The sequence below is a fragment of the Lycorma delicatula genome, chromosome 10 (assembly GCF_047948215.1).
Source record: "Lycorma delicatula isolate Av1 chromosome 10, ASM4794821v1, whole genome shotgun sequence".
NCBI classification, from domain to species: Eukaryota; Metazoa; Arthropoda; class Insecta; order Hemiptera; family Fulgoridae; genus Lycorma; species Lycorma delicatula.
The window spans coordinates 78,417,832-78,562,010 of record NC_134464.1 but is presented as its reverse complement, the minus strand read 5'-3'; the positions used below and the strand labels follow the sequence as shown (position 1 = coordinate 78,562,010).

At 30.7% G+C, this 144,179-nt stretch overlaps 2 protein-coding genes and 1 pseudogene across 2 annotated transcripts; 1 reads left to right on the top strand and 2 right to left on the bottom strand.

Moving 5' to 3' along the window:
- Positions 1 to 26,817: 26,817 nt before the first annotated feature.
- LOC142330890 (alpha-(1,6)-fucosyltransferase-like) lies at positions 26,818 to 126,744 on the bottom strand. The gene is made up of 5 exons (XM_075376357.1): positions 126,731 to 126,744; positions 125,505 to 125,694; positions 123,086 to 123,272; positions 119,340 to 119,577; positions 26,818 to 28,297 (listed from the first exon to the last, which is right to left on the bottom strand). The coding sequence occupies exons 1-5, from the start codon at positions 126,742 to 126,744 to the stop codon at positions 28,093 to 28,095; spliced, it is 834 nt and encodes a 277-aa protein (XP_075232472.1). The 3' UTR covers positions 26,818 to 28,092.
- On the bottom strand, positions 28,385 to 56,881 carry LOC142331826 (uncharacterized). Its single transcript, XM_075377968.1, has 3 exons — positions 56,696 to 56,881; positions 36,620 to 36,949; positions 28,385 to 33,957 (listed from the first exon to the last, which is right to left on the bottom strand). Exons 2-3 carry the CDS (start codon positions 36,722 to 36,724, stop codon positions 33,718 to 33,720), a joined length of 345 nt encoding a protein of 114 aa, XP_075234083.1. The 5' UTR covers positions 36,725 to 36,949; positions 56,696 to 56,881; the 3' UTR covers positions 28,385 to 33,717.
- A 32-nt stretch (positions 126,745 to 126,776) lies between the features above and the next one.
- Positions 126,777 to 143,976, top strand: LOC142330889 (iron-sulfur clusters transporter ABCB7, mitochondrial-like; annotated as a pseudogene).
- The last annotated feature ends 203 nt before the right edge of the window (positions 143,977 to 144,179 follow it).

Here is a 144,179-nt window from a genome sequence, read left to right as displayed (position 1 = left end):
AGAAATTTCAGAAAACATGTTCAGTGAACATCATGTACCATTTCGGAAAGTGATCCTCCGTGCAGTGAGGAACATTCAAGAAATAGGAAATACCAACAAAAAAAGACTCTTGGACGGCCTCGAAAGTCTCGACTCCATGACACTAATCAATGTGTTGCAAACGCCATGCAGCAAAGTCCAAACAAGTCAACCCATCGATTGTCTCAGGAGCAGTGGCGGCTCGTAGCTATAATTAGTGGAAGTACTTCTCCAAAAATTTTTTTCTGGGCCTTTTCAAGGCCAAGGTTAAATTTTTCTATAAAATAAAAGAACTGAAAAAATTAATAAAATATAATATCTGGAAGCAGGATAATAATCTAATTGTACACTTTATCACATTCAAGGATATGGTACACGGTTTTTAAGCAAAACACAGGCTGAGTAAAAAAAAAACTACCTTCCACCACAACGCCAGGATCGGCACTGCGGGAGCGACAGTGGTTTCTCTTCCTCGCCTGCAGCTTCCTATGTGCGAATGCGCACAACAACCAAACACCACGACACTAGAACTGTGGAGCGCACAGTTCAATACAAATATTTTTGTATCTTTTTCATAAACTGGAGAATAGCTACTGACATTAAGCTTAAGGGTTATAAATTGTACAAGTATAAAGAAAGAATTAAAGAAAAAGGACTCATTATTTTAATGTTATTGATAATATCAAGTGGCAATAGGGGATGCTACAGTTCTACAATGTCTATACGCGAGCCGCCACTGCAGGAAGTAAATGTTCACCATAGCAGCGTCCACAGGATTATAAAATAAGACCTGCACATGTATCCGTATTAGATACAGCTAGCACAGCAGCTGCTTCCGTCAGATAAGCTTAGTAAAAAAAAATGTGTGATACGTTTTTGGATAACTGCAACGAGAACAATACCTTTCTTGAGTATCTAATCTCGTCAGATGAGGCCAATTTCTACTTATCTGGTTATGTTAATAAGCAAAACTGTAGGTTTTGGGGTCGAGAAAACCTTGGCAATGTTCACGAAAAACATAGTGTCAAAGTTACCGTTTGGTCTGCCGTGACTCGTGGATATCTCATCGGTCCGTACTTTTTCGAGGATAACATGGTTCTGCTATTACCGTTAATAGTGAAAACTATAATCACATGCTCAATATGTTTTTCATTCCTGGGTTAGAACATCGTGGTCTGTCAGAAATGTGGATGCAACAGGACAGCGCTACCTTTCACACAGCACAATATTGTATGGCAACTCTACGCCAACACTTCCCAGGGTGCCTCATTTTACGATTTGGTGACATCAATTCGCCAGCTAGATAACTAGATCTATCATCGGCAGACTACTTCCTTTGGGATTACCTGAAGGAGAGAGTCTACGCTAACAAACCACGAACAATTTATGCAGTAAAGGAAGAAATCAGAAGGGAAATTCCAGCCATTCCAGTTGACACGATCCACCGCACCATTCTGCAACTTAAAGACAGAGCCCAGGTATATTCTCGTTGTAATGGTGGTAACCTGAAGGAGGTGATTTTCAAAATTTTATGTAGTATGCAAAACTCCTGTACGTCACATATGTAATCACCACAGTTTGCACTAAAACTTATTATTGCAACTTCAGATATTTGTATTTAAAATGTCTCCCATCATTACGGGACACTCTGTATTTAGTTTTTGTGGGGATTGGAATGAAAGTATCATATTAGGGCTAATATCATTTGCATTTTGGTGGGTTTGAGGGTGTTGATATTTATTCATCTCAATTTCCATCCAAGGAAGAAGAACATCTGCCTCGTAGCGTGTCTGGTCGCTGCATCACAACCTCTGTTCCTAGCCATGAATGGCTTAATCAGAGGGCATCTTCTAGCCCTCAAACTGATCACATTCCACAGTCCAGTCAGCAGTCCGGTCTCGTGAGATGCCACCGATGTAGATACCTAGAAATATATTCACATCGGTAAATTCGGCCCTAGTCAAGTTTGTCTTCAAAGAAGACATCAGACACCTAAATCTACTGCGTTGCCCTCAGGTCCTCAGGCTGCTAAACTAACAGCCTACCCGCGGAAGATCAAAGACCCTGCGCCTAATTCTATACTATTCACCACCTAAACCGTATGTAACCACATTACAAACGTTTCAAGTAATTTTCATAGCACGACAGTATATCAAATTCAGCCAATTTCATTGCCACGTCGGCATATCATAATTAGTGATTGGAGTACTACCAGCGTGAATAAATGTCCCAGAGGACCTCAGGTTTGGTCTGTTTGGAAGCTGAGTGTATCTAGTCTTTCACATCAGCTACAACTTTGAGGACTGCTTGAATTTACAGCTAGGTTGATCGCAACCAACATTTACTTATTTTCCTTTTCATAAATGCGCACTCCAATTCAACAAATCGCCATGTTAAAGTTAAATCTTAACCGGGAGAGTGAAAATACGTTCCCAAGCTTGACCCCCATTGAAAGTTGAAACTACTCTAACCGTGGCACGGTGCCAAGCACGCCTACCTCTGATTGATATTTTACAAAGTGTTTCAGGATTTTCCTGTTAAATTTTACAGATGTATTTTATAATTTTAAAATAATGAAAATAAAATTTTATAAATTAATAGCCTTAAAATTATAAATTAATTATTAATTATAAATGAATTACCCTTTGTTTTGGAATTACAGTTATCGAAAACTTAGCACTAATTTCTGTTCCGGCGGTTAAATGAGGTTATAGTAAATATTCTTACAACACAAATTAACTGTAAAAATTGATAGTTGATTTTTTTTTATATGAAAAATTAAAAAAATTGAGTCACACATTTACTCTAAAATTAAAAGAAAATTGTAATAAAACCCTGAAAATTGGATTCGAGAAAAACAATATATATTTTAAGTTACGAGAACTAATTCTGAGAAAACTAAGTCAGTTGAAAACAAATATTTAAATTTTTATTTAAAACAAAATATGGTATAAAACCTTTAATTTCAAACTAAATTGCAGAATATTGTAAAATAAAATTATATATATATATAAAACATTACAACGTTGTAGATAAATAAATTGTTTAATACTCATCGGTTATTTTTTATACACTTTCTATTCGATCTGTAAAACTTTGTGGTTTCTCACTGCATTGAAACGAGTTGTTTTTATTAGTTCAGCAAAACGCTGCAAAATTCCTATTGCATACTTTTTATTGTAATTATGAAATACTTCTTGATATTCAAAATGTACACCTAGTGTGCTTTCATACAAAATTGTAAAAAAAAATGTACAAAAGTGTAAATTTATTTTGTTGAAAATTAAAACCAAAAAAAATTAATATCAACAATAAATTGTACTACGATAAACAAGCAGAATATTTTATTCACTTCTCTAGGTTTAAAGAATTATTGAAATATAGAATAGAAAAAAAAAACACTCAGTTTTTGATGAGCTTTTAATGGTTACAACTTATGAAATAATTTTTTTTTAATTTAAGTTTTAAAATTCCCGGTTTCGAATCTGTTCAGGCAAGGCATTTTCACACGCTACAAAAATTGTCATTCATGTAATCCTCTGAAGGAACACCTAACGATGCTCCCGGAAGTTAAAAAAAAAAAAAAAAATTTATTTAAATGTGTAAAAGTTTCTAATTATTCTTCTTCTTATTTTTTTTAACGAAACCTTTACCCTATGTACTGCTGTTAAGACCTGAGACTGGTCTTATATTTATTTACTTTTAAAAATTTGAATTATTTCTAGTAGATTTTTACCTATATTAAAACGATATTAACTTTTACTTTAAATGAAAATCAAAATTCTTGCATTTATATTTGATGTAAGTTCAAATTCTCAACAAATAGTTTTACAAGGATTTTCTTATTTTTTTAGCAATGTAAAGAAATAAATAAATTATACAGCAAAAAAAATGTTTCTTTCTTCTCCAAATTTTTAAATAATAAATTAAATATTTTTTAAATAAATTTTCTCAGAGCTGTAGTTCGACCATTTTTTTTTTTTTTTTTAATTTTCAGATCATAAAACGTTAAAACCACTAATTTTTCCTAATAAATTTGTATCCCAAGAATTTCAATATAGCGTCATTTTACCGCCGGAGTAGAAATCGGAATGAAATTCCTTACTACATAGCAATTATATATAAGTATTTATATGGATTTTATTCATTATTTTAACCAGACGTATATAGTATATAGGTTAGCAAGAATTATTTGGATGATGTGTTAGATAGAAAAAAAGGCAATGGGAAAAACATTTCATTCATAATTTCCTTAGTAAGCTTAATGTGTGCTGCTTTCACACTGTAAACTTACTAGGCAATGGTTGTACTATTATAAGAATGATTTGCTAATAAACAAAAAACCGATTTTAGAAAACAAATTTTAAAAAAATGTTCTATCTAAAACTGGCTGAAAACAAATTTAAAGAATTATATTTATATCTAAAACAAAACAATATTTATAACACAACCTCCAAGAAAATCCAAACTGGAATGAAAGAATAAATAAACTCATCAAAGCCACAATAAAAACACAAAACATCTATAACAAAAAATGCATGTCCATAAACACAAAAATAAGACATTATAACTCAGTTATCCGACCAGAAATACTTTACGGATGCGAAACCATATTTGGACCGTACCAGACAAGGTTTACCGACAAACTGGAAAAGATTGAAAGACAGATTCTACGACGATGCATCGGGAAAAACATTAAAAAAGACGGGTTTTGGAGAATTATTCCAAACGAAGAGATTTACAGAACGATCATCCCGATAACTAATAAATTTAGAAAGAAGAGAATTTCCTTTCTAGGACATATTTTCAGAATGGAAGAGACCAGACTTATCAGACGGATAATCGAACTTTTCTGGAACAAGAAAAGCAGACCGAACTGGTTATACGAAGTACAGAAAGACATGGAGGAATTAGACATAACCCGTGAAAACCTAAAAACTAAAACCGGAAACTATGAGAAATTAAAAAATAAAGAAAGAAGATTCCTATCAAAATCCAAGAAAACAATAAGCCGGGTGTACTCTGAACAAGAAAGGGCAAGAAGATCTGAAACCCTTAGAAATTACTGGCAAGAAAGAAAAGCTGAAAAACAACAAATCAGCAAGAAAAGAAAGAACTTGCCAAAAATGAACTAAAGTGATCCATTATGGTCTTAAAAGTAAAAAAAAAAACAAAACAGATCAAAACCGATAAAAAAACGTTGTAATTTTAAACAACCAAAAGACTTTTCAGAAATTGAAAAAATTTTTAATATTTATGTACCACAAAAACGGAATATATATCAAACCGGAACGAAAAACAATCCAAGTGTTTTAAAAAAAAAATTATTTTTTCGAAAATCAAAAATATTATAATATGATGGTTTGGTATACTCAAGAAATTAATTAGGTGCATATTTATTAAATTACTGAAACACTTACCAAGTTATAATTAACCTTTATTTTATATTATAAAATGTTAACTTACATCCATTACGCAATCAGGATTATTAAAATGGAATTTTCTAGAAAAAGAATAACACATTGATGTGTAAAAAGAACCTTCAAAAACTGTATTACAATTATATTTGCATTTATAATTGCATATTTTTGTTTTTTTTATTATTTTATTACGGAAATAAATTTTTTAATAATTGTTATTTTACTGTATTACAATAACCGTGTAGATTGCATATTAAAGTAGTATCACTAAGCTACCTAAATCGGTTATTGTTACTATCGGTTATAATGACGTAAAATCGTCGGTTCCTTGGAGGTCACTATAAACGGTATTTATTGTATTATTAAATTACTATATATATAATAATTTGTTTTAGTTTATATTTATTTATAAAATTTTAATAACCAAAGAGTTAGTTTTTTATCTCAATCACTATTGAGTGGAAGAATTTTACTTCATACTACATCACCAGGGTCGATTCTATTTCTTTAAAATGGAGTTAGCATTCCAATATCGGCCTAGAACTAGACTAACCCGGAGGGTTAAAAAACAGGAGCGTTCGTTCCTGCACGATAAATATTTCATTGCTTATGTTATGTCAGTATTAAATTCATAATAGTGTACGAAAATAATTATTACAAAACAAAAAAATTAACGTTATTTATTTTTATCAGTTGAAATTTGATAAGAATGAAGTGGCTTATGAATAGTTTTCTTTTCGTTTTTTTTCAATTGCTGCAATACTGAAACTTCGAGTTGTACAATTATTTTTTTTTCGTGAAAAACTAATTCCTTTTTTACTTTCGCCTTTATTTTGTTCTATAACTGAATATTTAAAAATTTAAAATATATATATATATTACAGTTTTAAATGATCTTTCATAGACCGTTTAAGTATTTTTCTTTCACTATTTTAATACGTTCCTCTGAATTTAACTAATGCATACAACTTGAAACCGGTTGTAAAATTTCTTATTTTAGTCATTACCTTTGAATACGTTTTAGTTGTATATTTTGCCGTTACCTACCTTGATTCCTGCTCAGCTATACACGTTTTTAAAATGCATACTTTTTGTAAAATAAAAAAAAATCCCTTTCGTCACGCCGGAAGGCGGAGGTAAATTTCATCGGTGATAAGTCGGCGATAAAAAATATTTCGACCTTAAAGTTAAAAAAAAGTTCAAATTTACTCAATACGACAGTGGTTGCATGTGAAAAAAGTTTCACATGTTTAGCATACGACAAGCCTCATCTAACAATTCCAGCAACATTTTAGTCATCCCTTGCCGTAAGGGTTGCGTGTATAATACATAAAACAGCTAAAAATGTTCAATATTTTGAATATTTTCGTTGTGTAAGTTTGTACGATAAATTCATGAAAGTTATTTAGGTATAGTTAACAAAAACATTTAACAAATTATTTAACGTAAACCAGTATTCATTTTCACGGCGGGCTGTAGGCCCGCTTTTATCCTAGTATATTATAAGATAACATGATAAGACAACAAGAGTATTCATAAGATAAGACAACTGAATACTGTTATGAGTTTATACATCCTTAGCATTCAGTTAAACATTCATAGTTTTATATATATAGATTTTTTAATGTTAAGTTTTATATTAATTTATTTTGTTGTGCGCTATTCATCATAAAAATAGGTTAAATTTATTTTTATTAGTGTCGATTATTTTTGTATTTCAATCTGGTAATTTAAAATATGTATTGTGTTTCACCCATTCATCTATTTCTTCGCTTAGATTACTTTTTATTAGTTGGACGTTAAAAATGATCGGTGACTTTGTTAGAAAATATGCTGAAATAATACAAAAATTGTCGTTTACAAACAGCTACATTTGAAAAGAGCGTGGAATAAGTAATTGTTACCGCTGAACGAGTATTTTGTACGTGTACTTTTAAATTCAAAATCATTTATGTATTTATTTGTGTGTAGTATTATTTTCTTGACGTATATTTGCCTAAAAGTAGGTACTTTAAATTCTTCAAAAAAAGCGTGTAACTGGATATAATCTTGGTCTAACAAAAGCTGCTCTAATTAAATATTTCTTGAGATATTTTATTAAGATGGGTATATTATGTTGTTCCTTGTAACTTGTAAATAAATATAAAAAATATGATAATTTATATCATACTTCCACCCCACCACATTTAATTTCACCACACTATTATCGTTATGGTTCTACCATTTCTGTTTTACTTTTCTTTTACTTATATTATGTTAGGTTAATACCTTTCTTCTTATGTTATAGTAGGGTCAACTTTTTTAAATCTTCTTTTTGTATTCTCCTCCTTTGGTTTTTAATTTCTTTAAGGTTTTTTCAAACGCTGCCTTACTTTTATTTATGAAACTCTTTAAGGTTGATTCTTAGCTTTTTTTTAAGTTTCTTTTTTAAGTTGCTTATATAAGTCCAGTTTATTGCTTCCCTTAGTTTTAAAACCTTCTTTGAACGGTTAAGAAGTGTTGTTAATTAACTGATTAAAGCTTTTTTCGATTAGTTTTGTTTCTTGTTTCCTGTAAACTAGACTTTGATATTTAAATTGTATACGTAGGTCTTTTCCTTCTACGTGGATTTTGTTTTGTTTTCTTTATTTAATTATAAAAGCTCTTTTCTTCTTTTTATGTAATCTGCAAACTTGTAGGCTTTGTTAGGCTGAACTCGTAAAGTTTTTAGTTCTTAAGCGAAGTTTAATTGATGTACTGCTATCGGATATTCAAATAGAAGTGAATTTTTAAAATAATATAACGATACTATGTTAGAGTAAAAATTGTTAAAAAAAATTTGTAATTTTGTTAAATTTTTTATTTAACTCTTATATAATAGATTTCACCGATTCTAAGCAGGAGATACAAAATATTTTCATCTTAAAATTAATAAAAACTTCAAATTTACACAATACGACAATGGTTGCATGTGAAAAACGTTTTACATGTTTAGCATTCGACAAACCTATCTTCTTACAATTCCAGAAAAACTTTGGTCATCCCTTGCCGTAAAGATTGGTCATATAAAGATATTTCAGACAAAGGTTTTAGGTAATGTTTAGAGGACTAACTACCACTTTAAACCGATTCGATACTGTGCCTATTAAGGGAGGTATGACTTTTTTTGTCTTCGAAACCCAATTTTTTCCACCCCCTTGGCCGATGGTTGGTGGTGATCCAAAAATCTTTACTGATATAAGTTTTAGGCCCTTATCCAAAGAATAGTAGAAACTTTAATCGAATTTGTTATTTTACTTTAATAAGAAAGTTATAGCGATTTTTTTTTTTAGCGACATTTCCATTCCCATGCTTCGATTTTGGCCGTTACCGAACTCGACCGAGATTTTGGGTCGAGTTTTTTTTTTTAGGGAACAATTTGAAAAGTGATTGGCGCAAAATTACGGCAGTTATCGTGGCCACAAGACAGTGAAATATGTATATAAACTTTTGAGCTGACGGTGGTTTTGGGGTGTGGGGGATGTGAAACGCGTAGATATGTCGAAATTTACTGGAAGTCGAATCATGGTACCCATTATAATAGGTAGCTTTCTTATGAAATCTACCTAAAAGAAGGTAATATTATGCAATATATGAGCACATGAATATTCCCTATTGACTTGAAGCAGTGTTTATAATTCATTGTTTCAAAATAGAAAGGGACACAACTACATGTTGCGTTATACTATACGCCCAGTCTCTTTTTACAACAGAAATGTAAAGATAATAAAGTGCAAGAGATACCGGTTAGAGTAGCCTTCTCTGAGATTAATGATGTTAATTATTCAGCTATTCCCTGTGTTGAAACATAGTGGAAAGTCCATTGTTAGCCAATATTAGTTGATTTTTTCTGTGGACTTGGCTTGCTGATATGTTTGATTCAAAGAACGATGCAATAGGAAACTTTTCAGTTCTCACATGTTTAGTAAATCTGGCATGGAATGCTTGTTATACATGGTGGTGGGGCTCTGCCATTTTCAGAAGAAACTTGTGATTTATGTCAGGTCATCTACAACTTTTATGGAACCTGATCATTCACAAGAATGCACAGTCATATTTATAGTACAATATTACATCAAATATTATAACACACACACACACACACACACACACACACACACACACACGCACACACACACACACACGCACGAACACACACACACACACACACACACACACACACACACACACACACACACACACACACACACACACACACACACACACACACACACACACACCTTTGACAACGAAAAATTCATAACTTATTTTTCTGCCATGGAAGCAGAAATATAATAATGAATTAAAAGAATTAATCTTTTTTTACTTAATGAATATCTTTAATTCACATCACCCATCTTGGGGGTGAAGAAATAATGAATATTTTTAGTATTTTAACCTTCAAGGGAGCTAGGGCTTCAGTCTGTAGCTTAAAACCTTTTATCCTATTATAAGAATGTATCCTGAAAATTTGAAAGCAATCGATTGGTTGGTTCTTCAAGATTTTTCGAGATGAAATATATCTAAAACCCTTTTCAGTTATGCAAAAATCATAGGTAAAAATTTGGTTGGGTTTGACCAAAAAGTTTTTTTGTTTATTCCGAACAAACAAAAAAACCTTCGTTTTTACTATATATATATATATATATATATATAGGAACATGTCGCGAGTGATTCATAATCAATATCAGCAAAAACTGTTGAAGATAAATTGATAAAAATGTATATACGTGTTCTTCTTATGATATAAATACATACCAAGAAAGGATTTTTTGAAATTCTGAGTTTAAAGAATTAAAATGGAGTAACAATGAAATTTACTATTTTTTTTTTTTTCGGTAATAAGTGAAGATATCAACTTGATTTTTATATTACATATTTATATTAACGTTAAATATTTATTTATGAAAATACCGACAATTTACCTACCAAACATACAATATATTTTCCAAAAACCACACATAAAAATTTAAACTAATTTTCTAATACCGCTGACATTCGCATATCTTTAGTCAAACTGATATATTAAAATTTCATGTATTGTGAACACGATAGTCCGAAACGTTATTCAAAATAACAAAGCAAGCTTTCGAATAAAATAATTAATTTAGTTATGTAGTATTTGTTACCAACCCATCACCAAATAACACTAAAATATCAATTCTCATAGTCCGGTCTGATAAACGTAACGAAACTGACGATCACTCAGTCGTACTCCGTTTATGGCTAAAATCCTAAGTTTTCTGGGTGTGCTTAACAGCTCTCGTAATTATTGAGTGAAAGATAAATACTTCGGATATAGTTTCATTGATGTATCATTGTGAAAAATCTGAAAAATTTACTTTCTTTAATTGACCTCGTTTATATCGACAAACTTTTACTTCACGTGAACAATAAACATTTAACACTTCAATACGGTGTTTGATTATTTCGACTCGTAACACAATATATGAAACGAATATAAATTTGTAAATTTAATTCCGAGAAAAAACATATCCCACTCCCAAGAGTGCTAAAGATAACGATGTTGCATTTAAAACTACATGAAAACTAACGTTAATTTATCGTTAACCTACAGTTTCTTATTTTCAACTGTCAAAATGTTCTAGACGTACATTGGTTCACTTAATTAACTGAAATCGTACAATATATGTACGAGGTATGACTATTAAATAATGAGAATAATGCTGCTACAGAAGAACTACGCATGCAAAAAAATGTTTGTCTAACAGCTGTGCAGCGTGAAGCCTTCTCTTCTGATTGTTGTTACTCTTGTTTCTGTAGACATATTAGTCTGTCCGTGACCTTCGGTTAGATAACAAGTGTTTTGTTGTTTTTTTTTGCCGAAAAAATGAGAAGTGTTTTATTAGACCAAAGAAGTTTCTTGAAATTTCAAATGAAACTCTGAAAAACCGCTACTGAAAATTATCTTCAATTTAAAAAAGTATATATGGCAATGAATGTTTATCACGTGCGCGGGTTTTTAAGGATTTAAACGTTTTCAAAATAACCGAGAAAACTTTGATGATGATGATCAGAATTCAAAAAAATGATTGTTTTTTTTCGATATTCATGGGATTGTGTTCCTAAACTACTAATCAACATTACTAGCTTGAGGTCCTTGCTCAACTGTGCAAAAAAAAAAAAAACATCCCGAATTGTGGAAGATCAAGTCATAGCTTATTTATCAGGACATCGCACCGACCCACACTCCATTGTCTGTCAAGATGTTTCTACACAAGTATAACATCCCAGTGTTAGACCATCCGCCTAATTCACCTGAACTGGCACCATGTGACTTTTATCTGTTTCCCAAGGTCAAATATGCAATAAAAAGAACAAGATTCATACCGTTGAAGCTGTGAAAGAAAAATCGACAGCCGTCATGAAAGATCTCACGCAAGAAAACTTCCAGCACTCTTCCGAACAACGGAAAATTCGCATAGAGCGCTGTAGGGTTAAAGGAAAGATGGATATGGAAGGGGATAGTAAATAAATATGTATACATTTAAAAAGAATATTTTACAGTATTAGTTTCATTGTTTAATAGCCACACCTCTTATAGAGTCGATTATATACCCATATATAAATAATAAATCAGAAATGAATTTGGATTTGATACAAATATTTTTGATATGTTTATCGGATAAACTAATGGTTACGACATTTCTCTCTCTTTGATCTGGTCACAATTAATAGATTTCTTGTGTATGTATAGTGTTTACAGCATTCAGGGGCGGTCTGTATTTTATCGGGCTAAATTTGTTTTATCCTAATTGATACGATTTATTCATACCATGTGATTGGTTAAAATAAAAGGATTATGATTGGTTAGAATTTACTGCCTATTCATTGGTCAGTTCCTTTTTACAGCTGTTATTGGTACGTCGTATTGTTTGTTTACTAGTTTAACGTATTCTTATTTTTTATTTGTTAGGAAAACGTGGTAATCTAATCGGTTAGTTGCTGAAAAAATCCAATCTTTAGAAGCGGTAAAACGTAAGTGTTATCTGAGATATGCGAGGAGGAATGTTATTATCACTGGTTTTTTTTTATGGGCTTGGATTTGGGAGGTGTGGAATCGAGGTTTTAAGTTGTTTTCATTCTTTTATATTAGCTCGTTGATTAATAAATTACAAACTTTGGTGTTATTGTTAATATCACCCGTTGTAACCATTATATTACCATGTATATTTATTTATATATGAATAAAATTTAACCAAATTTAACGTACGCTCGCTTCGCTCGCCAACTTTGACTAATTAAAACTGTAATGTTTTAGTATTAAGATAATAATTTCAGTAATTTTACAATTATTTGTTATATAAATAATCAAAACATCAGTTGAGAATTAGTCGAATTCAAGTTAGTTGAAACAAGTGAGCGAGGCAAGCGTTGGTTAAATTTGGTTAGATTATATTTATTGTATATATCTATAATTATAAGCAATTATTATGTTCTAAATATGGTAACAATATTTCTGATCCCGAAACTTTGAAAATACTTCAGTACGTTTTGTTCTGAAGAATGTAAATTCCAAATTTTAATCATTTTTTGCAATAAATAGGAGGGGAAAAATAGCAGGTTATAGTGTTCGAGCATTCCCGAAAACATTTTTTCATTATTGGCTGTATATCATGGTATTTAGCCACCGTTTTAAATCTTGAAAGCAGATAAGAAAATAGTCCAAGGGCTAATACCTAAGTACCCATTATTTGACCAATGTTAGATGAATGTTGTATATGGGCAAAAGTTAAAACAATTTCATAAAATTTCACTTTTATTGAAAAGACGTGAATGCCGGTATCTTAAATCTTTTACATACTCTTACATTAGCCTCTGCAGCATGAGGTTTTAAACAAAAATTTTTTAAAAATTGTACGTATTTTTAAGATTAACCGTTAAATTATACTTGCGCTTAAAACTTAAAATGACACGTAAAACGTTTCATGATAGTAAATTTTACCAGGATTCAATATTTACTGTGGAATTTCATTAATTTAAAAACGTTTCATAACAATATTTCACAAATTTATCAAATTATATTATTTTCAAAGTATACCGTTGCTTTTTTTTATAACGATCATTTTGAATATCACAACCAATAACATATGAAAGTGATTTGTTGTTTTTCAATAGAAATTTGTGAGATTGTGTTTTCGATTTTATACAAATGACCATGTGTTTTAATTATTAAACAATTTTATTTGTTCTTATTAATATATAAATAAATCAAACATTTGTAAGCTTGTATGTAAGTACATACACGGTTGGCTTGACTATTCTCGCGATGTGACTAATTCATTCATGAAAATTTCCATTAACAATTTCTGATGCGTTTCCCTGTTAAATCATTCAGATTTCCGTTCTAAGTATGATGCAGTAACATTTATACAGAAATTGAATGTTATATTACAGCACGATATTGTCGGATTATAAAAAAAAGGTAATTACAAACGGAAGTAAGAAAATAAATTAATCTGAAAATCTACGAAACCGACATTTAAGTTTTTTCCGTGAAAAAAATATTAATGTTAAACTTCTATTTATGAAATGTCGTCAATTTACCTACCTAACATACTCGTACGTTATATTTTTCATCTAACTACACGAAAAAAATATAAATATTTTAATATCGACTGCATTCACATATCTTTAGTCAAATTCATATAATTAAATTTCATATACTGGAAAAACGAAAGTCCGTAAGTTTTTTCAAAATGTTTTAAGGTAAACGTTTAAATAAAATATTTCGTTTCGGTCTTATATTAATATTGTTACCGATCAATCACCAAATAACGCTATACATCTCAATCCTTGTCCTATTTTATAAACTTCCCGAGACTAGCGATTATTTAGTTGGGCTGCGTTTACTGCATAAATGCTAAGTTTTATGGGTGTGTTTCAGAGCTCTCCCGATTATTGAGTAAAAGCTAAAACTCAGTGTTTAGTTTTTTAAGTATTCATTAATCACACTGTGTGATTATTTAAAGTAAGACGATTATGATTGATAAATGCGGTAATTTTTTTTGTTAATTATTTAAGTAATCTAATCTTTAGGGGCGGTGAAATGTAACTATAATCTGACATATACGAGCATGAATGTGAATTGTCATGTATCTCGATTGACATTTACATACGTTTAGTCAAATTCATATGTTAAAATTTCTTATACTGGGAAAACGAAATCCCTCAACTTTTTAAAAAATGTTATAAAGCAAGCTTTCGAATAAGCTAATTGGTTTCTTTATTTTTATTAGTGTAGAAATGAACATTGAAGCTCAAATCATGGTCATTCAACGCCGCTGAGTTAGGTATGGCATGTGCAATATCCTCCCCCCCACCCTGTGCGAGAGAAATAAAAAATAATTACTTATCGAAGATCATCTCTCTATTCTCTCTCACACAGAGAGGTCGTTCTCTCTTTCATTCTCGCACAGGGTGGTTCTCACATGCCAGACTTCGCATAGAGTCGTTGTATGACCTTAAATTTGCGCTTTGTTTTGCGCAGCAGGAGGAAAAATTCTCTCTAGATGTGTGAGGTTCCCGTCAGATACGGACACACTATGAAACAACACGCCCCAGTACCCGCCTCGATACCATTAACCCGGGACGTGTTGTTTACCACACGGGTAACCTGAAAACTGGGTCAGGACTCTCACATATGTCATCGATGGAGGAGATCCGACGACCCCTGTCACCTCCGCATACAAGGTGTACTTTCCCTTTCTTATGCTCTTCGATTATTACCGTTGCAGTTTGGTTCACGTAAATGTTAGAAATTTTTCTTATATCTCTATACTTGACCGCTAAGAGTTTTAAAATGCTGAACATTTTATTCCAGTCTGCGTTATCAAATGCCTTTTCTATGTTTGCCATGTATGTTGGTTTGTTTTTCTTTAATCTTTTTTCTACTATTAATCTTAGCTCTAAAATTGCTTCCCTTGTTCCTATACTTTTCCTGAAACCAAATTGGTCTTTTAACACTTCTATTCTCTCAATTCTTCTGCACAATTCTAGTTAAGATGTTTAATGTATGAGTAGTTAAGCTACTTTAAGGATATTTTGACAAACAAATAGAAATGATTGCACGTATTTTATTGATCGAACGTTTCGTTAAAAAATTAAAAAAATAATACTAGATTATTACAACTGTAAAAATATTGCCTATCTTCTATAAAGAATTGTAAATGTAATAACAATAACGCCTTTATTATTTTTAATTGAGTTATTTTTACGCTATTTTACTAATTCAGTTAATAGATTGTCTAATTATAAATAAAAATAATAACGATCTAATAACATTTGTGACGCCCCCGTAATTTAGATTCGTGCCGTCTTATTTTATATTAGTAACAGGTATGCATTGAGTATCTTATTATGTAACATAGTTTTGCATTAATTTTAAAACGGTTATTAATAACATCATTACTTCGAGATGTGTGTGTTTATACAGCCTAAATTGAGATATACGCTAAGTAGGAACGTATGGAATGCGTTGCTGAACGAGTGCCCACAAAACAGAACAAACATAACAAACAAAAACTTCTTCCCACCCATCTCATCCTAATACATGCTATCTTACTTGAGTGTAGTTTATAAGTGAAATAACATGCATCTAACACTATTTTACTGTTAGTGGTTAAGAAGAAGCGATTTACATGGTGTATTTTTCTCTTTTAATGATATAAAAAATGCATTCGTTTCGACGCATAATTTTTTTCTTTTTAATTTTTCAGTAATGGGTTTGTTAAAGTGTCATGTAACTGAAACCTCTATTTAAAAATTTATGCGATATCAGATTGCATTCACTATTTCTGTTTATGTTAAGGAATACCTATTAACATTATTATTATTTTCGTTACAATTATTGTAAGAATTATTGAATTGTTCTATTACATTTATGTTACCGTCTTTAAACCATTGTTATGTTAGCTAGATCTATTAGGCAGCGCTCAGAAGCTATAAGAATGATACATTAAAATACGAATTGATTTTGTTTTAAGTAAATTTGACCTTTTATTACACCTCCATTTTAAAGGCAAAAGATTGTATTTTTCTTGTGAAAATATCTTTTATCCGTTCATACAAAATGTAATAAATTAGTCTTGGATAGAATATTTGTTAAGTACCTTTACGCTGTTAATCCAAACACTTATATCCAAACCGCCATTTGTTGTTGTTTTATCTCCCGTTGAGTTATATTATGTTATACACAGAGTATTTCTAAATTAGTTATATAAAAGTAGCCTTTAATAATGAAAAAAATAAATAACTTGAAGATTTGTTTTGTAAATGATTGAAAAGAGAATATATTGAAGTTTCATTCCCGCCTAACATTGTTAGTTCCCAACATTCTGGCTAGGTGCACATACAAATGAGTAATTCAATCGGTCATCATGTATAAAGGCGCAGAGCATGCTCAGTATTGTTTATGGTTTTATGAATCCAAATCGGCTATTACCTTTTAGATATAATCATGAGTAATACTGCTAGAAATCATATCAAAGACAATCTGTTATTGCACGGAACAATCATTTAATTGAAACAGATTGTGTATCACATAGGACGCCTGGTCAGAGTAGAACTTTATTTTCTGAAACGGCAATCGAACGAGTGCGGCAGACATTCATTCGTTGTCCAGGTAAAAAAACGGGATGCGCCAGCTTAGAATTGAATATCCCTAGGGTTTTAGTATGGAGAGTATTTCGTGATAGGCTGTCATTTAAACCCTACAAATTACAATTGATACAAGGTTTGAGTGAAGATGACAAAGAAACACGAACTGAATGTAGAGTAAACATGTTAAACAAAATTAAGATTGAGGATAATTATCTGAATAAAATTATGTTTAGTGACGAAGCAACACTCCATACCAGCGGTAAAGTGAATAATGTTCGGATATCGGGTGAGCGGAATCCTAGTCACACAATCGAATATGTACGGCACTCGCCTAAGTAAATGTTTTTTTGCTATAAGCTGTCACAAAATTTATTGTCCTTTCTTTTTTGCCGAGTCTACTGTAACTGTCATATTATACCTGGACATGCTTGAACATTATCTAATACTACAATTACAACAGATATCGGCAGAAAATTCATTTTCCAGCAAGATGGCACACCACCACATTATCATCGTGCAGTTGTCGCGTATCTCACATAGCAAAGTGGATACATGGATTGGTCGTGGTGGAACAATTTCCTCGTCATCAAGACCGCCTGATTTAATCTTAGGAAATTTATCTGTATCGGGTTACGCTAAATACAGTGTTTATGCCTCTGCTTCCAGGAAATATCGACGAGCTTATATACATATGTATGTTATGTAATATTTTTCATCCGCTCTAAGGACGTAAATCCCAACTAAATTTTGACGAAGGTTGGTGGGGTGATGTACACCTATTGGAATTAGAGCCCTATAGATTTTTAAGCGAATTGGTTGATAGAAACCTGAGTTAGATAAAAAAGCGGGGTTTATTGGGTTCATTTTCAGCTTTTTCTTTTTTTAGTTCTATTGGACGGAATTTTTAACTAATTTTCATGAAACTTGGTAGAAAGATGCAATCATAGTAGAACTAGAACCATATTTATTTTCAAGCGAATCGGTTGACAGGAACCAAAGTTAAAGACGAAATACTTGATTTATCGATTCGTTTTCAAGGTTAAATAAAACCGAAAATCTGTCTTTTGACCACTTACAGCGAAACTTTTTTTTTATATTCTCGAGTGAAATATTTACTGTACATGTATATTATATGGTGTCCATATCAGATTTTTTTTTTTTAAATTGAAAAGATTATTTATTTATAATTTTGTTAAATTAAAAATACTAAAAATGGGTCTTCTAATTCTTCTTCATCTTTATTTTTAAAAATAATAACAATAACAATAATTAACAAAAACTAGTAATTGAAATGAAATTTCATACTAGTAACTAATATAGGACCATTTATTAGTAGTTTTTACCATTTATAATGATTATGTTTTTTAAACTTTTTACTATATTTATAAAGATAAAACCTATTAGTTCACTAAATATACCGCGCTGGCCGGTGAATCTAAAATTGGGTTTTTCTGTTTCTCCCCCATAATGGTTTTTTACGTTACGTTTTAGTAATTGCTAATGTTTAAACCCAAGGAATTACAAATGTAATCTTACTAAATTTAACCTACTCTCGCTAGTCAAGGTCAGCGAGCGAAGCGTGCATAGGTTAATTTTGATTAGATTATATTTATAATTATAAGCAATAATGCTTATATTGGTCCTCTCTCAGGTACATTTGGAAAACCCATGTTTAAACAAAATCGACACACTGTTTACAGGCAACGACACCAATGTTTAGTAATATTGTACTAAGTAACCAGACATGTTTTAAACATGACCAATTAATTCCAACATGAACAATTACTAATAATATGTAACGTAAAAAAATCAATTGTGGAAAAAACAGAAAAGGCCCCTAATATTTACCGGCTTAAACCCTTGATTTTAATCGATAATTTGTCCATCGTCTCTTTATGAGGGTCTCATTTTTACTCGTATTGTGGTATTATAAATGATAATTATTTTTGATCGCTGGAACTTATTTTACGTTTAAGTATGTTTTTATATATATTATTTTTGCCTGTTTTTATTTCCCCCATTAAATGTAATTCAAATTATTAACAATAATAGTAAATTAATAAAAATGTTCAGCTTGCATTACGGTGCTCAAGTTTACTACCGAGTTAATTGTCAGCAAAAATCGATTGTTTGTCAACGGACTTTTACAAATAAGGTGTCCTTTTGTTCAAAATAAAATTCTTAACAAATTCTTTAATAAGTAAAAATTTGATCAAACGAATAATTTACAAAGATATTGAAGATTAAAAAAATTAAGATTACAGTCAAACTGAAATTTTTGAAGGTGTAGTTTTCAAAATTTTTTATTTTGTAAAAATATACACTAGTCTTACATTTAAAAAAATTAAATAAGTTACCGGTTCCTGAAAAATAATTTATTTGTTGAAAATCACAAAATGGCGTCCAGAAGGAAAACAAAAAAAAATAGGACATGTCGATTTGAAACTTTTTGCTCATTTTGGTGTCCTGAAGTTCGGCGCAAATTCCCGTAACACTCCGTATACACTAGCTTAACTTTTCACAAAGCGCAACTGACGGCTATAACCGCAATTACGCATTTATTTCTACAATACAGAATCTATTTAGTGAAATTGTCACTAGATGTCATGCGAGTTCTACTTTAGCTCTTACAATCAGTTTTCGACTATTTTAATCGATTGTTGGGCTATTGATTCCCAATAACTATCGTTTTCAGAATAACCTCAATGTTCTAGTGAAAGGTTATATGTATTGTTTACGTATGGTGTTTTAGTATTGTGTTAAAAACTACATAATTTTTAATCATCTATTTACAAGAATAATTTTTAAAAGTTTTTTGTATATACTTTTTATAAATTCTATTTATATTATTCGTAGTGTTCCTGAATATCAGACTGTATTCAGTAGTAAATAAACTATGAATAAGCCTAGTTGTTCAGGTTATTCTAATTTGGTAAATGATGGTGAAGCTATTTTGTCTATGTTGAATGATGAAATGATGGTGATATAAGTTTATTACGAGGCTGTGCTATGAAATGTAACTTGTCAAAGAGAAAATGAAATAGAATCTTCGGTAAGTGAAACATTAAGTAAAAATCAATGTATCCATTGACAACTGTACTGAAGTCAGTGAACTTGATAATGGTTCAGTACTTACTCCAGTTATTATTAATGATATTCCAGGTCTTGTTTTACCAATAAATTTCAATTATGAAACTAAATTCAATTCACTATTTTCAGTATTTTTTGATGATAAAGCCAGAGATATTTTTACATGGATTTGAATACTAGATCGTGGATACCGGTGTTCTTTGGTGGTTGGGTTTTCAATTAACCACACATCTCGGGTACGGTCGAACTGAGAATGTACAAGACTACACTTCATTTACACTCATACATATCATCCTCATTCATCCTCTGAAGAATTATCTAAACGGTAGTTACCGGAGGCTAAACAGGAAAAAGAAAGAAGTATTTTTTGATGATAATCTGCTCAACCATATTTGAAAAGAAACCAGTTTATATGCTAAGAAAATGAAATCACTAGCTACATCTCTTGCCTCCAGGATTTTTTTTTTTTTACAGCAGTTTTAACCTCATATAAAAATCATATAAAAGTATAAAAATATGTCTATTTTAAAAATTTACTATGAAAATAATTCGACTATGGCTAAAACTAGGTAAAAAACAGGCTAGCGTAGGAAAAATTAAAATAAAACCGTTCTTCTAAATAAATATATTTTTATTTTAATTTGAACTTTAATTGCACATATTTCTCCAAACCATTGAAATCTATAATGAATATGGATTAAAATAGCAGTAGAAGTTAATGATCTAAATTCTCATAAGAATGAAAATACCTATTTAATGAGATCAAACAACTCTTTCTTTGGATCTACTCTACTCTTTTTTGTTTAGCCTCCGTACCACCGTAAGGTATTACTTCAGAGGATGAATGAGGATGATATGTATGAATGTGAATGAAGTATAGTCATGTACAGTTTCAGGTCGACCACTCCTGAGAAGTGTGGTTAATTGAAACCTAACCATCAAAGAACACTGATATCCACGATCTAGTATTCATACCCGAATAAAAGCAATTACCTTTATTAGGATTTGAACCTGAGAACTTCGAATTTGAAATCAGTTGATTTATGACAATTAGTTTACCACAGATAAAGCCAATCCCGTGGATTATATTACGTTATCTATTTATTTTATTATTACTTTTGCCTATTTCAATTATTACATATATATATATAAACTTTTTTTTCTTTACCAGTTGTGTATTTTGTGATGCTGCTCTAATCAAGGATTTATCACATTTCCCTTGATTCAACTAGGCAATTTATTTTTTATCCATGAAATAATGATACTTCATTCTTGACGTCTTAAGTGATTACAATTCTTGAAATGATCTATGTAATAAATTATTTAATTCTTTTTTAAAGCTTTATCTTTCTAAATAAAATATGATTTTTAAAATGTAAAAATAATTCAAAATATTTGGAATAGAGATTGAAACATTCTAAGTATAAAGGAAAACCCTATCCAGAAAATTTTTCCGATATTAATTTTATCTCTGCTTTAAATGTTAGTATTTATCAAGTGGAAATATAACGAACGATATGGATTATCCATTCAAACCCACCGGGTTGGTTTGGTTGTGAACGTGTCTTCGCAAATCAGGTGATTTAGAAGTCGAGAGTTCCAACATTCAAGTCGTGGTAAAGGCAATTACTTTTATTTAGATTTGAATACTAGATCGTGGATACCGGTGTTCTTTGGTGGTTGGGTTTCAATTAACCATACATCTCAGGAATGGTGGACCTGAAGCTGTACGAAACTATACTTCATTTACATCCATACATATCATCCTCATTCATCCTCTGAAGTAATACCTGATGGTAATTCCCGGAGGTTAACCAGGAAAAAAAGGAGTATCAATTCAGAATTATTGGGAAATTACATATCATCTAAGTTAACTTTATTAATCTATGGTTTTATAACATTTTTATTGGATCCCTGAAATTTTTAATGTTCAAATCGATATAAAATTCTCTATTTATTTATTTTTTATTTTTTTTAAGGAGAATCTTTAAAATTATACAATAATTTAATTTTAATAATACAAAGAGCTATTGATATAATATTTAGAAAAATATATCATAAAATTAGGATTCTTACGAAATGAAAAATAATTATAATCATTAACACAGCTTATATAGGATAATTTTTCGGTCAAAAAGGCTTAACCTGTGAGGTTCCAAGAATCCCGGCCCAAATTAGTTTTAAAACTACTTAGAAATGAAATTAAGGTAGGCAGTTATTAGACACCCGGGGAATGAGGTGTATACTGACGTACGTGAGGAGCGAAGGGGGAGGAAATTTTTTTAAATATACATCTTGTTACTTTCTACGGGATACAATTGGCAACCGTTTTTTGTTAATGTGTGTTCGTGTGAGTAGAGGTTTTTTGGCGAATCTATTCTTGTGACGAGTTTTATTTTTATTATAAGAAAGAATGAGAGTGATAAAGAGGGTGTATATTACGTCAGAATTAATACCGTATACCATACGGTACAATAATGCCTTTGCAGAAGGAGAATAAAGATGTATTATTATTGGGTTGTCGAACGAGGGTTCAATGATTTCTTAAACGACATACGCCTACATTACATTATATTATTATCAAACAGGCCGACCTGTTGTGTCATTTGCACACTCTTAAAATGATTTTTTTTTTTGACTGCGATCGCTAAAGGAGTGGCCGAACTAAGTGTAACGACCATACCTTGTATTCTGTACCATCTGGTACCGAATTGTTTTGTTACTTCTACTGCCGTTCAAAATGATTCACTGCTCATCGCAAAAATACGATTCGTCGACCTACAGAACGGACACAAAAAGATTATAAAATAACGTACCGTACGAAATGAAAGTTTAAAAAAAAACATCTTTGTGTTTATTTTTCTTTAAATATATAAGGTTCTCATTCTTTTTTCCACCCACTCGCTCTACATTTTAGTCTCTCAACACCACAAAACCAAACTCAAAAATTTGAGGTAACGCCAAAATATTTGTTTACTTGTTTGTTCGTACGACACCTTTTGTTTTTCGCACCTGGCTTTTATCCAGGGTCAAATCTAAACGGTTTTCTTCGTCAGTAAATAAACGAAAAAAAATTAACCCGGATTAGATGGAAAAGGGGTGGAAGATAAAGATAAAATATAACACAGAGGACAAACAGTATTAATATATTTCTTCTACGTAATTTGTTATAATATACTGTAAATGTCAGGGTTGACTAATAAAAACAACCTACCATCCAATTTTCTTTTAACTGTAGTGATTTATAATTGGATGTTTTTTCGACTTAGCTACTTTGGACACGTTAATTCTCCTAATTTAATTTTTTATTTTCTCTTTGTTCCATATCTCCTTTATTTCCCAGTGTTTTTCTTTTCTTTCTTCTTTCGGGTAAACTTCTTCAGCTGTTTTCGTTTTTCCTGGAAATCTTCGAAATTTACGATTTCTTTCTCAATGATGAACTCTGAATTATTGTAGGACATTCCCGTCACGCGGCTAAGCCGCGTGACGGGAATGTTCTACAACTGTGGGTCCTACAACTGTGGGTCCTACAAATATGGGTCGTTTCTGATGCACGGCTTACACACACATACCAACACAACTTAATTTAAAATATTTATCATTTTAAATAAGTATAATATTTTTTCGTTTATTTAATAATTCAATAAGTCTAACTAAAGCGCGCGCGCGCATGCCGTCTTTAATTGGCGCGGCTGTGGCGATACTCACAACTTACATAGAATAAATTTCGCTTGTACGGTCGGAAGATGGGTATATCTGCGAGGATTAATGCGCATCAGATACCTAGTCGGGTGGAACAAGTTCGAGGCCCAGTCAGACCGAGTTACTTTTTTTTAAACTTTAAATATTATTCATTTATTTAATTCTATCACTCATCTATGACGTCACAATATTGCGGTCGACTACAACAGCATTTTTTGGGTTGGGGTGCGATTTTTGAAAACTTTTTTTTTTTGTTTGAAAATGTTATTTTTTATTGTTAACAAATGTGCCCCTGAAAAATAAAACCTTAATTAGACGAAATCTCGAGATACTAAGGGTGACCTTGCTCTACAGTCACATCCCCTTGAGCTTTTAAGTTGAAAATTTAATGGCATCAATGCCCCATTTATAGAATTATTCTGACCACGTTTCGTCAAAATCGGTCCAATAGTTCTGGAGATATAAGGCGATTTAGATTACAGCGAACACACACAAGTACATCGAAATATTAACATCCGGAAAATTTCCATCCAGTTTTTTGGATTCCTTAGGTGTCAAAACGTGAACATCTGGTGAAAACTGCATATGCCGAAATTGAGCCGATTACAGTACTTTACCTTCTAGAACTACAGCTTTGCTATAACGCTATCTAGACGGGAAAGTAAAAATTTACAAAATTTTAGGATTAGATATTGTAAACTGTAACACTTAAACAATATTCCATTTAAAAAATCTACCGAATATTACAATGAAGATTAAAATAAACATACAAACAGGCATTTATAATTACGTGTTGCTTCTATTCAGTTGTAATAAAATTTTGTTTAGAATATTATTTTAAGAGGTTTTATCATATTTTTTAGCAGCTAGATATAATAATTTAACAAAAAAATGTTAAAAAACAAAAATTAAGTGATCTTCATTTTCAGCTGCCCTTTTCTTAATAGGGCACGTAACTTTAATTACTTAAAATATACATTTTTCTGTTTTGTTGAAGCGACTTTTTCTTTATATAACGCGAAAATTTTTCTTGATGAAAAAATTTTAATTGATAATTCTTAATGCTTGGGTATTTGAAGTATGCGAAAAGTTTTTGAAATTTTTTACTTTTAATTATCGTTGTGTTAAGTTGAAGTAATTAAACTAATGAAAAAAAGAAGCATTAATTTTTCTATTGGTTTTTATGTTATTTATTTTTGTTGAGGTGGTACTTAAGAGAATTTATTCCTTAAGGGATTAAATTCAGCCCTTATTATACTCATATTATTAATGTGTAGAATGAATGCCCTTGATAAACAATGTCCTTTTATTGTACGTTTTTGTCTATACAGTCAAATATTTTATATTATTATGTGGCATAAGGATAATATTTGTTATTATGTAATATTTAATATTTGTGCTAATTAATATCTAATTACGCTTAACCACTTACAATTCGCAATTTAAAAAATTATCTTAAAACTTAATTTACGTCCAATATCAATATATTAATGACGATCGCTTACTTGAAGCGCATTGATTCTTGGTTTGTACTGGTGTTTGGCGAATTTCAAAAGAATTTTATTTATATGTATAATCATCCATCTGTTTGTGTGTGTATGTAGTAAATTGTTAATGGTAATGTTATGTGGTGATTAGTTGGTCTGAAATAGTAGGGTGGGGCCATGTGCCATCCATAGATTTACCTTTCTCCTTTAAGTGTGTAAATTTAGATCTTTCATACTAATGTAGTTCTTATTCGTTTAGTGCACTCACTCTCTCTACCACACATATACCCTGATCGTTTTGTTACTCTTTTTTTTCCTTCATCATCATACTATCTTACTCTACATTCTTTCGGTCTGTTCCACATTTAGCTTACCTTGCTTCTTCCTGGACGGACGCGAGTTAAGTATACATGCCTGAATTCTTTCACTCCCTCTACTTCTTGTCATCGTCCTTTTAGTGTAATACCTACCCTCACACCTCTTACCGTGCATACACACAAACATATCATATTAAGATATCAATATATTGTATGAAGTGAAGGTTGTCCCCTCCTCCGGAAAACCCTCTTTAAACACTTTTGTAAGATAGATAATCTTCTTTTTATCGTTCACATGTAATTATCATATTATATTACACGTTTTTTTTATCTTTATGTTTTATCTTCTTTTGTTTACTTTTTTCAATCCGATTTTAAGTTCTATTAATGATTTTTTTTTTTTACGATATCGTACATTGTACTACTACACCTTGACAAATATGCTCCTCTCACCCTCAGTATTGTATAGTATACTACCCATGATAAAAATATGATATTCTCGTTTTTTTTTATACTTACAACTGTCTAATTTTGATTAAATAAATTTATGTAGTTTACTGTTATTTTAAATATTACAAAAACAAAATTTTCAAAAATTAAAAAATTACATTATTATTTCCTTATATTAATATTTCATTTAACTTATGATTAAATATCATCTAAATAAAGAAAATAATTCAAAGACTTAGAATTTTCGATTATTTTTGATCTGACTACTACTTATTAAAATTATCGAATTTTGAAATAAAAATGTATTAACTGTTTAAAAATATTTTAATAAATATATCATATTTTATTCTCTGCATTACGTTTAGTTGGATGATTAATACCAGATAAACTCAAGGCGTGTTCATGGAAATTTATTATTTGCAACGTTTTATGAAATGCCATTACTAAAACCCAAAACCTTCAGAATCAAAGGCACTACCATTTCGCCATGGCGGTTGGTTAGCAAATAACGCATACGGTGCAAAAGTAAATTTAAATTTAAATTAGTACCGTAATATTATTATTTTTTAAATTTGTTTTGAACGATTATTTCACAACAAATATTTTAGTTTATTGTAAACATCTTTAAAATAAAAATTTTAAAGAAGAATGTTATAATTAAGATAATAAATTTTCTTTTATTTGCTTTTCTAATATTTCCGGAATGAATATGATTTATTTTTTACAAATATTTTTTTTTTCGAATAGCCCATTTAGAGGGCACGGTTAATCAACTTTTTAGCCCATGCTTCTTTCATTTTTCTAGAGTGGTGTTCTTTGTCTTCTTCAGTCCATTTTCTCCCTGTTCTACAAGTGAGTTTTGTTTCTCCTGAAAATCTAATTCCAGTATTGTCTTTCTGAATGTTGCTTTGTCTTTTAAAATGTCTGAGTCTATTGAATTGTTTACTAGGTCATTGTCTCTTTCTTTAAGCTAGGTTATCTAGATCTTGTGAGTGTTTAGTTGGGTGAAGATTCTTCTCTCTATTCTCTCTACTTCCTGTGCTTTATGTAGTTTAAGCGTTTCTACCGCATATAGTATTTCTGGTCTAACTACCGTTTGTTAGTGTCTACAATACAATAAATACAAATATTTATTTTTATTTAATTTTTTTCTTTACTAAGTTGAGATAATCTGTATAATGCATAGTTTCCATTTTTAGATAATAGAGTAAATTTATTTATTTTACTATATCATAATCGTATTTACTACCATCATGCGTTTAAAGCATCTGTAGTCTAATTGAAAACAGTCAGAATTGTTTTTCTTGAGATTAATGATGTTTATTAAACATTCCTAGGTAAGTATGGCATAGAATCCTTGTTATTTTAACTTTTCCGGCTATAGCAGCTACAACTCTAACTGAAAAGTACGTATCTAGAACGGTAAAAAAAAAGTTAATTTTTAAGTGTTTTGCGTTAAGGAAACGTTTTTAAAAAAAATAGATTTAAATAAATTGTAAATTATCTCCGAAAAACAAAATTTATTCCAATGCTACCTTTTTTTTTTTTTTGTTATTGAGCAGGGGGAATATCATTTACGTACGCCCCAGAAGGGACAGTGTCGGACTCGTAGCAGGTTTCGTTAGATGTTATTAAAAGAGTGTATGTATTCCTGCGCCCAACCGACTAAACCTAACCACCTCTCCAACTCCCCCACCCCCCTGGGCTTGACCCGCAATAAAGCATTACTCAGTCCTGGGAGGTGCCTTTGAGATCAGGGGATTAGGAGTCTCCGTGCTTCATCACCATCCTCCACCCACGCAAGCGCGGACTAGTCTGAAAAATCTATTTTTGTCAGACAAACGTTTGTGCGTACGTACGTACGTATGTTGTCCTGTATTTGATCTTACAACTCTGTACTTCTTTGACTAATTTGCTTCAAACTTAGTAGACGTGTACTAACCTCAGGGAGAAAGAATGTATTAATTTTTATGCAAAAATTGAAAAAATGGGGGACTTAAGTCTTACATCGACAAAGACTTTAGGATCATCAGATGCAAGATATACCCTCTTAACAGGTACATCTTGGGTCATTGCTAACTGTTCATAATATTGCTCAACTTTTCTCATATATTCTTCAACAGAATGAAATGCAGCTTCTGTCCCAATTTTATCCGTACGTCGTACATGGATTCTGTAAAGAATAATTATTAATAATTTAGACATGCAGGCAAAAGTTTTACAGTGAGAAAATAAATATCAGTGTAGCCAGAAGAGTTTGAATTTTTTCTTTTAATGTTGTACCAACTTAAAAAAAATTCCATGTTCACAATTATGTTACAGTTTATCATTTTATAACTACTATTTGCAATCTTAAGTATACCAAAATTGATTTTTTAATTACTATTTTGTATTTGTTACAAATTAGATCTACTAAAAAAATCCTGTTCCAAAGTAATTTAAAATTTAATTTTTGTACGACCTTATGAATTATGAAAAATATTTTAACAATAATCTATTTCCTTAAATTTTTATTATGATTTAAATAATTACAATATGTCTATTTAGTTTGCATGCTATATATACCAAGTATGTAAATATGAAACTAGAATTTGCCCATAGATGGCCCTAGCTGTCAATGTAGTTACCGTCAAACTGCATCATTGTGGTGTCATTTTCTTTCTTTGACAGATGACAAAGATTTTCAACTCACAACAATACAAGTTTCATACAACTGTATAGTTTTAATTAGCGTTGAACATGTCGAGTTTTGTATCTACAAACTACGATTTACGAACAGCATTGATTTTCTGTTGCCATTTAAAGAAAACTGCTGCAGAATTGCATCGAATGCTTGTTGAAGCTTACGGTGAGCATGCTCTTGGTAAATCACAGTGATTTGAGTGGTTTAAAAAAAATTCAAATGTGGTGATTTTGATGTGAGAAATGAAGAATGTGGAAGACCACCAAAAACGTTTGAAGACAGCAAATTGCAAGCATTGTTGGATGAGGAAGAGCTCAGATGCAACAACTTGCAGATTAAATGTAACACGAGAAGCCCTCTCCATATGTTTGAAAGCCATGGGGAAGATCCAGAAGATGGGAAAATGGGTTTCACATGAACTGAATGAAAGACAGCAAGAAATCCAAAAAAAACACTTGTGAAGTGCAGCTCGCCAGGTACAAAAGGGTCATTTCTCCATCAAATTGTGACAGGTGATGAAAAGTGTATATATATTTTGAGAATCCTAAGCGTAAAAGATCATAAGTAACTTCAGGCAAACCATCGACATCAATTTCAAGGCTATGGAAAGAAGACAATGCTCTGTGTTTGGTAAGATCAGAAGAGTGTGATCTATTATGAGCTGCTAAAAACTGGTGAAACCGTTAATACTGAACCCTACCGACAACAAATGAATGATTTGAATCAAGCATTGCATGTAAAATGATCAGAATATCAAAAAAGGCAACACAAAGTGATCTTGCTTCATGATAATACACCATCACACACAGCAAAACCAGTCAAGGAAATGATTGAGGCGTTGAGTTGGGAAATACTCTTGCATGCGGCTCACTCAGCAGACTTGGCTCCGTCCGACTACTATTTATTTGCATCGATGGGGCACGCACTTGCTGAGCAATGCTTCACTTCTTATGAAAATGTACAAAAATGGCTCAATGACTTGGTTTGCCTCAAAAGAGCAACAGCTTTTTTGGTATGGTATTTATAAATTGTCAGAGAGATGGGAAAAATGTATAGTTAGCGATGTACAATATTTTGAATAAAATATTTTTTTATAATTTTCATACAATGAACATGTATTTTCTACACAAAAATTCAAGTTTCATATTTACACACGATGCAAAAGCACTCTCACATCATCAGTTGCATTAAATCACTTTTACAAATTATTCAGATCAAATTACATATTAAAATTAAAAATTACTTTTTTTTAAATTTATATTAAAACTAAAAATTCCATTAATAGAAATATGACTTAAATTATTAAAATTAAATCAAAAAAAAAATAAATAATTAGTTTCAATGATACATTGCTGTACAGAGTTGAAATATTATAAATTAACAATGTCTGAAGAAGTGCTGCTATCTACAGCAGCTTTTATAATTGTATCATCCTCATACCTGTTTGAAGGTTGATCAAATTAAATTTACTTTTATATTTATATATTAAAAATATTTCTAAAATATCTAAACCCCTGTTATGTATATTAGTATTGTATTTTTTAATTTCTAAATTTGTTTGAATATCAGATATTGAATGTGTATTATTAATAAGTTTATGGGTTTCTCTAATGTTTCTGATCGTCTTATTAATAGTAAATGTTCGATACCTGATATTCAAACAAATTTAGAAATACTGGAAATTAAAAAATACAATACTAATATACATAACATATATATATATATATATATATATATATATATATAAACACATATTATTTCAAGTTTATTTCAATAGCACATTATATGGTCCTATAGTAGAATACATGGTAAAGAAACTATAACCAAACAAAATTCATAAAAGAATTTATAAAATCATCTGTAGTACACATAACTGTAAAAGGTTTTACATCAGTGTAACTACAGTTAATTATAAAGCAAGAACCTGTAGAATATCTGAGAGCATATACATTCAAATTATGCTAAGCACATTTGAGAAAATATCATATAGTTGAACCTATTCAAGAAAACATTATAAACATAATTAAGCATGTATAATTAAAATAAAAAAAAATTTGTGTACCAAGGACAGAAAAATGTTTTAATCAAAAGTAAATGGAGACTTAACAATGAATCTTTCAGATATAGATGAAATGCTTCAGAACATTTTATAGGTCAATCCTTAATTTAACATCCTTAACACTACCATCCTTTAGATTGACTTCATATTTAAATTTTTTAATGTGTAGCCCTAAAAAAAATTAAGGTGTAAAACTTTTGAATTGCCAACTCAAATATCCAGTAGAGTGGCACTCACTATGTGACACTCTTCTAAGATCTCATTAAGATAAGAACAATGGTGTAAAGAAACCACTGCCAATTCAAAATGGTGATGGGCAAAGTTCACTTCATCCAATTTTCAAAATTCCTTTAATGTGAGAATTAGTACAGCAATATGTTTTAATTAAATTTCAGATAAATAGGTGTAAATAACTTCAAAAAAGTGATTTTGTTTAAAAATCTTGCATCTGTTCAATTTAATAAATGTTCTACATGTCTTTTTGTATTTTAGACAGTATGTAAACTAGATATAAAAGTAATATGATTTTTATACTAGTTAAAACCATAAGCTTATACACAATGCAATGATATACTGCATTGATTAATTTTTAACAGGAAATATTTATAGTTAGAAAAAACTAAAAACAGGAAGGTCTAAATCCAATGCCAGTGACAATAAAAAGTATTTTAGAATTTAGAGAAAACCCTTGTATTCAGCACTATTAACAGTGCCAAAAAATGACATAAGAAAAAGAAAAAATAACAAATCTACTCTTCAAAGTTCATTTAGTATTCAACCAAAGATATATAGTAATGAACAGATATTGTTGGTGGATGTTTGATACAACCTATTTTTTATTTATGGAAATTATTTATTATGCAGTAGAGTATGAAGTTCTACTCCAAGAGTATAAGGTATGAAGTAATATTTTTGTATTACATCACATCAATTTTTCTGAATATTTCTTCAAAACAGTGAACTGTTTAATAGACAGGGCAGAAAAAGTCAGTAAACTAAACAATACACAAATACAAGTACTGATTCTATTATTTTTATCCAATCACAAAAAATATTCTAAATAAACGACTAATGTAATTTTTTTAGATGATTTTAAAGTTGAACTTTTCTATTTTGATAAGCTGTTTCTTGTTTACACAAAATTAATATATAATATAATTTAATTATATCTTTCTAGATTGCTGTTTCAATTTTTCTTCTTTTTTTTCGAGATCTAGTTCAAAGTTGCATAAGTTTAGTCAGCTGGCTTGCACTTTCTCTCTTCTCTATTTTTCTTGATAGTTATGTTTTTTTAAGTTAACACAGAAAATATTTATTTTGTAGGGAATTTCTTTATTGTGCTTATAAAAGCCCTTTTATGTAAAGTTTTGCGCATTTGTCTAAATTCTTTCTAGTATTTTTGCTGTCCAGTGCACAGTCTACTTTCCTAATCTATCCTCTCCAGTCTGCATAAAAGATAGCTTTTTACACATGTATATTTTTATAACTAATTCACTACATATGCTGAAGCTTATGCGAAGAAATATGGTGAGGAATAGAAATTTTGTAATGTATGAAAAATGCTAAATCTGATTCAAACTTGGGAACTTTTCAGATAAAAAGGATGAGACGCTCCACTCCACTAAGGAAGTCATTGGAAAACTACTTTGTTTTTTCTCAAAAGGGGATTTTTTTTCAGTAAATAATTAATAATAGATATATTTAACTATTAAATAATCAATTATTTTTGTTTGAATATAATTTATTTCTGTATTTCATGTATTTTTATTAATCTGATAATTCCTTTACAAGGTAGGTACTGTATTATTTATTAATTACATTAAGCCTGCATCTTATATATATTATATATATACATATATATATAAATCATTCATTTATTTCAGATAATCATACGACATAGAATTTATATAACATTATCAAATATTTAATAATTTACAGTCTCATTGACTGTGATGATAGATTATTATGGTTACAATTTTAGTCTCCAACTGAATTTTCCTGACTTAAAATTTTAGATTCTTCTTAGTTCCATGAATAAAAAATAATTTTTTGGGCTTTAACATTTGCAATGCTATGTAATGTAATATTTAAAACTCATTTTTTATCTTCTTAAAGCAATAATGAAACTATCTAAAAGGAATTCTCCCCAAAAATAAAATTAGTTTAGTAAAACTCAAACAATAATGATAAGAAAGATTTATATTTGTTAAGGTTGACTCTTCTTTTATTAAGGTTTTATTATATTTAGTTAATTTAGAATTAGCTTAAATTTGGTATCATGACATTTTTATTCGTTATTACTGCTTTATTTAATTGAAAATAATTCAATAGAGTTTTAAAAATTATTTAAATTATTATTTATTTCATTTTTATTACTTCTGAAATTTATTTTTTAAAACTTACAATTTAAATAGATGCTTTATTAATTTTAGGATGTAGATACAGGCAAACACAACAGTGCTTTCATCTTCAATATAGGCGTTAGCCTATTTTAGATATTTGATACATTTCTCTGTAAAAGAAAAAAGTCTTCTAATTAAATTTTTTGTACCTACAATGAAGAAATTTTTAACAGTTTCTCTAACTGAATAAATATTCTATTTTGAATTGGAATATTTTAAAAATTGGATGAATCTGAACTTTGTTTCTTACACTGTTTTGGATTAAAACAACATATTAAGTTTTCTTTGATCAATTTAACATAAAATATTATCAATGTATGCCTCAATATACAAAAAAAAAAACAATATGCATTTTTCTTCTTATAAATCTAAAACCTCTCTAAAAACCACAAATGAAAATTTAAATTATGACGATTAAGATTTGACATAAAACACCTTTTTTTATTTTTTTAATTAATAAAAAATTCACGCATTTTCAAACAAAAATAAAATTTCTGAATCAGATGAAAACAGTCACAAACCTGTCTCAGTCGATCGATCTCTAAAATATGATCTGCAGCTTGCCTCTGAAGTTTATCACGATCAGCTAATGCTCTTTCTAATGCGTCTCTACAACTACGTAACCCAACTTTAACTGTAGCTAATGTATCAGACATAGTAGTAGATCTTGTTCGTAGCAATGGTGTTTCCTAAATGAAATAAATTAGAATGATACAACGAGTAACTTCCATCATTTTACTTCAGTTAATAAAATAAAAAAAGAACACAAATTTGAAAAAAAAAACATGCTAAACAGATAATTATACACTTTTACCGTAAAAGCACTTCATAGACTGATAGTTTTAATTCGCAAAGAAAAATGTAAATTCAAGTGCATACATTACATTTTTTTTTAATTTCATACAATACAAATTGCAATCGCATTCAAATTTACAATACAAAGTAACTTATTGAGCACTACATATTATGATCGCAATCAAATACTGGTTTTACGCCTATATGAATAATATTCCTGCTAAGTCAAGAATATGAGGGAAACTTTTTTTTTATACTAATTTCATCGACTTAATTTTTAAAAAAATAAAAATAAAAATTGTATTTATTATTTTTTTAGTATTTATACTTAGGGTGGTCATTTGTTGATAATTGATAATCTGCTGTCACTGCCAGTGTTTAACGACACAAAATGATCCGATGTACAAACAAAGGCCATTCTTAGATCAATTGCTTTCACAGTTTCATAAGGGGAAAGGCAACTCCTTTCCCCTTATGAAAATTTGACAGTAGATGAAGGAACGTGTGGTTTTCAAGGAAGGATTTGGTTCCAGGTTTATAATAAAAATAAACCAGACAAGTATGGGATAAAACTGTAGATTGTGTGTGACTCTTCAACCGGATATGATCTTCAGCTTGAAGTTTATACTGGCAAAAGAGAAGATAATTCAGTTACATCACTATTCCAGAGACCATTGTCTCAGTATCTTGACAAGGAGCATTCCTGGACAGATTTTACACTTCACCAGCTTTATTTGGATTTTTAGCTTCTATGTCTAAAGTGGAAAGATACAAGCGATGTTTTAGTGTTGTTATCGGCTCACAAAATGACTCGAACAGATGTTCAAGTTCATTCAAAAGAAGGTACGATAACAAAATCCAAACCCGATGTCATCATTGACTGTAACAAAAATAAATCCAGCGATAGAAATGACCAAATCATTGCCGATTATCCTTTCAAGAGGAAACAAATGAAATTGTGGAAAAAACTGTTCTTTCATTTTTTTTAAGCTGGCTGCTTCAAATTCATTTCTCCTTTAGCGTGAATCCCGACCTCCAAGCTTGAGAAAAAAATTTAGAAAAGTTTATCGAGTAGATAAGCTTGGAGTAGAATCGGGCAATAAAGGTGGACCTCTTGTTCAAAAAACAATTCCTATGTCTGTTGCTTCAAATACTTACTGGACGTCACTTTCCAGACAGGATTTCTCCCACAGATAAAAATGCTCAGCCAACACAGATTTGTAAAGTGTGTTCGGAAAAGAGTGAAACATCTACAGGGAAAGCAGGAAGACAAGAAATTGGTTGGTGGTGTTCCGACTGTGGTACAGCACTGTGTCTTTCAGACTGTTTCAAACTATGCCATACCAACCCCAAGTATATATAACAATTTCACATTTGCTTTTTGCACATATTTACTGTTATAATTAAGTGAATACTATAGGTTTTTTAATTTGTAATAAATTAGAGACAAGTTTATTTTAGTTTTCAATCTTGTAAAATTAGTGAAAAGGCAAGCAGTAAAGTGAACTTATGACAGTCACAATTTTATTTTTTCGCTTTTTTATTTTTATTTTTCACACAAACGGTGAGTGGTATAATTTTTTAAATTTATACACTAAAATAAACTTCATGATTTGCTCTTTAAAATGGTATATAATGTACTTATATTCAATCCGTATTTATTTTAAAATAAATTTTAAAAATCTACCTGAAAACCCCCAGGCCACCAGGTCTGAACATGGATACGATTGCTGGGCTTCAATGTGTTAAATAAGAAAACTTCATTTCAGTTTCTAACTGATGATTACAAGATAATGAACAATATTAGTTCTGGGTACTTACGTATTAACGCCACCGCAGCTACAGCTTTATTTAAAAACAAAGTAGTCAATTGGATTTCGATGGAAAATGAGCCGAAACAGATTCAAAACAGAATATAAATGGTTATTTATATTTATTTATTTTATAAATATAATTTAACCAAACTTAACCTACGCTCGGTTCGTTCGCTAACCTTGACTAATTAACACCGTAATTTTTTGAGTATTTATTTAATTTATTGTTTAAATAATCAAATCGCAATAATTACTGAATTTATTAAATAAATACTCAAAAAATTATGGTGTTAATTAGTCAAGGTTAGCGAACGAAGCGAGCGTAGGTTAAGTTTGGTTAAATTATATTTATAAAATAAATATTTATTAATTTATGTTAAAACTCTATATCGGCCCATTTTCCACCGAAATCCAATTGATTACTTTGTTTTTAAATAAAGCTGTAGCTGCGGTGGTGTTAATACGTAAGTACCTAGTTTTATCTAAAATTTTCAATCATTTTCAATTTGTGCATACCATGAAAAATAATAACTACATATCCATCAATTTCTGACAGAAGCATGTTAAGAATAATATCAACCTTAGTAACCTACATCTGGTTAAGTATCTAACAAACAATAAGCATGACTAAACATTTAGCTACATGATGTTGTATTAGAAAAAGATATAATTTGCCTTGAAAAGTATATTTATCAAAGGAAAATGAAAACAAATTATAATAAGTAATTAAAAATGCATATACCTGAACACGTTCTGAAGCTTTATGGATCAACATATCTTGACCCGTAAGATCAGGAGGAACTTCTGTACCTAGTGCAGAGGACAACCTTCGAACAAAATCAGACATTGCTTTACGAGCAGCCTCTTTACTTTGTTCTTCAGCATTGTATTCCAATTCCAATCGAGATATTTTTCTTTCTAAATCACACTACGTTCTTCCTGATACCGGCTTTCTCGCTGTAAAGTTGAAAGTGCCATCTCTGATCTGCCGTGTGCGCTGCTCAATGACCTCTCTCGTTCCTCCAGTTCCTGTCTCCATACATTATGCACACCTCACTTCACGTTACAAATTCTACACACATGAGTATTAAATAGACATTCAGCAAATATAAATTATGATAAATAATTAAAATTGACTTTCTTAATGGGAGTGTAACTTATAATAAATTTAAATAAATTAAATTAACTTTTATTAAATAAATTTAATATGAAAAATGAAATTTTTTTACTTCATTACTTCAACAATACCAAAAATAACAGCAGGAAAATGAGAAGGATACTGTAAAAAATATATCAATAATGTTATTGAAGACATACTTTAGGGAGCATCAAGTTATATAATTTAAGAGTTTGTAGAGTTAATGTAAAAAAAAATAAAGTCAAATGCTGTAATACTACCAGAGTTAAATAAGACAAAACTCACATAAACATATCACAGAGCATTAACAAAAATAGTTAATATTTTTATAGTATTTAAATTATAGATTGAACACATCTCAGTATAATTTATATGAATATTTTACTTACACAGATGGATTTAAAGTTGAATAACATAAATTAAGTTGCAAAAGGTCATTCCAAAGCGACCTTCATCACTTTCTGTGACCTATGTTACCTGAATAAAAATTAGGACTGAAAAATTTTCATTCTGGAGAGAACTCCCAAATCAAATGTCACCTCTTGTCAGTACAGTACATACAATTCACAAGGTTAAGCATATAATGGGAACGGTTCCAATTCTTTCAACAGAATAATTCACTCTGATCACAGTTTTTACTGGCTCCTTACAATATATTACTATTATAACATATATTGGAATGTACTGTTGGCACTGTATTATTAGTTTTTTTTTGTCTTCAGTCATTTGACTGGTTTGATGCAGCTCTCCAAGATTCCCTATCTAGTGCTAGTCGTTTGATTTCAGTATACCCTGTACATCCTACATCCCTAACAATTTGTTTTACATATTCCAAACGTGGCCTGCCTACACAATTTTTTCCTTCTACCTGTCCTTCCAATATTAAAGCGACTATTCCAGGATGCCTTAGTATGTGGCCTATAAGTCTGTCTCTTCTTTTAACTATATTTTTCCAAACGCTTCTTTCTTCATCTATTTGCCACAATATCTCTTCATTTGTCACTTTATCCACCCATCTGATTTTTAACATTCTCCTATAGCACCGCATTTCAAAAGCTTCTAATCTTTTCTTCTCAGGTACTCCGATCGTCCAAGTTTCACTTCCATATAAAGCGACACTCTAAACATATACTTTAAAAATCTTTTCCTGACATTTAAATTAATTTTTGATGTAAACAAATTATATTTCTTACTGAAGGCTCGTTTCGCTTGTGCTATTCGGCATTTTATATCGCTCCTGCTTCGTCCATCTTTAGTAATTCTACTTCCTAAATAACAAAATTCTTCTACCTCCATAATCTTTTCTCCTCCTATTTTCACATTCAGTAGTCCATCTTTGTTATTTCTACTACACTTCATTACGTTTGTTTTGTACTTGTTTATTTTCATGCGATAGTTCTTGCGTAGGACTTCATCTATGCCATTCATTGTTTCTTCTAAATCCTTTTTACTCTCGACTAGAATTACTATATCATCAGCAAATCGTAGCATCTTTATCATTTCACCTTGTACTGTTACTCCGAATCTAAATTGTTCTTTAACATCATTAACTGTTAGTTCCATGTAAAGATTAAAAAGTAACGGAGATAGGGAACATCCTTGTCGGACTCCCTTTCTTATTACGGCTTCTTTCTTATGTTCTTCAATTACTACTGTTGCTGTTTGGTTCCTGTACATGTTAGCAATTGTTCTTCTATCTCTGTATTTGAACCCTAATTTTTTTACTTTTCTGGTGACCCCTTCCTTAGTAGTCCCCACCCGGAGATCCGAACGGGGGACTATTTTACCTTCGGAATATTTTACCAAGGAAGGCGCCTCCATTATTGCTTTTGAAAATGCAGAGAGCCACATTTTCTTGGAAAAAAAAATAGCTGTATTTTTCCATTGCTTTCAGATGCACAGTACTCAGAGGACTGAGTGATGTTGATATGGCCGTTTAAGTCATTGTGACTCACGCCCCTAACTACTACTGAAAGAGCTCTTGCCCTCTTTCAGGAATCATTCCTTAGTCTGGCTCTCAACAGATATCTCTCCGATATGGTTGCACCTTCGGTCCAGCTACTCTGTATCCCTGAGCACTCAAGCCCCCTCACAAACGGCAAGGTCTCATGATTCATAGAGGAGGCTTGTAAGGTTAGTGTAAATATATTTATCTTATAGTCCTATCTTGAACGGTTAAAAGAGTTATTTACTTACTCACATAAATCAGGATGATATTTTAGGTGTTGATTTTAGTATCTGTGGGAATCGGAGAATCATAGAGAATTTGAAGTAAGCAGAGGAAGTGAGGAGTTTGTTAATGTGTGGAGAAGAGTGAGATCAAACAAGAGATAAATATAACAATTTTTAAAACACGATTGCCAAGAAAAAACATTGCTCTTTAATATAGGATAATTAAAGACAATGTGGGTGACAATTTTGTATGTAATATAATTTATGTAAATATAAATATATATACATATTATTATACCCTATGACACTTTTCATAATGTAAGGATTCCAACACTAGGAAGCATGGAGCTTCATAAACCTTGGTTTATTGTATGAAGCTCCAGATAATTAATTTTAAACAAGCAGATTAAAATTATTGTACTTACTACTTTTTTAAATTTTAGATATGACTAATTAATTAATTTTGGGAAGGTGTAAACAAAACAAATATTGCATTACATGTTGTAAATGGTATGTTGATTTGCATTAAGTACTACAACATCATTTTTGGTTAATGTGGGTAAGTATAATGATTGATTGATTTGTTATTTTCTAATGGGAAAGAAAACTCTGATGAGAGAATTTACCTATAATGTGAAAAGCAATATTAAGAGATTGACTGTCAAAGAATTTTGAGGTTCAGTGTGATGCTGAAAATTTTTTTGCCTTTTTTTCAGAGTGTGTTTATTACAGTGTGACATGATTAGGGGCAAAGACATTTTTAATATGTATAATTCAAGGAAAATAATAAAAAAATCTTTTTTCTATTTAAAAATAATATTTTTTATTTTGTTACTTAACTCGATTTCTTATGTTTAGAATCCGATTTCACATTCATCACTACAGTATTCATTTTCCTCCTGACATTATAATAATTCATTATTAAAGTTTTACGTTTATAAAATAAAGTATTTTCAACATTCTGTAAAAACAAAAAAAACTGCCACAATTTTAACAAAAAATATATGAAAATTACTTAAGACACTTTTTTTACAATAGCTATCTGTAAAAATAACTAATAATAGTAGACTGGTAGTTTAACTAGTTATGCATCAAAAATCTTAACTAGAATTCTATACAGAAGAATTGAGAGGAGAGTGGAAGAAGTGTTAGGAGAAGACCAATTTGGTTTCAGGAAAAGTATAGGGACAAGGGAAGTAATTTTAGGCCTCAGATTAATAGTAGAAGGAAGATTAAAGAAAAAGAAACCAACATACTTGGCGTTTATAGACCTAGAAAAGCCATTCGATGTTCAGCATTTAAAAAAAAATTAGGGTTCAAATACAGAGATAAAAGAACAATTGCTAACATGTACAGGAACCAAACAGCAACAGTAATAATTGAAGAACATAAGAAAGGAGTCCGACAAGGATGTTCCCTATCTACGTTACTTTTTAATCTTTACATGGAACTAACAGTTAATGATGTTAAAGTACAATTTAGATTCGGAGTAACAGTACAAGGTGAAAAGATAAAGATGCTACGATTTGCTGATGATATAGTAATTCTAGTTACTATATCAGAAAATAAATGATGTAAAATTAAGACACTGTGAATCCCTTTATGCAGTAGATTTTTGAATATGAAGATTCTTTAATAATATTTCTTTAAATTGTAGAATTATATATACCCGCAGTCGGAGGACCAATAAAAATGTATATCGAAAAGTGGAGATGTTTGTTTTAATAAAATTATTCTTGAGTTTTTGTGATTATAATTATTTTATTGTAATTGTAAATATCATTTATATGTATAACATTAATAACTTATAAATCTTTATGTAAGTTTATCGTATTAATAAATTCAGTGAGTGAAATAAGACTATACGAGTCCTTAGAGGCTAGTAATAGTCTCTTAGAAGACTGGAATAGGACTGAATGAAGTGAGGAGATTACTTATATACTGTGTTCGGAACCGCTGAATCGTCAGAAGCCGAGTGTATCTGAAAGGAGCTGTGTAACCTGTAAAGAGCCGAGTGATGCTGACAGGAGCTGAGTGCATCCAAAAGGAGCTGTGTGAACTGTATGGACCCGCTGAATCATCAGGAGCCGGATGCGACCGAAAGAAGCCAAAGATCTTTAAATTTTAAAAGTCTTCATGAATGAAACCTAAGACTATGAGTTAATTTTCAACATTACTATGAGTTAATTTTTCTTCTTAATTTTTAAACTTCTGTTTTTTAATTAGAACAAAAGAATATTCCATAATAATTTTACTTTAAGATGAAAGAGAATAATGAAAACACAAGATATATTGTAATTCCGATGAGTGATGTTAGAAATCGGTTTGACCAGGAATTGTGATTTACCGTTTACATAAATTTATACAGAATGTTTATACGATGATGAGCCGGCTATACGTTTTTGGATTCTACTTTAAAAACTAAACAAAAAATATCCATAGGAAAAATGGTAATTTCTTCTTTGTTCTTCCCCATCTGTAATTTTGTTACTTTAATAAAAAAATTTATATCTCAAGTTCAGATCTAAGAATCACATCGTTATTTGGTAAAAGTCTTGGTAATAAAAGTTTTAAAATTAGCAAAAAATCAGGACTTAAATACCTTAACAAATTACAAAATGTTACAAAATCAAAAAATGTTAATTTTTTGATCCGTTGCATAAATATAAGGTTCTCCATAAATATAAGTTTTATCAAAATGTATGTTATTAAGCCTTTTATTTTTTTTAAATCGGTTAAAAAATAGCCGAGTTATGGCAGATAATTGAAGTTGTAATTTTGTGTCTGTTTTCATGTCCTCCACTTTATGTTCAATTCGATTAAATATTAATTGTTTTTATTTATTGTTAATATTGTATTGTAAATTAGTATCAAATTAAATAATAATTTTACGATAGACCTATTATCTTTTCACGAGCACAGTAGAAGTATATCGTACGCGTTATAATACAGGGAATATTTATTTAGACGCGCTACAAATGTACGTTTACCCGGAAATCGACCGAATCGAACAACAAAGTAACGTTGCTGTAATGTTTCAACAAGATGGTGCGCTCTCGCACTTTAGCCTAGGCGTTCGACGGGGCCTTTCGATGAAAGATTTCCTAATCGTTGAGTCGGTCGAGCCGGTCTTATGCTTTGGCCTGCGAGAAACCCGTATTTGACACTCCTAGACTTTTTTCTACGGGGATACGTTAAAAACAATCGTCTTTTTTGGGGTGGGGTTGCGATTTTGCAATTATTGTTATTTTTTAATCGTTAACAAATGCGCCTAAGAAAAATATGGCGAAATTCCCCATAAAGTGACGAAATCGCCTGTGATTAGACAGAATCTGGAGATATTGAGGGCAACCTTGTTCTACAGACTCATCCCGCTGACCTTTTATGCAGAAAATGTAATGACACCAATGCTCCATATATAAAAGTAATCTGACCACGTTTGGTCAAAATCGGTTCAGTAGTTCTTGAGATATAAAGTGATTTAGAAGCCAACCCCACACACACACACACATAATCTTAACATACGAAAAATTTCCAGGGTGTCAAAACGTCAAGATCCGGTGAAAACCACATATGCCCAAATTGGACCGATACAATACTTTCCCTTCTATACCTATAGCGCTATCTAGACGGGAAAGTAAAAATGGAGATATATATGATTTATTGGATATCTTTCTTTGAAGAAATAATATCGCTGATTTTCCTGATGGTATGGTAGCAAGATTGCCTTTTAACCAGAGATTTCGAGTTTTAATTATAGATACTAAATTTTTTAACAGTGTTCGTCAGTCAGATCTTGCGATAACGGCCTCAGAAGCGGTGTTAACGATTCCTGTTGGCGCGTTAAAATATCGACTTTTTGAAATATAAATTTTCTTTTGTTATTTATCAATTAGCTTTTATCTCGATTAATTTTTAATTATATTCTTGCATTTTATATGAGAATAAAGTTAACGCGTCAAATTAAAACAGATATCACGCAAGGCTAACCCTAGCGTTTTTGCCGCTGTAGGCAAACCCCAAAATTCCCGCCACCGCCAAGCTTCAAAAAAAGTTTAAAATTAAAAAAAAAAAAAAACAGAATTATAAAAGAACTATGTTAACCAGAAAAATGACATATAATTGAATTAAGACAATAATACTAATACAGATTTACGGAAAATTGTTTTATTGAAAAAAAAATTACATTTTTAACGAGTTAACGACAACTAAAACAAGTACCTACTATTTTCAGAGACGATTTAAATATACTTTTAAAAAAATAAACAAAACTAGTAATAAATAGTAAATAATATTATTTTCTACATTGAAGTAATCGAAATATATTATTGCGGGTAGTTATTTCTTTTGCGATCTAATTCAGGCGGCTTTGTCGCTACTAAATTTTGCCGCCGTAGGCATCGCCTACCTTGCCTACCGCCAAGTGCCGGCCCTGAAACGTGAAAAAATATTAATTTTACCGTTTATCGAAGAACAGAATGAATTTTTCCAAACGTAGTTTACAGAAGTATACTTAGAAAAAACAACTTTTTTTCAGAACTTTGAAAGTTTGCTTAGTGATATTACAGATATTACTATAGAATATAACTCTCACTGTTTGAAAACCTACTTAAATATATGCCGTCACAAATTTGAGTATACAATTAAATTGTAGTCTGTTCTACATTTCACTGTATCAAGCAAGTTGGACATGTTCGACAAACAAAAACAACACAAAACAGAATAAACCTTTGTAAACCATCTCGTGGAAACTGAATTCTTACATAAAGTTACCGACACGCCGTGCAAATCCTAACTTTTTTAAATACGGATAAAGTTTGCGTGATCCACTTCTCAGTAAGAAATATATAAATATAAATATAATTGTCAAAAATAGTAAAATTTCTGTTATACATAATGTAAAATGTTTGGACCGTCTAATTAGATAATAAATTTTCATTAGAATAGCCTGATTTCATTTACAGTGGGTCAAATCACACTGTGTTGCTTTGAAATATTTTATTAAACGCTAATCTTTCATCATCGTTATCTAAACGATAACGATGATAGGGCATACATAAACGTAATTTATCATTACGTTTATGTATACCCTATCTAAAATATAATACTGTTTTGTGATTACTTGAAAAAGTAAAAAAATATATATACTAAAATAGACTATCAGAACTTCGTTTTGTACCGGTAAATGCGATTCGTGTAAATTATTTCGTAAATTAAAAATTCTGATGTTTCCGTGCATTTATATTTATGAATGTATAACATTTGCAAAGAAGTAAATGTTATTTATTATTTTAATAAAAATTAAAAAGCGAAAATTTTAATTATCTGGTAACAAATTAACAAGCGATTTTCCCTTTGCAAGCGTGCATTTACGAGTGAATTCTTGTATTACTGATGAACCTATGTTGTACACATGTAGTTCTATCAAGACGGAACATTAGATTTGATTAAATTAAATAAAAAGCTTTATCAACCCCTCGTGTACCGTCGGTATATTAATTTAATCTAGTTTTGAAGGTACAGTTTTATTTAATTTATTGTAAATACATCGATTGCGATATATTATTACAATCCATTTTAAAAAATCCAGATTGCGATTAAAACAAAATGTTTATAAATAAATGTAATAAAATATTTTTTTATACTAATAAATAAAAAAACAAAATAGTTCAATAGCCGATGACAAATATAATTTATAAAATTCTATCGGTCATAGCTGATAGAGGACTATTTTACAAAGACAAATTTTAGAGATAATTATTTTTTCGTTTAATTTTTTGATGACGCGCCAAAAGAAAATAATTGTCAGTCGGTTACTAATGCGATGGTGGAGTGAGACAGTGAGGGGAATCACCCCCCTCACTGACCCGCTGCGCCTCTGTCGCGCTGTCCCTCTGTTAAACACGAACAGAACGGCCAGCTGTCTTCCTTCGCGTCTGATTGGCTACCGTCGGACAGTACTGATCACGCCATGGTACAATTCAAATACAACCGCTAACGTAACGGTCATCACTTCTAAACGAGTAACAAAGTTATTAGCATCACTATTTCTTATATAGACGTTCGATATAATTAAATTAAATCAAGATTAGTCCATTATTTTATATTGATTACATTTTATTTAAAATAATATTAATAATTTCCTTTAATTTTAATAAATACATTTAAAATATATCGATAAAGTATATTCGTTTTGTAAAGTAAAAAAAAATTTAACAATAAATTATAACAGATCAAATTTCTCCTGTTTTATTTACAATACGACCTCGTAATATCCTACACGTGTAGTTTAACGAGCGAGGAATAATTCCTCAGACATAAAACTTCAAGAAATTAAAAAAAAAAATCATACACCTTTTTGACTGATTACCATACTTTTCCTTCTTTCAGTATACCTTTAGTTCTATGCCAGGAAAATAAAATGAAAAATATTTTCGATCGGTTTATATATATATTCTGTGTATTTTTTCATTAAAAAAATTATAATAAAAAGTCATTTAATAAAAATTTCCAAAAAAACGTGTAAGATGACATGTAACATGCAAGATGAGAGATAATTTATCTTAAAAAATAAAAAAAAACCGTAAAAAGTGATCGATTTTGTTAATAAATAAATAAAAAATTCAAAATGCATAAGAAAATAGTTTCTTAATACACGTTTTAATTTTAGTTCATTTTTACTTCCTTGTACGAAGTAAGAAAGTATTGTGATCGCGAAAAATTTCGATATTCAGATTTCAACTGAAATATACATTTTTACCATCCGTGAATCCAATTTGACTACTTTCGGCGTGACGTCTGTACGCATGTATGTATGTACTTAAGTATTTGGCATAAGTCAAAAAAGATTAGCCGTAGGACGTTAAAATTTTGTGTTTAGGACTGTTATAACATCTCGTTGTGCACCTCCCCTTTTGATTGCAATCCACTGTACCAAAAGTGTCCAAAAAAGACCAAAATCTAGTTTCTAACTGCAGTAATAAGCCCACATTGAAAGGATTTCAACGTTATATCGTAAATGGTATTTATTTTCATTTGTTCCAGTTATAGCCAAATAAAATTTTAATTAATGAAATATTTGAAAGGGGAAAGCATATCCGTTCAAATCCCCTTTTTCATCTACATTTAAAATTTTTTTTTTAATTTTAATATATTGATTTATTAATAATTATTAACCTTTCATTATAAAAAAATACGATGAATAATAATTCAATAACAAACAAAAAAAAAAAAGAAAAAATATCTACAATTATTAATGAGATAAAATTTTACGTATTTACATTTAAAAAAAGTGTAAGTATAATTTAATAGGCGTACAAAAAATCATGTGTTGTCAACATCAGATTCTATGTAGTTAAAAATTAATAATATTTTTACATTAATCATAAATTAATTTTTTTTTTTTTTTAATCATTTAATGGTATTAAATTGTAAATTTATTACAATTTTTATACTCGTTCATTAAAACAAGATTAATTTTATATTGTGGTTTATGTTCAGCCCAAATAAAAAAATTGGTTATTAATGTTTAAAGAGCATTATTATTTTAAATTTCCTTTTAATTTCATGGAACAAGGATTATTTTTTCCCGTCACGATCTTCAGTAGTTTTTAATGGGCGTTCATTATGAATGACTTACATCATGTTTATATATATATATAACAAGTATTATTGAAATCTGATACCGACTGACTGAAATGTGCTGCGGCTCCATCGTGGTGAAACCACATATTTCCTCTTAATTGGAGAGTTTAAAAAAAAAAATGATAATTTTCTCCATCTAAACGATTTGTTAGAATGAAAGAAAATTAAATCCAAAGTATATGCACATTATAATATTTTACACGTGATTAAAAATCTGTTAAGAGAATTTGTAAACAAATTATTTTGAATACTGTGTACTTACAAGTATATAATTTGTGTAAACTTCTTTTTTAAATTACTGTATAAAAACTCATATTGGATAGCACACAGATCTGATTAACTCACCACAAATCAGTTGTTTACTAGCTGATTCTCAAAGTCAAAGGTTATGAGATTCAAAGCCTAGTAAAAGTTAGCTACCTTTATATGAAATTGAGTACTAGACAGTAAATGCCAGAATACTTGACGGTTGAAATTCAATTAACCACAGGTCTCGGGAATTGTCAGCCTAAGTCACCTCATTTACATGTCATACGTATCATTGGGTCATGGAGGGTTGCTTATTATTTACTCGTTGAACATATTGTAATGTACACTTTAGGAGAAAAGAGCAAATTATACATTAGAATATATTTAAGAATTACATTATAATAGGAAATGTACGTTACATAGACTATATTTATACTTAAGGTGTAAGTTAAGAAAATATTAAAAGCTTATACAAGTTTTTTTTTAAAATGAGCAGTTACACTAAAATATTTTACAAATATAACTAACATAAAATGTGGATGATAGTATAGAAAAAGTTATTTTATGTACTAATATTTAGTTGTAAGAAACATTTCATCTAGTATTACTAATTGTAATCAACGTGTGGATAAATAAAGGTTATTTATATATAAAACACACACACAGACACACACACACACACACAGACACACAAATATATAAACTAGGTAATTTGCTGCATTGAACTTTTATCAAAACCCGATTAATTTTGTACTTACCTTACATACAAGTTTAGTTTTAATTACAAATTAATAGTAATACCACTGTTAAACATATTCCTGAATAATATTTCACATTATAATAAATATAATAAAACCAATTTATGATGTTTCAAACGAACGCAAGATTTAATAAAAATGTACTGTTTTAACGCACCAACAAGCGTCTAGAAAGGTTGTCCTTCAATCTGACGTTCGTTAATTTCCGCGTACATTCGTTCAAGCCCGAAGCTGGCTACATACGACATCTGTTGTTACATCAGGATTCATAAACTGCGTCGGAGATATTTTTACAGACTACCTTTTTATAAAGTAACATATTATAAAACGGATTTTTTTTTAATTTATGCATTACTATTACAGTTAAATTTATCTTTTTTTTTTAATTACTTATTTTTTTATTTCATGAATTAATTTACTACGACGTTTTATAGAGAAGCTTATGTATGGGAATATGGAAATGGAATTTAGTAGCGTATAAAAAATGCCATGCCTGACGGGATTTCGAACTCGGGACCTCCGGATAAAAAACCTAGACGCTACCACTCCACCACGAAAATCGACGGGTAAATATATATATTTTTAAATTATATAAATAATTAAAATATTATTATTATTATTATAAGTATTATTATTACTTAGTTTAATTTTAGGTATTTGTTTGAAACATAGAACCCCATTATTTGAGTAATTTCATCTGTGTCTGGGGTAATGTTTATAAAAAATAATTAAAGCCTCGAGCCAACAGTTTAACCTAATCCACTTGTAACGCATCCAATGTAAATCTTTTTATTACTTATTACTGATTAAATAATTAGTATTATTTACTTTTTTAATATTAATACAATTTTTGAAACGATAATTTGCAGTGGTTTTATTCTTTGTTTGTATTATTCAAATAAAATAAGAGTAAATTAAACAATCTTTTTAACTAAAAATCCTTTCGTGTAAAGATTAAACTAACTTAAAGAGGAACGTACTTCAGTATGATGTAAATGCACTTCAAGGTACCTTAAATAAAATTTCACGTAAACCCACATACAAACACACAAAAGATTTTATTAACCCTCCCCTTTGAGATTAATGAGTGCGATGTAACACTCGAAAACCGTCTTTATTCCGTTGGTTCACAAACGATAACTTAACTACCTATCATTGTATTTACTAAATTAGTGTCTACTCAAATATTCCTTTATTTACAGATGTTTGTTACGTAAGTAAACTAGAAAATCCAAAAATAATACGATTTTAAATTATAATTTTCAATTAATATTAAATAATCAGATGTTTCACGAACATCAATTACATATACACACGTATGTAATACCTGTTAAATTAAATTTACACATTTTTAAAAGTATGTAAAAATTTTATTTCGCTAATTATTTTTTCATTTTTTTTTTATTATCATTGAATTATTATGTATCGTAATTTTTTTTTAGAATCACGGGTTAATAATTATTAAATCAGTATATTTAAATTAAAATAAATAGTTGAAAAAAAAAATAAAAGGAGATGAAGTCTGATTCAAACCGATGAGTCTTCCCTTTAAAGATCAAAATATTTTATATTTTTACATCACGCCGAAACTAGTCAAAATGGATTCAGGGATGGTCAAAATGTATATTTCCATTTAAATCTGGAAACCGAAACGTATCGCAATCACAATTAAAATAAGTAAAAATAATTTAATATTAGACAACGTATAATTTTAAAAAAAAATTGAAGGTGAATGAAACTAAATTGATGGTCTGTAAACTAAATTTTAGATGGAATAATTTTTCATTATATTTTTTTTTGTTTAAAAGTAGGGTAGTTGGAAGATGTTATCGGTGAAGATCGTTGCCGTACTGAGATGAAGCAGAGAAAAGTGAATATAGAGAAAAAATTGATGAAATCCGACAACACTGTTGTCGGGAAGTCATGGTATATTACGCAATGCTTCCAGGGAAGTGTTCCTATCCTAATCCATTCGTAACCATCCAATTTACATATTTTTATCGAGATATTTATTATAACTGATTAAGGTGAGTTTATTTATATTTTTAATATAATTACAATTTTTGAAACGATAATTTGTATCCTTTGTTTGTATTATTCAAATAAAATATGACTAAATTAAACGATCTTTTTAACAGAAATTCTTTCGTAAAAAGGTTAGAATTATTGAAAAGACACGTACTGTAAATGAACAGCTAAGTTAAATAAAATTTCAGACACCGAAGATTTTATTAAGTGCGATATTACACCCACATAAACACGATAAAAAACTACATGTCATTGTAATTACTAAATTAGTGTCTACTCAAATATTCCATTTTTTAAATATTTATTAGATTAAAAATGTTAGAAATCAGTTTACACTCGTTTATTTTTACAAAATAAATTATCGACTCCTAAATAGCTTACCGTTTATTACACGAAGATTAATTTTTACTTGAAAATATTCGGAACGAGCGTTAAAATATTTTAAATTCTATTCGTAACATTTAAAAAATATTACCGATAATCTTTTAATTGAATTTTCCTTTTAAAGTGTATTATAAGGCATAAAAAAATCGGTTTAGTAGGTCGACTGGATCAAACAACCTGCTAACATGTCGAAGGTTCTGGTTTGATTCCAGGCACGAATTTAGCGATTCTTATCAGCCGTGATTCATCTAGTTAATTATGTGTTTAAGCAGGAATAAAAATCTGAGGTTAAAAAAAAACCTTGAGATTATCCAGGATAAACTAATTGTGTCTTCAAATAACTTACATAATGGTGTAAATTAAATGTAAATCCAACAATTAATATGTAGACTGAAATTTTTCGTTACGATTTTTTAATTGAATCTAAGAGAAAAAAAAAAATCACATTAGTAGTCGGGTTCTATAACAATCGTCTGATGTACTGAAGGTCCTGTGTTCGATTATGAACTTGGTTCGGTATTTTTATGCGATTACCATTTCATTTCATTCATTACATACAATAATAAACGACGCGAAATAAAAAAATTACAAAAAACTATGTTTCTTTGGCTGATCAAAGGAGCACTGAAATTTAAAAAAATGTAATTAACAATTTAACGATGTACTTGTATTTTCGAAATAAAATTCTATACGCGTAATTTTTTATTACTAAAAACGACGTAGCGCTTTTCTTTTTAGTTCATCCGCTTTTCTAGAACTACCCTGGCAAAAGAGCTTGAAAACCTTTTGAAGATTCTTGGAACGCCGTCTAGCTGCCTACCCGTGTGATTGGAATGCGATAAGCAAGTGTTGCATTTCTGGCTTAAGAAAAATCCTCAATAATCGGTTATTTTTATTAATCCTTAAGCTTAATGTCAGTAGCCATCCCCCAGTTTATGAAAAAGATACGAAAATCTTTGTACGGAATTGTGCGCTTCACAGTTCCAGCGGCGTTGTGTTTAGCTGTTGTGCGCATGCGCACATAGGAAACTGCCAGGAAGAGAAAGCACTGTCGCTCCCGCAGAGCCCACCCTGGCGTGCCGGCGGAAGATAGTTTTTTTTACGCCACGTGTTTACGGAAACTTCCTTTTTCGTTCGCTTCTCTAATTCGATCATCTGCGGAAGGAATACGAAAGTGTTTATTTGTCTTTTCAGTAGCGATCAGAAGACTGCTGAAAGCAAGGACTCTTTGATCGCCAAATCAGAAGGGCTAAAGAGAAGGTAATTAGTAAAAACTAATAACGTATTTGTTTCTGCGTACATAGAAATTGAAATTAACCGCCGTTGGAGTATAGTGTTTTTAAGCGGACATTTTATCGCCTAATATTACTAAAAAATATTATCTGTTGACATTTTATTATTTATTCGATTAAACCGAATAGGCCTTTTAAGCGTAATGTGCTTAGAAACGGTGTGCCGTATTCTTGAATGTAATTAAGTGTAGAATTAGATTATTATCCTGCTTTCTGCTATCGATTCATTCTTGTTTTCGGTTCTTTTATTTTACAGAAAACCGCGGCCTTGAAAAGGCTAAGAAAATCAACCTCGTTAAATTTAGCTACGAACCGCTACCGTTCATGTCTGTTTCTAACCAAACGACATGATTTCAGCGATGAAGAATTCCAGAAACCGGGTATCTCTCGATAGGATGGACCGATTTGGATGAAATCGGCACGATGATTTTTTGTACGTGACTGCGATTAATTTGTCACGATAGGTGTAGGAGGCAAGGAGATGTGGACCTTAAGGTCCTGTATCTCAAAATTTTATTCAAAGGGCAGAAATGTTTCCTAGCGAACATATTTTCCGGTATTATTCAATCCCCTATAAAGGGATAAAAATATCCTTTTTTCGGTTTCTCGCGCGGTTGGCGAATGGACCTGTTGGTCTGCCTAAATTATATTTGAACTTTATTTCGACGAAATAGACTTTTCCGTAATCGGTCTAGAAATGTTAATCGCTGAAATTACTTAATTTTTCATATTTACTTATAATTCTAACGTTACATATTTGTTAAACTGTTTACGCCGTATCAAAACAGTACATACTGAGAATATTATTAAGCGACGTCAGGAACTGGGTGGAGCGAAAGCGCGGGAACACAGGCTACGAATTTACCCGGCTCCTGTCTGGACATAGATGTTTTCGGGAGTTGTCGCTCCTCGATCACCCCCTGGGGACGCCTTCCGGTCATACGGATTCGGATAGTAGAGTGCCTGTGTGATCATGCAGGGACTGTACATATCATATGGCTTAGATCCGGGCCCTGCACGATAGGGGGGCAGGTTTTTTTTTAGCGGGGGAGAACCCCGCACTGCCGTCAGTGCTGGCCTGACGGCGGCTGGCAGAGATTCCCCCCCCCCCCTACGGAAAGAAAAAAAAATGAATATTATTAAAAATACTGATATCAACATTTTATTTTTATTAAATTTCAACTCGACCCGTATTCTATTTTCCCATTTTTGACAGCTGTTTTTAAACGCTGTACAGAGAAGTGAATACAGTATAAAAAATTAATGAAACTTATAGTAAAATCCAATATAAGTTACGTAAATTAGCGAGCGATTTAATAAATAAACCTCGAAAATGAGAAAACTATTTCAAAAGAACAAAATATTTTTTTTAAATTTGGTAAATATAAAAAGCATACAAATGCTGCATAATGAATATGTACAACTTTATCCCGGTTTCAAAATCGCCACAATAAACACTTAAATTACTTATATACGCTATTACTATCTCGTATCAGACATATATATATAGGTTATCCACGTTAAAAATGTACATTTATTTCTACTGTGGAATTTTTAATCCCCATAATAATACTAGAAAGGCAACACGACATTTTTAAGAAATTATACGCATAATAACTTTTAAGATACGAGTAATAAATAATTTCTTATTTTTTACCGTATTTTACGATAATTTATTCGGTTAACGTAGTTTCTCAAAATTTTTGGAACTCTGCTTCAGATCGTGCTTAAAACACAATTAACGTTTCGTTAATTATTCCGTTATATTTAATAAACGGATGTAGAAAGTTTAAACATTTTAAAAGATTTATTACGTTTTTTAACGGGATTTAAAAAACATTCGGTAGAATAAATCCATAATACATCCGTAGATCGATTAACTCATTCCAATCAGGAAAAGGAAAGGTGGATATCGTTTTGATAATAACCGTAAATTAAAAGAAGATTTCCATCTTTGAGTTAGTGGTGTGTTTATTTCTGTAAACTACAGGTACGTAAAACTGATAGGCGACGGTCGTAAACGTATCAAACAAATATCACACCTTTATAAAACAATGCAAGCAAAACCGACAACAAAATCCGTTCAGCACGCAACACCCGGTCAGTTTACCGAAAACGATTTGGATGGATTTCAATTAAACAACAGATTTTTCTTTGAAATTACGAACGGTAACGTATTCCTTATAAAATTATGATCATTTCCGTCTTCATTTTCTCAATTTATCCACCATCGTGTCATATTAGTAACGTTTTCATCGGTTTATTATCGTCTGCGAGTAAAGAGTAATTTTATTTGCAATTATTTCTAAATTCGGAAAAAAAAATTAGGTTTAAATTACGGACAAAATTAATAGGATAGCTGCCGTAATTACAATGAAGTTAAAGTTAAAATAGAAAGTAATTGTAATGTTTACAAGCTGTAATTTTAACGATAAATATTGTTCGAGCTGGTTGTAAGTAATAGTTCAGATGAAAAATTAGATATTATTTGTAAATCACCCGTCAAGATTGCGATTATTATTTTAAGATAGGTAAATCAGATTCATATTTTAAGTTTTTTTGTTATTTTTGCGTAATAAAATAAATTTTATATCCATTGAAATGTTATTTTTTTGAAAAATGCTTAGTACATTTTTGGAAGGCGTAATTTGTTTTTATCTATTTCAAGAAAAATTGCCCGTAATAACGAATAAATTTGAGCGGTGCAAAAAAGTAGATTTCTTTGCTTGCGAATTCCGAGTTTTTATAAAATGTTTATAGCGCCTTAGAAATTAAAGAAATCTGCATATCAAACGGAAATATTTATAAAACAATCGAACTTTATGTTTCAACCTGGCTCGGTTCTTTTAATCTTGGAGGTGGCAGTACATCGTATCTCGTTAAATTTATTATTTTTATTTATGTTTTTTTAGCAAATTAACCAGAGGCAGGGGCAATTTTTTTTTGTTTTTTACCTTCCTTCACCCCTTTTGAAAAATCGAAGTCTGTTGTTATTTATTCGCGTGAAAATTACACACATCAGAGAACCAATAGATTTACCGCTGAAAGAAAAATCTGAAAAATTATAAATACGGATTCTATTATTTATTATAAAAAAATGTTACGCGCTTTTTAAGTGTGTTAACATTTTCCGTTGAAAATACATTTTTTTAAAAATAATAATAAACGTTCTTCTGGTAGCGAGTGATCTTTTTATTTAAATATTCTACATTACATTACACAATTAACGATTACTAAAATTACAAGCGATAACAAAATTCTAATAGATATTTCACTAGTAATAATTTTTTTTTTCTTTTTAACAGGTGACAAATTAATTTTATCTAAAGCTAATGTTTTTAAACTTATATAAAATTCTGTGCGTCGAGACTAATCAAAACTTAGTTCATTATATAATTTTGGATGCCCGCGATTTTTTCGCATACTGTGGGTTATTTATTTATATAATTTTACCGTTATTAGGATCGATAAGATATATTCCTTAAAGTGTTTTAGTTATTTTTTACTTATAATTTACAACTTTTATTTTTACGTAAAAGGAAGTATTGTAATCGGGAATAATTTCGGTTTTCAGATTTCAACGGAAATATCCATTTTCACTTGTTTTTGCGTGACGTCTGTACATATGTATGTGCGTACGTAATTACCTCGCGTAGCTCAAAAACGATTGGCCGTAGAATGTTGGAATTTTGGATTTAAAACAGTTGTAACACATCTAGTTGTGCACCTCCCCTTTTGATTACAATCGGATGAACCAAAAGCGTCCAAAAAAAAGCCAAAATTTAAAAAAATTAGATTTTGAACTTTTTCTTAACTGAAGTAATAAGCTCTGATCGAGAGGTTTTCTGCGATATATCGTAAGCGGTACTTGTTTTCATCGGTTCCAGAGTTATAGCCCCCAATAAAATTTTAATTAATGAAAGAAAGCGACCCCACGCACTCGTGGGTAAGACTACCTTTGCGGGCCCAGTTAAGAGTTAAATTAAAAACTTGATTATATATTTAATAATCTTTACATCACACGAATTTATTTTATTTGTTTTACCGATTAACATTAGCATTTAAATTACGGGTTCGTTTATTGACTTCATGTAGTTTTTAATTCTTAAGTAATTAACCGTTTAAAACAATATCTTTTTCACGTGTAAAGAAGGATATATTTTAGGTAAAAGGGCCGTATTAAAACCACATGTTTTCGCGTCCCTCAGTTTTCTGTTTTTTATTAAATATTTATTAATTAAATATTTACTCGATTAGTATTAGGGCATAGAGTATATTTTGGTGAACATTTTCAAGTGATTTGATCAATTTTACAAGTGATTTGATCACGATTCTGTGATTTATTGTAGAATTTTACGGTTTTTAATTTTAATATTAACTTTGCTGGTAGACATTTTTTTTGGATGCTTCTTCGCCTTTGAGTGTGCGTGTGAGTGAGTGAGTGTGTGTGTGTGTGTGTGTGTGCTGCCAGGCCAGCTGCGCTTCCCTTCTCTGTTGCTATTGGTGCAGAGGGGACACGTGATGCGCCATGCTGCTCTGCGCATCTCAGTTATTGCTATGTAGTGAGTGCACAAGATAAAGATAGATTTCATAAAAATAAAAAACTTTAACGTATTATCTTTTAGAATTACTAATATTCCAGGAAAACGCTTGCATATGCTAAATACTAACTCCTCCTTCCCCCAAAAATACCCGGGAGCTGCTGATTACAATACAATACATAAATATGAGCCTTATAAAAATTTAATTCACTAACGTCTAAAAATCCGGATTCCTGCAACTCTTTCTTGCGTAAAGTAGTGGGTTATTTCTATATAAAATTTTACTATTATTGGGGTCGATGAGATACGTTCCTATTCCTTAAAGTCTTTTCGTTATCGTTTCCTAATGTTCTGAGAGGATCTGGTCGGGTAGCGGTTACGAAAGATAAAAGAAAAAAATAATAAGTCGCATAAACGCTATTTAAAGTTTGTTAAATTTATAATTATATACCAGAATCGCAAGAAGAGTTTACGCGTCAACTATAATAAAGAAAAACAATACGGTAAATAACATTTACGCTACAAGAACAGAAGACTAAACTGAAAATATTACACTCTGCATCGAACACACATTATATTTGCAAATACAAAAATAATAAAATCTAATTTTACCTATTTTTATTACATTCCGACAACACAGAAACAGCCGCGAACAGTAAGTCAGAATTAAATAAAATATTTAGATAACTTAAATCTTGTAAAGAGCTTACCGCAATGATTTATCGATAACAAAACATTTACACTGCACAACCGAATGTTACGTACTCGCCTCACGAACAGAAATGCTCGATAGATTGGTAACATCGTCTTCCCCACCCATTATTATTATTAACAATAATCTTGCGTGTGTAATTCGTTGGTAAGTTCACATTTGTTGACAAATTCTAGCCGGTATTGCGAAATCGACAAAACTGCTGGCGACGTGTGTCCTTGACCACAAAATCTAATAATTTTTATTTTTTCCTTTTGCGGTACACTTGACAAAAAATACTGCATCTCTGTTATATGCGTTTAATTAAATTTTCATTAACATCTAAAGAAACATATTTACAATTCTTATTTTTATCGCTAGATTAAATAATAAAATCTTCACAATTTATTTCTCGATCGATATTATTTCAAATGAGCATAAATATTTCCATTACTTTTTGTTAGCACTAGACTAGATAGGGAATCTTGGAGAGCTGCATCAAACCAGTCAAATGACTGAAGACAAAAAAAAACTTGTTTTTCCTTATTCTAATTTTTGTTGATACTATTCCAGTCGCATAAAATATCAGTTACATATTATTCATACAGTCGATTATCCTACTCTCTTAGCCCTACTTTTTCTAAATAAGATACATCCCATATATCGTTTATTTTTTGAATTTTTAGAACTCAAAATCGTATTTTGAAATTTTAAAAACTAACTGAGATTACTAATTTTCCCTACTCCATACCCTGATGTTAGAATATTCCTGATCTGTGCTTTTCCCCTTATCGACCTAGTATCTATTAACTCTCTCTCCTGATCGAGCGATTTTTCATCCGCGTGTTTGTTACCGATGTACTGAAGCTTCATTTCTTCAAAATTTTCTGTTAGTTTTCGTTGCGGTACATCATTATGGCCGACAATGATATTTTTCTGTCGATTATCGTTTCACCTTGGACGATCTTAACTTTGCCGTTCTTCATTTTTCTATTAATTTTATTTCACAATTTCTATATACAGTACATCGCCCGTAAATTTTTAAGTATAATATAACGAATTATATGAAATCAAAGAGCGATTAAACGATCGCCAACAAGAAACAAATAAATGAAATGACGATCAGCTCCGACTTGGCAAGAATATTGTGCGACAATATCAGAAGAGTAATGAACTAAAAGATACACATTTTTTGGACCTTATTAAAGATCCGGCATGCATATCTCAGTGTATATCTTGTTGTTCTTATGTGGGTCTATTTTTCAGTCAGTCTGTAATTAACTTTAATTAATGTAAATAAAATTAAACAGAAATTAAAGTAGAAAATCCAAAAATAATACGATTATAAATTATAATTTTCAATTAATATTAAATAATCAGATACTTCACCAAATCTATTAGATATACCCGTTTTTAAAATTCCATTAAATTTTATTTCACTAATAACTTCTGATTTTTTTCATATATATATATATTATTATTGAATTGTGATTTATTGTATTTATTATTGTAATTTTTTTTTTTTAAATAATGGGTTAATAATTATTAAAGCAATATATTTAAACTAAAAAAATGAAAGTTAAAAAAATAAATAAAAAATTAAAATAAAAAAACGTTATGAAGTGTGATTGGAATCGATGAGCCTTCCCTTTAAGATCCAAACATTTCATAAATTAAAATTTTATTTTAATTTCGATCGCAATCGAAAAGTGTGGTCCACAATTAATGTTACAACAGCCCTAATCTAAAATTTCAACATCCTACGGCTAATCGTAGGATTCGTTATAAATACCGAACATTTTCGGGTAACCCATCTTTTTCTTTCTTTTTCCTGTTTAGCCTCCGGGAATTACCGTCCAGGTATTACTTCAGAGAGATATGTATCTGTAAATGAGGTATTTGTACAGTCTCAATTCGACCGTTCCTGAGATGCGTGGTTAATTGAAATTCAACCGCCAAAGAACACCGGTATCCACGATCTAGTATTCAAATCCGTATAAAAGTAACTGATTTTACTAGGACTTGAACGCTGGAACTCTCGACTTCCAAATCGGCTGATTTAGGAAGACGCGTTCACCACTAGACCGATTCGGTGGCGCATTTTGTTATCTTATTTCACCAGACAGCAGATCTAAAGATTTCAGATTCGTTGTTAATTTGTCTTTTTCTTCAATTTCACATTTGAAATCTCCTAAGCCTCTTTTTTTTTCTTAGTCTCGGTGTTTCATGCGTACTTACGCATACTCCAAACATAACTTTACATAAGATGCTTCTATAACTCTAATATCTTCTTACGTAAGTACAGTTTCTGTTAAATAATATGCGTGTTTCTAAAAGATCATCCGATTTTGAAATTTCATAACTATTTAGCTTTTAGTCCGTTTTGATCGAGCAAAGTACCGTTAGAAAGCGGGAACTCTCGAATTTCACGAGGTTGCCGCTGGGTAGCTCCAGAACTTCGTTCGCTTCAACGTTAGAAAAAATGGCGACTTTACGACAGAAATCACGCTTGTTCTCGCACAGCGTGAGTTCGTATTTACTGTTCGGTGTGATTTCCATAGCGAGTACGGCGCTGAACGTCCTTCCGCTAAGAGAATTAGGCTCGTATAGACGATTTAAAGACACGGGTTGTCTACGTAAGGGAAATCAAGCGGACTACCCCGTGTGTCAGACCAAGATATGGAACGAATCCGTCTGACTTTCTCTAGCAGCCCCCGAAAATAAACTCGCCGTGCCGGTAGAAAAGTAAACGTTCTCAGAACGTCTATCCGGTTTGTTTTGTGTGTCGTTTGCTTATGAAACCGTACAGGATTCGGTTAGCGCAATCTCTTTATGAAGGTGACACCAAAAACACCGACGAGTGGAATTTTGTGAATTCGTCCTTAATAAGGCGGAGGAAGAAGATGACTATTTTGTAACGCGCTTAGTGTTTAATGACGATGCTACTTTTCATTTAAGCGGGAAGGTGAACCGCTACGATCGATATTAGAATGACGGGGTACGGAAAGATGCCGCGTGAATTTGGACAGCATGAGAGAGACTCTTCCAAAGTTATATTTTTTGTGCGGTTTCGGGGGAAAAGGTGTACGGTCAATATTTTTTTCTTAGAGAACACTTTTGTGGGAACAACGTGTCTCGATACGCTTGAAAACCGACTTTTCCCTCTACTAGAGGTCGATTCGGATAAGTTATAAAGGAAGGGGGAACATGTAGCGTGGTAAGTGCCACAACACGAAAAGTCTGAGTCTGAGGACTGCAGGTAAAGGCTTTGGCCTACGAACTCTAGAGGCGGTGAGATACCGGAATAGCTGATGGTAGGTGCTTCAAACAAAAAATAAAGATACCGTGCACCGTCGTCCCAAGGGATGCATTTTGAGCAGTTATGACTTGGTATATAAAGAAACTTTACGAATAAACCTTTAATACAAAATTAATCTTAAGTTTTTATATTCAATATTTTTCAAAATACATACGATTTAAATCGGATGATTCTTTTTGGGACACACTTTAGCCGTATATTTCCTTAACTATTGCTATTCTAATTTTATTATTTTATTTCACGATTTTAAATTTTTACAATTTTATTAAAGTATCGTTCAATTTTTTTCTCTTTTATGCATATATATTCAATAGCTTTTAATTATTTTTTTTTTTACGAAGATTCATTTTTCGCTCGATGTTTTCTAATTTTGAAATCATCTGTTTAATATCCTGCGTTTCATTTTCAAAAAAAAACCTTGTCGTGTAAAAAGGTTACGCATTTTATTTCCTCTTTCTACGCTGATATGTTGATCGATCCCTTTATACTCTTACAGATAATTTTTGATATATATATTTATATATTATATTAGAGAAAAATTAATACGTACAATTTAAGAAAAAAATTGATAAAAACGCAAATATTATTTGATGGAAACGAACAATTACTTAAGATACAAGTTACATCTTTTTCAATTTAACCGATTTATAAGGTATTTTTATAGTTAAATCTCCTTATAAGATACGAGTAAAGTTAGTTGAACGTATAAACAAATGAATGAAAGTTTTATTTCCAGATGAGAGGAAACAAGAACGTTTTCCGTGGTTGTTAGGCATAAATTGTGCATATTACTGTCGTGGATTCTCGGGCTAGTATAAAATATGTCAAAATATTATTTATTATTAAATAAGATAAAACGATTTTTTATTTTATTATCATATTGAAACGTGTGAATTTCTGTATTAGTACAGGCAATTTGTCATCAAAACAGGCTGTATTTGAAAATCCTTATCTACCGTTTGATCTTTTGTCCGTGCATTAGGGGTGATGAGGGAAGCTTAACTCCAGATTTTTAACATCCCCTCCCGTAGTTTTTTGAAAAACTCGAAATACGCAAAAGGTTTTTGAAATGCGTTTTTCTCTGAATCTATGCGTTTTAGAGAAAAGTTTTTCAAAACAAAAAATGTAGAGGATATTCTCCTCTACAATTAATGGCTTTGAAGCTATGCCGTATAATTTGAAATTGAAATACTAGGTGGCGCTGAAGTTGTAAAAAAAAAACGTTGTAAACGAGTAGACCGGTTTCGAACACGTGCCCGATTCACAACATTTCCACACTTTCACAAGCTACAGCTCCAAAACGGTAAGTCGTACAAGAAAATTGTATAAATAAAAGTCGTGTGTTTTTTTGAGATTAACGACTTTACCAAATGCAATACAGACGAAAAACAATTTTTTCCGGTGAAAAACCCGAAAAAACACGTTTTTTACAACTTCAGCGCCACCTACTATTTCAATTTCAAATTATATGACATAACTTCAAAGACATTAATTGTAGAAGAGAATGTCCTCTACATTTTTTGTTTGAAAAACGTTTCTCTAAAATGCATAAATTCAGAGAAAAATGCATTTAAAAAACCTTTGGAGTTTTTCAAAAATCTATGGGAGGAGGATGTTAAAAATCTGCAGTTAAGCTTCCCTCATCACCCCTAACATATGGAAAAAACATCAATCGGTAGGGTAAGGATTTTCAAATAAAAATACAAATTGACTGTATATATATATATATATATATCTGATTACAAAGGAATTGCAGTATATATGTATTTTTCTAAACGGTTCATTTTTTATCTTATTTATTTCGTTTAAAATAAATATGTGGTAATAATAGTCATATAATAAGATTGGGAATAGTAAACTTCGAGAAAAAAAATTAATAAATCTGTCAAATGAGATTATTGTATTGTCGAATTTGTTTAACTTCGTATGATGCTGTAATTATTTGTGTGATTTATATGCTCTAAAGCGTAAATAATGTCCGTCAAATATAAATATAATGTGTGTGTGTGTCTGTTGCGCGCGCGGAATTGGTAAAGATAAGTGTAATATAAAGAAAACGTAATTAGATTAAAAATATTTTTTCAGTCCATTCATAATCCTTTAGGAATTTTATTTTTATCGCAATTTAAAACTTTCCTTCTAGCTTTATTTTTTCCATTTTTTTAGTTTTTACACACATACATACATAGACATAGATACTAGCCCCCCCGGCTAGCCAGTACCTGGACCCTCAGGGTCCAGTCGAACCCCGGAGTGAATTCAGAAGCTCCTCGGGGGCCTATCTTAGGGACGCAGAGCTGACGTCGCTCGCCATTTCCGTCTATCCAGAAGGTTCCGCACCCTCATCTTTGCTCAGTTGTTTATCCTCAAGGTTGTGAGAATAATAGTCATAAGTAACAATATAAATATTCAGGCTTTACAGAAACATGAAAAAGAAACTGAATTACAGAATCCAGAATAATTGTAACTTTTTTTCTGTTTAGCCTCCGGAACTAACGTAAGGTATTACTTCAGAGGATGACTGAGAGTGATATGTATGAACGTAAATGAAGTGTAGTCTTTTACCGTCTCTTTTTTCTTTAACGTATATCTTTGCTTCACAACTTTATTTCTAAGGGCGCTAGGGCCTCGGTCTACGTTTTAAAACCTTCGTTGGAATATCACAAATGTATCCTGCAAATTTGAAAGCGATCGGTCGGTTGATTCTCGCGTGATCGGAGAACAAACAGACAAGCTTTACGTGCATACATATATCCGTTAAAAAATATCTCGGGAGGAAATACCCCGTTTGAAGTTTGGAAATCGGAAGAGCGGGAATTTACATCGACATTTCCTAATTGCCGTGATCTGTTAGGTCGAGAGTGTACCTGATGCGTGCAAATGTTAGCCAAATGCTAGACAAAGTAACTAACTGCCATTACTAGTATTTGAACGCTGGAACTCTCGTCTTCCAAGTCGGCTTACTTGGGAAGACGCGTTCACCACTAGATCGACCCGGTGGGTTTATTACTCGGTTTGATCAAATTATTTATTACGTATTCAATATTATTATTACATTATTACGCATGTAAGATTCGTTGCAAAGATTACAAACGATTTTAAGGTGAACACATTGGCAACATCATTGGATAGTTGTAGGGTGATGATTCATATTCTAATGTCATTCTTTTTTTTAAAGGATTTTGCGCAAAACTCGTACATTAATTTCTTGTTTTATATATTATTTCTATTTTTTCTAGTGACTGTGATGTATGTAAAATATCTTGTACACTAATATTACTAATTAAGAGTGCTATTTAGTATGAAAGTAATGATGTTTATTAATTAGATAATCCATTTGGCGATCGTTATAAACATTTTGAATCGGTATATCGATATTTAAAATATATATTCGTGTTTTGGTGAAGACAGGAAACTATTTAATTTCTCATTCTATATTCCCTATTAAGTCTGAAAAAAAGTTTTATTTATCGAAATATTTTTTGTATTTGTTCGTACAAGAGTTATGTATATCTATAAAGGAATTGATGACAACCATAAAACTTTAACATATATGTTATATTCTAAAACTCTTTTTATAATTACACTGCCGCTTGTGCTAAAAAAAAAGAATTCAGTTAAAAGTAGTTAAACCAAAAAGACAGACGCTATTTTATGTAATGCTTTCAAGGACAAGTGATACTATAGAAAAAAACTTTAACAAATGGTTTGTATGTGACCGCTGTTCATGTCGATGAGAGGGTGTGGCATGAAAATATTAGTCATCGTAAAAGTTTTTTTTTTCATCAGCCCGTAATGCTGTCTAAAGAGAGAGAACTAGAATTAAGTTGTATATAGTTAGCAAAGATAAATCATTAATTTTAAAATTAATCTTTTTCTTTTTTTTTTGAAACAGCCTATAATTGATGAAATTAAAATTTATGTATTTAAAATAAAGTAAAAAAAGAATTTGAATTATGCTGCTTTTGGATTACAAGTTTTTTTTTTTAATATGTTTAATTTTCATTAGCGTATTTCCTTCATTAATGCGATATACTGCGGTGAAACAAAGTTTTGTGATGAAATGTTTTACTAAGTAACAAATAAAATTTTATAAATGGATATCAGGCAAAACACGACTTTAATAATGTAAGTAGAATATATGAAATATTTTGATTTTATTTATTTAGAAAATATTTATTACGTAAATGTATGTATTAATTTATTGATTCGTACGATTTTCTCGTACTGACGACACTCAGTCGTGTCACACAGCATCGAAATATCCTTTGATTTATTAAATCGGAAAACAAATCCGATCCACTATTTTTGAAATTATGAACACTCTGTTTCCAGTTTATTCCATAATAATTTTTAATTACCATTTTTATCGCTAATACAGTAAGTTTGCTTCTTATCGCATAAGTATTATTGTTTAGTGAAAATATCCTTGTATATTCATTAGTCGGAATAAGAGCTAACTTTTCTAGTTTGTGATCTGTTTTTTAATCTTTAATTAAAATTAATAATTATTAATTTTAATTATGAACGTCTAATTTTGAAAAAATAATAAAAAGGTAGAAGAATTTGAAATTAGCTTACTTATACTCAAAATGCCGTTATCGTATCAAATTACACTAACGCAAATCCATTAATCGAAATATACGTAGTCAATTTATAAATTTGCCTTTTGATTTTGAAACGAATTTATAGGTTACCGATTGTTTAACTAATACGCGATTGTTTTGTGCCGTTGAACCTAAATAAATCGTTCCTTGAAATTTCAAAATCCTTTACCGGTCTCGTAATAAAATCGATTTAATATTACACGTTTGTTTTTTTATTTTATTTGAAATCTAAATATTATCCCAAAAAACAATATAATAATATACACCAGAATTAGAAACACTACAATAAAATATGCCACATTTTTGTTTTTTTTTTTTTTAATCGGTAGATTGTATACGGATAGATTAATTAAATATTTTAAATTGAACTATTAACTTATTACCTTAGTTATTATTTTATTATATATGACAAAACTAAAGCTACCGCAAACATTAAAAAGTACAGTATAAGTTGACCGATCAATAAATATATCTGTAACAAAATACAAAAAGGAGCCCTTAAAAATACAATTAAATTAAATAGTAAAATAATTTTTGCGTCTAATTATCGACATCGCATAACACATTCGCTCGTAGACACACTCTCTCTCTTCTACCGAATAGATTTAATGAGGTTATGTGAATTAAGTAACTGTACCTGATTAAGTAAGTTTTCATCCCTAAATGCAGCGTTCACTTTCAGTAAATCTTTTATCTTTTCTCGTACGTTAAAGAGAAATAGAATGCAAATGTTACGTAAAATTAGTATTGGGATATTATTTGATAAAATGACCGAAGAAAACTATAAACAGATATAGATGTTTTTATAGCGAAATAGTATTATCCCCTATAAAGACTGTAAAACGGATTAAAAAACCGAAGTAAAAAACGATGAATAAAATACGTTGATTCTGATATACTCTTTTTCATTATGTTTCACTATAATTGTGTAGGCGTTAATTTTTTAACGGGTAACAGAAAATTTAATATTTTACGTATTTAATTGATTGTTCAGATAACAGATATTAATTTTAGCCCGACAGAAATCGGGTATTTAAGATTTATTATTTAATTGTGTTGTTATTATTGCTATTGTGTTTATTTTTCATTTCTCATGAGACATGTTAATGATGTTAACTTAACTATTTATGCTATTACGCCTTAAAATAATGAATTAGATGATTTAATAGCGAATGACTGCTACGATACAGTAGAAGTAAATGATTTTTTAAATTTTAATCCTTGATTGTATTTTAACCCTAAACGTAATTCATATGAACATAAAAAGTACAAGAAAAATTTTTGATGGATTTGTTTTTTACTTAAGTAATAGTAACGTTAGGTTTCAAATTATTATATCGACCGAACATGGATCGGTGATGACATCGAATTTAATTTCAGATTAGGTTATAACGTATTGATTCAGAATAATAAATTCACCAACAGTGACGGTATGTTTGACTGGTTTGATGCAGCTCTCCAAGATTCCCTATCTGGTGCTAGTCGTTTCATTTCAGTATACCCTCTACATCCTATATCCCTAACAATTTGTTTTATATATTCCAAACGTTGCCTGCCTGCACAGTTTTTTCCTTCTACCTGTCCCTCCAAATTTAAAGCGATTATTCCAGGATGCCTTAATATGTGGCCTAGAAGTCCGTCTCTTCTTTTAACTATATTTTTCCAAATGTTTCTTTCTTCATCTATTTGCCGCAACACCTCTTCATTTATCGCTTTATCCACCCGTCTGATTTTTAACTTTCTACTGTAGCATCGCATTTCGAAAAAGCTTCTAATCATTTCTTTTCAGGTACTCCGATCGTTCAAGTTTCACTTCCATAGAAAGCTACGCTCCAACCGTATACTTTCAAAAATCTTTTCTGACGTTTAAATTAATTTTGTGATGTAAGCAAATTATATTTCTGACTGAAAGCTCGTTTCGCCTGCGCTATTCGGCATTTTATATCGCTCCTGCTTCGTCCATCTTTAGTAATTCTACTTCCCAAATAACAAAATTCTTCTACCTCGATAATATTTTCTCTTCGTATTTTCACATTCAGAGGTCTATCTTCATTATTTCTACTACATTTCATTACTTTCGTTTTGTTTTGTTTATTTTCATGCCGTAGTACTTGCGTAGGACTTCATCTGTGCCGTGATAATATTTGTAGATAAGAATGTTTATTATTATATTATAATTTATTTTTATAAATTTTATTTATATTATTTTTTATTTATTTTATATTTATATAAAAAAATATTAACACGAGATAATGAAAGAGTTACACAAAGTGCGAATTCAGTTGATATTAATTTTAGAATCGATAACAAGAACAACCTTAAACCGATTGCCGTTAATCGATCGCCTTCCAGAACATACATTTTTTCCCTGATCGGCTTAGATTCTTATTTACAAAATATAAAGACGGATGATTACGTATTTTTAATACGAATTTGAATATTCACGATGATAATAATAACTTGTTAAATTAATTTCTTGCTATTATGCGACTATATGAATTTAAATTATACGTAAACAAATCTTCACGTTTACAAAACAGTCCCGATGACGTAATTCCGTCTACCGGCTGCACCGACCATATTTTCAAGAAGAATTTAAAGTACCTACTTTGAAAGAAATAAATATATGTCAAGAAAGTAATACTACACGTAAACAAATATAAAAATGAATTTAATTTTAAAAATACACCGTACAATACTCGTTCGGCAGGAAAAAATACTTATACCGCATTCTTTTCAAACAACAGTTTGCAAACATTAATTTTCGTATTACACCATTATATTTTCTAAAGAGGCCCCGACCATTTTAACGTCCAAATAATAAAGAGTAATCCAGTAAAATAAATAGATGAACGGGTGAAGCACAATTGAATATATATATTAAATTACCACATCGAAAGAGAAAAATAATCCGCACTAATAACAATAAATTTAACATATTATAATGAATATCATACGACAAAATAAATTAATAATATACTACTTAACGTTAAAAAATCCACATACAGTATAAATTCATAATTTGTATTCCGTTGTCTTTTAAATATTTATTGTTGTGTTATCATAGTTATCTTGTTTTTTTTTATTTTTGGTTTTATACAATTTCAATGTAGATTTAAATAATTTTACATTCTGATGCTATGCATTTTTTTTTTACTTAATTTTTCAATTAAAATTTTTACGTATCATGTATATTTATTTAGGTAATTATTGTATTTTTCATTAATTCCTTTTTTAATCTTCCTGTTATAATAATATGAACTGGCGGATAGCGCACAAGGTTTCTTTTGCTATCTGCGTCAAAGATAAATATGTTGAATAAAATTGTATTTGTAATTTTCAATCGACGATAAACGAATATTAAATGTTAAAGCGAATAATGTCAAAATTCTTAGCGATTTGCAGTTGTGAGGAGTAATTTTAAACGACAGTCTAATACAATTTAAATCGGTATAATAAACAGTACGGATATTTTCCAAATTATTTGCGACTTGAAAAATTAAGATGCGATCGCTTTACATCTTGAAAATGGATTTAATTCACGATGAACAACAAGACATTTAAAAACCGAGTTTCTAATCGCGATAGAAGTTTGAAGTTGCACAGTCGACGTACTATGGACATCTAAATTATTAGCGGCTTTAATTTTGAATTCAAGATTTGAAGTAGTAACAGAGAGGAGACAAGTTTCAGTCTCTATCGGTTTGTAATTATGAAAACTGAAAATATTAGTGCGGTGTTACGAGGACCTTGTGTAGAATTATTTATGAAATATATAAACACGTAGTTGCAAAAATGTTCTATCGTAATTGAATTTACCTTTTGGTTCTTTTTGTATCGATAAATGTAAATATCATCCGTTTTATTTATTTTTGCGTTAGGTTTTATTTACTTTAAAAAAGATGTAGATGCGGTTTTAATTTTCTTTTAGTTTTTTCGCTAGTAGTGAAAACCTTAAATATTACACCGTATTGTAATACAAACTTGTAAATTTTCGTCTTCCAAGTAAACGTTTACCTTCTGTATACTTTTACAATAACGTTTAGCGAAAGTACGTTTTCTGATAAAACGTCTACTATCCCGGAAACGATTCGTAGATTTCGTTCGTTCAACTACATTATTGCAAATTATTCTTGGAAATATACCGATCTCATTTCTTTTGGGTGTATTATCCTTCCCCTTCGTAAACTAAACGCATCAAGATTTTCTTATATTTAACAAACTGTAATTATACGCGCTATACTTTTTAAATCTCAGTTTTATCACGTTCTCGATTGTTACACGACTGCACGAAAAAGAATGTAATGTATTTAGGGTGTATGTTTGTGCGTATGTATGTTCCATCTTTGCAGCTCAACGGCCGAACCGATTTAGATGTACGGCTCCACGTTGGAATCCTTTCGTTACCGGGAGCGTCGTAGGCCAATGATTCCCATACTGCGCGCCGCGGCCTCTCACAGCGACGCTGCGAAATATTTAAAAAGTTTCATAATTAATTGAACGAAACATTTATAGTTGTTAATGAAAAAACAAAAAATTAAATAATGAAGATACACGAGTTTTTTATTTATTTTTCTCTTACATACTAGTATTCATACTTAGGGTAAAGCGCCATGGAAAAACTTTTAATTCATAAAGGACGCCGCGGCTCGGAAAATTTTGGGAACCACTGTCATAGGCTCTCTCTCTCTCTCTATATATATATATATATAAATTTTATATATTTTTATAAATATGTATGTAGTAGTATTCCGTGCGATTATTTAAAGTAATCTGTGGGTTAAAGTACTCAGTATTTCGTATAGTTTATTATTTAATTACTATTTGGAATTATTTTGTATTAAGTTTGTTACTTCTTATTTTTATCTTAGCGTGATACGTAATGTTTTATAAAATTTTCTGATTATGTGCATTAAAATTTTGGCGGGATATGATGTACTTACCAACAATATGGAGTAGTGTTGGCTGCGTGTTTGTGTGTGTGTGTAAGTATATATATATATATATATATATATATATATATATTTATATATAATGAAGGATTTTCCTCTAATATTCTCCGTTTAGTAGGTGACACGTTAGATTAGCATCAGAAAGTTTTTTGTGTGAAACTTTTCTGCCGCAGGTAATTTTTACACTTGTACGTCGAATGAAATGTAATAAAAAAGCATCGGTATTTCAAACGCTAAATTCCAAGTCCTCATTGTTACGGATTTTCTTACAGTTATTTGATTTACTTGATTTCCGTTATTTCGCTTCCCAAGCGATGGTGAATTAAAAAAATATGTATATTCTGGACTACTTTGACCGGGCAATGGAGTTTATTATTAAATAACTTTAGATCCGACTAATTTTTAAACTCGGTTGACCGATTTCAGTTATTACTTTTATGTGGAAAAAATTACGTCGCCTTTTTCGTGTAATTCGTAGATTATTCTGTTAACTGAGAAACTTATCTGTACAATAAAGGTTTTTATACTATCTTTTAACGATTTCGCCGATCGTTGAGTACGGCTATCTGAATTTTCACACGGTGCTCTGTTTCTTTCGCGTCTGTAATGTACGCATCTACTTCGTCGAATCAAAATCGTAATGCATTTTAAATCCAAGATGTTTCCAAATAGGCTGCCGCTAGGTGTAGAGAAATAAATCAAGTTACGTACTGTACTGGAATTTTTCTATTTTATTACAATTTTCTTATAATGAAGCGTACTAAATTTATCAAACGTTATTTTTATTGAATTCCCAATAGATTTTATTTTAATAATTCAAAGGTAATTAGCCAAACCTGTTTTATTACAACGAAATTCAGTTGTCATATAACTCGCATATTTTCCTTCTTGTTTAGTAATTCTATATGCGATTGTTTTACAGTTTATTTTATTTCAAAAACGTACCGAAAATTATCTATTAGAGAGCGAAATTACTTTCATATGAATAGGATGAGAGATTTAAAACAGAAGCGACCCGGTTCGAACTACAATTATTAGCTTGTCACTTTTAATACCTACGAACTCCAATATTAATTGTTTATTTTACTACCCTCGTCTCTAGGGATGGGATAAATCGATTGATTTTTATAATAGAGATATTAGTAATGGAACGATATAAATAATCGAATGATTCATTTGAAATGTGAACGTTACTTATTTTTTGCACGAGTACAAACATCGAATAAGATATAATACATAGGTTGAGTAATTTTCATTTAACAAGTTTTGACTGTCTACGGGTTACTGGCGCCGCGATTAATCGCTCCCTAAAAATTAATTTCTGCAGAGGCTGCGGTTTTATTTGAATTATTATCGCGTTGTTAATCAGTCGCTAATATTTTGGTAACTTAGTTTTTTTTTTGTTTATATGTATTGCGTCAATTCTTACGGTGTTATTTGTCACCGTTTTCAGGTAGCGTTAAACAGTAGCGTTTTTCAATTTGGTTACTTTAGTTTTATTAATTCGGTTTACAGAATTTTTCATTTATTTTACTATCGTCGGAATTATTACTTATTAGAATTTACTCGTTTAGAGATTATTCCGTTAAACTTTGGTTTTATAGTTTGATTACTTTTCGTTTATAATTTAGCCGTTAAGAAAGTTTCTTTTTTACTTTTATTTATGAAGTAGAATTATGAAGGGAAATCATCGATCGTTTAAACATTGTTTGCTATAAATGAAGACAACAAAAGTGTTTGTTGTAAAATTTGCAAAAAAACATTAATGTTTTTCGATTATATTACAAACCTAAAAGAGCACTTAATACGGAAACATCCTTTACAGTTAAATGAAGAATTAGGTAATTTATTCTCGACGTCGGAAAAAGTTACAAATATCTAAATTCAATAAAACGTGTTTCAGTAACTACCGATATTTGGTGGACCGATGGCAATAAATCGTTTGTTACATTTTACACGCGGTAACAAACTTCATTCAATTGTACCGGCGACTCGGGAAATGTCAGTCGCTCAAACAGGAGTGGCAGTCGGCTACATCTTAAAAACGATTTTCGAAGAACGGAATATCACCGATAAAATAGTGACAGTAGTTGCAGACAACGGATGTAAAATAAAGAATGCGATTAATGAACATTTAAATTTGCATTACCGTCCGTGTGCGTCTCACAAGCTTAAGTTAGCTGTACAAGATGATGATAAAAAGAACAAAGAGTTGTCAGATTTATTGAAAAAATGCAGGTGTCTTGTTTCATATTTTAAAAGTAGTGTTACGGCAACTAACAAATTAATAACCGATCATGGGATAACCTGTATTAAAACTTAACAGGTGGAATTCTATTTTAGTGATGCCGGAAAGGCTATTTAAAGATCCATTATCCGTTACTGTATCCGAAATTCCAAAAGCACTTCGATCTTTGGATGCCTTAGAATGGATAATCGACACCGATTGTATTGCTGTTTTAAAGCCTGTTCGGCAAATGACTATCGAGTTGTCAGGAGAAAAATATCCGACGATGGGGTTTAATTGTCCCCTTAGTAAGAGGGTTGCGACAAACATCGATTTTTTTACTCCCTAAAAACAAATATCGGAGTTAATTTAAAAGAAAATTTAGTTGATGTTACCGGCAGAAGTTTTGGTCGTTTGGAAGATAATAAATCAGTAGCCAAAGCTACTTTCGTTGATGCGAGATAAAAAAAAACCGCATTTGACGTAGAAGAAAATGGAAAGAACGGGTAACCGATGAGGTTACAAATTTAATCGATTCAAAGCGAATGGACGTCGATACTCGGCCGTAAATAGAAATCTTAGAATCTCAGACACAACAAATCCTAACGATTGTCTTTGGAGTTTATTTGAAGAAATATTACGAAGGTGCAAACAACAACTACCCCTGGAACAAACGGAATATTGCAAATACGACGGTATTTGGAAATGCCACGATTAAATAGACGGAAAATTCCTTTGGAATTGTATAAAAATTCATTACCTGAATTATACGAGATAAATTTAAAATACTCCTGTTTACCTGCAACATCACTTCTCTCAGAAAGAGTGTTTTCCAAGGCCGGGCGGTAAACCAATTTGCGTAGAAATAGAATATTTATAAAACATCCTGGACGAAATAAATTTTTTAAATTTAAATTTTATAGCGGAATTTTAAACCGATATATCTTTTCCTGTTATTAAGTATAATAATTTTTAAGTTCAGGAACACAATTAAAACCGTAATCTACTGTGTGTTTTTGTGAAAAAAATTAATTAAAATATTAAATAGATTGTAAGCTAATTTATATATATATATATATATATATATATATATATATATATATATATATATATATATATATAAATGACATTTGAAACGCGTCAAATATTCGCGAAAAATTTCCGATCGCCAGTATCCCGGCAGAATAGCGTACACGGTTCGGTTAAAAAATAATGAAACGATCGAGCGATTACATCTTCCGTTTTTACTGATTTATAGATATTTTTAACGTACGTGAGAAGTCGGTTGAAAATAAAAACAAGCGAATGACGGTTTTATTTTTTATTTAAGCAAAATAAGAACCTTTTACATAGACGGCCGTAAATTGTTTAGAATTTCTCTTCGAAAACCTTTGAGTTAGCCTCTAATATGTCAAAATATTATTTATTATTGAATAAAAGAAGACTGTTAGTATGGATCAATTTTTATATCGTGTAATTTATGGTTATAAATTACCATTACAGATCGATTTATGTCGGTTTTGTTTTGATTTTATTATTAAGTCTTGCTGACAAGAAAAAAATTATATTCCCACACATTTTCTTATTTCTTCATTTAATGTTTCTATTTAATGATGTGTGTCTCTCACACTCTCTCTGCGCGCGCGCGCGCGCGCGCGCGCGTGTGTGTGTGTGTGTGCAACACAGTTTAACCTTTGGTTTTTTTGTGAGATAACGGGCATCGACTACTATCGTCATTTAGCCCCGACCGAAATTTGTAGCGTATGAAAAATGCCATACCTGACCGGGATTCAAACCCGGGACCTCCTGAAGATTGATCTGTACATTTTTAAAATTACAATCGGGCTTGAAATTGGAAAGTAATAAAAGTACGGTATATCTATATTGCGATTCTTTGTTTAGCGTAAGTACTGAAAAAATAATTATGTAAATTAATTTTTAGAAATTTTTCCTTTAACTTATCTAACCTTAAAAATGTTAATTCGATAAATTTTTGTAACTAAAGTTTTAATTTTTCGACCGAATATTTATACGAACAGAAATGAATTTGTTGTTTAAATAGTCCAAATTAATGATGCTATCAAAACTACGTTTTATAGAATTTTACGATGCCGTTCATCGGAATAAAATGGAGTTATAATATTTTATCGTAAAACGAAAAATATAATTTAAAAAAAATTGTTTGTTACATAACATTCTAGTTAATAATATAATTAAATCGATTCAATTATTTAATAAAGTTAAGGTTCTGCTCGCGATTTAAATTTAGCTTTTTATTTCGATCGGATTAAAATATGTGTTTCTGTCGATATATTATTTCTACGTATGAGTAGCTGTGACTAGAGTTATCGACAAAAATTATGAATATATATATATATATTATTATATATATATATATATATATATATATATATATATATATATATATATATGGTAATCTATTACCGGAAAGGGGAAATGACATCTCCGCGACGAACATCAGAACGTCTCCGCATCTTGAATTGAAGAATAAAAAGAGACGAAGAGAATCTCGGTCGGACAAAAGCCGGTGCCAACGAACGTGGAGCGATTAGGAAGAGGGAATCCTATCTTAAACCGTCGTCAGGATGTCGGTTAAGAACACAGAATTAATGTTAACGTCCCGTTCTGAATTCATGGATAGAAAATCTTATCTGGTCGGTTATCGTATTTCAGTTAACGGAATTCGGGATCTTAGGAAAAAAAGCTGGCTGCGATACGATAGAAAGACACTTTCGGGAAACTAAATTTAAATAGTTTTTTCGATGAAGCAGCCTTTATATTTAACATATTACTTGATTTGCGCGCTAAAAATAAACATATTTTATAACTTTACAATTATACTACCTTAATCGCTCGCCTTTCCTTATCGTTAGTGTGCAAAGACCATCACTCCGATCCATATTTAAAAAATAAGTCGTTTCAAATTTTCATATCGTATTTACTTTTTTTTTATTCGACTAAAGAGAGAAGGAAATCTCGTTTGAAATAAAAAATGAAACTAGTTTCTTTAAGTTTTTAAACGACATTCTGAGCAGGTAAACCGTAAAATAAAATCACTTTTGAATCGACATTTGTCGAAATTGTTGATCAGAAATATCGTAAACCGTTCGTTACCGTATCTTTAATTATATTCTGTGTACGTTTTGATCCTAGATATCTTTTAGTAAAATCCACCGTGCGCTTGTAATCCCCGGTCCGACGGAGATAAAATCTCCCGTAAAAATTATCAAAATGTTAACTACAAAAATTTTATCGAGTTTAAATTTGCCGTATTAACTATAATGAAAATAAGTCGTGAACAAGAACATACTGAAAACATAGGAGCGCGCAAATTATGTGTAACTAACCTTTGCGTACGACTTACATATCGATCACGATTTTGCAGAAAATCATCCTATCGATTATTTTTTTTCGGCCAGTTACTTTTTATCTAATCGAACCAGATGTACAGATAAACTCGTAAATTCGTTTACGGTACGGATGTAACCTGTACGGATTTGCATACCGGTATTAAATAAATAAAAAATCAAATTTTTATCTCACAAAGTGTCATACAGCTCTAAGATTTCGTTTAGCGATGTAATTGTAACACCGATAATATAGCGACCACCTCCGAAATGTTTTTTATATTCGAAACTCTAGCCGCAGTTTTATATCTTATATATCGTCAGGACTTTTTTATTTAAGCGATGACAATTTTTTGACATCGCTCAGTGAAAAAAAATTAATTTTTAATTATTATAAACGCGCACTAACGACACTTTACAAACGATTTAGTTCGACAGCGGACCGATCAATAGCGAATTTTACTTCCTACTCGCGACTCAGGGAGAAACTACATCGATAATACAAATTACGTACATAAATCGGTTTTAATCCTACATTTAGAGCGGTTTTTAATAATAAAAAAAAGTGGTATATGTTTTTATCCACCGGCTTGACGCAATATCTATAGGATGTTTTAATAATTTTTATCGAAATATATAATTTTATATTATTACTGTCGTGATTTTTCGAAATTTCTATTAGAGGTTATAATTATATCGGTGAATTTTGCTTTAGAACACGTAATACTCTTTATTTTAAAAATTTTATTATATAGAAAAAAAAATTTTATTCTTTAAGTAAAATTGACGAGCGATTTTTGATTTTTGTTACGGAAAAAGCCATACGATGCCGAAAATTTAAAGGTAATTCAACAGCTAAGACCGTCATCCGTACGAGGAAACCTGGAAGGTGTTAAAATTGCACTTGAAGAAGATATTTCATATAAAACATTTATAATTATAAATAATAACCGTAATAATACAGAAGATAATTTAGCGAATTTCAAAATAAGATCAAGAACGATCGATTCTATTTCTTTTACGATTAGAAGTCTAAAAGCGACGAATTTACGTTAATAATAACGGAAATAGTCGAGTAAGACTTAAATTTAATTTACATAAAGGGACTGTATCTGCTCCGGTTCCAGTGAGTTTTATGGACGGGCACCGACAGAGAACAGAAATATTATCCGTGGTCGATTGAAATGAAGGTAACACAGGATAGGCGGTCGGTAAACATAATACGTATACTGCAGAAAATAAGTACCGTAAATAAACGTCGAAGCACTCCTGTGTACTAGTACTCAGAGGACCCGTATGCTTAGGTGTACGGGTACCTGTGAGGGGACGGGGACTCCATGGGAAAGCCTTCGCGAGGGGTTAAGTTAAGACCGCGACCCGGCCGAGGGTGTTGGTTTTCTGGGGGTGCTTGCGCCCTTGGTGCTGGGACCTTTGGTTTCAGGCAAGGCATAATGACCGAGACCCGGTTCCTGGTGGGGGGCGGGGAACGGCATAGCCGGGCCCTGTTTCCCCCGCCGGGGATTAGAGGCAGGCACAAAAGATCCAGAACCGGGGGGTTGACCTGTCGTGCCGGATGTCAGCCGGTGGATGGGGAGACCTCCTTAGAGTCGGAAGGACACGTCCCTGGGCCGAGTATGCTTAATTGGATGTCCGGCCCAGGGATGCAGGGATTAAAAAAAAAAAACCGCTGTGTACTAGCTCGATTCGGACTCGCTCAAGATCGACTTCAACCAGGAGGGGCACACACCGATAACTGATAGCAAGACTATCGTTATTAAGGCTGAGGGAAAGACTTATGCCGACCTGTTAAGAACAATGAAAAACAAAGTCACCCAGGAAGAGGCAGGCGAGGTCCTTTCCCTTCGGAAAGGACCTAATGAAGAATTAGAGGTGAGGATAAAAGGGGCACAGAAGGCAGAAGAACTCACCACTGTTCGGAGTGGTGAGTTCTTCTGCCGATCGGACAGCAGCAGCGGGGACTCCTGGGGTTCGATAGGTGTGAATGAATGAAAATACCGAGACCCGGCCGGCGGTTTGGGTTCCCGGATACGCTTTGGCGGCTTCGGCTCCTGCGCCGTCGGTTTGAGGCTGGCAAAAGGAAAGACTGAGACCCGGTCTCCGAGGGGGGCTGGGAACGGCATAGCCGGACCTGGTTCTTCCGTTGGAGATTAGAAGCAGGCGATTAAAAGATCCGGAAAGGACACGTCCCCGAGTCGAGTAATACGTTCCGTTTCGCTTATTTTATTTTTAGCTCGTCGAACGTTTTGAATCTGAATAGAAAAAAGAATCCTCTCGCGAGAACATCGTCTTCTCTTTATTTTATTTTTTATCTTTTTAAAAATAACAATTCGTTCTAATCGATCGATCGTCTAACTTGCCCCGCTCAAATTTTTTCGCCCTTAAATTGAATGTAACTCAAGAATGACTCGACTGATTTTCATCAAATTTTCACACGAATAACTTCAGATACGCTACTAGGGCGTATCTAAATTTCAATAAAATTTATATAGTCGTTTTGAAGATTTTCGACCCACAAAATTTTATACGTAGGCCTATAAATATATATAAATAAAATAAATATATAAGGAAACCGCAATTTAAGGGAATGGTATTTTTTTACTCAAAACGTAAAGACAATTCACTTTCACTCCGACCGAAAATAATACCTTATTTTTCTTCGAAAAGTCGGTAAAAGTTTAAACTTTGATTTCGAACCTTGCATAGTTTACTTGATGTATTCGCGTTGTTGTTATTATAGTTAAGCCCATACGATTACTTATTTCACACTCTCAGTTTTTTTCATATTAGATCGTAAAGAGAAACCGATTCCGAACGAAAGCCGCCGAGTGAGCGAAAGTCTCGACCGGTAACAGCGATCCACTTGAATTATCGCCATAGACTTCATCGAGTGTAATAAGCGTTCTAAAAAAAAAAAATGTAATAGAGTTTGCAAGTCAAGATTCAACGCTCTGACAGTTTAAGTAAGTCATCATTCGTTTCGTTTTGCCGTTTTTCAAAAGCGATTAACGTAAGCGACGTATCGGCGTGACGTTTTGAAGAAAATTCGGAGAAAAAATTACAGAAATAATAAACCGTAAATTCTCATTTACAACTATAATTTTTTACGCCGTGCAGAGCGTTTGAATGGTTAAGACGATTTAAAAAATGGATACGACCGGTTCGATAATGTTCTGCTCGCCGCTCTACAAAAGTGAAAGAACTTGCGCGCAATAATCGCTGTTTAAACAGGCGGGAAATAGGGAACGGGGATATAATTTTAATCGGGTCAAGCAGTGAAATTCTCACTGAATGATAAGGGGTAGGGGTGATTACGCGTAGAATTGCTACATAGTGCACGCCGCAGTCGATAAAAAAATATAAAAACATCATCGTGTTTCGGTCAGAAGTGTTAAAAACGTATCGACGAAGACGAAATATTTTTCGTCTTAAATAAGATTGTAGTGGACGACAAAACCGGTTTCAAGGCTACGATATCGAAAATATAGTCTCGTCTTCGTAACGAGTAGGGAAAAGTTCGTCGACACAAAAAATGGCGAGTCGAATTCGATCGAACAACGAGGTCACGCTTAAGGATTTTTCACAATACCGATATCATTCGCTATACGTTTTTTAACGCCGGTTTGCGAGCCGCTTGAAGGATAAACTGTAAGCCGACATTATACCTTGAAGTTTTAAAATATCGTGAAAACAATGTCGGCAGGAAATGTCCCGAACTTTAGCGTTACGAGTAGCGGCGATTCGAAGCTTCCAAAATTTCCGAAATACGAACCTTCTGTTCCAATACTAATTCGACAAAATTACCGTTTCGTAAAACGGCAGCGTTCCTGACATCACAATGGGGCCGGCGTAGCGTTATTTCCTCTTCGACGACGGCAACCGTATATTTACACGACGGGCTTCTGATTTCACCGCGATTCAAAAATAAAATAATCTAAAGGGGTAAAAATCAACAAATCTTGCATTTTGCTTCAAAAATTCATCTCCAGAAATATAAACGTCGCGTGAAAAAGTATACGGGTAAAGGGCATCGAGGTATCGAGGTCACGAGTTCACGAGGGGTACAAGCGTTTCCGTGATACTGACATTCGGCAATTCCAAAAGGAAATCGTTTTGACAAATATTAACGCTTACGTTGAGATTTCAAGATCGATAAGTCACATTTCCCCAATTGTTTTTGTAAAATCACTAAAATAAAGTCGCTTAATGATTTCACGATATAACAATTTAATGAAATCTAAAAGTTCGTCGGCGAATACTAGCGGTCAAAGGGGGTCATTTTGGTTAGAATTATCTAAAGATGATTTCTTTATACCGATATGACTCGATAAGGCGATTTAAATGACCTATATCTCGGGCACAGTTTCCGTTTGAATACGAGTTATCCTTCGTTCCGTATTAACCGGGTTCGGATAAATTCACTATCCCCTCGCTAACAACCAAAAATATCTACCCCGAGACGTAATAATAACAACGCTATGTTGAAATTTTAAAAATCGACGAACGTTAAATTTTATTCGGTTTTAGGTAGGAACACTATTGCTATTCTAATTTTATTATTTTATTGCACGATTTTAATTTTTTTACAATTTTATTAAAGTATCGTTCAATTCTTTTCTCTTTTATGGATATATTCAATCGCTTTTAATTAATTTTTTTACGAAGATTCATTTTTCGCTCGATGTTTTCTAATTTTTAAATCATCTGTTCAATATCCTACGTTTCATTTTCAAAAAAAACATTGTCATGTAAAAAGGTTACACATTTTATTTCCTCTTTCTACGCTGATATGTTGATCGATCTCTTTATTCTATTACAGATAATTTTTTATATATATATTTATATATTATATTAGAGAAAAATTAATACGTACAATTTAAGAAAAAAATTGATAAAAACGCAGATATTATTTGATGGAAACGAACAATTTAAGATACAAGTTACATCTTTTTCAATTTAACCGATTTATAAGGTATTTTTATAGTTAAATCTCCTTATAAGATACGAGTAAAGTTAGTTGAACGTATAAACAAATGAATGAAAGTTTTATTTCCAGATGAGAGGAAACAAGAACGTTTTCCGTGGTTGTTAGGCATAAATTGTGCATATTACTGTCGTGGATTCTCGGGCTAGTATAAAATATGTCAAAATATTATTTATTATTAAATAAGAGAAAACGATTTTTTATTTTTATCATATTGAAACGTGTGAATTTCTGTATTAGTACAGGCAATTTGTCATCAAAACAGGCTGTATTTGAAAATCCTTATCTACCGATTGATCTTTTGTCCGTGCGTTAGGGGTGATGAGGGAAGCTTAACTCCAGATTTTTAACATCCCCTCCCGTAGATTTTTGAAAAACTCGAAATACGCAAAAGGTTTTTGAAATGCGTTTTTCTCTGAATCTATGCGTTTTAGAGAAAAGTTTTACAAACAAAAAATGTAGAGGATATTCTCCTCTACAATTAATGGCTTTGAAGCTATGCCGTATAATTTGAAATTGAAATACTAGGTGGCGCTGAAGTTGTAAAAAAAAACGTTGTAAACGAGTAGACCGGTTTCGAACACGTGCCTGATTCACGACATTTTCACACTTTCACAAGCTACAGCTCCAAAACGGTAAGTCGTACAAGAAAATTGTTTAAATAAAAGTCGTGTGTTTTTTTGAGATTAACAACTTTACCAAATGCAATACAGACGAAAAACAATTTTTTCCGGTGAAAAACCCGAAAAAACACGTTTTTTACAACTTCAGCGCCACCTACTATTTCAATTTCAAATTATACGACATAACGTTACAGACATTAATTGTAGAAGAGAATGTTCTCTACATTTTTTGTTTGAAAAACGTTTCTCTAAAATGCATAAATTCAGAGAAAAATGCATTTTAAAAACTTTTTGAGTTTTTCAAAAATCTATGGGAGGAGGATGTTAAAAATCTGGGTTAAGCTTCCCTCATCACCCCTAACATATGGAAAAAACATCAATCGGTAGGGTAAGGATTTTCAAATAAAAATACAAATTGACTGTATATATATATATATATATATATGTGATTACAAAGGAATTGCAGTGTGTATGTATTTTTCTAAACGGTTCATTTTTTATCTTATTTATTTCGTTTAAAATAAATATGTGGTAATAATAGTCATGTAATAAGATTGGGAATAGGAAACATCGAGAAAAAAAATTAATAAATCTATCAAATGAGATTATTGTATTGTCGAATTTGTTTAACTTCGTATGATGCTGTAATTATTTGTGTGATTTATATGCTCTAAAGCGTAAATAATGTCCGTCAAATATAAATATAATGTGTGTGTGTGTGTGTGTGTGTGTGTGTGTGTGTGTCTGTTGCGCGCGCGGAATTGGTAAAGATAAGTGTAATATAAAGAAAACGTAATTAGATTAAAAATATTTTTTCAGTCCATTCATAAACCTTTAGGAATTTTATTTTTATCGCAATTTAAAACTTTCCTTCTAGCTTTATTTCTTCCATTTTTTTCGTTTTTACACACATACATACATAGACATAGATACTAGCCCCCCCGGCTAGCCAGTACCTGGACCCTCAGAGTCCAGTCGAACCCCGGAGTGAATTCAGGAGCTCCTTGGGGGCCTATCTTAGGGACGCAGAGCTGACGTCGCTCGCCATTTCCGTCTATCCAGAAGGTTCCGCCACCCTCATCTTTGCTCAGTTGTTTATCCTCAAGGTTGTGAGAATAATAGTCATAAGTAACAATATAAATATTCAGGCTTTACAGAAACACGAAAAGAAACTGAATTACAGAATCCAGAATAATTGTAACTTTTTTTCTGTTTAGCCTCCGGAATTAACGTAAGGTATTACTTCAGAGGATGACTGAGACTGATATGTGTGAACGTAAATGAACTGTAGTCTTATATCTCGGGAGGAAATACCCCGTTTGATGTTTGGAAATCGGAAGAGCGGGAATTTACATCGACATTTCCGAATCGCCGTGATCTGTTAGGTAGAGAGTCTACCTGATGCGTGCAAATGTTAGCCTTCGACTTACTAACAAACGCCCCGTTAGAATTTTGAATTCGGACGATTGTTTTCAGAGATATTATAAGAGAACCCCATTGTACCTCCTAAAACAACGCCCCAGGGAATCCTGTTTGTTACCGGTTAATAGTAATGATCGGTCTATCTTCCCACAAGATGCTCGCATACCTTACCGCTCTAGCCTTACACGCAGCGCCTGCGGGTAAGACCGTTATTGTTTAACAGAAATCTTTTAAATTTATTTAATATTATTTTATTTAACGTAAATTTAATCCTATTATTTTTGTAGTATTTTTCATTCGATCGATTCTAATCGTTTTAGGCCGGTTTCCAAATCGGATTTCAGTACACCCTAAATTAGTAGTCTCGTCCAAAAATATTTTTGACGTATAAGCAAATGTTAATATTTATTCACGTTTGAGCAGTTATTTAAGCGGTATTGCAGGACCGCTTACGAAACTAGCTGTAAAACACATTAAATAGTCTTTGCATGTAACGATAACTTGTTTAGATGTATTAAACGATATTTTATATAATTAATTTTAATCGAAAATTCGACGTTCGGTTTAATTTTTTCATAACGGGAGCTACTTGATCGGTTTTCTTCTTCGATGTCACCACTTCCCTTTTTTATTAAGTAAAAAAAATTTTAAAGTAAGATTTGTTATCCCCTACTAAGTAGCCTCTATATAAGATCGCTGCTCGCTTAGTTTTTGGTTTATACTATCTGTATCATCGATTGTTATGGCTGAAACGTAGAAAAAGCAACTGAAGTCGCTTTCTCTGAAGATATTGATGTTTACTACGCGGTCAGTTTGCGGCGAACAAAATGAAGATGTCACTTATACAGTACGAACGTCTCTTGCATTTTAGCGGGCTTTACATACGGATGTGCTACAGGGTATTTTTTTTCTATTCGATAAAGCAACCGGAAACTACTTCACACCTTATTATCTTGATAATGATTGTTTCAGCGATGATTTTTATTTCACGTAAAATCGCGTATAAATTTCTGATAATATTTATTATTTTATACTTTATATTTACTTAAAGCAGACGTCAAATATTTACAATCGATGCGATGTTTGATGAAAATTTATTTAGTTTGAAAAAAGAGAAAGACGATTTTAATTATTGAAATCTATCTAGTAAAGAAGGATAAATATAAGTAAAGCAACGTACATGGAATTTGTTAAGTAGGTATTTGGAAATATCCCTTGGAAGAAGACTGAAAAACTTGTAAAGAATATAAAGTTAAAATATAGAGAATTTAAAATTATTTATAATCTGAACAAAACTCAGGTAGCTTGGGTTTAAAATAAAAGACCGAAAAGAAAATCTGCAGAAACATTTAAGAAGCGAGACGAGAATGCAGTGTCCATCTCCAGTACTTTTATAAAAAAAATAATAAAACAATCATTTTATATATATATATATATATATATATATATATATTATTTGGACAGTAAAATTTCAACCGGTGAAAGGATGTAAGGTGGCGTGGGCACAAACATTGACAATAAGAAAGCAAGTAAGCCAAAAATATCGTTTTTAAATTGTGTTCGAAAATGAATTGAAAATTAACCGGTTTGACTAAATGCGAAAGAAAGCGATATAAAATAAATCGAAGATGAAAGAAGCCGATAGTAATTTTTGAGCAAAAACGGTCGACTTTCCGTTTAAGGTTCCCAGAATCGGTAATTTATATTGTAAGTAAATATCGAAGGTAAAAACCTTAGACGATCGCACGACCAGAATACATGAAGCAAATACCAAACCGATGATATTCACGGGAGGACCCTGGGACGTCCCTGATTCAAATCCTGATTAAATACAGTATATTTCACATGCTATAGAGTTTTCCGTTTTTTATTCAGATTTACAAACAAGCTTTCTAGTTAATGAGTTGTTTTTATTATCGACCTAGGAAAAAACCGGCAAGATTACAAAATTCGAAGTCGATAGTTCCAGCGTTCAAGTCCTAGTAAAGCCAGTTATTTTTATACGGATTTGAACAGTAGATCGTAGATACCGGTGTTCTTTGGTGGTTGGGTTTCAATTAACCACACATCTCAGGAACAGTCGAACTGAGAATGTACAAGACTACACTTCATTCACACTCATACATATCACCCTCTGAAGTATTATCTAAACGGTAGTTACCGGAGGCTAAACAGGAAAAAGAAAGAAAGAGATAAGGTAGCATCAAACGTAAAAAGGTTTACGGTTAAAGACGTAAAAGAATCGGTATTAAACGCGTTAAAAAAAATATTACCGTTTGAGGCTGGAAAAAGTATATTAATCGTGCCGAAAAATTCCACGAGCAGCACTTGAGGAATATGTCGTTACTGAGTGACGTACAACCTTTTATACCGAATGTAGATGAAAGTGACAGCCATAGTTCTCGTGATAGTAAAGGATTTTAATTGTAATTAATTTTACGTAAGAGTTTTAATGTCATATGACAATGAAATTTCTGTTGTTTTAAAGTAAATATTTTTATGACGAAATGTTTATTTCTGTTCATATTAGAGGTGTGTACGATTTTTTTTTCTCGTTTATATAGGTTAAGTGATTTTTTTTTAAATTTCCTATTCCAAAAACCTAATATTCTTTTGAGCTTTGTAGGCCTACAAAAGTACAAAATAAAAATATTAAATTGTACAACAAAATACAAAAATAAATAGCTTTAATGAAACCTGAGTAAAAGCAAAATACGAAAAAAAAAACAATTAAATTATAAACCGTACGGTAAGAGTCTCGCAGATACCATTTCTTCCGCCTAAAAAAAACAAAAATTTCTGAAATATAAATAAAATTGTTTTTAACAAAACGATACGGTTCAGTAATTTTGCGGTTATCGGGAACTAACGAAAAAAAATCCGTCAATATAATAGAATTGTGGTTAATTTTTTTTTTCTTTTATTTATATTTTTCAACAGTAAAGAATTTTTATTTTTTGCTATTTATTTAAAAATTTCCTTGATATTTTACTTCAAAGTAGGTAATTATTTTTTTCCTAATGTGTCGGAATATATATATATATATATATATATATTTATTTATATTATTTCATTTTCAACAATTCTGTAAATGATTCTAAAAACGGTTTATTTGTTATATCGTTTTTTTTTTTTATAATTTTTGTCTTCAAATTATATTTTATAAACATTACGTTTAATTTAAATATATATTAGAATTAAGATTCATTATTAATTATTTTATCCGATCCTTTTATTTTTAATTTTAAGATCGATTGACGAATTAGTTAAATGTATTTTATTTGAAAAATATATTCACGTCGGTATAAATTGAACGTAAAATATTCAATGGAATATAAAAATTCATATTTCATTGTTGTGCAAAGTTTAGTTCATTTTTTACCAGCGACTGAAATATCAAACATACAGCTCTCTATAATTTTAATAAATTTATAATTAGAACATACGTACAGTGTTGCGGGACGTATTCGCCGAACTCCAGAAACTGATTCAGGACACCAAAAGGTGCAAAAACGTTCAAACCGACTAAGTCTTGCTTTGCTTTGTTTTCCTTCTGGACGCAATTTTGTGATTTTCAACAAAAAAAAATCACTTCTCAGGAACGGGTAAACTACAATAATTAAATTTGGAAAATTTAATTTTTTATTATACAAAATAAAAAATTTTGAAAACGTCAACTTCTAAGATTTCAAAATGGGGCCATCTTAATTTTTTATTCTTCCATATCTTTGTAATTAATTGTTTGATAAAATTTTTACTTATTACAAAATTGATTAAGCATTTTATGCTGAACAAAATGACACTTTACTTGTAAAACTCCGTTGACACAAACAATCGAGTTATTGCGGACAATTAACCCGGCAGTACGTTTTTGACCCATAATGCAAGCTGATTTGTCTGTTTCTGTTTCCTCCAATAAATGTAATGAAAATTATTAATAATAGTAAATTAATAAAAATTATCAGATTTGCTCTCGTGTCCCTTCTACGTTCTACTCTTGGAAATGCAAAATATTTAATCAAGGACACAAAATTATATTCGTATAGAAAATGTAGTATTAAAATTATGATAGTTCTTTCCTTTAACTTCAGTCTAAATATCTTATTTGCTTTGTCTATACGTGTGTATGTATTGAGATCGCATAGACAAAAAAACCAAAAGAATAAAATACGACAGATTTGTTAGTTGTTCATAATAATTACTTTATATTGCACAGCTGCGCACTCACAATCATTCTCTCTCTTTCTACACGCACTCGTGTGTCATACAACATTAGATAGAAACTTTTAACCTTGACTTTTTTTAATATTACACTGGACAGCTGTCACTGTTTTGTCTACTATAAAAAGAGATAGATACATTGCTTTTATGTCTCTTCCGGTTACAGTTTTTTTTTTTTTTTTTTTATAGTTGCTTCATATTCTTTGCTAATGTACATAAACCGACCATATTTCTTCCTAATAACTTTGTTAAATCAGTAACAAACCATATATATATATATATATATGTGTGTGTGTGGGCACGCGCGTATGCAGATTATCCTAACTCAACAACCACTGACGTGATCTGAACAATTCTTTTACCAATATTTTAATTAAAATTTGAGAGAATGATTTTAATTAGAAACTTATCCAGGTATCAATGTTTTCCTCCGTGGTTTTGTGATTACTATCTTTTAATTGTATTCTTTATACGATTAAAAGTGTCAAAAGCCTCATTACCTTATGTTTGATTTTAACGGTTCTGAAAATTCAAAATAAGTTAAATATAGATTATTTGTAAGCGCCTGCAAATATTTTCAGTCTGTCTGTTTTATAAAAGATAAAATACGATTTATCAGTATCTTTTGTATTTTGAAATGTTTTACTATGTTTTTTAAAAATGACGTGTAATCTTACCCTTTCCATTTAAACTTTTTAGTGTCCCGACCACGGGGGTTTGAGTATGGTGGCCTCATATCAAAAAATAGATTGTTATGAATTGTAGCATTTATAAAAATTTCATTTTTCCATATGCAATGGCCGAATAGTTATTACTGTATGCGTTTATACACTGCCTTACTCCTTATTCTATTATGTTATTAGTGTAATCTTTACACTAATTGATGATTAACTAATCATCATAATTTTAAAAGTCGCACAGTTATTGAGTCTATTTTTTTAGAGATCTGATTATATATTTTTTATTTGGGAAACTTAAATTTTCTTTAGTTTAAATCTTTTATATTATCCAAAAATAATAAAAAATGTCTTATTTGTTTTCATTTTTATTTATATCATTTTTCTCACAATTAAATTCTCTACAAAGTTAAGTAGAATTTTGTTTTGTTTCTCGGTAAATAACAAATTTACTTTATTCCAAACCTAAAAAAGTGTATTTTCCAACAAAACATTTTGTGTTTTTTTTAAAACCTAAGTGAGAGATAGGTCTGGGACCATTTTTATTTTATTTTTTTACATCAAAAACTATAATAAGCACCAAATTTATCCATTGATTTATACCCAAGAATTTTAGTTCTGTTTAATTTCATAGAGAAAGGAGAAAGCTGGACTTATACGTCTCTTTAGCGAGGTTCATTATTTTCTTCGGCGAGTTATATCTTTCACGGTTTTCCAGTTATTAAAAGTTTCTTAAATTAAATACTTAACCGAGATTTTACTTCCATCTTCACATTCATTAAGCCTGTCGCGTCTCACACCGGTCAACTGCCTTTCTCATCTTCTTCATCCGATTTTTATATCTCGTAACACTTCTTTTATCCTTAAGCGCTTACCTTTTCTGTTAACCTGTACGTATCGCTTTTTCATCGGTCAACAATCAATGTTATCTTATTTTAAATTCATTATTATCTTAACCGCCACGGGTTTCTGTGGCACAACGGTAGCGTCTGCCTTTTATCTGGAGTTTCCAGATACAAGTCTTGGTCAGCAGTTTTCTCACGCTACAAAATTCATTACGTTCATCGTAGCGATTATCTTATATTATTAGGCCTGGACCTGTGCCTTTTTTTACCGATCAAATAAAAAATTATTTTTATATCGACTGGCTTTTTTTTTTGAAAAAAGTAATCTATAGAAAATGAAATTCAGTTACGATAACGTAGTCCACAGAACATAATTTTTTAAAGTAACACAAAAAACGCTTAACCGGTATTGTGACTTTTTGTTTTTAAATGCGTTTTTGTTGTAAAATTACTCGTTTCAGTTAACAGTATAAATTTATCTACTGAACTGCTTGATTCCGTGACCGGATTTGTTTGTAATATAGTTTAAAATTGTACCGTTAAAGAATAACGATTCGCTTACCGATATTTTTTTATACCGGAATCTTTTTACGCAAATAGAAAGGATAAGAGGTAGAAAAAAGCAACTCTATAAAAGCTCTACCGAGGAGATGAGCCTACGTATATTTCTAAATTTTGCTAGCAGTTCAAAATTGATAAATATATGATCTTCCCTATTGCCAGAACTTGAAGGTCATTGAATTTTTATATTGATTTTTTTCTTTAATAATTGGAAATTAATACATTTATATCTTAAGTTTTTAATGTAAAATAGACTAAATATTCTCAAAAAAAATTTGGTCTGTTATGCTATCATCCGCAAATGTGAGTATTTACTCTGTTGATAAAACTTAACAAATTTGCTTTGCAGGCGAATGAAGACTATCCGGCAGTATGAAATCCACAGTTAATACAAAATATCAAATAAAAGCAAATCCGTAGTTAACACAAACTTATTTTCTCCTCTACCACAATAAAAATATTTTCCTGATCCGCCATCGAAATTAGCGCTGCTTTGCTAGTCTTTGAAGTAAAGGCGTATTTTTAATTTATGAAATCAGATTTTTTTTAAACATCAGTTTATAGATTTCTGCTTTTCACAAGTAATATCCGTATTAGTACTGGAAGGCAGAAATCTGCTAATCGTTTGTTTTTGCAGCTTACAATTAACTCTGAGGTACTGTAAGTTTTACATTTATTTACAGCTGTGATAAAAAATCTGATGTGGATCCCACATGACTTCCTTGTACGCCTATTAAATTACATATACGCATTTTTAAAAGTACATAAAATTTTATTTTACTAATAATTTTTTATATTCTTTTTTTATTATTTTTGAATTATTATTTATCGTAAACATTTTTTTACAATTAGGGATTAATAATTATTAATAAATCGATATATTTAAATTAAAAAAAAAAGTAAAAAAAACCAGATGAAGTCTGATTCGAACCGATGTGCCTTCCTCTTGTAAGATCCAAGTATATCGTTAATTAAAATTTTATTTGGCTATAACTCTGGAACCGATGAAAATAAGTACCGCTGAAAATGATAATAACTACATATATAGTTGAAAAGCTCTCGATGAGGGCTTATTACTACAGTTAAAAAAAGAACCAAAATCCAATTTTTTTGGATTATTGGCTTTTTTTGACGCTTTTGTTTCAACAGTCCTAAATCAAAAATTTCAACATCCTGCGGCTAATCGTTTTTGAGTTTTGCGAGATAAGTACATATGTACGTGCAGATGTCGTGCCGAAACTAATCAAAATGGATTCAGGGATGGTCAAAATGGATATTTCTGTTGAAATCTGAAAACCGAAATTTTTCACGATAACAGTACTTACTTTGGGATCTGCTTTTTTCTTTTTTTTGTTTAGCCTCTGGAACCACCAGAGTCAGGTATTACTTCCGAGAATGAATGAGGACGATATGTATGAATGTAAATGAAATGTCGTGTTGTACAGTCTCAGGTCGACCGTTCCTGAGACGTATAGTTAATTGAAATCCGATCGCCAAAGAACACCGGTATCGATGTACGATAGTATTCAAATCCGTGTAAAATAAGTGTCTTTACTAGGATTTGAACCTTAGAACTCTCGACTTCGAAATCAGCTGATTTGCGATGACGAGTTCAGCACTAGACCGACCCGGTGGGTTATGCCAGGCTTACTAGAAAAAGAGAAGCGATACATTATTTTCCAAGTCAAATGTACTATTCTCCATCAGAATACCGATCCTATTCCGTTACAGGTTGATAATTTTAATCTGTTTATCAAAGAAACTTGGGAACTTGCGTTCAGAAAAGTAAATCTGACCGGTACCTTTTGTACGTCAAGTATTTTACACGTGTCGCTGACATAAGAAAGACCGAGACAGATGCAATATATTAATAAATTAATGAAATTCTTTTTGTCGCTGTGAAAAATACATTATGTATATTCGATAGGGAAATCGTAATAAGTGTTGCGGTTTTGTCTTTTTCCTAATTATGTGGTCGGTAGGTGTTGAATCGGATGAATTATGAGAATTTTACAGCGTTAAATTATTTTGAAACAATGCTATACGGTCGTGATATAATAATAAATAAAACCGATTATCAGAAAAACTTGAAAAGTAGTTTATAAAAAGTCGCGTTACATTATACGCTTTTTGAATAACTTCTAGATGTGCTATAACAATCTGATATGTTTAACAAATCCAATCTACTACACGATAAATATTAAGTAATATTTTCACGGTTTCAATGATATTTTATTTTATCGTAATATTTTCATAATTATTAATCTATTACAAAGTAACATTAATAAAATTATTCCGGTTGGGATCACGTCAAGTTATTTTATTTTCTTTGGGAGAAAATGAAAACCGGGGTTTATTTGTAGTGCGAGTTACTTCAAGACTTTTTGCCGTAACTTTGTCATCGTAAAATGGATTTGAATAAATAAGATGTCATTTTCTTCGCAATACCCTTAACTTTCTTTGTTACAACATTTAAATAAAACAGCCGTCACAAAGATATTAACAATAAAAATTATTACAAGACCACCATTTTGCGATGGATTGAGAGATTACGTTTTTATTTTTGTAAATTTAAACCTCTAAGTACCCCAGCAGTACAAAAAACATCATCACGATATTACTACCCGTACCTGAAAAAAACTTTAAGTTAAAAATACAAAAAGGATAGCCTGTAAACTAAACATGTTTGGACATGTGCAAGTATAAAGTTTCTTTCTTCATTTCATTTATTTTCGTTTTTTTATTAACGCTCTGTATACTACCTGCATTTAGTACTGAATAAGACAAGTACGAAAACTAAGATTCATAGGCACGCTCGCATATATGCGAAAAATAGATTAAACTTCTAGCATTCAGGAACTACATTCTTCGCGCGTACTATAAATTTTAAACTTCTGGGGATATTTTTAAATTGGAAAACAGAATTTAGTACATTATACATTTAAAGTAACGGTTTCACGAGGAGACAGCGTTAAAGAGATGAGTACCGGTTTGAACTATTTAATTAATACTTTGACAAAATCGTATAGCATATACAAAAACTGTTCTATCCTATATTCTCTGAATTTTAAGTAATATCGGTAAAAGTAAAAAAGAAAATTTGATTTAAATAAAAATAATTAATAAAAATTTGCTTCGTAAACAACCGGTCGAGTAAATTAAATAAAATTAAAAAAAATTAGAAAATTAATTTTTACAGTTGTTAAGAGTTTTTAACATTTGTAATTTATTTTAATTTTATTGTAAAATATTACTGTATAATAACCAAAGAAGTAGTAATTAATAAATCGCGGCAAAGTATATTTAATCGGCGTAAATGTATAATCACGCCGATTAAAGTTGTAAAACGTTTTCTGTACATTTTGTGTCTGACGAGTCAGAAATTACGGTATACTTGTCGCATAACATCTGATGATACATTTAAAGCCGACTTCTTTGCTTCGTTGACCAAAATTTTAGTACTGTAACAATATTTTAGTAGCAATCGATCTATAAAAAGAGAGAAAATGAAACTAAATTTTGTAGTAATTATACGATAAAACTAAAATTAATTACGAATGTTAAAAACCTTTAATAAGAAAACTTATACCTGTAATATATAAGTTTTAAACCGGTCTTACGTACTTTTTTCTTACCTTTTGTTTCTTTTTCCTGTTTAGCCTCCGGTAACTACCGCTTAGATAATTCTTCAGAGGATGAATGAGGATGATCTGTATGAGTGTAAATGAAGTCTAAGAGTCTTGTACATTCTCAGTTCGACTATTCCTGAGATGTGTGGTTAATTTTGAAACCCAACCGCCAAAGAACACCGGTATCCACGATCTAGTATTCAAATCCGTGTAAAAATAACTGGCTTTACTAGGACTTGAACGCTGGAACTCTCGACTTCCAAATCAGCTGATTTGGTAAGACGCGTTCACCACTAGACCAACCCGGTGGGTACTTTTTTCTTACCTGTAATAAGAAATAATCTTAAAATAAGTTATAAACGTTAAAAATCGATTTAACTATTCGGTTTCCATTAAACAATTTTTTTATTTAGATTAATATTTTAGAAATTTTTTAATACGATTATTCATAGTTAATTTCTTTTTATTAGTATTTTTATAACAGCCGTATAATCATTTTAATATACTGTAATAAAAGTGTATTCTTACAAGAAAGCTGAGAGGGATTAAATAACAGCCGATTAAACAAGATTGTAAGATGTATATGATATTTATTAATGTGAATATCAATTGTTACATTTCATTGTACCTCTTTGTTTTTGTTTTGGACATAATGGACTACGTTATTTTAACAGATTCACTTTTTTCTCCCCAGCTCCCTCGTAATTTCCCTGATATATATATGCGATATGATGGTTTTTATTCCGATAAAAATGTCGCGAGAAAGTTTGCAACAAGTTTGTACTTTGCCAAATGCCGAGTTTATACTTTGGCATAAAATGTAAATTATTTATTTATTAAATACTTTTTCTCTTTTTTACATTTTAATTTTCTCGTAACGGTACCGCGTAAAAAAGTACAAAAATTAAAGTTATATTTATAATGTAATTTAATTATTATTATAAAAAATATCTTATAAGATGTATTCCTAAGCTGAAAATCGTGAAAAATGTTTTAAGTGCGGTGAGACGCGACGAATTTCACCGGTTACGTCAGTTATGCCAGATTTTATCATCATCGTAATGTACGTCAAATATTCAAAGAAAAATTTTGAAAAAAAAATCTAATTTTTTATATTTTTTTTTAGGAAGGGGATAAACTCACCCCTAGATATAAAGTCTTCAAAAAAAATCGGGTGGAGCTGAGTCGGGGCGTACGGCTGTTGGTTTAATGTGAAACATTACAGACCTTGGATGAAGTTCCTCCGAGCTACAGACCGACCGATAGGAGAGCCACCGTCGTATCTTTTGAATAAAGCTGAAAGACTCCGATGGAAAATTTTAGTCCCTTCGTTTGGCCGACTCTACAGATAAATTAGTCGGTCTGTATGTCAGCGAGTCGCTTTTAGTGTATCGGATCGAAACAAAAACGAGGAGACATCGATTGAGTACTAATTTTAATTTTAACATGAAACAGACGCTAAATGTTACACGATATTTATTTCGATTAATATTCGACGACAATTTTGTTCAACATCGGTGTGTGATATGAGAAGTAAGAAGCATAACGTATAATAAGCAGCGGTAGAGGTGCTCGCGCCGTCGGCGTCGTTCACTGAGCGCGCCGTGTCGGCTTTGCGACGTTCCCGAAACAGTTTCGCTTTCTCAGTACCGGACACTAGGGTACCTGTGCGCGGTACCTTTCCGACGATATGCGTAATTTATATTTCCGACTGGCTTTTGCGCGGGCTGAGGCTGACATATTGAATTTTTGTACTTTTTTACACGTTAATATTGTCCAAAATACACTTATTATTACATAAATCGATCTATCTCGAAAAACTCTATACGCAGACACACGAATCACCGCGCTATCACATCTAAATCGTCAGCTACACCGTGTGCCTCCTTCCCGCCAACCCGCTCGCCAGTAACGCAAACTCAAAGTCGTATCGGCGAGCTGACCGTGTAAGTTATAAAATAACACCGCACGAGACTAATAGTTAGGGAGTTATTAAGGCAGGACGATATAGACCTTTTCGTTATGCTACAAATTTCTGTTCTGGTACCCGTATGTTTCGGTGTGATTTTAAAGATGTTTCGCGTCAAAAACGCCAAAATATTGTATAAATATATAAAAAATATCAAAATCGATCCGACTGTTAACGCCAAAACTCTGTTTCAGTCACACGACTTTGTGAAAACCTTTTTCTGAATATCTAAAACGAATTTTTAAATAAAAATATAGGCAGTAAATACAAAATAAAAATTTATTACGGTAATATATATAATTTTTACCTTGATCATTTTGTCCTATGAAAACGGAATATTGTAGAGTATGAGAAATACTGTGCCCGACCGGGATTCGATTCAAACCCTTCCGAGTGAAAGGCTGTAACCCTATCGCACCGCTACGGAGATCGGCAAAAGATATTTAGAATATAAAATAATTTTTTTTATTCTAAATACGTCAGTTGTAAAAAATACAACGATAAAGATTTATTCAAAATAAACAATCGGAAATTTATTAAATTAACTATTTTACGTTTTAACCGCTAATTAATTTTTTCTTAAAAGAGGTCTAAGTTTATCCCAGCAGTTATTCTGTCCAGTTGTAAAGAACACGAGTCGGTATACAAGTCAGGTCGACGGTGTAATTAACGCGTAAAAATTATTGCGGTAATTAAACACTAAAATATCCTCGTTTCAAATTATGCGATTACATCGTTAAAATTTTTAATATGTAACAAAGTAAATAATTCTATAAAATAGCAAACAAAAGCGTATTATCAACTAAACGTAACTATATATAATTAATGCCCTTATGAAGTAACAATGTTATTCACTCTACGCGTGTCTGCATTAGAACGTTGTTAAAAGGTAGTCTGTTGTTAACGGTATTTCGTTCTTTCAAATCAGGCTATGAACGCTGTTATTTTCGTGATTACTCGGCAATATTCGGGTCGGTAGATGTCTAGCACTGCGTACGTTTTAATTTCAACTCTCGATGAGTGTAGTCGGTTTTTATTAATGCGTTTCTGCTTTGATATGAACAGACGCGTTATGAATCAATTATATTGTAAGTATATATTTATTTTATATTTGTTAAATAAAATTAATTTATTTATCGATAATAGATTAAATACGCTTTATTTGTAATCGTACATTTCTGTTTAATTCGTCGTATGAATTTTCTTATATACTATATTAAAGTATAAAGAATAGCGGACAATTTAGTAGACGTTTAGACATATTTAATTACGTGAAAACTTTAAAATAATTACGTATCTTTCTTTGTCTTATGTATTTAATTTCTTAACTTTTGAAATTTTTATTTTAAAAATCATCTTCGAGTAGAATATTTATTTCGATATAACGTTAATAACACCCGTTCAAAAATTACAAATGCCGTCTTCTGTTTTGAAGAAACTTTTAAAATAACATTTATACATGTAGATTTAAAATTTATCATCAGCAAAGATTTTTATTACGTTATATCAAAACGATGTCTAGTCATTTTAAAGTAAAAATGATTCTACAAAACGGCGGTTATTTGTATAATATAAATTCACATATTAACAACACGCCTTCAACGATTGTTTTATTTGTTAGGCACCTAAGCAGCGGAGGCTCGGGTATAGGCACTGTGGAACTGCAGAACTCCCTATTTCCATTTGTCATTATCGTTAATACTTAATATAACGAGTCCTTTTTTCTTTAATTTTTTCCATATACTTTTACAATATATATAATCCTTAAGCTTAATGTCAGTAGTCATCTCCCCGGTTTATAAAAAAAAAATACAAATTCCCAAAACGTCAAAACCATTATAAAAATACAAAAAAGGCTTACTTGTTAAAAAAAAAGAGTAGCGAAGCGGTACAACCCTCAACAGTACACTACGGAAAAATTACGTAAATAAAAAAAAATGTAAAAATAAACAAAATTATTAATAAATAAAACAGTACTGGTCGGAACGTACAATACTGATATTTATTAGTTTATTAGTGTTATAGTAAGTAAATACTATTTTATATATATATATCGAATGAAAGAACGGGCATCAACAGCTATGGTCATTAACTCGGTGGAAATTGGTGGCGTATGAAAAGATGACTTGACTGTCCGGGATTCGAACCCGGGACCTCCGTATCAATTGCCAATATTCTACCTTCTCGGCATCAGAGGTCAATTAATACGTTATTAAATTTGATATATAGTTATCGAAACGGGCTATTTAGTTTTAGATTTTAAGTGAAATTTTTTATAAATTCTTTTTTGGCTTCGATTTTGTTTTGCAATTTGAAAAGGTAATAACGATTAGTTAAAACAAAAAAAAATGAATTATTCTCATAAAAAAATCTGTGGTTTAGCTGAAAATTATGATTAAAAATATTTTATCGACAAAATTTTATTTTATATACCATAAATATCAGATTTAATTAATAGACAATATTTTGGGTTATTTAAACAAAATATTATACTCTTCCTATCAAGATGCTGAAGTTTGAGGAGCATTCCTCAAAATCCGAATTGTTTTTTAATTTTTCCCCTTTTTTGGACACTTTTAGTCGAGTCGATTGCGATCAAAAGGGAAGGTGTAGAATTAGATGTTACAATAGTCCTAAAAAAAAATGTTCAACATGCTACGGCTAATCGTTTTTAAGTAATGCTAGATACATACATAGTACGTACAGACATCACGCCGAAACTAATCAAAATGGATTCAGGAATGGTCAAAATGGATATTTCCGTTGAAATCTGAAAGCCGAAATTTTTCGCGATCACAATACTTTCTTTATTTTGTACAAGGAGGTAAAAATCATTACAATAACAATGCTTATAAATAAATAAGACAACATCCAACAAAAGAAAAACTCGTTCGTTGGTTGAAGTCGTTATATTTTTAATCATGCCTGTTTAAAATTTTGCCAGCGTATAACTAATTAATTACTAAATTAATTATTATTACAACAGATTAAAATAATAGAATACAAAAAGTAAAAGAATTATGATGCAACAGATTCATATGAAAACAAGTTGAAAAAAAAAATTTGTTAATCGCATGAATGATAGTGGATTAAATATTTTTTTTTATTATTATAATTTAAATTAAACGGAATGAAATTTATAAAAATTCAATTATACAGATTATCTTTCTTCTAATAATTTTGAAATTAAGTAGATAATATCTGAAATTCTTATAATTGTTTTTCGTTATATTAATAAATACAGTCATATGATAATTCAAATTCATTATTATAGTTGTAAAAGTAATTTAATTATACTCAAAAGATATCCTTATTCTTATAATCATGACACTGAACTCCTTAAACATTATGCATCTTTTCTATTTCACTCACAATGATTTTTTTAAGAATAACTATCTAAACGCATTAAGAAAATAATAATTGTTATTATTCAGTAACTTGCATACATATTGACATTAAAAATTAGATAGTAATCTAACCAAATTTAAGCTACGCTCCAAGGTTTGCGAGCGTAGGTTAAGTTTAGTTAGATTATATTTATAAATCCTCCGGGTTGACCTAGTAGTGAACGCGTTTTCCCAAATCAGCTGATTTGGAAGTCGAGAGTTCCAACGTTCAAGTTTTAGTAAAGTTAGTTACTTTTATACGGATTTGAATGCTAGATCGTGGATACCGGTGTTATTTGGCGGTTGGGTTTCAATTAACCACACATCTCAGGAACGGTTGAACTGAGAATGTACAAGACTACACTTCATTTACACTCATACATATCATCCTCTGAAAAATTATCTAAACGGTAGTTACCGGAGGCGAAACAGAAAAAAAGAAAAAAGAGGTTAGCGAGCGTTTTTTAAGTTTGGTTAGATTATATTTATAATTTCTCTACAAATACCTTCAAATATGCACCGATTTGAAAGAAAAAGATATGAAATACAATACGTAATACGCAATGTGAAAAAAAAAACATTGCGGGGGAAAAACAGAAGAGACCCCAAGTCGGATTCGTTCTTGGTTTATTTAGGTATTGTTTTTATAATTAGTTTCAGCGGTGTAAATAAGTCCACTAAATGAAAGTGAAATGCTCCAACTCGTATTACCAAACCGTATTTGCAGAACCGATTGATGAATTTTATCTTTTATATATATTGGTTTTCTATATAGTTTTTATAGAGATCCCATTTCGGTTTCAATTTATCATTATTCCAAGATATTTTATTTACATTTATCTTCCTAACGTGGAACAATTACATATGTTATTACCTAAGAAATTAATGTAATTAATATGCAATTTTAGAGGTTTATTTAAATTTGGTTGCCTTGTCTTAATAAAGACTAAGTGTGATATATTTTGTTTTCTTCACGTTCAATCCCAAACTACTACCGTTCTACTAATCCGTTATCGTTAATCGTCTATTCTTAGCCGAAGAATAAACTTTCTTTTATAAATATTCTGAAAAAATTACCACCAAAACGAAATAATTATACCGTTTTATACATCAAGATTTAGAAGATCGTTTACATATATTTTGAAGAAAATAAGTGACAGTACAGTTCCCTATGGTAAATCGTAATATAATTTAACTACATGTTAACGGAATCAGAATTTATTTTTAAGATATGCGACCCTAATATCCTTATACCATAATATCCTAGTTCGGTGATTGCCAAACTGTGCGCCGCGACGCTCCGAGGAGCCTCTTAAAAGGGGCGCCGCGAAATATTGTAAAAGCTTCATAATTAATTGAATCAAGACATTTAAAATTATTAATTTAATGTTAATAAGGTAAAAAAAATAATGAAAATTCAGAAGTTTTATTTATTTTTATCCCTTACTTACGAGTAGTCGTACTTTTACTTAGGGGTAGGCCATCGTGGAAAAATGTTAATCGTAAAAGGGTGCCGCGACTCCGAAAAGTTTGGGAACCACTGTCCTAGTTTATTCAGTAATTTTGAGTGAAATATAGTATATTTATTAGATCCAGATTATAATCAAAATCATATATAAAAATTATGGAGAATAGAGTACTGGCTTACAGTAGATGTTATCATTTATCATAAAGAATGGTTTATATCCTGAATTATAATATTTTCCTGTAGGATGCATTTCAACCGGTCGACGCAAAATCAAACCATCTCGGAAGAAGTTCTTCAATATCCAAAGTAATAATTAACGTAATGGGTGTCTGCAACCTGAGCAAAACATTACTCCGAGTAGTTGGTTTTTTTTATTGTGGTTTCTCTTAGGTTCGATTGTTTTTTCCTCGCTACCCATCACAGTTTTTTTTTTACTCTTAATCCCTTCTTTCTCATTATCGATTCTATGTTTGTTATGAACCGATTAGATTCTTTATAATGAAATGAGTACATCGAAATCTGAAAGTCTAACGGATTCTTGAAATCTGTTCGGGAGGTTTTACAAAGATTCCGTTTCTTGTCTGCTTACTCTACAGCAAATTTAAACGCTAAAGTCCCCGTCAAATAAATCCGGATCCCGTAACCACGTTGTTTTTTTTGGAATTTTGATTTCATATCTACGAAACTATAATTAAAAAAGATTATCATTAGGTTTCAGGGTTTTTTCTGAAATAGAATAAGTACTTTTTAAAACTCTAAGAAAAATGTCGGTTAAATCTTTAGAAAACCTAGATTTACGCTCTTTTCCGGATACATGAAATTTTTTACCTCTGTAACTTCAACCAAGTAAATATGTTGCTCTTTCCTTGTTTACCTCCGGAACCACCATAAGGTATTACTTCAGAGGATGATCGAGGATCATATATATGAATGTAAATGAAGTGTAATCTTGTACAGTCTCAGGTCGATCGTTCCTGAGATGTGTAGTTAATTGAAACCCAACCGCCGAACAATACGGGTATCCACAATCTAATATTTAAACCGTATAAAAGTAACTGCCTTTACTAAGATTTGAACCTCAGAACTCTCTTCTTGGAAATCAAGTGATTTGCGAGGACGTAGACTAATCCGGTGGGTAACAAAATAAACATGTTAAATTTAAAAAAAAAGTATGTTAAGATGTAGATTTTTATCTGTATCCACATGGGATTTTCCGTCATTTTGTTAATTATTTCGGTAATACTGGGATTTTTTAAAACAGAGATATTTTCATCTCGAGTAAATATCAAAATGATTTTTTAAACGGTATTGTTAGTTTTGCAATAAAATTAAAAAAAAAAAAAATTGGTAAACTTTACCTAAGCTCGCTTTGCTCGTTAACCTTAACTAATTAACACAGTAATTTTTGAGTATATATATAATAAATTCAGTAATTACTGCAAATATTTATTATTTCTTTCTTTCTATTTCCTGTTTAATTTTCTGTAATTTCCGTTCAGGTATTACTTCAGAAGATGAATGAGGATGATATGTATGAGTGTAAATGAAGTGTAGTCTTGTACAGTCTCAGTTCGACCGTTCCTGAGATGTGTGGTTAATTGAAACGCGACCACCAAGGAACACCGCTATCCACGATCTAGTGTTCAAATCCATATAAAAGTAGTTGCCTTTACCTGAGTTGAATGCTAGAACTCTCGGCTTCCAAATCAACTGATTTGGGAAGACGTGTTCACTACTAGACCGACCCGGTGGGTTCTTCTTTCGTTACCTAGACACAGTGTAGCTGACGAAACGTCGGCTCAACTTCAGATTGCATTAAATTAATTGACGTTGACCAATATCTGTTGTACTGACTACTGATGTAACCGCTTAAGTGAAAATATGCTGTATTACTAAAATAACACATTACCCAGTATACCCATCCCGTTAGATGTTTGTGCGATAAAATAATCGCACTGTATAATGCATATATAATATATAAATAAAAGCATTAGTTTCATTAATACATGAAATTAATGTGTGTTAATTTATCTCTGTCGACTGTAATTTGAAAATTTTTGAATTTATTTCTACTATTTCTGTAATAAAGTCATATTTTATAAATCAAAAACTGTAATATTTTACAGGTAGTTTTAATAATTTATTTCCGTAGTTTCATTAAAATGAAAGATAATACCGTGACAATAAAAAAATATACTTAAAATAAATTTTTATGTTATATACTTTATTGCTGCAATATTTGTAAATAATTTTTTATAGAATTCATAAAATTTAAATAAGGATATTTCGAACAAACATTTAATAAAAAATTTAACATTACTACTTCCTTATACGAAGTAAAGGAAGTATTGTGATCGCGAAAAATTTCGGTTTTCAGATTTCAACGATAATATCAGTTTTGACCATCTCTGAAACCATTTTGACTAGTTTCAGCGTGACGTCTGTACGTACATATATGTATCCCGCATAACTCAAAAACGATTAGCCGTAGGATGTTGAAATTTCTGAAGTGAAAAATTCTTTAGGCGCGTTGTGTCAGACTTTTTTGTACATACGATTTACAGGGGAACATGGAAAAAAAATCGGTGATTCGTAATCAAAATCTGTAACGTAATTAAAGACGCTAAGCACATATATATGAAAGAGAAAAAGGCATAGAGTGAGAATATATATACGTATATATGAGTGTATAGTACAGAGTGATTTTTTGGTCCTGTTACCCGATTTTAAATGTAATTTAAGAAAGGGAAATTTAGGTGGATTAAAAAATGTATTTGTAACTTACAAAAGAGATTTAATAAAAAGCTATTACTTACATAATTGTTAAAGAATATGCTCAAAATGCCCACCACTTGCGGTTATACACGCACGGACTCTTTTCAGCATATTCGGAAATATTCGTGATTAAGTTTGTAATATTGACTTTAAGCTCATCGATAGTGTGAGGATTGTTTTTGAAGGCCTCGGACTTAATATAGCCCCACAAAAAGTAGTCAGATGTGAAGTCTGGAGACCTTGGAGGCCATAAGTCCATGCTTATTATTCGATCATCAAAGAACTCTTGCAGAAAACCCATGGTTTCTCGGACGTGTGGCATGTAGCGCCGTCTTGCTGAAACCAGCAATACCGTTCTTGAGGTTCCAGGAGGGACAAAAATTAGCGCACAATATTCCTGTATACTTCACCGTTTACTGTCTGTTCGAAGAATACGGGCCCGACTATACGATGACGAGATATCGCACACCACACACCAATTTTTTCAGGATGCAAAGATTTGTCTTGTAAAGCGTTAGGATTTTCAACCGCCCAAATTTGACAGTTTTGACTGTTCGCATAACCGTCGATGTGGATCCAAGCTTCATCGCTAAAGAACACTGCGTTTAAAAATTCGATTCCGTTATCGTTTACGAGAGACCTAAACCGACGGCAATATTGCAATCGCTTAAAATCTGGAGGCTGAAAATCTTGGACTAATCGTACGCGATACGGATACAATTTCGACCGTAACACGACCGGAAACGGTACAAAAGTTTACACAGCTCAAGGAGAATCAACTCACACTGCCGTATCTATACCGGCTACCGTATCTATATCGGTACCAACTTCGTGTCGCAAAACAAAGTTTCCCTTTCTTAGAAAAAAATTTCCAGCCATTAACAATTGGGTAACAGGACTTAAAAATCACTTTGTATAATACAGTCTGTACTATCTTCTAACTAAACAGTCTAAACTCTCCACCCAAACTGACTATTGTAGAAATGTTTGGTAGTATAAACTATATTATAAATTAACAAATTGCGTTCAGCTTGAACTGATCACAGCTTACTGTATTATTTTCGTAGTTTTCGTTTTATTTTTTTTATTTTAAAAATACAAATTATCGCAATGTTTTTGTAAGGTTATTATTTTTTTGTTTTGGAAATTTACATTTATTTTTGGTAGCTATAATAATTATTATTTGAAAATTGAAATGCATGTTCAGTTTTGTATATATATATTTTTAAATAACCCGTTTTTGGAGTTGTCTTTATTTATTATGAATATGAAATACAGAATGATTCAGGGAAACGGGAAATTTTGAAATTTGTGTTTGTATGCCTGGGAAAGTGTCAGCACCGAATAACTTATGTATAAGCCGGCTTAAACTATCTTGCTATTTACGTATCATGGATACTTGTAGCGGTGTGCGACGTGATTATTCCATCAAAGCTTTTTGTAAAAATAATGGTTTGAAGGCACTCCTAGAGAATTTTGACGACAGTTTAATTTACGACACCGCTATCTTGTACCTTCAGTACGTGCAATTAACACATATGGATAAGCGATTTTGAGGAAATCGATTTAAAAACCCTCCACTCAGACAGTAATGAAACTGTGTGAGTTGCTGTCGTAAGAAGTTCACCGTCTTTAAAGTCGCACGGTTAAACCTTTTGAAGAATACTGACGTAGGACTTAATTTACCATCCGTACAGATCTCGGATCATTCTGGAACTGAAACCAGATGATCACGTAATGCCCCATCGTTTCTATAACCTAACGGCTTTGTTAATTAAAAAAGATCCCTTTCGGCACGCCGGAAGGCGGAGGTAGATTTCACAGGTGCTAAGTAAGGGATAAAAAAGATTTCAACCTAAGGTTAAGAAAAACTTCAGTTTAGTCAATACGACAATGGTTGCATGAGAAAAAAGTTTCACATGTTTAGCGTACGACAAGCCTCATATTTTACAATACCAGTAACATTTCGGTCATTCCTTGCCGTAAGGGTTTATTTTTCCTCAAAAAAGTTAAATATTTGTGTCGTTAATTTACTTTTTCCCATTCTATAAAGATGAATGTATAATTTTAATCTTTTTTTCCTCAAAAGATGATCAATTCTCTCCTAGTTTTTGCAAAGATTTTCCCCTTTTTCCTCTAGAATTTAAATTAGTAGAATTTGAAAATCGTGAAAGTAATACAGAGTTACTAATATCTTACGAAAAAAGAGTATCGATTTCCAAGTCAAATATATTCTGGATTTCTTTCTCTAGAATCGGACCTTGAATTTTTCGTAGTATCTTTGCTTTCCACTTTTCCAATTTTTTTGTTGGTTGTAAAGAAATTCAAGCATTCGTGTGCATATGAAGGGTATGCGGGCAAAATTACTGTCTTATATAGCCTAATTCTAATACTTGATATTTTTTTTTTATTATAAATTTGTGCCGTTACATGATTTGATTTTTACATTTTTTGTAATCTTGTTTACACGCTTTCTATTTCCAGAAAATTAAGAGCGATTACTTCACTACGATGTAAAACAAATTGTTAGGGATGTAGGATGTAGAGGGTATACTGAAATGAAACGACTAGCACTAGATAGGGAATCTCGGAGAGCTGCATCAAACCAGTCAAATGACTGAACACAAAAAAAAACTTCACTACGGTATTTAAATTTAGACGTTTTAATATTTTTATTAGAAGATAATTTAATTATACCGATTGAGCTTTTGTTGTTGGAAATCCACTCCATTTTTTCATGTGATATTAGTTATCCTATTTTACTTTCACATTTTTATAATTCTAATAGTTTATTTTTTCATTCTTTTGAGTTGTTTTCAAAGATTACTAAATCATCCTCAAAAGCGAAATGATCGGTCGACAGAAATTTATTTTTAGTACCAAAGTTTACAGAATCATAGATGTTTAACTGTTTGAGCTTCTTAATTCTTAATCCATTCTCTTATAACCTTTTCCAAAGTACAATTAAACAATATCGGGGAGAGACCATTTCCCTAACGTACACCAGTTGTAATTTCAAAAGGATCAGAAACCGCTCCTAGAAATTTTATTTGAAAAAAGGTTCTTCTAAACGTTTCTTTAATAACGTTTTTGATCGAATTTAAATTCTTAGAGAATTTTGAAAAGCGATTCTCTGTGAATTAAATTGTAAACTTTTTTTAAAGTCGACAAAAATTGCTCATAAATTTTTTATTTCAAATTTATTGCCCTGCAGATTTGTTTTAAGACTGAAAATTTGTTCGGGACAACTTCTTCCTGATCGAAAACAGTTCTGATATTCTACTAATTAATTTTCACGGATCGCTTTAATTCCGCTTAATAGAACTTTGCTTAGAATTTTGAACGGTATTGAAAGAAGAGAAATCCCTGTGTAGTTATTCACATCTGCCTTATCGCCGTTTTTATGAAGCCGATGTCTCAGAGCATTTTTCCAGGCGTCTGGTATTTTCTCAGTAACCCAGATTTCTTCAAATATTGTTTCTGGTTTTCCACCTAAAGTATCTGTTATTATTTTTAATAAAAAATAAACGCGTTAAACTTTCATATAAATATTCTTAAATCTTGATATTCCATACTAAGTAACTTATCTATAAACCGGAAGTCGCATTAAGATTTACTTTACAAATCGTAAGTAACATGTAATTATCTAAACGTGATTGTAAAAATTGTAAATTCAAAATTAATTTTTGGTTACATTTATTTGCCTATGCAATATTATCATATACCTTTACATTAAGAATACTTTTAGGGAGAGATAGACGGTTTGAGCAGTACCTAAAGTTAGGTAAAAAAAAAAATATTTTAGGAAAAGTTAAAAGGTAGAAGAAGGATACTTTTTTCTGTATTAAGAGAACATTGGCAACGATGTTATACGTAACCTCTTTTAAAACTATATGTTCACAAAGTCACGGTTCATTTTACTGCTCTCGTTTACTGGAAAGATAATTTATAATGGAAGCTCAGTTATCTTTCTACACACACACACACACACACACACACACACACACACACACACACACACACACACACACACACACACACACACACACACACACACACACACACACACACACACACACACATATATATATATATATATATATATATATATATAGAAAAAACATTTTTTTTTTTAATTAAAGATTATGTTTTTAATATTATTCCGTTCCTAGTTTGAGCCAGCTAGTGCCCTAGTTTCTATTAGCGCTGGGCCTGCGATTCAGTTTTTTTACACATTCATTAGAGTGAAGAATCCCGTCTGGCGCGGAATACGGTTGTTTTCATTTCATTTCATACAGTTCATCCTAGCTCTAATGACTTTACATGCGTTTGTGGTCTTCCGGGCGAGGATTTGGTATTAACAAATATTTAATAAAAATTAAATTATGAAATAAAGTTGAAAAATTTTAATTTTCTAAGTCATATTTTATTATATATATATTTATTATTTTTTTTGTTATACTGTTTCATTTATAAAAAAGCATTTCTAGAAAGCATGCTTGCTAAAAATGCACGCAAAGTCCTTTACAAGATATACATAAATCAACAAGTATTGAATAGAGAGCAAAAAAGGATAAATGGTCAACACAACAGTTAAATTAAAAAAAAGGTATATATGAAAAAAATCAGAAGTTATTAGTGAAATAACATTTTTTTGTACTTTAAAAATTTAGATTTTGAACATGGGACCGCTTAGGATCTAAAACGCACATAAATTTTCACTATAGCAACGCTTTCCTCGATCGAATAAGGCGTTTTAACAGTTTACCACTGAAGATAATAGACGAGAGCGGTAACGTACCCGCCAATAGTGACGCTAACAGTAGCGGTGTTAAAGTTAACACGAATGACTGTAGTTCGATCCGGATCGATTCGTTTTTTATGTTGCTCATCCGACATTTAAAATGAAAGATTTCTTTTGCTACTTTTTCATCGACGTAGTCTGTAAAAACTCAAGTTTGCTTGCTTTGCCAAGTTCCATTTTTCCAGTTCCGTTTTATATCGTAGGTTTTCTCCTGCTTCAAAATTTGTCATTCGGTCTTTTCTAATCTTTCTAACATTTTTAAACGGTAGAAAGACTGAGTTTAAGAATAAATAACAGTCATTAATATGTAAATACGCAATAGCGTATTTGAAATAAAACGCTGTCGATGAAGATGCCGAGAAAGTTATACAACGTCGATTCCGATTTTTTTAATTTGAAAATAAACTGAATTATTGGTTCGTAATTTTTTATCTTCAAATTTATGTTTACCTAGTAACATCTTTAAGATTCAGGCACATATTTTACTATCGTATTCGTAAAAACTGCGCAAAGATTTATAATGCGATGAACACACGTATATTTGGGATTTGTCTGTGTGATATTTTACCCCCGGTCGGGTAATATAAAACGTTTTATATTACTCGATATATTGTCTTTTTATATATTTATTTTTTTTTCATTTTCTTGGATTAGCCGAGAGAGATTTAGTGGGATCTTTTATTACCAGCTGACTTTCCTGTTATCTATGTACTAATGTATGCCAGAAGCACGTAATTTAAAAAAAAAGAAGGAATGTAAACTACACGCTCAAGCTAAAAAATAAATATAAATAATGTATAACGCCCTTTTTTAAAATATAGCAAAGAGAAGTTAAAGCGGGATACCTATAAAATATATTTTACCTTTTTTGTAGTATTGAACATTTTAATATATTAGCAGTTACAAATAAATAAAACCACATACTGTACTATATATATATATATATATATATATATATATATATTTGTGTGTGTGTATTTAACAGATAAGAAATGGTGACGTTCCGTTGAATGTAATTTGAAGTAATATCCCTCTAATCAAAGGCAATTCGATGGAAAATTATGGTTGAGTCACCATATGGCTGGTAAAGTCACCTTATTTTTTACAACATAAATAAAAACAACCCCTTGTGTACATTTGGAAATGTAAGAAACTTTATTAAATTTTTAAAACAAACAAAAAAATACGTAAAACATTTTTGTATAAAATTATTTTCCCGTGAGTATATTACAATATACTCGTAATAAAAAATATTTCTTTACAATATTACAGCACTGAAGTAAAAAAAGGCTTTTTTAAGCATTCTATTTTTTTTGTTTTATGTAAATGTATGAGAAATAGTTAAAAATATTACTATTAAGAGAAACCACAGTGTTGCTGATTTCGCATTAGGACTGGGTTTATCAATCAAAGTTGTTTATTATTATTGTTCTGAGCAGTGTAAGAATGTCGTCATCAGCTGTCGCCAGTCTGCTGTCTGTGTGCGTTTGGTGTGGTAGTCTCGCTTTTGTGAACATTGCTTTTTGTTATACAATGAATTATTATTTATTGTAAACATCTTTTTCCTAATAATCTTTTGTTAATAATTATTAATAAATGAATATATTTAAATTAAAAAAGAAAAGTTAAAAAAGGAATGAAGTCAAATTCGAACCGATGTGTATTACCCTTGTAAGATAAAAATATTTCATTAACTAAAATGAAATATTTTGCTAAAAAATATCATAAGTACCACTTATGACATATCCTTGAAAAGCTCCCGATGAGCACTTATTACTGCAGTTAAGAAAAAGTCCAAAATCCAAATTGCTTGCGTTTTGCGCTTTTTTGGGTCAAGTCGATTGCAATCAAAAGGATTGGAGCACAACTGCATGTTACAACAGTCCTAAATCCAAAATTTTAACACGCTAAGGCTAATCGTTTTTAAGTTACACGAGGTATGTTTGTACTTACATACGTACATACATTAGTACGTAGAGACGTCACGCAGAAACTACTCAAAATGGTTTCATGGTTGACCAAAATGGATATTTCCGTTGAAATCTGAAAACCGCATTTTTTACGATTACAATACGTCCTTTACTTCATACAAGGAAGTAATAAAAAAGCCGGCGAATAGTTGGCATCGCTAGAAAATTTTGCAGTGCAATCATTTTAAGCTCTATTTGTACCTCAGGGAATGGTAAACGTAATCAAATAATATTTATAGTCGGAGGGATTATCGATTTTTAACAGATTATTAAACTATTATCATCAGTAGATATAATGAAATTAATACAAAATAAATATATACAAATTCAAAAACATAATAAAATAAAAATTACAAACAAATGAGCAACGTATATGAAACTGACGATTTCCATTCACAAATTAAACAAATATTGAAAAACAGAAATCATGTACACGCATAATAATAATTATTATTATTATATAATAAATATTATTACTGCATTTTTTCGGTGTGGCGGTGAACTCGTCACGGCAAATCAGCTAGATATCTAAGTCGAAAATTCTAAGTTTCAAATCATAGTAAAGGTTACTTTTATATAGTTTTAAATACTATATAGATCGTGGATTCTTTTGGATTCCTTTGGCGGTTGGGTTTCAATTAATCACATATCTCAGGAACGGTCGACCTCTCTCTCTTTTACTGTTTAGCCTTCGGAACCACCGTAAGGTATTACTTCAGAGGATGAATGAGGATGACATGTATGAACGTGTAAATGAAGTGTAGTCTCGAACAGTCTCAGTTCGACCGTTCCCGAGATGTGCGGTTAATTTAAATCCGACCACCAAAGAACACCGTTATCTACGATCTTGTATTCAAATCCGTATAATAGTAACTGCATTTACTAGGATTTGAACCTTAGAACCGGACTTGGAAATCAGCCGATTTTCGATGACGAGTTCACCACTAGACCGACCCGGTGGGTTACGCCAGGCTTACCGGAAAAAGAGATACATTTTTTCCGAGTTAAATATACTATTCTGCATCAAAATACTAAGCCTAACCCGTTGCAGGTTGATAATTTTAATCTATTTATCAAAGGAACTTGTGAACATCGTTCAGCAAAGTAAATCTGACTAGCGTCTCTTGTATCTTAAGTATTTTACACGTGTCACTGACATAAGAAAGATTAAGACAACAGGTGGAATATATTAATAAATTAATTAATTGTTAATAATAAAGCCGTATAAAAGTAACTTCCTTTACTAGGATTTGAATCTTAAAACGCTCGACTTCGAAATCAGTTAATTTGTGATGACGAGTTTAACCACTAGACCGATCCGTCGGGTTAGGAACGGTCGACCTGAGGCTGTGGAAGACTATACTTAGTTTATATTCATACATAATACAAAATGAATCGCAGGTAATATTCAGCCCTAAATATCTTCATTCGTTTCATTACAGAGATCGGTCGTATAATTAATATCGTTACTCTCAGAAAAAAGCAACTCTGCTGCTTTATATGCGTTGTAGTAACAAGAATGATTGCGTAAAGTGTTTTGTAGAGAACTGTTAAACTGATAAATTTCTTTTTATTTACTGATAACGATTGATTATAACTGAAAAAAATCTGCTCTTAGCTAAAATTTATCGATTTTTTTAAAAACATTTCTTGCGCTTTAGTTTATTTTTCTTAAATAACAGTTTATTGTATCTCTTTTATTTTAATTTGAATAAAATAAAAATTATAATTTGAATAAAATTAAACTCTTATCGGTAATAGTCAAAGTTTAACGTGCAAAACCATTATAATTTTACCAATCCGGTCAATGTAATGTACATTCATTCCTTTTAACAAATGTTGGCAAAGTATTCCGTGATTTTTCTCCGGGTATCCTTATCAAGACGCGATTATCAAAATAAGGTTTAAGAATCAAAAATTAAAAATTTCGAATAAACTTTTTTTATTTTAGGGGATTTGTAACTCTGCGGGAAAGGTGAAGGAAAAAGGTTTTATATAGATGTGATTAGTAACAAAAAAAAAACAGAAATAATTTTTAAAAATATTGAAAAAATTAAAGTACAACTTTTATGAAAGTAATGAAAATAAAGATTGCTTCTCATTTCGGGTCTAGAATATAATATAGATGCCAAAGCTACTTTAATCTTCTTAATATCTCTTTAAGTGATGAAAAAAATTTTAAGAAAGCAAAAAAATAAATAAATAAATAAAACAGAACTTTAGTGGTGGGGGAAAATTTTTTTTTTTCTAAAAATATTCTCCTCTATGAATCATGAGACCTTGCCGTTGGTGAGGGGGCTTGAGTGCTCAGGGATACAGAGTAGCTGGACCGAAGGTGCAACCATATCGGAGAGGTATCTGTTGAGAGCCAGACTAAGGAATGATTCCTGAAAGAGGGCAGCAGCTCTTTCAGTAGTTGTTAGGGGCGTGAGTCACAATGACTTAAACGGCCGTATCAACATCACTCAGTCCTCTGAGTACTGCGCAGCTGAAAGCAATGGAAAACTACAGCTGCTTTTTTTCCAAGAAAATGTGGCTCTCTGCATTTTCACATAGCAACAATGGAGGCGCCTTCCTTGGTAAAATATTCCGGAGGTAAAATAGTCCCCCGTTCGGATCTCCGGGTGGGGACTACTAAGGAAGGGGTCACCAGAAAATTAAAAAATAACATTCTACGAGTCGGAGCGTGGAATGTTAGAAGCTTAAAAAAGGTTGGTAGGCTAGAAAATTTAAAAAGGGAAATGGATAGGGTGAATGTGGATATAGTAGGAATTAGTGAGGTTCGGTGGGAAGAGGAAGGCGACTTTTGGTCAGGTGATTTTAGAGTAATTAACTCAGCGTCAAATAATGGGCAGGCAGGAGTAGGTTTCGTGATGAAACAGAAGATAGGGAGGAGAGTGGAGTATTTCAAAACGCATAGCGATAGAATCATTGTAATAAGGATAAAATCAAAACCTAAACCGACAACGATTGTTAACGTTTATATGCCTACAAGCGCCCATGATGATGATGAGGTAGAGTGTGTATACGAAGAGATTGATGAAGCAATTAAACACGTAAAGGGAGATGAAAATTTAATAATAGTTGGAGATTGGAATGCAAGCATTGGAAAAGGCAAGGAAGGAAATATAGTGGGTGAATACGGGCTGGGCAAAAGGAATGAAAGAGGGGACCGACTTATAGAGTTTTGCACGAAGTATAATTTAGTAATTGCCAACACCCAATTTAAAAATCATAATAGAAGAATATACACTTGGAAAAAGCCAGGCGATACTGGAAGGTATCAGATAGATTATATCATGGTTAAGCAAAGATTTAGAAATCAACTCGTTGACTGCAAAACTTACCCTGGAGCAGACATTGATAGCGACCATAATTTGGTAATAATGAAATGTAGATTGGGGTTTAAAAACCTGAAGAAAAGTTGTCAGATGAATCGGTGGAATTTAGAGAAGCTTGAGGAAGAGGAGGTAAAGAAGATTTTTGAGGAGGACATCGCAAGAGGTCTGAGTAAAAAAGATATGGTAGAAAATGTAGAAGAAGAATGGGAGAATGTTAAAAAGGAAATTCTTAAATCAGCAGAAGCAAACTTAGGCGGAATAAAGAGAACTGGTAGAAAACCTTGGGTTTCAGACGATATATTGCAGCTGATGGATGAACGTAGAAAATATAAGAATGCTAATGATGAAGAAAGTAAAAGGAACTATCGGCAATTAAGAAATGCTATAAATAGGAAATGCAAACTGGCGAAAGAAGAGTGGATTAAAGAAAAGTGTTCAGAAGTGGAAAGAGAAATGAACATTGGTAAAATTGACGGAGCATACAGGAAAGTTAAGGAAAATTTTGGGGTACATAAATTAAAATCTAATAATGTGTTAAACAAAGATGGTACACCAATATATAATACGAAAGGTAAAGTCGATAGATGGGTGGAATATATTGAAGAGTTATACGGAGGAAATGAATTAGAAAATTGTGTTATAGAGGAAGAAGAGGAAGTTGAGGAGGATGAAATGGGAGAAACAATACTGAGATCTGAATTTAAGAGAGCATTAAAAGATTTAAATGGCAGAAAGGCTCCTGGAATAGACGGAATACCTGTAGAATTACTGCGCAGTGCAGGTGAGGAAGCGATTGATAGATTATACAAACTGGTGTGTAATATTTATGAAAATGGGGAATTTCCATCAGACTTCAAAAAAAGTGTTATAGTTATGATACCAAAGAAAGCAGGGGCAGATAAATGTGAAGAATACAGAACAATTAGTTTAACTAGTCATGCATCAAAAATCTTAACTAGAATTTTATACAGAAGAATTGAGAGGAGAGTGGAAGAAGTGTTAGGAGAAGACCAATTTGGTTTCAGGAAAAGTGTAGGGACAAGGGAAGCAATTGTAGGCCTCAGATTAATAGTAGAAGGAAGATTAAAGAAAAACAAACCAACATACTTGGCGTTTATAGACCTAGAAAAGGCTTTCGATAACGTAGACTGGAATAAAATGTTCAGCATTTTAAAAAAATTAGGGTTCAAATACAGAGATAGAAGAACAATTGCTAACATGTACAGGAACCAAACAGCAACAATAACAATTGAAGAACATAAGAAAGAAGCCCTAATAAGAAAGGGAGTCCGACAAGGATGTTCCCTATCTCCGTTACTTTTTAATCTTTACATGGAACTAGCAGTTAATGATGTTAAAGAACAATTTAGATTCGGAGTAACAGTACAAGGTGAAAAGATAAAGATGCTACGATTTGCTGATGATATAGTAATTCTAGCCGAGAGTAAAAAGGATTTAGAAGAAACAATGAACGGCATAGATGAAGTCCTACGCAAGAACTATCGCATGAAAATAAACAAGAACAAAACAAAAGTAATGAAATGTAGTAGAAATAACAAAGATGGACCACTGAATGTGAAAATAGGAGGAGAAAAGATTATGGAGGTAGAAGAATTTTGTTATTTGGGAAGTAAAATTACTAAAGATGGACGAAGCATTAGCGATATAAAATGCCGAATAGCACAAGCTAAACGAGCCTTCAGTAAGAAATATAATTTGTTTACATCAAAAATTAATTTAAATCTCAGGAAAAGATTTTTGAAAGTGTATGTTTGGAGTGTCGCTTTATATGGAAGTGAAACTTGGACAATCGGAGTATCTGAGAAGAAAAGGTTAGAAGCTTTTGAAATGTGGTGCTATAGGAGAATGTTAAAAATCAGATGGGTGGATAAAGTGACAAATGAAGAGGTATTGCGGCAAATAGATGAAGAAAGAAGCATTTGGAAGAATATAGTTAAAAGAAGAGACAGACTTATAGGCCACATACTAAGGCATCCTGGAATAGTCGCTTTAATATTGGAAGGACAGGTAGAAGGGAAAAATTGTGTAGGCAGGCCACGTTTGGAGTATGTAAAACAAATTGTTGGGGATGTAGGATGTAGAGGGTATACTGAAATGAAACGACTAGCACTAGATAGGGAATCTTGGAGAGCTGCATCAAACCAGTCAAATGACTGAAGACAAAAAAAAAAAAAAATATTCATGTACAAGTTAACAACTTTGCTTGCATAAAGTTTTCTCTAAATCTAACAACACCTTCATTTTTTTTTTTGTCTTCAGTCATTTGACTGGTTTGATGCAGCTTTCCAAGATTCCCTATCTAGTGCTAGTCGTTTCATTTCAGTATACCCTCTACATCCTACATCCCTAACAATTTGTTTTACATACTCCAGGCGTGGCCTGCCTACACAATTTTTCCCTTCTACCTGTCCTTCCAATATTAAAGCGACTATTCCAGGATGCCTTCGTATGTGGCCTATAAGTCTGTCTCTTCTTTTAACTATATTTTTCCAAATGCTTCTTTCTTCATCTATTTGCCGCAATACCTCTTCATTTGTCACTTTATCCACCCATCTGATTTTTAACATTCTCCTATAGCACCGCATTTCAAAAGCTTCTAATCTTTTCTTCTCAGATACTCCGATTGTCCAAGTTTCACTTCCATATAAAGCGACACTCCAAACATACACTTTCAAAAATCTTTTCCTGACATTTAAATTCATTTTTGATGTAAACAAATTATATTTTTTACTGAAGGCTCGTTTAGCTTGTGCTATTCGGCATTTTATATCGCTCCTGCTTCGTCCATCTTTAGTAACCTTCAATAAAGGCTAAAATAAGAAATCAAAATTTTCAAAAAACTATTCTGTATTTTAGGTCCGAGTCTATAATTTAAAAAAATTAGAATAAGTTCAGAATAGTCGGTTCCTGTCTTAAAAATAGCAGTTACAGGTGGTTACTCGTCCTTCGTACGGGTAAAAAAATACTTTGCACGGTTCTTAGCGTCGCCCGAACACCACGAGTAGGTAGGTGAGCGTACTACGGTTTTCTTCATTTTTAGTTTTACGGTTTAAACTTTTTTTATATATATTTTTTGGAACGGTTTGTAAACCTCGTCATCTAAGTTTCGGACTTGTATGCGATATATACACCTTATTTCTATGGAGTGTATACGTACAGATTATTCCAGAAAGGGACTTTGTACCAAGTTACCTACACTTGCCTACGCGAGAAGCGTCGATTCCCTTCGAGCGGTTTGAAACCAGCCGTTTGAAGCGTCCGCTCTTATGACTTATTTTATTGTCATCAAAAAGAATAACTTTAAGTGGAGACTAAAGCCGCCTGAAAGTGAAACGCAAGTCAAAGAAATGTACGCCGTACTTTGTCGCACTTTTAAAGCTTCTTTTCTTGATAACCGATGGAGATATTGAAAAATATATGAAACGTCTTTTGCAGAAAATTTAATTTAAAATACCGTAAGCGGTTTCTGAATTCGACGTACGATTTGGCCATAGTAAAGTTGAATATCGGCATGGACGTAATCGGGTCGTTACCGAGAGCTATTAAAACGGCGCCTTTCTTAAAACTGCGAAAAATTTCGTAACAGCAAAAAGCAGTTCTTTCCGGGTATAAAAACTATGTTGGTGCAAAATTTCATCTCAATCCGTTGAGTAATTTTTGTTTGAAAGAGTAACAGACTCTCGGAAACCACTAGATATCTGTATATATATATATATATATATATATATATATATATATATATAAATAATAACAAGACATATTTTACTTTAAAATATCGCCTTTATTAATCGGTTGGGTTAACCAGTCAACTACACAAACTTATAACTTACCTACACTATGTTTCACTTTGAATTCTCTAAGTTTTCTCAGGTGAAAATACCCATTCATACACACATCAAACAAAATTTAGCATATAAGAGAATAGTGTTGTTAATTTATAAGTTTGTTTAGTTGAACGGCTAACCTAAGTGATTAATAAACGTAATATTTTTAAGTAAAATACGTCTTGTTATTATATTCTATCCAATCAAGAGGAAAAGAAACTGAAATAAATAACATTTAAGTTAATATTAATATATACATATAAAATGTATTCCTATGTTCCAATCAGAATGTAAGATTCATTAAACGAGCAAATTAAAATCCATATTTATTAAATACATTTTATTCTACGAATAACATCAGAAATATATTACATATATATAAAGTTAAATAATGAACAAATATAATTTTTCACATATCTTGATCGCAGCAAAAGGTTTTAAATGTAGTTATTAGCACAATTAAAATTAAATCGGGTTTGACAGTCGGATATAGAGCTACCATTTAAATATTATGCTTTGCTGAAAAACCGATTGCCTTTAAATCTGTAAACCTTTACGTTTCTGTGACCGATTACTTTTAAATCGGTGTCGTTTTCATCGTAATGGTTGTTGTTAAAATTATTATGCCGTCATCAAAAGTACGAGTTAGGATATATATGCTTTGTAGTAACATAATACAACGCATATAGGTTAATTGATTGTTTAAAAGAGAATATGTAGTTTATTTATAAAAAAAATATATATATATATATATATTGTTTTATATATACGTGTAGTTTTAACGTAATTATTCATCAGGAAGAAGACATTTTTTTCGCATTTTTTTGCCGACAAATTTCATTATGCGATACCTGCCTCTTCTGCGTTCGCGAAAAATTAAGTACTAAATCCATCAAACCCGGTTTTCTTTTTCCAAAAGAAGAAGCACACCGGAAGATAGCGGCAGAAGATCGAGTAGAACTTCATCGGTCGCCGGAAACCTGTATTCTCCGATGCGATTCTCTGTACAGAACTTTTAAGGTTACTGGTCGTGTATAATTTCAACCGACTTACAGTAAACGGCAGGTTAAAGAAAAAATAAAAGTTTAAGAAGAAGGTCTCCCGAAAATGGGAGTTAATGAATTCAGTCGGTCAGAATAAGATGAAAAGTAGAAAACCCGGTTTCCTATTCTTTTCCTCCTTAACATACTTAAAAGTGAGTCAACCGCTTCAAAGTTTATACGCAAACTCTCTTCTTAAAGTGAATGAATTATCCTCTCCGTCAAACGAGGACCTCAACTAGTACATCCCTTCTGCCCGAAAGATACTGAAACCGAAAGGCCTCTAGAGGACGGACCTAAGAGGAATTTTGCCGGGAGAGAGATGCAATATATTTTTTCATTTCTCCCGAGGATAATCCCGCTAAAAATTTTCAAAATTAATTACGCCAGCTTTAAAAAAAAAAATTAATGTAATATAGTTCGATCATTAAAAATAACCTACCCGCTAAGTAATAAGAGAGATCCAGCAGCAAGGGACAAATGTCCAGGCGTTGTAATTATAGGACGGGGATATTTCTTCCCCCCGTGATATATTTTCGTTCTTTTCCGTTCCTTACGATATTAATTTTATTTGTACCAAACTTTTCGTCGTGTAAAACATGCGTAGAATATTTGTCGTTCGATGATTGACTTCTGCTAAATATATATATATATATAGTGTGTATATAATAATAGTTTATCATCTTTTACAAAGTATATTCTTTTACAAAATTACATTGTAACTTAGTAACAATTCCTGCAAATTTTTATTTCTTTTCTATTTCTTATTTTTCCATATGTGTACGTTGCAATCTGTTTAGTGATGAACAATAAGCAACTAACCCCCCCCCCCCCCCAAAGATCAATGGTATGAGGATGACACATATGATATGTAAATGAGGTGTATTCTCGTACAGACTCAGGTCGATCATTCCTGAGACGTTTGGTTAATTGAATTCTAACCGCCATAATACACCGGAACCAACCGTTTAGTATCTAAATCCGTATAAAACAATTAGTCTTTACTAGGATTCGAACTTCAGAATCTTCGACTTCGAAAATCAGCGGTAAATCAACTGATTTATGACAAGACCACTAGGCCGGCCCGATAGGCTAGTGAAAACTTAAAATAAAATAAACATACTTATATAGAAAAAAAAAAATGTACAGAGTTATATATATATATATATATATATATATATATATATATATATATATATAATATATTATATATAGTACTATTATAATGACAATGAAAGAAAATCGCCTAAAATATTCTTGATATATTGTAATTTTTAGATCGTAAAAGAATGAAAACTGAATGCTCCCGAAGAAATCCTATATGGGGGTTACTTACCGTCTTCATAATTTAACAAATGTGAAGATTGGAAATATTAATAATCGAATCCTGTACGCTGGGAAGCTATTTCATTAATACGTGTTTCTTCGAAAGATAGAAAAAAGTAGAAACTGCAGCGGTATAAAGTGATTTGACTGTATGAAATATGACGATTTGGAATTCTAAATATACAGAGTGATTACAAATGAAATTTACACTTCGATAGCTTGTTTTCAATAAGCACTGTTTGTAACAGGACAGATATCAACACGGTAGTCGAATTCTTCCCAAACACGTGCAAATATATGTCGGTCAACGGTAGCAACAGCATTTGTGATGCGTTGTTTTAAGTATCGATATCAACAGGAAGGGGCGGTACAAAAACCCTATAAAAAGTAGGAGCAAGGCGTTAAGTCGAGTACACGGTGGCCGACGCTTAGCACCTGTTTTCCTCGGCCGGCAAGTTTTAGACTATTTAAAACAAATTGTTACAGGCTAAAGATATAAATGGGTTAATTAAATGAAAGAGTTGGGACTAGAAAGAGAATCTTGTAAAGCTGCATGAAGCCAGTCAAATGATTGAATTCATATTATTCAAGTAGGCAAGTTTTAGAATACTTAAAACAAATTGTTACAGGCTAAAGATATAAATGGGATAATTAAATGAAAGAGTTGGGACTAGAAAGAGAATCTTGTAAAGCTGCATGAAACCAGTCAATTGATTGAATTCATATTATTCAAGTAGGCAAGTTTTAGAATATTTAAAACAAATTGTTACAGGCTAAAGATATAAATGGGTTAATTAAATGAAAGAGTTGGGACTAGAAAGAGAATCTTGTAAAGCTGCATGAAGCCAGTCAAATGATTGAATTCATATTATTCAAGTAGGCAAGTTTTAGAATACTTAAAACAAATTGTTACAGGCTAAAGATATAAATGGGATAATTAAATGAAAGAGTTGGGACTAGAAAGAGAATCTTGTAAAGCTGCATGAAACCAGTCAATTGATTGAATTCATATTATTCAAGTAGGCAAGTTTTAGAATATTTAAAACAAATTGTTACAGGCTAAAGATATAAATGGGTTAATTAAATGAAAGAACTGGCATTAGTAAGAGAATCTTGTAAAGCTGTAAATAATAGAATAGCTCTTGAATCTAAAAACACATTAAAATTACCATAACTATCAATACTTACCCGACTATTGGTTTTTTAAAGTTAAGTTTTTCAGCAGCAGTATCTAACATAGTTTTAGTAGCTGGTTGAGGTCTTAGTAAATATTTAAAAAATTGTCCAACCCACCATACAAAAGGATTACCACGTAATCTAGAAATTCTAGGCGCTAAATCTTTAGGTATAGATAATGGTAAATATGGTGGTCTAGGCGCTATGGAATCTACTATTGGTAGCTGCACAACCTGAGTATTTGGAGTACCTGGAAAACATTTTTTACTGTTTTAACAAAATATGAATTTATAAATGAGTATAAATAAAGTTTATTAAATAAAATGGATTTATTTAAAATATAAATTTATAATTTTCTAATCTACATGGCACAAAGATAATGCCTCGGCTTTCATCCCGAGGTCCTGGGTTCAAAACCTGGTCAGTCATGGCAATTTTTGTAAGCTATAAATTCCATTTTCACATTCTCAGGTGCAGCTTCTGTGGTGAATTAATTCATCAGTCAAATAAATAATTAAAAATGAAAATTAATTTTAAGTTCAAATTGGTAGAAATCAATAAGTAAAATTATTTTTCCAATAACACTGCTTTTCCATTAACTATACTACAAGAATTATAACTTCCAGAGAAAAATTATTTTCTAATGGCACATTACATTTCTTTAACTCAATTCTTGCCTTATAATAATTAATTATGGCCATGTCTAAAGAGTATTTTGTATTTTCTATGTAAGATCATCTAAAGAACATATATAGAACTGATTTCCCACAAGAATCGTTCGGGCAAATGTTGAGTAGTGTTTTTTTTTGTTTTTCAAAGTGGAAGAATAAAACTACTATTCATTCCTGGAATGTTATATTAATGTGTAATTAGGATTAATCTACATCCTGGTAAGATGGTAAACTACCCTGATTAACCCTATTATGAGCCAGTCCCTCTGTTGGTTGACTGTCTCTCTCTCTTCCTTCCCATCTCTTTTTTTCTTCTTCTTCATTAATGGAAGTTGCATCACCTGCACTGCACTCTTTCTATTTGTGGGATCAAGCCCACAAGTTCAAAATTGGAAAGTAAACTATATAAAACCAGATTATAATAATAATGAAATAAAAGAAACAATATCAAGACAACATTTTATTTACCAAAGATTACAAAAACCGGTATAATGACAATATTCACACATATGTGTGAAATATTTGTAGAAATATGAAATAGATGTAGAATAATTATTAATTTATGTATGTACATATTCCTTAATTTATTATATTGAATGTCAAGATAAATGTAGAGCAGCTATTATTGTATAAATATCTTAATTTACTGGGTTAGATGTTAAGATAAGGAAAATAAGAGACTACTTATGATTGACATTGGAAGTTAAAAGATAAATTACAAACAAAAGTAAAATAGCAATAAATATATAATATGGCAATCTGCTGTGTTTATTCTGTTAATTTCCCTATCCCGGGGTACTGATATAATCAATTTCAGTTGAGAAATATATCAATGTGGATACCCATATATATGTTATCCAAACTGGAGTTGCAGATTTTGCTGAAGCTGTTATATCTTTTTTTATCATTTTTAAGGTATTTTAAGTGTGAAAATAGATGAGGAGGAGGAAATTGAGAGTTATACTGACTGATCAAGTAATAAATGAATCATACAAGAGCTAATAGAAAGAATTTAATGAACAACTTAATTATAAGAAAACTCTTTAGGTCAAGAAAATTTTGTGTGCCAAAGCCATAATATTATGTTGACAGTGGTTTTGTGAAAAATGCCAGAGATGTAATGTAATGTGATCTCCAATTTCTTGTGTTATAATAAAATCTATCTATTATAACCTTTGAAACTTTTAGTATCATTCAACATTAGATATAATGTATATAAATATTGCTAGATTCCACTGGAGCAAAAGAATGTTAAAAGAAAAATTTTATTCAACTAATAAAAGTATTATTTTGTTGTTTCCTTTGTGATTGCTATGATGAACAAGTCTTACAATATTGATATGTTTTTGATCTTTACAAATTATGTAAAGAATGTAGCAATGAAGAATTTGAAATCAATGTACATGATATTAATTGTTACTTCATCCTTGTAATATTACTCAATTATTTTACAATTTCTCAAAAAGTGTATTTTTATTTCATTTCTTTATTACTAATTGGTAATGATGACAGCTGATTAGTTGTCAAGACAGTAGACTAAACCTTTAAAAAAAATAAATAACACAAGCTTAAGTTATACAACATTTTTAAATTTTTGATACGGCTTTATTTATAGATCAATTTTATTAAAATTTTAGTTCTTTCATAATGATAGGTCTAGAAAAATGTTGTCTATATGAAAAAAAATCATCACAAGAAATACCATACTGGAAAAAATGTATTCTTATAAAAATAAGTAAACACATTGCTACCAAGTAATTCATAAACCATGTAAAAATGTAATTTTTACATGGTTTTAACTTTATTAATTTTTTTATTTGTTTAAGCTTTAAAACTGACTTCTAATGCAGTACAAAATATCACTTATAAAAAAAATATTAGCACTTCCTTGATTAATTTTTAATTTTTTAATCATATTGAAAATAATTTTTCATTTTTATGGGACAGCTATTAATAGTAATTAAGCCGATGCTGTAATAAATATTGATTACAAGCAGTATTTCGTAAAACATTCTATATAAAAAAGGTAATAGTATTCAAATAATTTTTATAAAAATAAATTATTTTTGATGATATTAATCATTAATAAAGATAATTTTTTATGTAGTGTAATATAGATTTTACATAATACTCTTACTATTAGTAGTCATTGTAAAATTTTATGTTCCATTTACAAACAGTTAAGTTTTATTATATTACGTGGAAAAATAATTAATAAAGCAGAATTTCAGTTTTTTACTTCAAAATTTTAATAAAATATAAGTAGAAAACAATAAATTATAAGTCACTTTTTCTGTTTTTTCTAAGTATTTTAATAACGTATTTGTTCTGTACATGTAAATAAAACTGCTTCATGCATATCAGCCAAGTAGTTACAAAGTTAAATTTATTTTTTCTCTATGACCCTGCCAGATAAAAAAATGCTATCTAAACACTTGTCTCTTAAAATTTATCAGTCATATAAAGAAAGTTTTTTGAGTCATGAAGAATGTGCAACATAAATGTATATAAAAAAACAACACTTTTTGATATAATTCTTGCCTTAACAGTGAAATATTATGTTCCCTCATGTTGTTAAGGAGAGAAATTTGACAATATACATAAAAGTAATATACTATTATTATTATAAATTTCCTCAATTGAATTGAAGCAGCGTATATAATATTTTTCATAAGGGGATCTGTTGCTTTACATTAACTTTCCCACCTCTTCTAATGGCCACGATCCATGTGAAGCACCTAGGGTACAAGAGCACCACTTAGGGTTGCTATCTCAGAGAGTAATGATGTTTATTATATAGGCAGTACTCCTACAGTAAGTTAAAAGAGGTTATCTTTTGTAGAACTTTATCACTTACATTTTAGCTGGCTTGGCATACTAATATGCAACAATGTATTTGTCTCAGTGAAGAAGACATTTCATTTTTAAATAAGTAAAGGATTTTTATTATTCATAAAAATGAGTATTTCATTTTCAGGAGCAATTTGTGACTCATTTCAGATCATCAACAATCATTATAGTCATGACACTAAACAAACAAATCATCATTGTTATTACATATACATATCTAAACATCAAGAATTTTACCTGGCCAATGACTAGTTGATGTACCAGAAGGATCGACACAAGTATTACTGACTGGTTTATAAATATCCTCCCAGCCTGCTCTATGATACCTCCAACCTTTTGATTTTAATATCATTGTTCTTTCGGTTCCATAAGCTACAATTAAACAGTATACAATATGATGTAATTGACAGCCATAACCACATCCCTGTAAAAATTATTAACACATAAATACATTTAAAAAAATCTTTATGAAAAATAAAATAATTTAATCAAGCACAGTAATCTGCTGGTATGCAAAATATTTAAATCTAATTTCATAAGCAGAAAAAATGTTGTTTTCTTAACATTTAGGCAATAAAATAACATATGATACTTTTAATTTCAATCATTAATGAAATGGTAATTAATTAATGGTCTATAAATTTCAATGATAATGATCATTTTAAACATGTTAATATGAAAAAAAGGATTAAATCAGTTTAAAACAAAAAGATTATATGAAATAGGCTAAAATTTCACTGACTCTGAAATTCAATAATTTGTAATTCTTTTCCCCTCATGTTATTTTCATTTAAATTTTCACAGAATAGGTTTAAATAACTTTAAATACATTATACAGAGATAATTTACAATGTTCAAATAAATTCTCATATTTTTTTTTATTTGAGTGGCACTGAACAGTAAAATGGAAAAAGTTCCTAAAGAGATAATTTAGGAAGCGCAGGAGAACAATAATTTAACAGTGAACAATAATTTGTCAACGGTGAATAGTACATGAATTTAACATTTAAGAACAGCTAGATGTGTAAGAAGATAAAATTTGGAGTGCTGACAACTCCTTGAGAACATTCAAATAATTATACTTTGAGAGAAAAATGTCTGTAACTACTCCTATTACTGATTACCAGATGAACTCAGCTGCATCATGATCCATTCCAATTCTTGGCAGGATCTGGTGACATGAACTGAGACAATTAGGGATATTTATAATTTTTTGAGATATTCAGACCACCAACTGAAATAGCATATTTCAGTGTCTTTCATACGTTCATAATTTATCATCTATTAACTTCCAGAAAAAAGGTTATCACTGATTGGCTCCTAAATAATTCTAAACCACTTCAACCAATGACAGTATTAGATATAATTTTAACAATAAAAATTGAAGGTTTTAATGTATCATTTAATGTGAGTATTTAATGTGTAATGTAATGTGAGTAGAGTTTACACTCTACTCTCTAATTACAAAACATATTACATGATACATATGTACCATGATGTTTTTTTCAGTAATATAAGACATATTTAACATTATAAAGACTAATGACCACAGATAGGTAGAGCTCTCTGTAACTGCATATCTTGATTTACTAATCTGTTTATATGCTATAAAGGTTTGAATGAACAGTCTTAGTTGCTAAACTATGTTACCTTCCTGGCATCATAGCTATGCTGCAAGAAGGAAAGTATGGTAATCAGTCAAAAAATGGGGTATGGGTGTTTTTTGCACTTCTTCACGTTTCATGATCCAGGAATCCCAAAAAGGGATAATGTTCATATGTACATATGTATGTATGTATGTTGGCATTTTTAAAAGTAAATAACTATTGACTGGATAAACTGATTTTGATCAAATTCCATAGAGGCTCGTGTATATGAGGCAATTTATTGATAAAAGTTTGGGATCAATATCTCAAGGGTAGGGAAGATAGTTTCCGAGATCAATTTTCTCAAAATGTTTCAAACATACCCCATTTTATATTAAGCTCAGTACATGGGTACACGTTTATCTTACCATTTAAAAAAAAAAAATTGTCCCCAAATTATCTCCTTGAAAAATTAAAAAAACTGTCTTTCTATTTATTGCATATTTTTTAACTGAAATGTTTTTGTCTTTCTAGGTATATTATTAGTAGGGCAAATAACCCAAAAAAATACTTTGGGAGCAATATTGGGGAGTATTTAGGAACAATTTTTAAGGGAGTTGATCAAATTTTAAGAACATTCAGTTTTGGAAATCTTTAAAACTTTTTTTTGTTTATTTAAACGTTTAATAATAATATTATGATAAAATTTCATCAAAATTCATCCCCACCACCAAAAAAGAAATATTACGTAACTTTTAATTTGTTATACATTCTTGAGTGGAATTTTTTTTTTGTTTTTTCCATTTAACATAGTAAACATAGACAAATCAAAAAATTTTCTTGGGAGGTGATTTTGGGGGATGAGGTAATAGATAAATTCAAAAAAAAATATCAATTTAAAAATTTTTTTTCTTGTATCATTTCTTTTCACTATATACAAATAAATAACCAATGTCAGGAGAGTATGACAACAATGTTATTATTTTTTTTATAAAATAATACATAATATGGAAATACACAATTATTCTTAATGTAAATTAAAAGAGGAAAATCCAACAAAATTATATTACTAGGTGGATCAAATAAATACATATCTTGTTTAAGCTACACAAAAGTTTCCGAGCTTTACTACAATTTGGAGGATTTTGTAAATGCTGTATTCGCCTTTGAACAAGATCAGATAATTCAGCTGCCTCTTTATCTCTCCATTTATCATGACCGTCCGAATCAGCTAATGACTCTATATCTTTTATTAAAGATCTGTAACACAAAAAAATTATGTAATTATAAACATGTATATGTCTTGCTGAAATAAATGTAGTTATACCTGACAATAAAAGCTAAATTTAAATGAAGTTTAACTGGACTATGAATAATTTAGGTAAAAACTATGGTGATATTTATAAATGGAAGCAGAATAATCATGATGAATTCTTGATGAGAGTTTCATAGTCCTATTGTAAGTTAATCACCTCCTCTCTTCAAGCTTCTTCTTTCGTTTTTCTTGAATTCTTATTTCCTGGTGAAGAAACATGAAGAATAATGTAAGCCATAGTATCTGATGAAGCAGCTGTTTCATCAACACAACTTGGCAAGGTAGTGGTGATTCTGCTTATCCAAACAACTCCAAACAATTACAGCTTATGCAACACAGCTCCACTTCCTTCATGAGAGAACAGCAACAAATAATCCAAAAATGTTTTAAAGGTGGGCCTCTTACACTAGTAAAAATAAACTAAAAAAAATAAAAATTGTTACTTTTGAGAACATGGCAATGTTAACCACATAAAAAATCAAATTCTACAAAAACAATGATTTTTAGATCATTGTTAATCATTGTTGTTACTTGGTCATGCTTAAATGTTTGACAAGAAATGAAAATGATATCAAGAAAATTAGCAGATTTTTGGGAAAAAACAAAAACATCAATTTATAATTAAAAAGCAAACAGTTAAAATTCATCAATATTCCTTTTTACATGTTTTCTTAAATCAATAACATCTATTAACTTAATGAGAAAGAAATTAATTCTTATGAACGCTTCCGCTGAATGATTATTTAAAATAATCTGCAATAACTTTAAGATATCTAGATAACTTTAAGACAATACAATATAAATCAAAGTAATCACAAAAAAGTAACATTAATAATAACGTGTAACCACTTAGATTACAAAAATGTTTCAAATTTCTAATTTTCTGCAATTAATTTACCTTAGCAGTTTAGTGTTTCAAAAATAACTGTAATTAGTTACTTATGACCCAAACTATCTGGGCGCAGCTGTGTCATTACTTACCTAACTGAAAACATCATGCTCGCTTCTATCGCCTGACACTTGTAGTATGGCTAATGTGAACTGTTAAACTAACATTCATCAAAATTAAACTATTTGATAATACACCTCATTAATATGTAATTTAAAAATAATTATTATGAATTCGTTAATTAATGTTTTTAGTTTGAATTTATAACATTAAAAACAAAATATAATCTTATATTTTACACATTTATTTACTTATATATACATATCACTTATATATTTATACATATTCATTTTATACACGTCTTATTTTAATCACACTAAACACCAAACTAAAATAATTGGTTGTTACTACTATGTGCTGACAATAGTCATTGCATCAGCAAATCCTTAGATAAATATTAGTCTAAATACGATGATGTAATAATAATATGATAAACATAATAATACATTAACTGCGGCCGAGTCATTTCTTATATGGTTTGAATGAGACACTGTGAAAGTGTTATGCTGACAGACAACCAACACAATGTTTTTTGGAAGAGACTCCTCTCCCCTGCCCGCACATCAGTAGGCTGGCCTGGCCGCACATGTAGATAGTTTGGCACAACTGTACACTGACTTATTAGCTACCAATTAAATATTATTCAAATAAAAATCAGACAACTATTAATAAAATAGTTGAAATTCTCTTTTCAAATCAATACTTGTAATGTTACACAATAAATTAACTGTAGAAAAAAAATAGTATCATCACAAAACAATTTTATGCACAAGTCAGTAGAATAATATTGCGAACACCTCAGCTCTAGGCATGTCTGTAATGATGTACAATCACAACAAAGAGAAAAGTAATTTAGAAAAAATGTAAGTGGTGATCAATGGTTGAGTTAAAGATAGTATAGTAGCCAGATGCTACTAGCCTGTTAACCTTTATGGTGGAGTCATAAAAGTTAATCTATCAAGCATGAAATTGTTTCACACATTTAAATTTGCATATCACACATACATGCACGCATGCAAACCTACACACACACACACACCTCTTACCAACCAAAAAGGTAAGGAAATAACCATCAGTCAAAACTACATTTAATAAGAGTTTCCATACACCAATTAAGTAAAAACAATTCTATAAGGATACAATTTACCTTTATATGGGTTTACTTGTGCAGTTAGCATTTAGTGTTCAATAAGAATAACAACTGATGCTATTTAAAAATAGACAAGAAATAAGAACAAAGGATAGTTTGATGTAATCTTAGTAAAAGTCAAAAGACACTGATTAAAAGCAGCCATATAGTAAAATCAATCATTCTTTTCTTGGCTGAAACATGCATTGTTTGATAACAATACAATATTAGAAAGGTAGTGGCTCTTGCCTTTCATTCAGAAGGTTCTGAGTTTGAATCCTGGTCAGACATGGGATTTTTTCACATGCTACAAAAATTCAATTCCTATTAAAAAAAAGAAATGGATGGCGATAATTGGGATAGGTTTGAAGTTAATTGTATACAATTTAGAGAATGTAGTATTATATTTTGTACAACTCTACAGCACACTAATAAATTATTATTTAGTCAGTTGTAAGGTCTAAAGATCACTGAAAATTAATTGGAAAATAAATAACAATAATTAATAGGAATCAATTTAAAATATTTGTTATGAAATAAAAACTGTTTTTTCACAAACACTTCTGTATAACATTTTTATGTTTTAACCAGAGTTTAGATATTTCAAATAAAAAGAAAGCATGTACATAAAACTCACTAAAAATTGGTGTTCTTTTCAAGTCTGTATCTCGAACTGTTCTAAATAGCAGAAGTAAAGTTACAGTTATTATGAATTTGTTGTTTTTAGTGTTATCTACAAATACCGAAAGAATAATAATAATTTAGTTTTTATTTCAAAGTTTATGTAAAAAAAATATTGATAAAAACTGGACTTAGAATGGCTTCTGAAATTATTATACAACATATTCAGAAGTTATAAAAAAAGGGGTTCTCTCCAGAAAAAATGTAGCAATGAGTAAATCATTTAATAACTAAGAAGAATATTATTTATTCCATTAAAATTTACAAAAATTAGAAAATATCAAAAAATGGACTTAACACATTGGCTTCTTCTGAGTGACTCATATATTATATGACATGTAAATCAGTATTCGACAATATGATAATTTATGAATTCTCATAATTGATATGTTAATCTTATCTTTTTACCTTGATTTGTTTATTACCAAGCATGTAATTTTTTATAATTATTTAAAAAATTATAATATTGATTGATTAGGATGTTTAAATTTTTTTCTTATCTTACTACAGTTATTTTTATAAAAGCATTTCAATTTTACTTGTGCTTGTCGAGTAAGTCATTGATTAATAAAGAAAGATTATCATATTACTTGTATGTATATTATTGTATGTACATCATTTTTAATGTATATTATAGTTGAGTTGTTTTTATTTAATAATTTATGAGCATTTATGAAATAAAATTGTTATCCTGAACAATATCTAATTATATCTATATTAATATAAGTTGGTAGGTTATTTTGTACTTAGTCTTAATTATTATAATTTTATTTATAATACTTAATTTTCTTTGAATTACTTGTATTGCTTTTTATCTCTTGCCCAGAGATTAACGCTCAATTAATATTCAGAAAGAAAACCATAAAAGTATCAAAATCAGATATGATCAGTTTGGCTTATATTTATTTAAAGATAAAATAAGGTCAGTTTTTTGTTTTTTGCTTAAAAATAAAAAACAATCTTAAAGCTTCTCTGTTGTATTTTATACAATTTGATCTTAAATATTTGATATAATTATTTTTTATATTATGCAAAAAAATTATTGATTTTGATAATGCTGATTATAATATTCCAGATAAATAGAAAAAAATATTCAGAAATTCTCAGTCCTACTATGTGAGACACCAGACACTTAATTTCATAGTATTAATGTAGATATTGTCTGTTAAAGTAAAGCATATAATTGCAGTGTTATAAAAAATTCAGCTAACATAATTTGGTTATGCAAATCAGAAATTGTTATGAATTTAGATAATTTTTCTTTATTTTAAATTAAATTAAATTTATATTAAGACTTAAAGACTTAAATCTAATTAAGACTGTTTTTTTTTTTTATTGTTACAGCTTACTTTCATAAAATAATTTTCCTTTAAATTTATTTTAATTTTCAGTATTTTAATAATGAATTTTATGAAGCTAAAAGGTATGATGAAGCTCTTAAAAAATATGAAGAAGCATCATTAAAAACAAGTACCAGTTTAGCATTATTAAATTTTGGACAAAATGCAATATTTAGTGGTGCCATTGCACTTGCTATGGTCATGACTGCAAAGGAGATTGCTAAAGGTAAATATGGTTTATACATTTAATTCATATGTGCTTGTATTTGATTAATATAATATAATAAATGTTTGTTTTTATCTTTTTCTATTTTATTATTTCAAAAGTTTGACTCGCACTTTTTTAATCAGATTTTTTTATTCACACTTTATATGAATTCAGTATGAATGTACTGTCAGTTGTTTTAAATTGCGAAAATTCATCAGCCAGAGCACTAATCGTCAATTGCCGTTCACATCGCAGTTTTCGGTTCACTTGTTAATGATTTGTCTGTCTGAATACTGGGCCTGCCACTCCACTCTTGTGTCGTAATTTTTGTGCGGCTATTTATAAAGTCTCGACACCATTGTTTAGCCTTTCCTTCACTCATTACTCTAGGTCTATACACTAGGCATAATTCCTGATGAATTTCAGCAGCTGAAGTTCCTTTTGCACACAAAAATCGAATCATAGCACGCATTACACAACTGGTGAGAGAAACGATTGTCACAGACATTGCGATCTGCATTCACCAGCAGGCAAACTGCAGAATCAAAACAGCAACTGCAGTGGCTTCATAAATAGTCGACAAATGGCCCTGCATGCGTGAAACTGTGTTCAGACCTGCTAATATTTAAATATAAGTAAGGGCCGACGGCCCTTACTTTATGAATATGCCTTGTATATGCAGTAGTTTTTATTTTTACTCATTATCACCTAGAAGAGCATACAACAAATTTTAAATATTATTTATTCCAGTAATTTAAATTAAAACACAAACCCTATTATAAAAAAATTAAATATGCAGTAACTTTGCTGCTTCGAAAAGGGCGGGTAGGTGGGTGGTTGGGTGGGTGCATGCGCATTTGTGTGTTGGGTCAACCATTCTAGTTTCATTTGTGTTGTTTTGCTGGTATCTAGTAGCCAGTCGGTAGAGGAGTCCTGCTGGAGTTCAGTAGCGTAGCTACCCTATATGGTTGTTCAACTGTTCTTAAGTAAATAAATAGGACCATTTACGGGACCATGGTGGTAATGGATACATTTATAAAGGGATATATCCATGGAAAAGGAATGAAAAATAATGGATGGGTGTTCAGAGAAGGGGGACTGACAAAATAGTTCAAGGTAGTATATTCCAAGCTGTGAACTACCTCCACTAAACCTCTCTTTACCATCACTCCTACTCACAATATGACAGATCCTACCCACACATATTTGGTATATAGCAAACTTTGATTTTTTTTTGTTTTTGTCATCGTTAATCAATCCAACTTTTATTTAATTAATATCTTACAGGCCATTTTAATTTGCTCATGAGGGAGTTATAAAATGCCGATTGATTGGAGCTTAGCCAACTGTTATTTAACTATTCTTACAATTATTTTTTTTTAGTTATTAATGTTCAATAACGTTTTCATTAAAATAACAGTATTCACCAAAACTGGTGTGATCTAATTCCAGTTGCTTAAGAGGGATAGTAGTGGGAGAAATCCGTACCAGACCACATAATTAATCTTGAAAAAAGGTTTATATTTTAACTACTATTTTTAAAGAGTTTTAATTTCAAGTTGTATTATTATTCATATTTTATGCATACATTTTTAAAGACTGTTTTTCTTTCCTTTTAATTATAATTTACAATTACTGAAAAAAAAATTAATTTTGATTAAATATTTTTAATTTTATCCATTTATTATTTTAGGAAATATGACTGTTGGTGATTTAGTAATGGTGAATGGTCATTTATTTCAATTATCAGTCCCATTAGGATTTTTGGGTTCTGTTTACCGTGAAGTTAGACAAGCTCTCATTGACATGCAAACTATGTTTATACTTATGACTTGTGAACCAAAAGTTAAGGTAAGTCTAATATTTTCTTTTTCAATCTATATAATAATTTATCACTATTTTGTTTTTTTAATTAATAATTATATTTATAAAAATAATTTTAACTAAAGATTTGAACATTTGTCGAGTGTCTGCAAAATTCATTTTGAAATTGTTGTCAGACCAGCAGGAACAACACCAACTTGAAGTTTCCCAAGTACTGATTGACTGAACTGACCCAGATTTGTTAAATAGGGTATTACTGGTGGCAAATCATGGGTTTACGGGTATGACCCAGAAACAGAGGCACAGACATTGCAGTGGAATGGTCCAAGTTTACCATGATTGAAAAAATGTGACAAAGCAGGTCGAATGTGAAGTCAATGTTGATGATTTTCTTAAATTCTACAGATATTGTTCATCATCAATTTTTTATTTTTAATGTCAGAGGAGGGGAGGTATCTAATAGAAACCATTCTCCCACACAGATGGTCGTTTCAGGCTCTCGCTGACAAAAAACCCCTTCCTCCTCCTCTACAACACACAAAGACTGCACCCACCATAAGCACAACAGTCTCTGGTGAAAATTCCTTGATTGCCTGTCAGAAAGGGGGCGGCAAGGAACTCAGCAAAGTCCCGCAGGTATTGACGGAACATGTAAATCTGCGTCCGGGCATAACTCAGCCTGGTCTAACCTAACCTAATCTGGCCTAATCTAATGCACCGCTTCATCATGCTTTCTTGATCATAAAATTTTTGGCCAAATTCCAAATTCATGTGCTTTTGCAACCCCCTATTCCCCTGATTTAACCTCTGCCATCTTCTACTTGTTTCCTAAATTGAAATTTTTGCTGAAAGGGAACCAATTTGCCTCAATTAAAGACAAGCAGGCAAACACGAAAAGGGTTCTTAATACCTTTAAGAAAGACAATTTCCACGAATGCTTCCAAAAGTAGAAACCCCTCCTTTAGAAGGGGAACACCACTTTTGTTCAGTCAGAAGGGGACTACTTTGAAGGGGATATATCACAGTTGTCTGTAAATACTGCCACTTTCTAATTACAAGCTCAGTTTCAAAACTTTCCAATTACACTAATATTTCCAATCGCTGTAATCTTTTGTTACTACTTTTAGTGTGTGTTTCTTTTGTTGTTAAAAAAATAACAATGTATAATTTTAATGATTGCTAGTTATACTATAATAATTAATGTTTAGAGTTTATTTTGTCTTTGTTTAAATGTACATTTTATTTAAATATTCTAAAAAAGTGGTTTAAATCAATCGTACTGTCTAGGCAGCACTTGTTAAGCCAAAAATTATGTTCTTTTCTCTCCTACACTGGAAACATACATTGCTTGATAATGATTCATCAAATTAAAAAGTGATAATTTTAAATGTACTTTCCATCATGTACTAATTAACAATTTTTAGATTATTAGTACGGTTATGATTAGATCAGATTAGATTTACTTATTTGTCAGAAGTAAAGAGGGATTTATTATTATTTTTTTAAACTTTTCAAAAATTATATCTACTTGCCTATAATAATATTAAAATAAAACAAATAGAACTATTAATCAGTTTTTGTTAATTAATAAATTTTTATCAATGTACATCATCACACAGATGTTATGAAGGCACACCATCTAAATTTGATATATATATATATATATTAAAAGAAACCATCAAGTTTACCCCTTAATATGGGTTCCTAGAATTTCAGTATGATTTTATTTCACTCTGCCCAGGAATCATAGCGAAATCTTTCACTAGCCGTAACTTGCTAACAGAGTGTTTCCGGATCTATGTTTATTATTAACTTTTTTCATTATTTTCACTAGTAGAATGAGCTCAGAAAGCACCAGTATGTGAATCATTGTGTATGTGTTAGTAGTAGTTATTCTCAGTTTTTGTAAAACTTACCACCTAGAAGAACTACACTTGTTGTTTCAAGTTAAAAGTTTATATTGTTCAGAAGTTTATTATAGAGTTAAGTCCAGTATAATTAGGACATTTCTTGTATCAATCAGTGGAATGAATATCCAAAAGAAAATAATTTTTACTTATATCTCAATAGAATTTAAATTTCTGCATGCATATAGTCATAAGATGTTTGATATTGCTGGATTGTAATGAGTTTGATAAAAATGTGTAAATTGTTTAATATATTGTGTTATGTGATTGAAATTATTGTCTCATGTGCCTGGTCCATACTTTTTGATTGTGAAACCATTCTGTGATTGCTTCTTAATGACAGTTTATGAAAACTTAATTATTTTTTGTGTAAAGGATACATCATCATCATATGATGTTCTGGCTGGCAGCAGGTCCGTTGTGCTACTGTTGTTCCCATACATTTCTTCCCTAAACATTTCCTTCGTCCCCTTATAGTTTCCAATCTTCAGCTCGCCTATTAATTTCATTCTTCTCTTTTACTGACCCTCCCAATGCAATTATCAGAATTTCACTTCTTCTAACCGTATATTCTAACCAGTTTCCTTAAATTCTATTTCTTCTTTAATCCTATTCATTGTTTCCTCATTTCTTACTTTTATCAGCCCATCTTACTTTCTTCATATACTCATTTCAAAAGCCTCAATCCAGTCTTTCTCCCTCTTTCTCATCAACCACACTTCACTTCCACACAAGAGGCTCCATACATACCGTTTGGCTAACCTCTTTTTAATTCTTAAGTCCAAACTTTTATTACATAGTAATTTCCTCCTCTTTCTGAAGGAACTTTTTACTATTGCCATTCTTCCTTTTATTTCTATTGTGCTTTTCCAGTCTTCTGTCATCATAGTCCCTAAATGATAGTTCGTAATATCATTAATATTATCTGTGTACCAAATATCTGTCATTTTTTATTTTTCTCTTCTTCCTTCACTAAATCTCCTTATCACTAAATTCTCTTTGTTGTTTACTTCCAGTATTTTAGTTTTTATAAGGGTGTGTATATATATAAATTCATCTTGCCGAAATTAAGAGTGAACTACACTAAATTACTGATTTGGATGTGATTATGTCAGTTGTGCATTCTAGATCTTACTGTAATAACTTTCTTCATAGTAAAAATAAATTTTTCAGTAAAAGATATTTTCCAATATTTTTATTTAATTACAGGAAATCGTCAATGATTCGTTTATTGTACAGATTCTTTGAACCCAATTCTGGTGAGATTTTTATTGGTGGACAAGATATAGCGAAACTTGATTTACAGAGCCTTAGGAGAGCAATTGCTGTTGTACCTCAGGTAAATCATTTCAAGTTATGTATTTTTGAAATATTATTTTCCTGTTTTATTTTTAAAATTCAGATTGTGTAATGAATTATTTTTTTAATAATAAATAAAATCATTAATGTTTAAACAGGATGATACAATATTTAATGTGTTTCTTCACTAAACAAAACTGACAAAAATTAATAATAATATTATGTAAAGCATTACTTGATTGATGCAGTATTGCAACTTTCTACTTGGATTTTCAGATTGTCAGTTACGCTTACTTGCAGGATATATACAATAAAAATTTAACCCATTTGTTGCTGTGTATTGTCAAATCAGGCTGCTTGTTCCTGGCAGTGATAAAAGGTTTTATAGCAAATCGTAAATTGAATAGTTTTTACGTAATTTTTGAATGCCATACAGATTTTTAGTTAAACTCTGCGTCACATTTAAAAAAAATACATATAAATTTTATAAGTAAAAATATAATTTTATCACTATAATGATTGTGTTACATTATTTTATGTATTTTTTAAAAGTTTTATATTAAAATTTACCCTTCTTTGTCTATAATTTTGAGATATTAATCTTGTTTCAGTGAACATTTTAATTATTGAAGCTATTATGTTTAGTAGCTTCTATTTTTTTTTCCAGTGATTATGTAAGGTTTCTAAGTAAGATCATTGTTTCTTTTTATTAATAATTTCAGGATACAGTTTTATTTCATGATACATTATTTTACAACTTACATTATGGTGATTTCACTAGAGATGAAAAAGATGTATATATAGCATCCAAAATGGCAGACCTTCATGATACAGTGAGTACGTGGCCTAAAGGTTATAACACACTAGTAAGTTACTTATTATCCTATTAGAATATTTATTTAAAATATAAAATACTGCTTACTATCACACTGTTTATTGAACCCCTAGTCTTACACAAAATAAATATTTACAGGGATTTCTACTCTTAGATCTTAGATAGATGGTCTTAGGTAAAAAAAAGGTATAAAAACACAACTCTCCTACATTAAAAATTGGTTGAATCAGAGCATGCAAAAAATAACAAATTAGTTTTATATTCTATGTCATGCAACCCATATTTAATGCAATGCAATCTATTTATTGATAAAAAATCAGTTCAGTTATATGGTTTAGTAAACTGAACATAAAAATGTCATAAATTATATGTTAATACATCTATCTTAAGCACTGATGCAAGTGCCAACTCATTACTTCATGTATGATGATTTTTATAAGGTTCTCACTGCTTTTGGAGATGCTTTCTTCAATATTTTTTTTAGTAAGTAGTCAGAAAAATGTAGGTTATTCTTAAAATCATTGTCCTGGACTAACCTTCAAGATTTGTGAGACTTTTAGGTCTAAAGAATGTAGAAGTCATATCCTGCAAAAAAAATAAATCAGGTTACATCATCAGCATTGTTGCTTATTAGTTGCTAGCATGATGGATAATAATTTTTTTATAATGTTAGCTGTTATGTCTGAAAAATGGATCTAATTACTATTATACACATTACACTTGGTTTTTAGAGAATAGACATTTTTTTTGGTGAAAAATGTAGGGATTTTAAAAATGCCATATGCAATCTTTCAGTTGTTGATACTTCCAAAAAAATGAAAGAAACCATGCAACCATCTGAAAGAATTACCTTATCTTATTTTAAAATGTGAACATAATTTTGACGAAATATCTATACAATCTCCGACATCTGTCAAAGTCAGGATATCTAAGTTCATGCGTTAGTGGTGTCTGTTATTGATGTAACTTATGTATTTTTTTTGTATCCTGTGAACAACAGTAAGATAATCCCCAGTCTGTTAAGTTTCTCGATAGACTTTTTGGTCAATATAGTCACTAATGATTGTTTTTCAATTTAAAATAGTTGAAAACCTTTACATTTCTGTGGTGGTACCCTAAATCATTCTGTCATTCTAATTATAATCAAATCATTGAATAATTTTCCACTATAGTACTCCTCATACCTTGAACTCTATAATAAATATGTGATAAGGATACTTTTCTTTATCAATTTTGGGTTAGATGACTTTAAAGCTATCAATTTTTGTTTTCTAATTACATGCAGGATACAGTTACTCAAATACTTTTGGAGATAAACATACGATCTGTTCCAAAAATAACTGACCATTTAATTACGCTCCATCAGAGAAATTTAGTGACATTTGGTTTGCAGCATTGAGTTCCACATAACCTCCTCTGTAACCACATGTTCTTGGATTGTTGATATCTTGTTTAGTATTTGTGTTATTGTTATTTGAGTGCAACATGTTTAAGTGTTAATAGCGATTTTAGTAATGTACGATTTTCAGGAGCAGTGATATAATCACGACAATCTGTCCACACACATAGCTTTGTCAGTTCGTCAGTTTTGTGCCAAAAATCAGATGACTCTCCTCCTTCCGTATTCACCAGACCTGGCTCTTTGTGATTTTTTTCATATTTTTGAAATAAAAATCAATGATGAAAGGCTGCCGTTTTGAGACTATTGATGAGTTTAAAGCAAATTCATCCAGGACTGCTTTGTAAAGTGGAAACACTGCGGGGAAAAGTGTGTGAGTAGGGGATGGGAGTACTTTGAAGGGGACAAGGACCAATAATCTGTAAAATTAATAATAAAGATAAAAAAGTAAAGTTCGGTTATTTTCTGATCAGACCTTATAGGATAAAAAATCTAAAATTATTTGCTGTTTATTGTATTTTAACTTAGAAGAAATTGCTGATTATAAACATTTAACTGAGGTAACACCTAGTTTTATTTTTTAACATCAAAAATAAAATATGTTTTTTCAAACTTGAAAATACAAACCATGCCAAATTTTATAATTACATCTTTAATAAATTACTTCAAAACATTTTCATTCAATTGTTTCTTCAATCACTCAGTCTTCAGTTAATAAAGATAGTAACAAATCTTTAGTGGCTTAATATTCAGCCAATGAAGATAGTAACAAGATTAAATTTAGTTTATCAGAACTAAATTAATTTCCAGTTTTAATTAATTTTTCATTGCTGATAATGAAATCACATCAAATTATATTTCATCATATATATATATATATTGAAATCATCTTGTACAAAAATTAGATGATTTGTTTATCATGTATGAATAATATTTTCTTAAATTTGCCTGTTTCTGGTTTAAAATCTAACAAAGAATAGTTAAGGTTATACTATCTAGGCATAAAGGGCCTTGCTGCTAACTAATCATCGTTACAGCCTGGTTCTACAATTTTGACAACAGTGAAGTTTGTTATTCACTGGATTTCTGTGGAATATAAATAATTCAGTACAAATTTTAGATTCCAGAAAAAGATTAAAGCAGACATTAGTTTCATGGAATGCCTTAAACGAGTACTACTTTTATGCTACTCGAATATTTTTATTGCAGATTAGCATGTGCTGTTAAAATGGGATGCAATTTTAAAAAATCTTAGTCTTAGATTTTAACAATAGATTATGTTTAATAGTGGATCTAAGACAAGAAATTGATGGTGACGACATGGTTGTTTCTCTACCTACTGCAGTGCTCATAAAACTTTTGTTGTATATTTTAATCAAAATATAAAATATATTTTTTTTTTAGGTTGGTGAAAGGGGATTAAAATTATCTGGTGGTGAAAAGCAGAGAGTTGCTATTGCTAGAGCTATTTTAAAAGATTCTCCAATACTTGTATTTGATGAGGCAACTTCATCTTTGGATTCGATCACTGAACAGGTTATTGTTATTTTTTTTTGTAACTGATGAAATTAATCACCACTATTAGATGGTTGGCAATATTAGAAAAACTCAATTTTTTGTTTATCTAAAATGTTAATATTGAAATCAACAAAAAGAATCATATTATAACATCCGTATATAGAAAACCTACAGCAAGTAAAAACTATTAATAGAAAATCCAATCATCCATGGTCACACAAAATTAATCAATTATATTTACAGAATGTTAAACAGAGCAATACATTAAACAAGAAACAACAGGGAAAAATTAGATGCAGAAATAAATATTATAAAGAGTATTGCAGTCTGATATAAAGCATCATTAATTGATAATACTTATAAAAACATAACATTGAAGCCTATAAATAAAATACATAGCGTTGATAATATCTATATAAAATAATCTTATATTAATAATCTTATTGAAAATTTTGTTGTTTGTAATGATGAAAGATATAAACCAGCATAAAAACCCTAAAACCATATAATAAGACATTTAAAACACGAAAACTATAATAATGATTTTTAATAGTTTGTGTGGAATTTATAAAATAAAATGTAATGATTGTGATGAAATTTATATTGGAAAGACTAATAAATCTTTTAAAGTAAGATTTGCAGAACATTTTAGATATTATATAGACAAAAATTGGGTTTTTCTAATGTTGCCAACCATCTAATAATGAATAAACATTACATTACTAACATAGAAAACTAATTTGAAAATAATTGAAGTCGCAAAAGAAAATGATAATAAAAAATTGGATAATTTAGAAAAATATCATACATATAAATACATACAGAAATTCAACTTAATCAATCTGCAAACAGAATTTGATAGTCATACTCTTATCAAAGCTGCTATATTATAAGTGCTGCTATATACATAGCAGCACTTTTGTTAATATTAAGTAAAGGCTACATCATATTAGTATAGTTCTGTATTTAGTGGCTGACCACCACAAAAATGTAAAAAAAAAAAAATTAGTTTAATGTTTAAAAGTTTTGTGTGTTTATTATCTATTTAACTAAGTTATTCTACATCAAACTTAAAAAACAGGGTTTTTTACTCCAGTTTGTTGGTTTTTCACCCCAGATTTCTCAAAAACTACTTAAGATATGGTTCTGAGACCTATTTTATTTGATTTTTCAAGTCAAATACCACAAGAAATCATTAATTCTGTTACTTAATTAACATCCTAAACATTTTAGTACAACCTCATTTCACCAAGGTAGCTGAAAATTGAGAGAAATCTTTCACCAGCCGTAGTTCATAACCGAAGCATTTTAGGACACATGTTTATATGAATTTTTTCAGGAGAATCTTGATACACTCTGTGTATACTTTTATTACTTTCCTGTCTATGTAGCAGCTATAGCTATATAGAAGGGAATATGGTGATCGGTCAAAATTGGGTATATCAGGTTTTCACCATTTCTTGATGAATTGACCTGACCTGTAAGGACCTCAGAAAACTGAAAAATAGCATCAAAACTTTCGCAACAAAATGTGCATACGTTTTGTATGTGTGTATGTTGGCATGTAAGTCACCTTATATCTTCAGAACTACTTGACCGATTTTCACCAAACTTGGTTATAATATTTCTGTAATAGGGGCATTGATGCTATTAAATTTTTAGTTCAAAGTACTCTTTGCGAAAGTACTTTCAAATACCTTCAAGTTCTTCCTGGAAATTACTTTTGCACTAACACAGTGAATTAACTTTATGATATAAAGTTTAAATTATTTGGATATACTTATTGTATTTGTATAATTAATGGTCTAAAAAAATAATTATTACAGTAATTATAGTGTTTCTAATAAATATGATTTGATTTTTTTCAGAATATATTAGGGACATTAAGAAAAGCTACTGAAGGCAGAACATCAATTTCAATTGCACATAGATTATCAACTGTATTGGATGCAGATGAAATATTAGTTATTGAAAATGGTACATTATTAGAACGTGGTAGTCATGCAGAGTTATTGAGTAAACGTAATTCATTATATTCGAGAATGTGGTGGGATATTCAACATTCTACTACTGGTGATTTTTCGGAGGATAATTTAATTAAAGAAAAGAAGACGAAGCAGGCTTAAAGTGTAAGTTGGATCATTATATTATTTTTCTTCTAAAGTTGGAGCAAATTATATTTCATGTTAGAGGCATGGTTCAGAATTATGAATAAGTGTACCTTTATCCAAGTTATCTTGCCAATAATTTGTTAACACACTGGATATTGCTCTTTTTGTAAACCTTGATAGAACTGTGTTCTTCCAAACTGAAATTATTTTTATGGTCAAAGTCAGAAAGGAATTATTATCCTAATACACAAAAAGAATGCAATGTTAGTGTTCAACTGAATCAATGATGTAATTTTTTGAAAATGTCAATACAAAAGTACACAAAAAATGTTTACAAAATATTTATTTTGAGTTACAGTTATTTTTTGGCTGGTTTCATAGTTTTCTTCATTCCCATTTGGTGTATACCAATCTTTTAATCTGTTTTATGCACACCAGTCTATTTTTCTCTGCGATTTTTACTCACCCTAATTATCAACAGTTCTCTGTAATGCCACATTTTAAAGGTCACTATTTTTTCCTTTCAACTTTCCTGTTCATTTTTGCTACCATAAATTATCACTCAAATATTTTACTAATTTATGTTAATTTTTACATCTAAATTTGATATTGGCAGACTTTTTTTCTGTATGAAAGTTTTTGCTTGTGCAAGTCAGCTTTTAATTTCTCTCTCTTTCTATGTTCATCCTTTGTAAAATAATTCACTATGTAAATAGATTACCTTCACACCTTGTTTCCTTTGCTTGATTTCCAACTGACATTCTTTCATAGCAACAAGTCCATGCCACCAGAATTTTTTCTAACTCATTTTTGGTTTCTACAGGAAGAACAAAGTCACTGATTAATTTTACATTTTTTTATTTCCTTTCCTCTCGAATAATTATTCAATTTCATTCCCTAGATAATTATTCTACTAGTATTGTCAAATTTTTTACTAATTCAGTATCATCTTGATTCATATTCATTATAATCAGCAATAATAATTTTTTTTCTCACCCATTTTTATAAATTACCTACAACAATGAAGCAAAAATTTAGAACAATAATGATAAAATAACCTAGAAGAAAATAACATACATTGATCACTTCTAAAAAAAAATGCAGAAATATCTGATTAATAGATTTTATTTAATTTTTAGACTGATTTTTTTAAATTTATTTTTAGAACAGAACTTTATATTAATTGTTGAAAGTACTTAACACCTGACTAGTCAATATTTCATATTTTAATCTTATTTATGGATATTTTTTGTTACATAGCTCTTAAAACTTTGTTCAATATCACTTTTTATGTTGGTCTTCATTCACTTCTTCAACTTTAAAAAATAATTATTTAATATTTTTAAATTATAATATTTTTGTAAGATAAGGTGATGTGAGATGATAGTGATGAGGGGGTCATAATCATTTTAGAATTAGACAGTCATCAAAAGGACATGATTTTGATTTTGTAAATATTGTCCATTATCTTGTAGGTAACGTTTCTTATCTTCAGGTTTTCAAAAAGTAATAAACTTATTTTATTATAATATATCTGTAATCTGTGTATTTGCAACATTGTTTAAATAAATTGGCCAAAATTATTTTGCTAAAACATTATACTAGATACTGTATTTTCCATTCTGTAATGGTAATTTTAAAAATGCGTGTAGATTTTCACTGATCCAAATTTGGTTATTCTGTGCATTAATGTAGCTGCTTAGATAACTCATTACTGAAATAAACAGTATTTAATATTGTATATATTCATTTAATAAAATATTTAAACTACATATTTAATTAATTTTAATGCAATAATTAATGTGTTTAGATTTTTATCTGCTTCTTTATGTTGCTGAACAATACTGATTTTGTAAGGTTTCATTTTAATTGAACTTCTGTGAAAAAAATATTTTTTTTTAAAAAGAATTTCTCTTAATCAGAGCAGATGACTTTTCCTTTAATTATAATTTAGTTTAAATTTTTAGTCTATAAGGAGGGATACTTAGTGAGTTATCTTTAATATTAAATTTATCTATTATTATTATTATTATTATTTGTATATTTCATGTTATGAAACGTATATATTTTCATAAATCTGATTTTTCTGTTTAAGATTGAATTTCAACTGTTTCGTAATGGTTTGTGGGAATATATCAGTATTATGCTGAAATACTTTTTCTTCGTTATTTAGTATAATGAACGTATAAGAGGCATGAAAACCTGAAACTCAGATTCAACATTTTAGTGTAGATTTTCTGATAAATATGATATGAAATGTGCAACGTATTAACTTGTATATTATCTTCTTTTTTTTTTGGTTATAGCTATTGACACTAGGCCCAAACAAATCTTTTCAAATAAAACTTTTAATATTGTATTCATTAAAGTTATATATATATATATATAATATTATATTTTACATATAAATGTATATTTTAAATATATTAAAAAGCAAAAGGTCTCTAAAGATGTTTATTTATATCTTATATATTTAATTGATTTATAAAGAATTAAATGTATATAAAAGAATATTGTTTATTTATTATAATTTTTTTTTATGAATTCAACACTTGAATGTGCCAGGAACACAATTTGCATCACGATATATTTTATGAAAAACTGCTGCAGATCAGGTGTTGACTGAAAATAAAATTATTAACTTTTATTCATGAATAAAAAAGTGTGATTATTTCTGGGAACTGTTTTATTAAGAAATGTATATTTACTTAATAAAATGTAGTTATGAAATGTTTTATGTAAAAAACTAACTATTAATATACATTACTTTTAATAGTTGATGTCGTATAGAATTTTGAATTTTTTTTGCTTGTAGGTTGTATAATTTTTTTTGTAAAATAATAAATTCATGTTATTTCTAAAGCATAATTTGAAATTGAATGTAAATATCTGTCTGAATTGTTCATCTGCCAAATGTTTTAGACTTTCCAAATGTTTTAGAAATGTGTTCACTTTTTGAAGATATTGTAGTATAAACTTTGTTCAGCTGTTAATTAACGTCTGACTATTAAAGTGATGTAATTTATTGAGATGCTAATTTCATTTGAAAACTACCCCAGTCTATCTTAAAAAAAGAATATACCATGCCCCTTCATGCTCAAACCCTGACTTGGCCTCCATCGGGGTCTCCCCTGGATCATAGGAACAACCCAACGTCTGCTTCTGGATAGCTGAGTGCTCCTCTCCAGGGGAGCTGCCCTTTCTGGCCTAACCTTCTAGGTTCCAGGCGT

Coding starts and splice junctions, on each gene's coding strand:
- LOC142331826 (XM_075377968.1), bottom strand. CDS start 36,724: ATGTCTGATTTTGTTCGAAGGTTGTCCTCTGCACTAGGTACAGAAGTT. Junction 33,958..36,619: donor AAGCTTCAGAACGTGTTCAG/GTATATGCATTT, acceptor TATTTCATTTAG/GAAACACCATTGCTACGAAC.
- LOC142330890 (XM_075376357.1), bottom strand. Junction 123,273..125,504: donor GTATTTATTTGATCCACCTA/GTAATATAATTT, acceptor TAATTTTTACAG/GGATGTGGTTATGGCTGTCA. Junction 28,298..119,339: donor TTTAAAAAACCAATAGTCGG/GTAAGTATTGAT, acceptor TATTCTTTACAG/AATCCATGTACGACGTACGG.